This window comes from Macaca thibetana, chromosome 11 (genome assembly GCF_024542745.1).
Source record: "Macaca thibetana thibetana isolate TM-01 chromosome 11, ASM2454274v1, whole genome shotgun sequence".
Lineage (NCBI taxonomy): Eukaryota > Metazoa > Chordata > Mammalia > Primates > Cercopithecidae > Macaca > Macaca thibetana.
The window spans coordinates 44,620,405-44,764,583 of NC_065588.1; the positions used below are offsets into that span (position 1 = coordinate 44,620,405).

The window sequence follows — 144,179 nt, forward strand, 5'->3', positions numbered from 1 at the left end:
CAGCACTCTCCACCTCAAATCAACGGAATATACATTCTTCTCAGCACCACATCATACTTATTCCAATATTGACCACAGTGTTGGAAGTAAAGCACTCCTCAGCAAATGTACAAGAACAGAAATTATAACAAACTGTCTCTCAGACCACACTGCAATCAAACTAGAACTCAGGACTAAGAAACTCAATCAAAACTACTCAACTACATGGAAACTGAACAACCTGCTCCTGAATGACTACTGGGTACATAACGAAATGAAGGTAAAAATAAAGATGTTCTTTGAAACCAATGAGAACAAAGATACAACATACCAGAATCTCTGGGACACATTTAAAGCAGTGTGTAGAGGGAAATTTGTAGCACTAAATGCCCGCAAGAGAAAGCAGGAAAGATCTAAAATTCACACCCTAACATCACAATTAAAAGAACTAGAGAAGCAAGAGCAAACACATTGAAAAGCTAGCAGAAGGCAAGAAATAACTAAGATGAAGCAGAACTGAAGGAGATAGACACAAAAAACCCTCCAAAAAATCAATGAATCCAGGAGCTGGTTTTTTGAAAAGATCAATAAAATTGATAGACAGCTAGCAAGACTAATAAAGAAGAAAAGAGAGAAGAATCAAATAGATGCAATAAAAAATGATAAAGGGGATATCACCACCAACCCCACAGAAATACAAACTATCAACAGAGAATACTATAAACACCTCTACGCAAATAAACTAGAAAACCTAGAAGAAATGGATAATTTTCTGGACACTTTACATTCTCCGAAGACTAATCCAGGAAGAAGTTGAATCCCTGAAGAGACCAACAGCAGGCTCTGAAATTGACGCAATAATTAATAGCCTACCAACCAAAAAAGGTCCAGGACCAGACGGATTCACAGCCGAATTCTACCAGAGGTACGAGGAGGAGTTGATACTATTCCTTCTGAAACTATTCCAATCAATAGAAAAAGAGGGAATCCTCCCTAACTCTTTTATGAGGCCAACATCATCCTGATACCAAAGCCTGGCAGAGACACAACAAAAAAAGAGAATTTTAAACCAATATCACTGATGAACATCAATGCAAAAATCCTCAATAAAATACTGGCAAACCGAATCCAGCAGCACATCAAAAAGCTTAGCCACCATGATCAAGTGGGCTTCATCCCTGGGATGCAACATACACAAATCAATAAATGTAATCCAGCATATAAACAGAACCAAAGACAAAAACCACATGATTATCTCAATAGATGCAGAAATGGCCTTTGACAAAATTCAACAGCCCTTCATGCTAAAAACTCTCAATAAATTCGGTATTGATGGAACGTATCTCCAAATAATAAGAGCTATTTATGACAAACCCACAGCCAATATCATACTGAATGGGCAAAAACTGGAAGCATTCCCTTTGAAAACTGGAACAAGACAGGGATGCCCTCTCTCACCACTCCTATTCAACATAGTGTTGGACGTTCTGGCTAGGGCAATCAGGCAAGAGAAAGAAATAGAGGGTATTCAGTTAGGAAAAGAAGAAGTCAAATTGTCCCTCTTTGCAGACGACATGATTGTATGTTTAGAAAACCTCATTGTCTCAGCCCAAAATCTCCTTAAACTAATAAACAACTTCCGCAAAGTCTGAGGATACAAAATCAATGTGCAAAAATCACAAGCATTCCTATATGCCAGTAACAGACAAACAGAGAGCCAAATCATGAATGAACTTCCATTCACAATTGCTTCAAAGAGAATAAAATACCCAGGAATCCAACTTACAAGGGATGTCAAGGACCTCTCCAAGGAGAGTTACAAACCACTGCTCAGTGAAATAAAAGAGGACACAAACAAATGGAAGAACTTACCATGCTCATGGATAGGAAGAATCAATATTGTGAAAATGGCCATACTGCCCAAGGTAATTTATACATTCAATGCCATCCACATTAAGCTACCAATGACTTTCTTCACAGAATTGGAAACAACTGCTTTAAAGTTCATATGGAACCAAAAAAGAGCCCACATTGCCAAGACAATCCTAAGCCAAAAGAACAAAGCTGGAGGCATCACGCTACCTGACTTCAAACTATACTACAAGGCTACAGTAACCAAAACAGCATGGTACTGGTACCAAAACAGAGATATAGACCGATGGAACAGAACAGAGCCCACAGAAATAATACCACACATCTACAGCCATCTGATCTTTGACAAACCTGAGAAAAACAAGAAATGGGGAAAGGATTCCCTATTTAATAAATGGTGCTGGGAAAATTGGCTAGCCATAAGTAGAAAGCTGAAACTGGATCCTTTCCTTACTCCTTATACGAAAATTAATTCAAGATGGATTAGAGACTTAAATGTTAGACCTAATACCATAAAAACCCTAGAAGAAAACCGAGGTAATACCCTTCAGGACAGAGGCATGGGCAAGGACTTCATGTCTAAAACACCAAAAGCAATGGCAACAAAAGCCAAAATTGACAAATGGGATTTAATTAAACTAAAGAGCTTCTGCACAGCAAAAGAAACTACCCTCTGATTGAACAGGCAACCTACAGAATGGGAGAAAATTTTTGCAATCTACTCATCTGACAAAGGGCTAATATCCAGAACCTACGAAGAACTCAAACAAATTTACAAGAAAAAAACAACCCCATCGAAAAGTGGGCAAAGGATATGAACAGACATTTCTCAAAAGAAGACATGCATACAGCCAACAGACACATGAAAAAATGCTCATCATCACTGGCCATCAGAGAAATGCAAATCAAAACCACAATGAGATACCATCTCACACCAGTTAGAATGGCAATCATTAAAAAGTCAGGAAACAACAGGTGCTGGAGAGGATGTGGAGAAATAGGAACACTTTTACACTGTTGGTGGGACTGTAAACTAGTTCAACCATTGTGGAAAACAGTATGGCGATTCCTCAAGGATCTAGAACTAGAAATACTATATGACCCAGCCATCCCATTACTGGGTATATACCCAAAGGATTATAAATCATGCTGCTATAAAGACACATGCATACATATGTTTATTGCAGCACTATTCACAGTAGCAAAGACTTGGAATTAACCCAAATGTCCATTAGTGACAGACTGGATTAAGAAAATGTGGCACATATACGCCATGGAATACTATGCAGCCATAAAAAAGGATGAGTTTGTGTCCTTTCTAGAGACATGGATGCAGCTGGAAACCATCATTCTCAGCAAACTATCGCAAGAACAGAAAACCAAATATTGTATGTTCTCACTCATAGGTGGGAATTGAACAATGAGATCACTTGGACATGGGCAGGGTAACATCACACACCAGGGCCTACTGTGGGGAGGTGGGAGGGGGAGGGATGGCATTGGGAGTTATATCTGATGTATATGATGAGTTGATGGGTGATGGTGAGTTGATGGGTGCAGCACACCAACATGGCACATGTATACATATGTAACAAACCTGCAATGTTGTGCACATGTACCCTAGAACAAAGTATAATAAAAAATAATAGTAAAAATTTTTTAAAAAGTAAAACAAAAGAAAACAAAAAAAGCAGGCAATGGAACTCAGTAGATAGTTCTCAAAAGAAGACACACAAATGGCCAAAAAACATTTAAAAATGCTTGACAACACTAATTACCAGAGAAATGCAAATCAAAGCCAAAATATCATGTCACCCCAGTTGGAATGTCTATTATCAAAAAGACAAACATAAGAAATGCTGGTTAAGATGTGGGGAAAAGAGAATTCTTATACAGTGGTGATGGGAATATAAATCAGCATAGCCATTAAGAAAAACAGTATGGAGGTTTTTCAAAAAACCAAAAGTAGAATTACCATATGATCCAGCAATTTCACTACTGGGTATTTATCCAAAGGAAGTGAAATCAATATAGCAAAGGGATTCCCGCATCTCCATGATTATTGCAGCACCATTCACAGTAGCCAAGATATGGAATCAGATGTCCATGAGTAGATGAATGGATAAAGAAAATGTGGTATGCCTACACAATGCAATATCATTCAGCCATAAGAAATAATGAAATCCTGTCATTTGCAGCAACATAGGCAAGCCTGGAGAACATGTTAAGCAAAACAGGCCCAGGTAGGTAAATACTGCATGTTCTCATTCATATGTGTGAGCTAAAAATATTTTTAGCATATGGAAGTAGAGGGTATAATTTGGATATTAGGGGCTGGGAATGAAAGAGGGGAGGAGGAGAGGTTGGTTAACAAATTCAAAATTGGCAGGGCACGGTGGCTCACGCCTGTAATCCCAGCACTTTAGCAGGCCCAGGAGAGCAGATCATGAGGTCAGGAGTTTGAGACCAGCCTGGCCAATATGGTGAAACCCCGTCTCTACTAGAAATACAAAAACTTGCCAGGTGTGGTGGCGTGCACCTGTAGTCCCAGCTACTTCAGAGGTTGAGACACGAGAATTGCTTTAACCTGGGAGTTGGAGATTGCAGTGAGCTGAGATTGCGCCATAGCACTCCAGCCTGGGTGACAGAGCGAGACTCCATCTTAAAAACAAACAAACAAACTAACAAAATCAAATTCAAAATTACAGATACATAGGAGGAATTAGTTCTGGTGTTATGCATAATTGTAGGGTAAATATGGTTAACTATAATTTATTGTATATTTTCAAAAATCTAGAATTTCGAATGTCCATAATACAAAGAAATGATAAATATTTGAGTTGATATACTAATTACCCTGAGTTTATTTTTATACATTGTATACATGTATTGATACATCATTCTATACCCCATAAATATGTATAATTATTACATGTAACTGAAAATAAAAGACAGCATTTCTGAGTAAAGGGGGAAACAATCCTGAGCAATGACATTTTGCAGATAAACAGATAGAGGTGTAGTATTTGATTTTGCAAAGCTATGAAAGAAAAATTCCAGTACAGCAGCTATGTAGGGGAATGGGACCAAGAACCAACTGTGATGTACACTGTAAAATCCTCTGGAAATTAGGAATGAAGGGTGTGGGGGTGAAAGTTAACAAAGAAGAATTGGTTGAAAAATTTTTTTAATTTTTAAAAAACATTTAAATTCCTTTATCCCTTCCCCTATTGCACATAGCTGTGAGAACAATCTGTTATCCACCCTAACAGAAAATTGAAAATTTATTCTTTTGAGAAACAGAGTAATTTTGTTGCAGATACACCAGGTCTACTTGAAGATATTAATATTATGTGCAAAACAGAGAGATGAAAGAAACATACGCCTTTTGAGTGCTAAGATTTCCAGATCTCTTCTCCCGTTTGAATTGCAGAATGTTGGTGACCAGGTATTTAACCTCCAGGTAAAGGACTAGGAGAGTCTTAACTGATGAATCAGAACAGTTCAAGAGGAAAGACCTAAATATATTTATATTAGGGCTTCTCAATAAAAGAATCTACCTGATTAACCAATAAAACAGTTCAAAGTTGATAAGTTTCACCAAAGCACTCAGAATTCCAATTCATATTACAGTCTTCCACTCTAATTGTAAACAGACAACCAAGTATCACCAGACAAATGAGGAAAGCTTCCAATATAAAAGATAAAGACCAAACCAAACTAATAGAAAAAAAAAAAAGCACTTTGTAGGAAACAGAGAATATGCAGAGAGAAGAAAACAAAAGTCAAAACTGAAAGATACTCAGAGAGATAAATTGCATCCACAAAACAAGTACAGGATGCTATACAAATGATATTTATAAAACAAACAAAAAAGAGTTCTTAGAATTAAACATGATAAGAGAAATGGAAATCTCAATAGAATAGTTGGAAAATAAAGTTAAGGATATCTCCTAGGAAGTAAGAAAAAGAGCCAAAGAGACTTTCATATGGGAGGAAACTATCACCACAATATAGCCATGTGTTGTTTAACAATGGGGAAAAGTTTTGAGAAATGTGTCATTAGGTAATGTTGTCATTATGCAAATATCATAGAGTATACTTACCATGTCTTTTAGTACTTACAATGTCTTTTAGTAGTATTTGTCTTTATTCTTAGTGCATATATTCTGTTAATCAAGAGGGGCCACAATGTCTGATTTTGTCCTATATTTAAGTTGGATATTCACTTGGAATATCCAGCCTTCTCTCCCCTTGTAAATGCTGACATTTGACACCACTACCCACACCCTGTTTCTTCCCAAATGCACAATGAAATTTTGTAGACTTAGAAAAACTCTTAAGCTAACTCAGCCTGCTGCCTATTTTTGTATAAGAATAGTTTTACATTTTTTAATGGTTGAAAAAAATCAAAATAATATTTTATGATACATAAAATTGTATGAAATTCATATTTCAATATCCATGCTCAATTGTTTACATTTTGTCTCTGGCTGTTTTTGTGCTACAATGGCAGGTTTGAGTAGTTGTGACAGTGACCAGGTGGCCAGCAAAGTAATGAATATTTACTGACCGGCCTTTTAAAGAAAAAGTTTACTGTAAAACTTTTTCAGTGTGATGATGACTTAAAAACTCAGCATCACAAAATGGGTATATGTCTGAGCGTATCTCCTCTTTTAGCACCCTTCTGAGATCATACTCCAGAAATGCACATTTGCAAGCAAACACACACTCCAAACTGTCAGAAAATCACCTCCCATAGCCTCACACCATCAAAGCTTTTTGTCAAATTTTATCATGACATTTCATGGCAGTCCCCATTCTTCAGCCTTATGATTTTTGAATCATGAACTTATACTGTTTTTTTCAATAGAAACAAAGATAATTAAAACTTACTTAGGATTTGACTGTAAGAAAATGCCATCTGGGGATGTCATATTCCAGTCTCTAGAATTATTGTCAGTGGGAAGAGAGGAAAACTAGGAAGGTAGATGATTCAGAAAAGAAGAAAGTCACTAGAAACTAGTAACATCTTGATTTTCCTCATTACTATTCTATCTTCCCAAAGGTAGTACTACTAACAACCCTAGAAAAATGAAAGCTAAAGTGTATTTTTTCATCATTAACTTGAAATCTGAATCTATTTTCCATAAATTTTAGTTTAGAAAGGTATTTTGCTTTTGAGAGCTTCTCTTGGTGGGCCTTGAGAACATTGAGACTTAGGGTTGTCCCAACCTGAATTTGCCTCAGAAGGTGAGATTAAGAAGTTTTGGGTGGATACAGAGGGATAGAAGTGATAAACTATTCTCTGCCCCATTCATCTATATTGGGATTAACCTACTGAAACGTTTCCCTTCGTTTACCTGGGCTGTCTCTGTTCCCGCAATCTGGGATGCAGATGCTGTAACCCCTCTTTTTAGGGCAGTTCTTCAGGTTAGGTATCAGTTTTCTCTACTGTGGACTCAGTGATGCCAACCAACCCCATCAGAAGGACTTCCTGGTCCTGTTTCTAGATTGCAAGCAGAAGACCATTTCTTGTTCCTATAGCATTCAGGATTAAGACTTCTTGTTAAACTGAGTTAAATTTTGCATAACCCTAAGAAACAAGAGGAAGGGGAAGAGGGCAAAGTCCTGTTTTCAGGCGTTGTTAGTGACATTAAAGAAATTTCTGAAAGATTCTGGCCTAAAGCCTAGGATCCATTGAGATACACAGTACAGAGAGTTAGCTGAAGGACCTTGCAATCTCTACTCGACTTTGTTGCCCTGGCTTCTACTTCCAGTTTCATCCTTTACTATCATGACCTCTGCTGTCCTACCATAGTTTATAACTTCAAGCAAAGAGGCAGATAAGTATTCGGAGCTATGGAACCTCAGGAAAGAATCACTAACCTGTCTTGCAAAGGATTACGGGTCCAAAGGAAATATAAATCTTCCGAAGACAAAGAAGGGATGCTAGCCCCATCATAAACTCCTTCCTCACTGTTCACTACTTTGTTTTCTGGCAGATAATTCTCAAAAACCACCTACCAGTATTCTGTATACCGAATTTTTGTGTGTTTCCTTATAAACACAGGCAATGAGCCCCATTCCTTCTCTCCAGCTCTGCCCTTCTAAACTCCCTATCTCCCTGATCACCCAAGTGCCCTATCTCACCTACTTTGTGAACTTCCAAGACTCTTACAGATGCAAACTCTTGGAACTCCAGGATCTGTTTCTGAGTGTGGTTCTGGCCTCAACCTGCCGAGACCAGCTCCGTCAGGAAGACCCTAACCCAGCAGCGCTAGAGGAATGAAAGACACGCACACACAGAAATACAGAGGTGTGAAGTGGGTAATCAGGGGTCTCACAGCCTTCAGAGCTGAGAGCCCCGAACAGAGATTTACCCACATATTTATTAACAGCAAACCAGTCATTAGCATTGTTTCTATAGATATTAAATTAACTAAAAGTATCCCTTATGGGAAACTAAGGGATGGGCCAAATTAAATGAATAGGTTGGGCTAGTTAACTGCAGCAGGAGCATGTCCTTAAGGCATAAATTGCTCAAGCTATTGTTTGTGGCTTAAGAATGCCTTTAAGTGGTTTTCCACCCTGGGCAGGCCAGGTGTTCCTTGCCCTCATTCCGGTAAACCCACAACCTTCCAGCTTGGGCGTTATGGCCATTATGAACATGCTACAGTGCTGCAGAGATTTTGTTCATGGCCAGTTTTGGGGCCAGTTTATGGCCGGATTTTGGGGAGCTTGCTCCCAACGCAACCCCTTAAGGTACAGCTTCTAGAATTGAGTCACAGTTCATTCAAAAAAAGCTACGGTAGGAAATCTTAGAGCCAAAAGAGTTCTCATAGGTTGAACTCCTGATTCCAGGGGGAATATTCCTGAGTTTTACCACAGAGTACCCTTCCGACTCCAATGTCTGGCCCTGAAGGCATTATGTAGCTCAGATTACAACTATAGGCCAGGAGAGAGCCAGCTTCTAAGAAAAGAGATACAGATTTTCAGAAGTGTACCCTGGTACATAGAGGAGCTCTGTGGAAATTAAACAGCATCTCAGTCTAGGTGCTAGCATTCCAAATTCCTATCATATACTCCTGCAGACTATCCTGTCAGGGAGAAAGATGTTGCCCAGAACTTCCTCTAAAAGTGTCTATTTGTGCTCTTACTTTTTTAGTTCCTCAATTGCAATTCAGGTACTTTTGGGGACCTGAGTGAAACCAATGTCCCTTTTACCTTGTGGTAGGTGCTTAACTCCAGTAAAAATTTCATTTGTTTCATTTGTTTTCTACCACAGCCTTACGAAGTAAGTACTATTACCCCTTTTAACAGATAGAAAACAGATAGAGAAGTAATTTGATCATGTTAGTTTTAATTATAGAGTTTAATTACAGAATTAGGACTTGAATCTAGGCTTTTCTAAGGCCAAGGCCTCTGTTCTTTCCATTTGCCATGAGGCTGGTCATCACTCAATTAGGAATTCAATTTCTAAAGGGATCCAGGAAAGAAAGAATGAAATCTTCTAACTCCATCATTCCAGAGGCTACTTTAGATCTGATGATAACTATCATTAAGAAGAGGAGGGCTGCTCTGCCTATGAAGTATCCATTATTTTTTCCTTTTACTTTTTTTTTTTGTTTTGCTTTTTGAGACGGAGTCTCACTCTGTCACCCAGGCTGGAGTGCAGTGGTGCGATCTCGGCTCACTGCAAGCTCTACCTCCTGGGTTCACACCACTCTCTTGTCTCAGCCTCCTGAGTAGCCAGGACTAAAGGTGCCCACCACCACGCCAGGCTAATTTTTTGTATTTTTAGTAGAGATGGGGTTTCACCGTGTCAGCCAGGATGGTCTCCATCTCCTGGCCTCGTGATCTGCCCGCCTTGGCCTCCCAAAGTCCTGGGATTACAGGCTCCCTTTACTTTCTTAATAAACTTCTATCACTTTATGGATTTGAAAGAAGAAGAAGAAGGAGAAGGAGTAGAAGGAGGAAGAAGAAGAAGAAGGAGGAGGAGGAGGAGGAAGAGGAGGAGGAGGAAGAGAAATGGGAGGAATCATGGATTTTAGGATACAGTTGAATGTTTACTTTAAGTTTCCTGGGTTCCATGCTCCTTGTCATTGGCAATTCAAATAGTTATTCCTCCCTTTCTGAGATTCACAGGAAGGGTAAGCTCTCTTTGTTTAGCTAACCTACAGAACACATTACTGAAGAGGAGGAGACCTCAATCTGTCTTAGAAGAAAGGCCAGATTCTGGCATCATCTTTCCTTGACACTGCCTTCCTAGCCTTTATTTACCCTCAGAGGTGTGAGAAGCTGATCTCCACACTTCATTGTCTGATCTGGAGGTTTACCATGGGAGGGGAGCCCTGGGTTCTAGTTTCAATGCTGTTGCTGTGTAGTGGTGGACCTTGGGCAGGCAGGGCCCTTTTATCTCAGTTTTCTGTGAAATGAAGCAGCTGACCAAGATGTACTGTGGACGGTCAAGCCATGTGCCAGGACCACAGATCCTCTGACTCATACCATATATTCTCCCTCCCAAGTCCCTGTCCCACAGTGGGCAATCATTTTCCTCTCAAAGCCCTTTATCATATTAAGTTCAACAAACATCATATACCTCCTGTCTATTTTGCACCGAGCACTGTTCTGGGCACCTTTACATGTTTGGGCTTTCCAGTTTGCACTCTCAAGGAAACAAACAAACAAAAAGACAGAAAGAAAAACCTGACACATCTCCTCCCCCCCACTTTCCCACCTACACACCACCACACTAAGGCCAAGGCCTCTGCTCTTTTCATTTGCCATGAGGCAGGTCATCACTCAATTAGAAATTCAATTTCTACAGGGATCCAGGAAAGAAAGAATGTAACGCCCAGCCAGATTCTGGAACAGTTTTGAGGAAAGAGACGGAAGGAGAGTAGGGTCAGTTCTTCAGGAGGGTGAAAATTAGGAGGCTACCAAATTCTACCCCAGATTATCTATAGTCTCTCACCCATTTCTCATTCGTTTACGTTTCAGTAATAAGAAGCAGGGCAGTCTTTTCCCTCAGCGGTCAATGACTGAGTCAACATTTTGAGGCAGAGCCGCCTCTCAAGCTCCAGGACACAGGACGCCTTGAGACTACATTTCCCACAGGCCACAGCCCAGCCTCCAGTCTCCTAGCAGTCTTCCTAGAAAGGTGCGCATGCACCAATCATTAGCACACGGCTGGTGCGCCCGGTGTCCGCTCTCCGAGCACAGGGCAGGGCCGACCTAGCCAGTCGTCAGGGTGCGGGAAAGGGGTGCGCCATGAGATAGAAGCTTTCTGCTTCTACCCACTCCAGGCGCCCAGTCACTCTCCAGCACCTTTTAAGCTAGCCCCAGGGGTCTGTAAGGTACCCGAGGACAGGAGTCACTGCTTGCATCCCCTCAGCCGTGGGGCAAGAAGAAGGAGCCAGAATCCAGGAAAGGGGCTTTGGCGAAACTGCACGGAAATTATTCCTTCCGTTTACGTAATTTTAGTTTTAAGTGTAGCAGCCGGGGAGAAAATTGTGAAGGGGAGTGAGACAAGCGTTCGATTTCTTAGCCAATTGTAGTGCACAACTGACGTTACAGACCTGAAGAATCCGCCGCATTGCCATGGCAACAGTACGGGGACTGAATCTCTGGTTTATTTCAATTTCATATCTACCCGGTAGAGGCCCACCAAATACGATCTAGCCCCTGCTCTCAAGGAGACGAAGTGAGGACAGTCAATCGATAGATATTGATTAAACTCCTACTGTGCAGGCAACCTACTGGACACGGAGATACAATTATAAATAAAACACTGCTCTTGCTCTCAAGCAAACTATTCTAAGTGATGACTGTTGCGATGTGTGCTATGGGAATAAAACGCAAGGACGCCTAACTCAGATTGTTGAGGTGGTGGGAGAGGGTCAAGGAAAGCCGCCCAGAGAAAGCGATGGGTGTGAATTAAGTCCTGAATGAAGTGTCCTAGATTTAGAAAAAAACTTCGATCTTCCTTACCTGCACACAAAAGTAAAGTCCAGATGAATTAAAGAGCTAAACATTTTTGATTGTAAAAATATTAAAAGAAAATATGGGATAATACTATTTATAATCTAAGGTGGGAACAAGTCACAAAGCTAAAGAAGCCATAAAGGAGAAGACTGATAAAATTGACAACATAAAATTAGAAACGTGGCAGTAACAGAGATACCATAAACAAAGTTAAGAGACAAAAGAAAGGCCAGGAGAAAATATCTGTATTAAGCATCAGAGCAAAGGATTAACATCCAGAAGTCCACAGATACCAGAAAACATACCTGTAGGCATGTTGGATCTACTACTTGTTGCAAAAAGAGATTGTGTGCCAGGGGAACAGGTGAGATATCTCAGTAAGAGGAAATTAAGAGGGGGATTGTTTTCTGGTTTGGGCTTGTGTTAAATGTTGAGGTGAGTCTTTCAGAAAGTGAAGCAATTCCATGATTGCATATCTTAATTATTATCTAGGAGGTATCCAATGGAGCTAAAGTTGTAAATAGGTAAAACAGCATTAGGCCCTCATTTTTTATGGTCATTTTTGTGATTTGCACAGTGTTCTTGTTTTTATCTTTGCTCAGACATAATTACAGAGTGGTCATATTTTTGTCTTACTTTATCACAGTTACAGAATAACCTTGTCTGATGTTGGTGTTCTCTGTTACTGTTTAAGTAGAAAACAACTGGACCAGCTCCTATCTGACACTGTCATTTCTCTCTCTCCCAGAATATAAAGAGCTCCTACAAGTCAATAAATAGCCCAGTGAAAAACTAGAGGATAGGAAGAACAATTCACAAAAGAAAAAGTAAAAATAAACAGATGAAAAGATGCTCAGTTGCACCAATAAGGAAATGCAAATTAAAACAATAAAACACAGCCAGGCACAGTGGCTCATGCCTGTAATCCCACTGAGGCTGAGGCAGGAGGATCCATTGAGGCCAGGAGTTCACGACTAGCCTAGACAACATAGCAAGATCCCACTGAGAGGACTGCTTGAGCCCAGGAGTCCCAGGTTACAGTGAGCTATGATTGTGCCACTACACTGTAGCATGGGCAACAGAATGAGACCCTATCTCAAAACAAACAAGCAAACAATAAAACACTGTTGGGAGTAATTTAAATTAGCCCAGCCTTTTTGGAGGACAATTTGGCAATATATAACAAAATATAAATGTATATACCCTTCGAGTAGGAATTCCATTTCTAGAACTCTCTCAGAGAATTATATATGGATGTACACAAAGAAGAATATAAAAGGATATCCAGTGTAGCATGTTTGCAGTATTAAAAACAAAAAAATCTAAGTAACTGTCAAAGGGCAATAATTAAATAAACTCTGGAATACTATGCAGTAGTTTAAGTTTGATGTTTAAAAAATTTATTTAATTTTTTAAATACATGAAAGTTAATATTTATGTGTCTAACAACATAGTAAAATACTTACAATGTTTAGTAAAAAATCCAGCATTCATAATTATACATCAATATGATTTCAAGTGTCTTTTTTAACTTTACAAAGTAAAACAAGATTTAGAAAATACTTCTAAATTTGCATAAGGTATTGGATGGTGAAGCTATGGGCTATTTTTTCTTCTTTGTAATTTCTGGTATTTCCAAACTGTGATTAATAAGCATGCATTTCTTTTAAAAATGAATGAAAGCGTGTTTTAAAAGTAGCAGCCTGCATTACATAAGCAGGGACTAATCCAGACTATCTGGCCTGGCTTGTCAAAGAATAGTACCTATAGAGAAAAGAGCTCACATTGGAAAAAAGTTTTTCCAGAACTCCCTAGACTCTATGACCCACTTCAAAATTACATGAGGGCTTGCGATAGGGAGTCTGGTTACTCGTGTGCACAAATGCTGCCAGATTCCAAACTGATTTAATGACCTTGGTGACACATTAACACTGCTTTAAAAAGTCTTTATTATTTTTAATTACCAAGCAATGTGAACATCAGCTGCCCTCTTATTTTATTCCTGAGACTTACCCCACTCCTGATCTTTTTCTCAATTTTGATCTTTGCCAGGGAAGGTCAAAGATTGGGTGAGATTTCAGGAATGAGGTCAAGGAGGAATATATAATATATTCATGTGATATATAATCTATTCATTATAAAAATATTTAAAACTTTCCTATACTTTCACTGAAGCTTAATTTTCATGTTTTCACTTCTTTCCGGTGTATCTTATTTTATCAGCTCAAATGCAAAATTCTCAAAATCAAATATAATCATTTCTTCTCAGAATAAGCCATTATTTCATAATTAATACAGAACTCTGAAACAAATATAACAAAAGCATAGGCCTATATCATATCAATGTACAATGACCAAAGCCTGGTTGGCCTTTTAAAATGTTGACAAAACTGTATCCCACAGTTGCAGATCTCATTTGACCTTATTCATGTAATTTCCCCAAAAGTAACTTTATTTTCTTTCATATGGTGACTACAGATTACTACAAAATTAAGAATGAGGGTGCAAATTTTAACCCATATAAACCATTAACATAAAAACTACAGTAAAACTTTTTTAGCCCATATAAATTGTTAACATGAAAACTACAGTAAAACTTACTGGATTTGAACTACAGTAAAACAGTAAAAATTCCCCGAGTTTGTTTACTGTGAAAGAATGAAATAAAATCTGCCGGGAATGGGCTAATACATAAATAAATACATGTAGATAGAAAAGAATATTTGTAATTACTTTTTAAACTATTGGGGAATATTCAGATTTAATGTGGATTTCCAATTACAACCGACATTTGTTATGACGAATGTGTGCTAGGATATTTTATTAGTTGGTTCTTGAGGAACTCAAACAATGTTGTGAAAATTGGGCTCTAAAAATTCTTTCACTTGAAATTTATGGAAAGTTGTAAAAGTCTCTGACTTATAATATTAACTTGGTTACATTTATTGATATCCTTAATTGGGTTTATAAAAGTTGGACTATTGCAGCACTGAACTAATATCCATGTTACTGGATAATATCCAATTATTGGTTATATTATTGGTTAATATCCAAAGGCCTTTGCAATGATCTACATGTTATATACCCCTAAAATTCATATGTGGAAATCTATTCCACAGTGTGATGATATTCGGAGGTGGGATCTTTGGGAGGTAATTAAGTAATGAAGGTGGAGCTCTCCTGAATGGAATTAGTGCCCTTATAAGAAGAGGCCAGAGAGCTAGCTCCCTTTCTTTCTCCCATGTGAGGCTACAATAAGAAGTTGGCAGTCTGCAACCTGGAAGAAGGCCCTCATCAGAACTCCACCATGCTGGCATTCTGATCTCAAACTTCCAGCCTCCATAAATATTATATTAATATTTAATAAATAAATATTAAATTAATTAAATTAATTATATATTAAATAAATATCTGTTGTTTATAAGCCACCTAGGCTATGGTACTTTGTTTTAGTACCCAGACTGACTAAAACAGTGACCTTGGAGTCAGAGAACCTGGATTTATTTCCTGACTTGCTGGCTTTGTGAGTTTTAGAAAGTTATTTAACTTGTCTGTTCCTCAGGTTTCCTTACCTATAACAATTTTAATAATACTTATAAGACATTGTTGGAAGACTTATATATGATAACCCATGAAATCCAATAGAAAATATGCCAAATAGAGATATTTTTGGCAAGATGGCCGAATAGGAACAGCTCCAGTCTCCAGCTCCCAGCGCCAGCAAAACAGAAGACAGGTGATTTCTGCATTTTCAACTGAGGTACTGGGTTCATCTCACTAGGGAGTGCCAGACAATCAGTGCTGGTCAGCTGCTGCAGCCCGACCAGCGAGAGCTGAAGCAGGGTGAGCCATCGCCTCACCTCTCAAGGGGGAAGGGAATCCCTTTTCCTAGCCAGGGGAACTGAGACACACAACACCTGGAAAATTGGGTAACTCCCACCCCAATACTGCGCTTTACCAAGGGTCTTAGCAAACGGCACACCAGGAGATTATATCCCACACCTGGCCGAGAGGGTCCCACGCCTGCGGAACCTCCCTCATTGCTAGCACAGCAGTATGCTATCTAAAGGCAAGGCAGCAGCGAAGCTGGGGGAGGGGTGCCTGCCATTGCTGAGGCTTAAGTAGGTAAACAAAGTCTCTGGGAAGCTCAAACTGGGTGGAGCCCACAGCAGCTCAAGGAGGCCTGCCTGTCTCTGTAGACTCCACCTCTGGGGACAGGACACAGCTAAACAAACAAACAAACAAAAAGCAGCAGAAACCTCTGCAGATGCAAACGATCCCGTCTGACAGCTTTGAAGAGAGCAGTGGATCTCCCAACATGGAGGCTGAGATCTGAGAACGGACAGAATGCCTGCTCAAGTGGGTCTCTGACCCCTGAGTAGCCTAACTGGGAGACATCCCCCACTAGGGGCAGACCGACACCCCACACCTCACACAGCGGGGTACACCCCTGAGACGAAGCTTCCAAAGCAAGAATCAGACAGGTACACTCGCTGTTCAGCAATATTCTAACGTCTGCAGCCTCTGCTGCTGATACCCAGGCAAACAGGGTCTGGAGTGGACCTCAAGCAATCTCCAATTGACCTACAACTGAGGGTCCTGACTGTTAGAAGGAAAACTAACAGGAAGGACACCCACATCAAAACCCCATCAGTACGTCACCATAGTCAAAGACCAAAGGCAAATAAAACCACAAAGATGAGGAAAAAGCAGGGCAGAAAAAATGGAAATTCAAAAACTAAGAGCGCATCTCCCGCTCCAAAGGAACGCAGCTCATTGCCAGTAATGGATCAAAGCTGGATGGAGAATGACTTTGACGACTTGAGAGAAGAAGGCTTCAGTCCATCAAACTTCTCAGAGCTAAAGGAGGAATTACGTACCCAGCGCAAAGAAACTAAAAATCTTGAAAAAAGAATGGAAGAATGGATAACTAGAATAATCAAAGCAGAGAAGTCCATAAACGAACTGACAGAGATGAAAACCATGACACGAGAAATACGTGACAAATGCACAAGCTTCAGTAACCGACTCGATCAACTGGAAGAAAGAGTATCAGCGATTGAGGATCAAATGAATGAAATGAAGTGAGAAGAGAAGTCTAAAGAAAAAAGAGGAAAAAGAAATGAACAAAGCCTTCAAGAAGTATGGGATTATGTTAAAAGACCAAATCTATGATTGGGGTGCCTGAAAGTAAGGGTGAAAATGGAACCAAGTCGGAAAACACTCTTCAGGATATCATCCAGGAGAACTTCCCCAACCTAGTACGGCAGGCCAAAATTCAAATTCAGGAAATACAGAGAATGCCACAAAGATACTCTTCGAGAAGAGCAACTCCAAGACATAATTGTCAGATTCACCAAAGTTGAAATGAAGAAAAAACTGTAAAGGGCAGCCACAGAGAAAGGTCGGGTTACCCACAAAGGGAAGGGAAGCCATCAGACTAACAGCAGATCTCTTGGCAGAAACTCTCCAAGCCAGAAGAGAGTGGGGGCCAATATTCAACATTCTTAAAGAAAAGAATTTTCAACCCAGAATTTCATATCCAGCCAAACTAAGTTTCATAAGTAAAGGAGAAATAAAATCCTTTACAGATAAGCAAATGCTTAGAGATTTTGTCACCACCAGGCCTGCCCTACAAGAGACTCAGAAGGAAGCACTAAACATGGAAAGAAACAACTGGTACCAGCCATTGCAAAAACAGGTCAAAATGTAAAGACCATTGATGCTAGGAAGAAACTGCATCAACTAACGAGCAAAATAACCAGTTAATATCACAATGACAGGATCAAGTTCACACATAACAATATTAACCTTAAATGTAAATGGACTAAATGCTCCAATTAAAAGACACAGACTGGCAAATTGGATAAAGAGTCAAGATCCATCAGTTTGCTGTACTCAGGAGACTCATCTCACATGCAGAGACATACATAGGCTCAAAATAAAGGGATGGAGGAAGATCTACCAAGCAAATGGAGAACAAAAAAAGCAGGGGTTGCAATCCTAGTCTCTAATAAAACAGACTTTAAACCATCAAAGATCAAAAGAGACAAAGAAGGCCATTACATAATGGTAAAGGGATCCATTCAACAGGAAGAGCTAACTATCCTAAATATATATGCACCCAATACAGGAGCACCCAGATTCCTAAACCAAGTCCTTAGAGACTTACAAAGAGACTTAGACTCCCATACAATAATAATGGGAGACTTCAACACCCCTCTGTCAACATTAGACAGATCAACGAGACAGAAAGTTAACAAGGATATCCAGGAATTGAACTCATCTCTGCACCAAGCGGACCTAATAGACATCTACAGAACTCTCCACCCCAATTCAACAGAATATACATTCTTCTCAGCACCACATCACACTTATTTCAAAATTGACCACATAATTGGAAGTAAAGCACTCCTCAGCAAATGTACAAGAACAGAAATTGTAACAAACTGTCTCTCAGACCACACTGCAATCAAACTAGAACTCAGGACTAAGAAACTCAATCAAAACTACTCAACTACATGGAAACTGAACAACCTGCTCCTGAATGACTACTGGGTACATAATGAAATGAAGGCAGAAAAAAGATGTTCTTTTAAACAAATGAGAACAAAGATACAACATACCAGAATCTCTGGGACACATTTAAAGCAGTGTGTAGGGGAAATTTATAGCACTAAATGCCCACAAGAGAAAGCAGGAAAGATCTAAAATTGACACTCTAACATCACAATTAAAGGAACTAGAGAAGCAAGAGCAAACACATTCAAAAGCTAGCAAAAGGCAAGAAATAACTAAGATCAGAGCAGAACTGAAGGAGATAGAGACACAAAAAACCTTCCAAAAAATCAATGAATCCAGGAGTTGGTTTTTTGAAAGGATCAACAAAATTGATAGACCGCTAGCAATACTATGAAAGAATAAAAGAGAGAAGAATCAAATAGATGCAATAAAAAATGATAAAGGGGATATCACCACCGACCCCACAGAAATACAAACTACCATCAGAGAATACTATAAACACCTCTACGCAAATAAACTAGAAAATCTAGAAGAAACGGATAACTTCCTGGACACTTACATTCTCCCAAGACTAAACCAGGAAGAAGTTGAATCCCTGAAGAGACCAAGAGCAGGCTCTGAAACTGAGGCAATAATTAATAGCCTACCAACGAAAAAAAGTCCAGGACCAGATGGATTCACAGCTGAATTCTACCAGAGGTACAAGGAGGAGCTGGTACCATTTCTCCTGAAACTATTCCAATCAATAGAAAAAGAGGGAATCCTCCCTAACTCATTTTATGAGGCCAACATCATCCTGAAACCAATGCCTGGCAGAGACACAACAAAAAAGAGAATTTTAGACCAATATCCCTGATGACCATCGATGCAAAAATCCTCAATAAAATACTGGCAAACCGAATCCAGCAGCACATCAAAAAGCTTATCCACCATGATCAAGTGGGCTTCATCCCTAGGATGCAAGGCTGGTTCAACATATGCAAATCAATAAACGCAATCCAGCATATAAACAGAACCAAAGACAAAAACCACATGATTATCTCAATAGATGCAGAAATGGCCTCTGACGAAATTCAACACCCCTTCATGCTAAAACCTCTCAATAAATTCGGTATTGATGGAACGTATCTCAAAATCATAAGAGCTATTTATGACAAACCCACAGCCAATATCATACTGAATGGGCAAAAACTGGAAGCATTCCCTTTGAAAATTGGCACAAGACTGGGATGCCCTCTCTCACCACTCCTATTTAACAGTGTTGGAAGTTCTGGCTAGGGCAATCAGGCAAGAGAAAGAAATAGAAGGTATTCAGTTAGGAAAAGAAGAAGTCAAATTGTCCCTGTTTGCAGATGACATGATTGTATGTTTAGAAAACCCCATCATCTCAGCCCCAAAGCTCCTTAATCTGATAAGCAACTTCAGCAAAGTCTGAGGATACAAAACTAATGTGCAAAAATCACAAGCATTTTTATATACCAGTAACAGACAAACAGAGAGCCAAATCATGAATGAACTTCCATTCACAATAGCTTCAAAGAGAATAAAATACCCAGGAATCCAATTTACAAGGGATGTGAAGGACCTCTTCAAGGAGAACTACAAACCACTGCTCAGTGAAATAAAAGAGGACACAAACAAATGGAAGAACATACCATGCTCATGGATAGGAAGAATCAATATCGTGAAAATGGCCATACTGCCCAAGGTAATTTATAGATTCAATGCCATCCCCATCAAGCTACCGATGACTTTCTTCACAGAATTGGAAAAAACTGCTTTAAAGTTCATATGGAACCAAAAAAGAGCCCGCATTGCCAAGATAATCCTAAGTCAAAAGAACAAAGCTGGAGGCATCACGCTACCTGACTTCAAACTATACTACAAGGCTACAGTAACCAAAACAGCATGGTACTGGTACCAAAACAGAGATATAGACCGATGGAACAGAACAGAGCCCTCAGAAATAATACCACACATCTATAGCCATCTGATCTTTGACAAACCTGACAAAAACAAGAAATGGGGAAAGGATTCCCTATTTAATAAATGGTGCTGGGAAAATTGGCTAGCCATAAGTAGAAAGCTGAAACTGGATCCTTTCCTTACTCCTTATATGAAAATTAATTCAAGATGGATTAGAGACTTAAATGTTAGATCTAATACCATAAAAACCCTAGAAGAAAACCTAGGGAATACCATTCAGGACAGAGGCATGGGCAAGGACTTCATGTCTAAAACACCAAAAGCAACGGCAACAAAAGCCAAAATTGACAAATGGGATCTAATTAAAATAAAGAGCTTCTGCACAGCAAAAGAAACTACCATCAGAGTGAACAGGCAACCTACAGAACGGGAGAAATTTTTTGCAATCTACTCATCTGACAAAGGCTAATATCCAGAACCTACAAAGAACTCAAACAAATTTACAAGAAAAAAACAACCCCATCAAATAGTGGTCAAGGGATATGAACAGAGATTTCTCAAAAGAAGACATGCATACAGCCAACAGACACATGAAAAAATGCTCATCATCACTGGCCATCAGAGAAATGCAAATCAAAACCACAATGAGATACCATCTCACACCAGTTAGAATTGCAATCATTAAAAAGTCAGGAAACAACAGGTGCTGGAGAGGATGTGGAGAAATAGGAACACTTTTACACTAGTTCAACCATTATGGAAAACAGTATGGCAATTCCTCAAGGATCTAGAACTAGAAGTACCATATGACCCAGCCATCCCATTACTGGGTATATACCCAAAGGATTATAAATCATGCTGCTATAAAGACACATGCACACGTATGTTTATTGCAACACTATACACAATAGCAAAGACTTGGAATTAACCCAAATGTCCATCAGTGACAGACTGGATTAAGAAAATGTGGCACATATACGCCATGGAATACTATGCAGCCATAAAAAAGGATGAGTTTGTGTCCTTTGTAGGGACATGGATGCAGCTGGAAACCATCATTCTCAGTAAACTATTGCAAGAACAGAAAACCAAACACCGCATGTTCTCAGTTATAAGTGGGAAATGAACAATGAGATCACTTGGACTAGTGAAGGGGAACATCACACACCGGGGCCTATCATGGGGAGGGGGGAGGGGGGAGGGATTGCACTGGGAGTTATACCGGATGTTAAGGACGAGTTGATGGGTGCTGACGAGTTGATGGGTGCAGCACACCAACATGGCACAAGTATACATATGTAACAAAACTGCATGTTATCCACATGTACTCTAGAACTTAAAGTATAATAATAATAAAAAATAAAATAAAATAAATTTTAAAAAAAGAAAATATGCCAAATAACAGCAGGAATCTTGTCTGACTTGTTATCTATCCTATTCTCAATTAGAGTAATGTCTGTTAACACATACTTGGTGCTTAAGAAATATCAGTTAAATGAATAATTGTAAAATAAGTGACCTTTGGACATATTAATCACTCAAGAAGATTGATTGTTATATTTATTATTATTATTATTATCTCATAAGGGTTAAAAGTAAAACTCAAATGAAATCTGCACCATTTTCTCACTCTTCTAGTGATATACCACCAATCTAGTTTTAATACTGTCTGGATCCAATCATATTATAGCAGCTGTGCTTTGCTTATATCTTCTAATTGGTTCTAAACTCTTGAGTATATTCAAAACTTCCTAACATCAATCTTACATGTCATCACAGTGTTATACACTAAACTCCTACAGTGGACCCACAGAAGCCCTCATTCTTACTCTTCTCTATAAAACCACTTCAAAGTCTATGTGGTGATTTCACTTGGAGCCTGATCCTTATCAGACCGTAATCTTGATTTATGTGTAAGTCCTGTTCGGACTCCTCTTTACCATGTAGGCCTACTTGGACTTGCTTATTCATTACATTTTTTAACCTCTTATTCATTAGTCACTAAATGGCCCATCAGAGACTCAGTCTTTGACCAGCTTTGTGACACATGAGAACACTTCGTTGTGGAAAAGAGGTACTGTGTTTATTAGGTATTACAAAGCTTCATGGTTATTCAGCTATAAAGTTGGAAATGCTAACCCATCTAATCATCTTACTTTTAAAATGGTAAATAAGATGTATTATTAAATTATTTTAAATTGCTTATTAGATACATATTAGGTACCAGGGCCAGTTTTTGACAGTTTATTATAAATCATTACTAATGTCATGACAACCCTGCCAGGCTGGTATTAGTACCTCAATTTTATAGATAAGAAAGCTGAGTAACTTGTCACGGGCTGTGTAGCTAATACATCTGACATTTATTCATTGGTTTACTATATTCCAGGCACTACACTAAATGCTTGACACACATTTTCTCATCTACCCTCACAACGACCTTAGAGGTAACAGTGACACACATCCTTGCACTTTTCATTCCCAAACATTTCCTAAATGATGAAGACGTTGTTCTTGTCACCAAGGACTAGTGGAAGCCAAGGTCTGGGAATATCTGTATCTGGAAATGTTTGTTGCACTAACAAGAAAGGTCACATAAAAAGATTTCACATCCTGTGTGTTTCCCACCAGTAAATATTTCTTTGATTTAGCAATTTTCCTCTGTTATCCTATTGAGGCAGGAGAATAGGGTCTGGAGGCAGTGAGCCTAAGGACTTCCTAGAACTAAATCAAATGGAAAAAACCCCAACTTTCTATGCCCAAGTAAGTAACTTTGTAACTTCACTTCAGCTATGACAGGAAACATCCTCTTCATTTGTATAGGGTGTACACCAAGTAAATAACCTTGTAAGCTCACTTCATCCTCTTCATTTGCATAGGGCATACACCAAGTAACCAATGGGACACCTCTAGAGGGTATTTAAACCTCAGAAAATTCTGTAACTAGTGCTCATAAGCTGCTTGCTCAAGCCTGCTCCCACTCTGTGGCATGTACTTTCTTTTAAATAAATCTGTGCTTTTCTTTTGTTGCATTATTTGTGCATTTTGTCCAATTCTTCGTTCAAAATGCCAAGAACCTGGACACCCTCCACCAGTAATACTTTTAGTAGAATTATTTATTAGATCATATTTTGCCTAATATAACTTTTCAATACTTAAGTAAATAAAAAAAGAAATTTATTATAACATAGTGAGTCTAATAATAAATGGTATAATTAAATTTTGGTAAGAGTATGCCCTTCTTTTATTCAATCAATTAAAACACCAATCAGTAGCTGAATTAAGTTTGGGAATCCAAATAAAGAGGAAGTCTTGAGAAGTGACTAATTCTATCACTGAATGATAAAACGTATTCTTCTATTTAGAATGGAAGGGTTTCTAGAAAATTAGCTGGTTTTTCATCGGGGAGGGGTTAAGGAGAAGGTGATTTCAGGGACCAGTGGAATACAAGAGGGAACAAGGAAAAGGTTACAACCAAGGCCGGCCTGGCGATACTCAAGGTGAATCAATTAAGGATATTAAAAATGGTATCAACAATACCAATTTGGTTACCTCGCCATTTATTCTACAACTATATAGATTTTGCCTATGTTGCTCTGCAGATAATTAAGATTTCATTTCGTTTGTAAAAGTATTTGTATTTAGTCTGTGAAAGTATTAGTTACCTGTCCATAGCACCTCACAGGATATATCCTTCACATAGTGGGTTCCCAAGAAGATGTAACACCCTTATCTCAATTATTTCTTTGCATATCAATTGATAGTGATAACACATAAAAGCACTCTGTTTTGTTGATGGCATTTTACGTCTGCCTGATAATCAAAAGAAGGTAGTCTGCTACATTAATAGTTAGAATAGAAAATTTCCAACAGTGAGATGCATTGTATTCAGACTTCTCATCCAGCACTTTTGAATGGTGTGAATTATCAAGGATACTTGCTATGGTCTGATCCAGAAAAGAGCCAGTGAGCAATTTCATAAAGGGTTCTTGATTAGGACCCAGTCACTGTGTTGGAGTTAGTGACATGGTGGCACAGACCTCTCTGGGATGGAGGCCTCAGTCTGTGAATGATGTTATTGAAAACAACTCATAAGGGCTCAATAACATGAGGTAATATTATCATTTGTAGTCTACTAGTCTTTTAAAGTCTTGAAGGCAAAAAAGAACAAATGGATGGTCCCTGCCCTTGATTGTTTTATAAGGGCCTAACACAGTTTTCCTGTTTAATGCGGCCATTATGCTTATTTGGGCAAATGGTTATCTCAAATACGTGATATGTAGTACAGTCAATTTCTTCCTTAAAAATATGTCTTTTTTCTCAACTCCTCTTGCATTTTGAGGATAGTGCAAGAATTATTTTACACGAAAAATGTATGGATTTTGTATTGAGTCAGTGGGATAACACCTTCAATGCTTCTGTTTTTATACTTTTGCCAAGGAATGAAATGGGAATACCAATACTTAGGCTACTACCGCTGGCAATAACAACAGGCCATATCCAATGGCAAACAGAGCATTATCTATCTTAAAAGAGAGAAAGTTAAATTTATCCACAGTGAAATACTTGAAAATATAAAAATACAGAGAATGTAATATCATAGAAAGAGCCCCACACAATTAACAGACATTAATAATGAAAGGAACAGCAGTGTGTTGGTATTAAACAGAACCTCATTTTCCTGAACTCCATTTCAACTTCTCATTCCTATTTCATCTCTTGGCAAAAGTATAGAAACAGAGGCATCGAAGGTGTTATCCCACATACTCAAGCACTGGTCAAGGCAATGATGACTGCTGTGGTACAAGTTTCCACACCTTACATCAGCACTGAGTCTTACAGATGCATTTAGTATTACAAGAAAGAACCTTGAAAACAAACCACTTCTATTGTGTCGAGCCTGTGGTCTACAAACCTCTAGGCATTCATAAACAACTCTCAATATTTCAGTGTTCTAAGAGAAATCACATAGTGACCTAAGTTTGTGCATGCTAAATAAAACTTTGTTTCTTTGTTTTTGGCTGAAATACCAACTCAGGGTGGCAACCATGGTTATCTTATGCTAACAAAAACGTCTTTGGCTAATATAATAAAAATTGTTCCACTTTGGGAGGCCAAGGTAGGTGGATCATGAGGTCAGGATATCGAGACCATCCTGGCTAACACGGTGAAACCCGGTCTCTACTAAAATATACAAAAAATTAGCTGAGCATGGTGGTAGGTGCCTGTAGTCCCAGCTACTGGGGAGGCTGAGGCAGGAGAATGGCATGAACCAGGAGGCGGAGCTTGCAGTGAGCCGAGATCGCACCACTGCACTCCAGCCTGCGAGACAGAGCGAGACTGTGTCTCTAAAATAAAATAAAATAAAATAAATAAAATAAAAATAAAATAAAATAAAATAAAATAGTAAATAAAAATAAAAATCGTTCAAAACATGGGACCCAATGGGGGAAAATAGTAACAGGTTAGGGCTCTTGATGGCCTAACTACAGTAGTCCAATCTGTCCCCCATTTTGAGGACACTAAGACTTGCAGAGGTGAAATTATTTGCCCAAAACCATTACCCGAGAGAACACTCTGTTTAGCAAAGGTATTTTAAAACCATAGCACATAACATTCTATTCCTGCTTACTTTTTAGATAAAAGAAGAATGTGAAGCCGGTGGCCCGCCTGATGGTGGATCGGTGTGTTTTTCTAAACTTCAGCAGCCTTCTCTCACAGTAAGTAATCTCAGTCATTATCCTCAGCCAGGTTTCCTCCTATAAGATAGAAATATTATCCCCTATCTGTTATGGTATTGATAAGAATTGCATGTTAAGTCAACCACTCCTTTAACAGACTGCAGAAACTTCAGTAAATGCTACCTATTATTATTAGGTATGCTAGACCAGTAGTTCTCAAAGTGTGGTCATCAGAACAGCAGCATCATCTGGAAATTTGTTAAAATTGCAAACTATTGAGCCTCACCCTAAACCTACTAAATCAGAAACTTTTCAGGTAGGGCCCAGCAATCTGTTTTTTGTTTTGTTTTGCTTTATTTTGAGATGGGGTCTCACTCTGTCACCCAGGCCGGAGTGCAGTGGTATGATCTCGGCTCACTGCAACCTCCACCTCCTGGGCTCAAGTGATCTTCCCACCTCAGCCTCCCGAGTGGCTGGGACCACATGCCATCACGAGCAGCTAATTTTTTGTATTTTTGTTGTTGTTGTAGAGATGGGGTTTCACCATGTTGCCCAGGCTGGTCTCAAACTCCTGAGCTCAAGTGATCTGCCTGCCTCGGCCTCCGAAAGTGTTGGGATTACAGGCATGAACCACCATGCCCGGCCCGATGTGATTTTTAAACCTTTCAGATGTTTCCAACGAACAAAGTTTGATAATTAGGTCCCACCATGAGAAAACAAAACTGAAATTCCCCTGAGGATATATTTGTACTTACAAGCATTTTGTTATGTTTATCATTTGCACATTTTAAGGCATAAACTAGCAGTAATATTGGGAATTAATTTTAATAATATAGCTAGCTAAAAACTTGATGATGGGCTGAATAAAGTAAAGAGAAAGCCTGAACACTCAGTGCCACTCCCTAGGCATGCTAAACAGAGAGCTTGTAGCAGGAAAGATTGTCAGAAGAGAGGAAGCCCTTGCCTATGGATAGAGGGAGGGAAAAAGAATTCTTTCTTAATTATTCAGAAATCTGGGCCGGGCCTGGTGGCTCACGCCTGTAATCCCAGCACTTTGGGAGACCATGGGGAAGGACTGCTGAGGCCAGGAATTTGAGACGACCTTGAGGCAACGTGGCAAAATCTTGGCCTCAGCAACAAAATAAATAAATAAATACATGAAATCTCTCTCTCTCTCCCTCTCTCTCTCTCTCTCTGATTACCTAGAGTGTTAACAGCAAAAATTCCAGATCCTGGGCCAGACAGGTAACTCACGTTTGTAATCACAACACTTTGGAAGGCCTAGGCAGGAGGATCACTTGCCCCCAGGAGTTCCAAAGCAGCCTGGGCAACACAGGGAGACCATATCTCTACATTAAAAAAAAAAATAGCCAGCTGTAGTGGCGCGCGCCTGTAGTCCCGGCTACCCGGGGAACTGAGGTGGAAGAATCGCCTGAGCTGGGGGAGGTCAAGGCTGCTGCAGTGACTCGTGATGGCACCACTGCACTCCAGCCTTGGTAACAGACGGAGATCCTGTCTCAAAATAAAATAAAAAATCTGCATTGTATGGTGGAGAAAGGCTGTCTCTGCCTATGCCATTCCTTCTAACTAAACGTCTTGCTTCCTGTTCTCTACCCAGCCTAGTCCTTTGGTTAGCATCTCCTTCTCAACTCCAAAAGTCTCAGGCATCGATTTGGCCAGTATCAATCCTCAACCTCGCAGAAGTCATCCCCTTTGTGTTCCCTTCACTCCGGGGGCCTTTCCAAATGCGCCGCACATTTTGCCCTTTGACAATTTGTCTTTTTTGTTATTCTGCTTCTCCTTACGGGAAAGTGCTCTTTATGGGCTGTAAAAAAAAGAAGTGCCCCTTTCAGTAACTATCCCCAGCAAGGGTCTCAGGAGCCATTTCTCTCCCACCTCCGGAAATAAGACGGGACCGCGGTGGGGCGGAACCAGGAGAACGGCGGCTCTCTCGGCCAACGGGCTTGCTTCCCACCGCGCGGAGACTGCTGGGAGGAGAATTTCAGTTTTTTGGCTTTTGGTTATGTTTTGTTTTGTTTTTCTTCTTGGATGGAAGCAGCACCCTAATCCTTGGGCTTCTGTGCCGTTTAGCATGTGCTTTCCTGAGTCTCAAGGCCCGTCCCCTACCTTTCTCTGTCCGGGCAGCTCTGGAAGAGTGGAAGGGTGGCTCACCCATCTCTGAAAAGGAGATTCCCCAGCACCGTGAGCTACTGTGTGATTTTGGGACTCCCCTGGCCTCCTGAGGGCACCTCCAACTCCCCTGGGGCCTTCTGCCCATGTCACTATGAGGTCTTCCTGTTATGAGCCCACACTTCTAGGGTGGGAAAGATTAAGAATTTTTAAAAATTCTTAATCTTTTAAATAATTCTTAATTTTTGTTTTCAGAAGAACTGGGAATGGAGGTTTTCTGAAGACAAACGTTTTCCTAAAAATGGAAGAGGTGGAAAAAGACCCATTATACAATCAGTGCAGGTAAAGTGAACAGAAGGAAGATGGAATAAGCAGAGGATGTGCTGTGTATTCCGTTTTCTTTGGGAAGTTTTCCCTTTCTTTTAAGAAGTGAAAAGCCCCTACGTTTTGGTAACTATAAGAGGAGCAATCCTCCTTGCAGTCTTAACTCATTTGGGGGCTCTCTCCCTTCTCTCACTTTTTTTCTCTTTCTAAAAAAGGTCTTCCTTAATTTTTTCAGAGTAAGTGATTTCATTGATAAGGCCTTAGGAATATGCACACTTTATTTTCCTAGTCTGTAGCAGCGGTCCCCAACCTTTTTGGCACCAGGGACCAGTTTTGTGGAAGACAGTTCTTCCATGGACGTGGGGGTTGGGGAGATGGTTTCAGGATGATAGTCATCATCAGGCATTAGAGTCTCATAAGGAGTGGGCAGCCTAGATCCCTCACATGAGCAGTTCACAATAGGGTGCTGACCCTGTGAGAATCTAATGCCACCGCTGATCTGACAGGAGGCAGAACTCAGGAGGTAATGCTGGCTGCCCACCACCTGGTGTGCTACCTGGTTTCTGACAGGTACCGTTTGGGGGCCTGGAGGTTGGAGACCCCTGGTCTGTAGCACTTTTTGTATTTTCTACATTCTATTCAATGCACTTATATTAATGAGTCAGAAAAGTAGGACATAACTATTATTTAAAAAGAAAAATAACTGTTGAAGTTCAGGAGTTGCAGACAGGACAGAATTGTTTATCTAACATATTATTTCGAAGTTTTTAGGACTAGGGATACCTTCTTCAGTTTTATCCAACTGTAGGCATTGCTGTTATTATTGGTGCATGATGAAGAGACTTGGTACTTGTGTCTTAGGGATTTTAAGGCAAACGCATCATGGAGAAAAGACCCATTTAGGTGACAGGCTTATGAAGAATGGCTATATGTAAGCAACTAGTGGACTAGGAGAAAGTAGCAACTGTATCTGAAAGTTTATAAAGCGTCAAAATAATAATTCTCAACAAAACAGACACTTTGTAAAGTAAATCACATGTAGCCTGATCCTTGTCTTCTAGAAAGTCATATTTTAGAATTCTAAGACATGAGATGAAGGAGATTTTACCCTCTTCTGGTTAATTAAGGCCTTCAGATACTAGTCCTGAAATTCAACTTTTTTCTAATGCTTAAAAATACATTTTTCTCTCCAAAAGCTTCATAGAAGCCCTAGAGACATTTTCCCCATTGGTTTTTAAAATAGTTTAAAACATAATTAGAAACTAAATTTTATTTATTCTTTTGATGGTTTAAGAAAGCAGCATATAAGACAGTGGGACAAGTATGATGAAGGCAAGTATTTCCCAAGCATCCAAAAAGGGAAATTAGAAATGAGTGGTGGAGAAAGAACATCTCAATGTTTCTGAAGTCTGAGAAATATGGGAGCTGATAAGTGAACAGGAATCCAGTGTTAGAGGAAAAACTTACCAAATATTTCCATATAGCAAAAATGTTGGGTTGATTTTAAGTTGGAGTTGTCCTTTGAAGTATTGGCCCATCAAAGCTGCTATTATAGCAGAGCCATTTGGTTTTTTGAGGGACAGATTTGCTTCTGGTGGTGATGGAGGTGGGGGTTGAAATATGTGGGATTTGTTTCCAGGACTTGCTGTCATCCTGTGGCAGCTAGTGCTAGATCAATGTTTATGTAGCACAGTGTATTAATAGAATTCTCTGTTTTAAAGAGTATAATTTCTGAACCAATTTAGGTGCTTTGTTAAAGTTAACTCTTTTATCTGTTAAGTTTTGTAGCAGGCTTGTGGTTGCAGTATTGTTACATGATTCATATTTCTAGCCTAAGTCCATGGATCCATGAGTTTATTTATTTTAGGATTTGTAAAGAAGGCTGTGTCTCTATTTGGCATACTTGTATATATTAGCATCAAAAAAAATTTTTGTATACTATTTATCTGTAAAAATAATTTTAGAGCTCTTGTGTATATGGTTACATAGAATCTTTCCCCAGTAATGGGGGAGGTAGCATGAGCTTTAAGGCTTCTAGTACATGTTACATTGTTCCATAAGACTTCACTTACAAAACACGAATTCAAAAATAAATTAAGAATTGTAAGACAGCAACTTCAGCATTAAAACCCAAGCTTGAAGCCCTGTGTAGTAACATGTCCGTGAATCCAGCCTTGCTGATTATATTAAAAGATTCTTCTCCAATGGATGAAGGATACCCATTGCTTATATATTCCTGTTGTGTGATTTGTCTTGTGCACAATGAAAGGCTCACTCACACTGATGGCATTCGAAGTGTTTCTCTTTGCTGCAACTGCTCATTGGTTACCTAAGGATAGAGAAATTGTCCCCTACTCATTGGCTACATTCATAAGATGTCTAATATAAATTGTCTCATGTGCCTAACAGATTAAAGATCAATACATGCTTTTCCACATTCATAGGGATTTTCCCCATTATATACTCTTATGTGCAGTAAATGAAGGATTATATTGGAAGGATTTTTCACACTGATTACATTCATAGGGCTTTTCACTAGTGTGGTTTCTCGTGTTTTCTAAGGGATGAAGTAATACTAAAGGCTTTCCCACAGTCTTTGCATTCTATTTTGTATTCTCTTGTACACAGTAAGGGAAAACCTTTCCAAATTGATTATGAAATGGAAGTTTGAGCTTTCATGTGTACATCAAAAGTGAGTGTTCCCTGAATATTTTTCCAATATAATCATGACAGTTACAGGGTTTTTCCCCAGTGTAAATTCTCATGAACACAATGGGAGTGGAACTTATGCTGAAAACTTTTCTGTATCAATCACATTTATAGAGATTCTCCTCAGTATTCTCTTCTCTAAGGACAGATCTAATGCTAAAGACTTGAAAATGCTACTTACAATCATTGTGTTTGTGAATTATAATGTGTATCCAAAGGGATGAGTGGTAACTGAAGGCCTTCTGCAGTCCTTATATTTGTAAGGTTTCTCTCCGTTTTGTGTTCACATGTACCTCAGAAATTAAGAGTTACTACTGAAGCATTTTTCATATTAGTTATATGCAGAGCAGAAAATTCACCAGTTCAAATTTTCTTGTGTTGAATAAAGTTACATCTTGCACTGATGATATTCATTGAGTGTTTCTCTAAGATAACTTATTTCTGTTTTTGTGCAATTGTGTTAACTTTTATGTCTTACCTAAAAATGTCCTACTTAAGATTTGACCCTTTGATTTTTAAGTAGAACCTACAAATATGAACAGGTACTTGGGGAATTTCATCTTCTGTCATCAACTCATCTTTTTTCTCTAACCAAGAGATCAAACGGAGTTTGTCCATATGATGCCTGGATGATACCATGTTGGTAGTTCTCCTGTGTCTCATTCCTGGGCAGGTTTCACTGAGATGAGTCCAGTAAAGGCCTCTTCATTGAAGGTCACTGAGTCCTGTGATTAGCTTGTCAGCAGCCCAGCAGCCAACCCTTCCTTCCTTGCATTTCCCGTTTGGTGACAGGGAGGGTCCTGAGCAGACCAAATGCTAGTTAAGAACAGATAAACAACTGCCATACTGTGAGTCCGACTGTAAATCTTGAAATTCAGAGCAGTGAGAACTCAAACATACCCTCTTTTAGTTCTCACAGTCCATTTGGGGCAAGGATCTTAGACTTTTTAGGTGGCATCTTCCCACTGAACTGTGATTTTTCAGATGAAGGCAGTACTCAAAAGTTGAAATTTAGTACAATTAATACTTTTTATTGCTTCATCAAAGATATTGAAAATTAAACTTGCTTTTCTTCTCTTCTTCCCTGTGAGTGTGTGTGGTGATGAAGAATACAGTGATTTTTGCTAGGAGGCCAGAATTTTGCCCACTATTGGTTTTGTGCCATCAGTGTAAATGTCAACATAGGTGGGTAACGTCTTAGAATTATTATGAAAATAGTTTTGACTTTGTGTTATTTCCTCCAAAGGGTTTGGTTTCCTTGAGTATAAGGACAGTATTCTGAGAATCGCTTCCCTAGAGAATTGTAAGGCCTTTTCTTTTGCTTTCTAATCTTTTTCATGCAGAGAAGGCATTAAGCTTTACTGAATTATTCAGTATCTCCTTTTTTGTGTGTGTACAATTGCTTATCCAGTTGTATGGAAATACCGTATTCAAATTACAACCCATAGAAGAGATTTTACAAGCCATGTAGACCATTTTTTAAATGTTCTACTAGACATTTTTTAAATGTTCCTCTTATTTCTGGCCTCAATGCAATCATTTGAATCTTATCATACTTATTTGTCTGCTTCAGAGTTGTTTTTTTTTTCCATGTCTTTTCCCAGTTATCTTACACAGTTTGATTTTGTAGTCTGACTGTGGTTTTCTTTTAAATTGATATATTTTGGTTTTGCTCTACTTCATGGATCTGTAAGTTTATGCCTTTTACCAAATTTGGGAAGTTTTCAACCATTATTTATTAAAATATGTATTTTTTTTTCTATTCCAATGTCTTTCTCCTCTCCTTCTGGAACTTTTGTAACACAAACGTGTTTTTTTAAAAATACTATCTCAGAGGTCTCTGATTCTTTTTTTTTTTTTTAATTATACTTTAAGTTCTGGGGAACATGTGCAGAACATGCAGTTTTGTTACATAGGTATACACGTGCCATGGTGGTTTGCTGCACTCATCAACTCATCTCCTACATTAGGTATTTCTCCTAATGTTATCCCTCCCCTAATCCCCAATCCCCCAATGGGCCCCGGTATGTGATGTTCCCCTCCCTATGTCCACGTGTTCTCATTGTTCAACTCCCAGTTATGAGTGAGAACATGCGGTGTTTGGTTTTCTGTTCTTGTGATAGTTTGCTGAGAATAATGGTTTCCAGCTTCATCCATGTCCCTGCAAAGGACATTAACTCATTGTTTTTATGGCTGCATAGTATTCTGTGGTATTATGTGCCACATTTTCTTTATCCAGTCTATTACTGATGGACATTTGGTTTGGTTCCAAGTCTTTGCTATTGTGAGTAGTGCTGCAGTTAACATATGTGTGCATGTGTCTTTATAGTAGAATGATTTATAATCCTTTGGGTATATACCCAGTAATGGGATTGCTGGGTCAAATCTGATTCTAAAAGAATTATTTTTTTAACTTTTTTCTTCCGTTATTTATTTATTTATTAATTTTTTGAGACAGGGTCTTGCTGTGTCTCCCAGGCTGGAGTGCAGTAGTTCGATCTCAGCTCTCGGCTCACTGCAACCTCCACCTCCCGGGTTCAAGTGATTGCTCCTGCCTCAGCCTCCCAAGTAGCTGGGACTGCAGGTGTGTGGCCACCATGGCTGGCCAGTTTTTGTATTTTTAGTAGAGATGGGGTTTCACCATGTTGGCCAGGCTGGTCTTGAACACCTGATCTAAAGTGATCTGCTCACCTTGGCCTCCCAAAGTGCTGGGATTACAGGCATGAGCCACGGTGCCTGGCCTTTCTTCTGTTTTTCAGATTGGATACTTTCTATCTGTTCAGCAACTCTTTCTTCTGTAATCTCTATTCTGCTATGAACCCCTACAGTGATTTTACTATTTCTGTTACTGAGATTTCTAATTATGAAATTTATATATATACATATATATATATATTTTTTTGGTTTTTTTTTGTTTTTTGAGACAAAGTCTCACTGTCAGCAGGCTGGAGTATAGTGGCGTGATCTCAACTCATTGTAACCTCCACCTCCTGGGTTCAAGCAATTCGCCTGCCTCAGCCTCCTGAGTAACCAGGACTACAGGCCTGTGCCACCACACCTGGCTAATTTTCTGTGTTTTAGTAGAGACAGGGTTTCACCATATTGGCCAGGATGGTCTCGATCTCCTAGCCTCGTGATCTGCCTGCCTCAGCCTCCCAAAGTCCTGGGGTTACAGGTGTGAGCCACTGCGCCCAGCCCTGATTCTCATCAATCTTAGCATGTACAACTAGGGGTGAGATAAGGACTCCATACACTAACTTTAATGTGCCCTTTCTCCGGCCCCCTCATTTTCTTGGTTCTCTACTCACTCTTTGGTTCCTGGGGTTCCCCACTCCTGGGTTTCTGACCAGAGCATTAGCTTCCCTGCGCTGTTGATAGGGTTCTCTGCCGAATCTGCCACTTGCCTGTCCTAGGTTAGAGGCAACAGGCTTTGCCTCTGAGGGGCCATCTCATTGCTGGTGAGGAGAGAGAGGACACAGATTAGTTGCTTATACTTCCTTGGTGTACAGCAGGGAGAGTCTATAGGGCTTTCACCCACATATTGACCATCAGTTGGCTGGTGGGAAGGGAAAGGTGTGCTGGTTGTTTGCTGGCAATCCCTGGAGTAGGATAAAATAAAAGATTCCTTATAAAAGATAATTGAGTCAGAAAGACTCAGGACCTTGGAATCCGAGGCCTGTGGATCCAGGGAGGGGCAGTGAGATAGACTGACGTTAGATCAGTATACTACTGAATTCTGCTATGCTCTGGCATGGAGTTATCCTTGGTGAAATTAAATCAGTATAACTCTGTATGAGGGAGTGAGATTAATGAAACTTCTGATGTTACTGGAATTTAGCATTTAAATGTTGCTTACTCTTTAAATCAACCAAGTTCCTCTAGAGACCTCCAAGAACAAAAACTATTTTGCTCTGGAACTCAAAGCAGAAGGATATAGGTAAGACATCATTCCCAAGTATCCTTCTTCCTCCCTACAACCCTCTCACCCCTGACCCACAAAGCTTCATTAAATTAAGAGCTATTGCTCTTTCTCACAAAAGGTTGATGCCATCCTCTTTAAGTGATAACTTCTGAATTATAATCTTAGACCATTAAAATTCAAAGAAATACTTCAGGCTTGCCTTTGTGGAGCTGGAGTTGGTATCTCTGGATTAGTGGTGTGGTGCTGGTTTTTACCGACTTTTTCCTAAAGAGATCACTTTTCTGAAGTATCTTTTCCTTTTGGGATGTCAGAAGAAGAGAGTTAGTAAGTAGATTTCTTCCAAAGAGGAAGAAAAGAACTCTTAAGGGATTGGTGATTTGGAAAATATCTGTCAGCTAGCTTTCTTGCCCTCTGAGCCAGCTGAGTGGCAAGTGGGACATTTGTTTCCTGCTCTTATTAAAAAAAAAAAAGTATTCCTCTACTGCTTACAGCATATATATACAGAGATCTATACAAAAATGAATGTTTTTATATGTATAAATGAAAATGTTTGCTTTTTTGCTGTTGATGTTTTTGATTTTTTTTTCATTTATTTGTTTTCCTTTGATTTTGGCTTCTCCCAAAGGTTTCTACTTGACCTCCCTTCTGATCACAGGGGCATCAATAAACATGGTTGGTTGATTTTGTTCTTGTCTTTCATGATTATACCATTATGTACAGTCAAGTCTATTTTTCTCTGGATCAGCTGACTTTAAGGGTCTGACTTCACTCATTTTTTCCTTATTCTCAAAGCAAACAGTTTTGCCTCTTTTTTATCTGGTGTTTGCCCCATCCTGTGGCCACTGGTCTCTGCAACCAGGAAGGGTAGCTAGACCAAGAGACTATACAAATGGGAGAAATCCTGCTCAATGTGGTCCTGCCTTTCCATCTGGCAATCCTTCCTGAGTGCACTGTCCCTGTGCTGATGCAGTAGTCCCCTGCCGTGTAAATCCTCAGGGTCACATTATTGTGCCCTGATTTTAAAGATGGGAAAAGGTACAGTGAGTACCTTTAGATACTCTTGAATCTAAGCAGCTCTGAACTGTGATTATGGACATAAACTAGCCCCTGCTCTATGGTGGAGTTACATAATAGGGAGAGGGTCAACCCTAGAGAAAAGGAAACCTAACACAGTACTTAAGAACTTAGGCCTTAGGATTAAGTAGACTTAGGTTTGGTTCCAAACTTTACCACTTGCTATTGTGTCACCACTTACAGCTCTGTCATTATCATTAGTTGTCCTTCACAACGTCCCTTACCTACCTTTTCAGTCCCTTCTCCTGCTACTTCCTTCTCATTGTCTACCACCCTCTCCCTGCCCCTCAACACACACCTATGTTTTAACCAGATGGAACTACATGGAAGCTTCTTAGAAGGTAAAACCTCTAGCCCTATCTTCAGACCTATGAATTGGAATCTGTACTTTATGAGTATCCCAGGGTACTAAATATGCACATTGAAGTTTAAGAAGCACTGGTCTGACTGGGCACAGTGGCTCATGCCTATAATCCCAGCACTTTGTGAGGCTGAAGTGGGTGGATTGCTTGAGACCAAGAGTTCGAGACCAGCCTGGCCAACATGGCAAAACCTCGTCTCTACCAAAAAATAAATAAATAAATAAATAAATACGGGCCTAATGCAGTGGCTCACACCTGTAATCCCAGCACTTTGGGAGGCCAAGGCGGGTGGATCACTTGAGGTCAGGAGTGATCCTGATTGAGATTGCACTACTGCACGCCAGCCTGGGCGACAGAGCGAGACTCTGTCTCAAAAAAAAAAAAACAAAAAAAACAAAAAAAACAAAAAACAAAGCACTGGTCTAAGCTACTTCCTGGAGTTTTGATTTTTAAAAGAAACTGTCACTGTCTAGCCTGTGACTGCCGAATGTATGTGATTGCCCTCTGGAAAAGTATGATATGCTTGGCAATTTGAAGTATTCTTAGAATAATTCTTTGAATTATTCCCAACTAAACTGTATCCAAAATAGGTCCTGAGAAGCTAATCCTTACTTGGCCCCCTTCATTTCCAACCCTTTGAAATTCACTCTGCTCCTTTCTCCTGATCTTCTGGAAGTTTCTTTCTGAATCTAGAGAAACTCTCCTCACCAGAGAGGAATGACGTAAGCAGGCTTAATTAAATGCCTGCTATATATAATGAAGCATATTGTTAGGTGCAGCATGGGGCATAGAAGTTCAAAGCCTATAGCTCTTGGGGATATTTTTATTTAGTTGGAAAGACAAGACAGAAACATTCAAAGTAAAGTAAATTTATTCCTTATATTTAGGTAGCCCTTGCTTATCTACCTCTTCTGAAACTTTGCAATAATTCTGTGATGTTGGTAGGAAGGGAATGTGATGTTAGGAATGTGAAGTCAGATGGCGGGCACATCCATCCCACAGCCACACTGCTGATATTAAGGGATTTGTTAATGTCATATGGCTCCTAAAGAGCTAGGATATGCATCCATATCTTCCAGCTCCAAGTCCAAGTTTTTTTCTTTTTAAAAAATATTGTGTCACATTATACCCTCTAATGCCAAGTTAATTTAAAATAAAGAAAAAGCCATATAAGATTGCAGAAGGAATTTTTGTGGTTGTGGTAGTTAAGAGGGAAGAAGTCATTTGAAAGAGTTTGGGGAGTCTTCAGTGAAGAAGGATAATGTAGCAGTACCTTGAAAGATGAGCAGGACTTATCTGGGCAGACAAAGAGGATGAGCAATCCAAGAGAGGGGATGAGAGGGAGAAAAACACAGTATGTTCAAAGAATAAGGATTAGACCAGTGTCCTCAGGCGGTGTGAAATCTAGATTGTTTCAGTCCAATTGAATGCGTCATCTAAATTTCCCAGGTGTGGGAATCAGTGTTTAGGTTAGAGGGACCACACAGTTGGTTCCTTCTTTTACTTCATGCTCTTGCACAGAATCCACTGTGTAGAATTAGGGAGACATGACTTCAGATACCTGACTGGTGGAATTAAAGGTGGTAGTTTCTAGGCTGGGTTGTGTTTCATGGGCTACCCTGTGTGCTTTCTACAGGCAGTGTGTTGCTTGTTTTGGATAGTTGGGAGCAGCTTCTCTCACCTTAAGGAACTGTGAGTAGATGGTGTGCGGGACCATATACACACACAAAATAGCCAACTAAAGAAAGCGGTGGAGCTTTTTGTCCGACATCTTAGGAAGCCTGTGGTGTCCGCTGCTGCTCTCCGAGCTTCGCAATGCCGCCCAAGGACGACAAGAAGAAGGACGCCGGAAAGTCGGCCAAGAAACACAAAGACCCAGTGAACAAATCTGGGGGCAAGGCCAAAAAGAAGTGGTCCAAAGGCAAAGTTCGGGACAAGTTCAATAACTTAGTCTTGTTTGACAAAGCTTCCTACGACAAACTCTGTAAGGAAGTTCCCAACTATAAACTTATAACCCCAGCTGTGGTCTCTGAGAGACTGAAGATTCGAGGCTCCCTGGCCAGGGCAGCCCTTCAGGAGCTCCTTAGTAAAGGACTTATCAAACTGGTTTCAAAGCACAGAGCTCAAGTAATTTACACCAGAAATACCAAGGGCAAAGATGCTCCAGCTGCTGGTGAAGATGCATGAATAGGTCCAACCAACTGTACATTTGGAAAAATAAAACTTTATTAAATAAATAAATAAATTAATTAATTAATAAAAAGAAAGCAGTGGAGATCAAGATCAGTAAGTTTGATTTGGGAACAAAACCCTGGAGACTGTATAGGTGATTGTTGGGGGTGGACAGGCGCTGAAGACTTTGATTGGTTTAGACCTAGAAGGAAGTGGCATTTGATTGGTTATTATAAGTGAAAAGGGCCCCTCCCTGGGTGAGATCTGCCAGCCTCATAATTAGGACCTGAAAATCTCTGCCAGGCCCGCCTTTGTGACGTGGCCCCGTCCACCTCAGCTATGGAACAGGCCTTGACTGGTGAGGCCCAAAGCCAGTGGCCCCGCAGAGGCGGGAGTGGGGCCATGGCTGAGGCGCCTGGGCCCAGTGGCGAATCTCGAGGCCACTCAGTCACTCAGCCGCCAGCGGAAAAAACTGTCGGGGGACCATCGAGGCGCTGCCCGCGGTCCGTGCTCAAAGTGTCCCAGTTGGTGCTCCGGGCCATCGCCGCTCACAAAGGGCTGACTCTGGCAGCTCTCAGGAAGGAGCTCGGAAACGCCGGCTACGAAGTGCGCAGGAGGAGCGGCCGCCACGAAGCGCCCAGAGGGCAGGCCAAGGCCACGCTCCTCCGGGTCAGCGGCAGCGACGCCGCCGGCTGCTTCAGGGTCTGGAAGGTTTCCAAGCCCAGGAGAAAGCCGGGGCGCGCGAGGCAAGAGGAGGGCGCGCGCGCTAGCCGGAGGACCGCAGCCGCGTCCCGGAGCTCACGGAGGCGCCGCCAGCCCCTTCGCAAGGCGGCCAGGAAGGCCAGAGAAGTGTGGAGACTGAACGCGAGGGCGAAAGCCAAGGCCAATGCCAGGGCGAGGAGGACAAGGAGGGCGAGGCCGAGAGCCAAGGAGCCGCCGTGTGCCAGAGCCAAGGTGGAAGCGGGAGCGACAGCGGCAGGCGAGAGGCGAGGACGGGCCGTGAAGGAACACACCAGGCCGAGGTCAGGGAAGGACAAGAGGCGAAGCTCCAAACCCAGGGAAGAGAAGCAGGAGCCTAAGAAGCCCGCACAGCGGACCATCCAGAAGCCAACGCCGGCTAAAACCGACCGGACATCTAGCGGGCAGGGGAAGACTCCACTAAAGACTTCCACAAAGACCTTCCCTAAATCTGAAGGTCTTCGGAATGCAGTCGGGAGTGCATCTTGTGGGAGCAGCTTCACTCCCACCACGGACAAATGCCTTTCCCCCATAGGCCCCAAGAAGAGCGGCTCTCACACTCATTGAAATGAAATGGACCTCTCGACCACCTTGTGTCTGTTTCCTCTTTGCCGCACCTGGAAGGGAAGGGGTGGGTGGTGGTAACGTGCAGCGAAGAGAGTAAATTAACAGATTCTGTTCCTGCTGCAAAACTCAGAGAAATATCTTTTAGAAGGACAGAAAACAGAGGAAAACCAGCAGCTTAACAAGTGTTGAAGTTGTTAGATACTCTAGCAAATTCAAATTGAGTTCTGGGGAGGAGGGCATATTGGGAAAAGTGTGGACAGTCTTTAAGTTAAGTGGCCCCACTGAATCGTAGTGTTCTTACCTGAAATTCCTTTTAGGACAAAGTCCTCCCAAAATTGATTATAATGAGTTTGTAGTTTTTGCCTTGAATTGATAACCTAGTTTAATTTAAAAAATATTCTTAGGTTAATCCTCAGTTAAGTGTGTGAAAGCATACAGCATAGGGCCTGGCATAGGGTAGGTACTCATCACTGAGAGTTAAATGTGTGTATAATTAATTTCCGACGGGGTGGTAATGTGCTACAGCAGAAAACTACTGGACCAGTATGTACTAAGACCAGGATTCTAGTCAAAGTTCTGCTAGTCTGACCTTTGCTGAGTCATTTCTTAACCATTCGTGGTCTTGGTTTCCTTCTCGGTAAAATGTTGGGATTGAGCTAAGATGATGTCTAAGTGATTTAAATGTCATTAAAATGAAAAGGGGACTTAAACATCATGGCATAATGGTTTGCTTGACAAAATTCAGCAATAAGGAAATTATCTTCTGAGAAAGTGCCAACTCCTAAAGAGGAAATTATGAAGATTTACAGAATGCATAGCAGAAATACAAGGAGATGGAGAAGGCTAGATAATGAATAGGTCTTTTGCTTTTCTTAACAATAACAACATGTATTGAGCACTGTGTAACAAGTATGAAATAAATGTATGATTTTAGTTCTGAATGCAGGGATTAAGAACAGTGCAAGAGTAGTTCTCATGCCATAGGCTGACAGGACACAGAAATGATTCCTAGGGAAGTAAAACGTCAAAGTAGCTGATTCAAGGAAAGGAGTAGCTGTTTTCAGCCGAAGTCAAAGGAATGGGGACATGGAAGTGGCTGGGAAGTGCTTTTTATTCTTAAAGAGGTAAGAGTGGCAGTGGGAAGGTATTAGAACCTCCTGGGAGCTTTCTCCAGGTATACCTGACCAAGCTTTTCCTTAGGAGAGTATGATATGTCCTACAAGGGGCAACAGGGTATGTGTATTTAAAACAGACAAAACAAACAAACAAAAAAAACCACCCTTAAGTGATGCTAATATTTACCCTTTCACACCCTTGAGAATCACTGCTTTAAGCCTATGCAAAGCCTAGTAACTGCAGAATTCTTGTAGCGTTATTTCATCTATAGATGATTGGAACTTGATATTTCCCCATGTTGTAATTAAGTTTATTATGCACATGAATGTGAGTGGAAGAAGGCCTCTGAAAAGAGGCAATGAGAAAATCAAACATTGTCTACTGAACACAATTAGAATAAAGTTAATCAAGTGCCCTGATGATAGCCAGATGTATTACCCCCTTTCTAGTCTTAGGATGTTTTTACCTAAAGAACCAGTGAGAGAGGAGGCAATTAGAGGCTGGCTAGATAGATAGAGAGGGAGGGTCTTCGGAGAGAGACGGCGCCCGTGGGACTGCACCTGTATTGTCCCTACGGTGTAACTAGCAGATGGAAATGTGGTTAAGAATTTCCTCTTATACCAGGATGTCTGCTCAGAAGGGACTGTCCCAACTTAGGCACAGGCACAATAAATCAACTAAATGTCCTGAACACGACCCAGAGTTAATTGTAATATCATTAGCACTGTGGTTTGGGCACCTCCCCACCACCATGGGTTTCACTAAGGCGCTTGGGTAATAACCAAGATGGAGTCACTATGGTGCAACACCCCTGGGGGAACTTTACCCCTCCCACTATGACAGAAACCACAGAAGACTTCTTTTTGCCACATAAAAAACCCATAACTCAGCCCCATTTCTGGCAACCCACTTTTGAGTCCCCTCTTGCTGCTAAGAGCTTTTCTGTTGCTTAGTAAATGCTACTCTGCCTTACTCACTCTCTGGTGTCCACTTGCCTTCTTCTTGGTCGTGGGACAAGAACTCAGACCTCACTAAACTGAATAAGAAGGCTGCAATACTAGGTGGTCTAGTATTAGTCTTTTTCTTCTAAGTATCTAATGATACTGGGAAAAATTTGTTTTCTAGATCACACTTATATTTGTTTTATGATGGTTTCTTCATTTCAAACTTCCATTCATTCACCAAAATGTATCCAATTTATTAAGTGCCCACCATATGCAGGAACAGTAGCAGACATGAGAGACCCAGATCTTGACCTTATATAGCTAACAATGGTCATCTCAGATTATTTTTCATTGATAAGCTTTAGGGTGGCTGTACTCCAATGAAATATAAGAAATGACCATATCTCGTTAGCAAGCTACCCAGATTATCAAGATCATAATGTTGGCTGGGTACTCAGCCAGAGGCATTCCCAAGAACAGCTAATCTCATCTCTAGTATTCATTAATGACCAAGTGCCTGCAAGATTCTAGGCCCTGTGCTGAGAATACTAAAATGGATAAAACATAATCTCCACTTTTCTGAGCTCACATTTGAGTGGCACATTTGGGTATTTAACTTTAGTCAGAGCAAATTGAATGACCCTGACGCAATTCTTTGCTTTTCTTTTACCTCAACTGCTTAGTGTAATGCTGATCACATCATTGTTGGACTTGAGTTGTAACGAATGTTAGATGTCCTCTAGAACAAATATTCAATGGTTGTTTGAAAAACACTTAACAGAAACAAAAATGTCCTTTTAAAAACATGAAAAGGTCCAATTTAGAAATGCATATTTAAACTATACTACACATTAATACCAAAAAAAAATAAAAAGTATTTTTAATCAGATGGGCAAAAATCCAAATGTTTGAGAGCCTACTCTACTGGTAAGGCTGTGGGGAAACACACTCATCTACAGTGTTGGTGGGAGTTTATATCATCCCTGTGCCTGCCAGATTTCTAGCTAGTGGACAGTCATAGTGGCTGTGTTTCTCTTTTCCCTTTTCTCAATTCCCTTACCTCCTTCCCTTTTTGGTGATGGAAAAGACCAGACTCCAAGTGGCCAAGGGGAAGTAAGAGTGAACACAAGAAAATAAGGAAACTTATGAGGCCCGGGGCAACAAAACAATCTGGCTGGGGTAAGGAAAGCTGCAAGGCATCTGAGGATCATTCATCCCCTAAGCAATAGGCTTGAGGCTTTTTAAGGCAACTCTGTAGAGGAAGAGCCACGCCTTTGAGTTGCACTCACCACAGGCCCTTCCTGTCCAAGAGGGGAGGCTTTGTCACTGAGTTAATGGACAGTGGCTTCTGACCCTACCTCCACACCTGCTTTCCATGTTTTCTCCCACAACCATTTCCTACCCTACCCTATCCTCTCAATCCCAGGAATATCCAATTACTGCGAACATGCCTAAGGGGTCAAGTCGCACTCACTACCGCCACCACTTGGTGGCTCCAGACTTGAGCTCAGCACTCTTAGATCTTCAAGAGTAAGGTCAGCCCTTGCAGGGCCTTGAAACTGAGGGCCTCCTTAAACTCACGTGCTGGGCGATCTCCCTAGTCCTGGCCCTGCTCAGCAGTCTGCTGCTGAAGTGCTCCCTGGGAGTAGACCACCAGCCCAATCCTCCAGCCTCTACAGGTTAGATCGAGTGTCTGGCTGACTCAGGAGCATATGGGGGCCAGGATGCCAGAGGGAGGTGGCGAGGCCCAACCTGTTGTGTCTGGAGGCTTATGTTTCAGGCAGTGAGATGAGGTGGTTCTCAGAAGATTCTGCGGCTTATCTTCCCCCGTTCTGTGGTAGTCTTTTTGTCAGGAGCAAAGAGCAGGAATGGAGGGAAAAGTGAAGGAGAAGACCTAGAGAAGAAATAAGTGACACAGCCAACACTTTTATTAAACTGACAGGGACCATAAGTCCCCTGTTGGGTAACCCAAGGAAGTTCACAGTTCATCAGAAGGAACCAATTCAGATAATAGCTAGAAATCTGATAGGCACAGAGCAGCTGGGCTGCATGGCAAGTGGGCATTCATCCCCAAAGTTTCCTGGAAGAGGATGCCCAGGTGCCTGGTGGCAAGAGACAAGGCAGGAAAGTGGGGGAGGGCTCGACTGAAGAACACACTGAGAGCAGGAGCAAGGGCCACATTTGATTTCCCAGGCCTGAAATTCCAGTGCCTGGCACGTAATAAGGACACAAAAAATTGCTTGTAGAATTAAGAGTTTGATTCTCAGGAGTCACAGGAGACTGGAAGGAAGTAAATTAAAAATGGTGAAAAGTGGAAAACAACTTTGGAAGTTATCTGAAAGGAAGAAGAACGTCTAGGAAATGGAGGGATCAGATTTGGCAGTACTAGGCAGGGGGTGGAGTGGTGGGGGGGTCCTGTGGGGGTGTGTATGAGAAAGGGGCAGAGTGGTGAGGAGGCTGATGAATTGCTATAGCCAAACCAAGAATTTGGAGGATGAAAGTGGGAAGTATGAATTGACCCCTGCTTAGTAGGCTGCTGATAGAAAAGAAACTGAACAGTAGGCAGAGGAATAGGTGGTAAGTGGGCTCATGATGGAATAGAATTGGCCAGAAATTTGAAGAGAGAAACTAGAATGGAAGAAGGATGGGGATTGGAGAGAACAAATGCCCTTGGAAAGGCATGTTATTGCTCAGTCAGAACAAGGCAAAACTCAAACAAACAAAAAATCTGAAAAAGAGTAGGAACAAAGAGTAGAGGAAGAATGCTGCCTGTTGGGAAAATGGAGGTGGTGGCAGGAAAGAGGGAGAGAGCATAAGGCCTGGAGTTGAAGAAAGTCTCAGCCTAGGGGTCTAATCTTTTGACCATGGAGAAGCCCTGTGGGCAGAATTGTAACTGTCAGTTCAGTCTATCCTCATAGGTGCACCTGGGAGAGGAACTGGAGGAGGTAGCAGGGTCAGAGACTGCAAGGCAGGTTCCTCCCCACAGCCTGAATCTGTTAGAATCTTCTAAGCAACAGAATGCATTTTGGGTACCATGGCTTCATTGGTTACAACCTCTACCTAGTAAGCAGAGTCTGGATTTAAATCTTGCTTGTGTCAAATCTTACTAGAAAAACCTAGTTCCCTCTTATGCCCTGGTTACTCTGATATTCCTGCTGCCCTTGCCCATAGGGTATGCCAAATCATGGTTAGAAATCCCTTCCATGGCCCCTCGTTGGTCCTTAATCCAATTTTTATGTTGGAAAACATGGGTCCTTAAGGGCTTGGCATAGCAGGCCTTACTCTACCTTTGTGCTAGGTGCCCATTCCACCTGCCTTTTATTAGAAGAGCCAGTGAAAAGGACAAAGCAAAGTTGGGAAGCATTTCCTTGGATGTCAGTTTTTCAGTTTTACATGGGATTTTCTATCTTTGAGTTGTTTGTTCCTTTCTGTCCTTTCAGATTTCTGGACCCAAGTATCCTCAGTGCCCATATTGGAAGCCCCAGCCCCAATCAATCATAGGGGCTTGGTAGTTGCCCCACCACAGTTTCTGATATTGGTGACTAGCCCCAGTTCTTTTAATGAGTTAAGAGTGGAAGACGACTTTGCAACTAAGGGGAATGGAACTGAGGTCTAGCCTAGTGAGGCTGCAGAGAATAAACCTGACAACAGGAGTGTGAAGATCCATTTGAAAACAGTGAGGTACCACTGCTTGAAATATGAACCCCCTAGCCAGTGGTTCTCAAACTTTAGCTTATATCACACATCCTGGAGGGCATGTTAAAAGACTGAATGTTGAGCTCCTTCCCAAGTTTCTGATTCAGTTCTCCTCCTGGGGCAGGTGCTAAGAATTTGCATTTCAAACAAGTTTCCAGGTGATATTTATGCTGCTGGCCCAAAGACCAAATTTTGAGAGCCACAGTTTGGTATGGCACACAAGGGAACAGAGGGAAATTTTGCTAGCTGAGGCTCTCTAAGGCTCTAAATAAATGGATTTCACTTTTCTGTTATTGCCCAGCCCCACCCACTCCCATTCAGTGCATTCATCCTAATACAGAGATGGAAAGAACTGGCCTTCTGGCGCCTCTAGGTCTGAGTCAGGACCTGCCCTTTATGGAACTAGGAAACAGTAGTTTGATTGCAGGAATGTTGGAAAGGGAGGAATTTTGTCCCAAATTATCACCTCTTTAGTTCTCTAAAGCCATTAACATTACTTTGACAAAGGAAAAGTTTTTCCTTCTACAGTGAGAACTAAGGCTTAAAGTGTAAACAGCCTTGTGAAAAGCTAACACTTTGGGATACATTATCCCATGCAAGGAATTCTTTGAAAGATACTATGTTGGGGTGGAAAGGGGAGGATACTCAGAATAGGGTGGAGGCATCACAGATGGAAAAATGTGACAAGTTCCTGAAGATGGATGTCCCTGTTTTACATTTTGCCCAAAGAGAACATAGAGACTCTTTTTAAAGGGGACAGGATGAAACATGAACATTTGAGGCTTATTCCCTGTGGGAAAAATCATTCAAATCTATTCACTCATCTAATAGCTGTTGCTTGTTTTATTTTTCGTCCAAGGGAGGTGGTGTTGGACCGAGGTAGAGAAGACAGCGGTACACCAGAAACAACCCAAAGGATTGCCCCTTCTGTAGAAGGTCCTTAGACTCCATGACGCCTTTCAGCTGGGTGCTACACGTGCACCTAACTCTGGGGGCTTCACTTTCTATCCCTACAATTACTCAAACAGATAAAAGGCTGGACGTTAACATGTAGTTATTAAGAGGCGTGATCTAATAGTAAGGAATACCACTTCCCACAAGTCCTTCAAACAAGATTTGTGAGGAGCTGGATTTGTCAGCATGTCAGATCTTTTTGAAACCCAGAGAGTAGAATGTAATCAATACCCTTGTCATAATTAAAGACCAGACTATATGCTTATACACTGATACCTCTGGTACCTTAATCCTTAAAATATTTAGTGACCCTTGCCTCTTGACACAAATATATAATGACCATTTTAGATCCGGGTAACTCCCTTTCTTTGAAGGCAGTTTAGGGATTCCACAGATAGGCTTTGAACCTGCTAAATGTGTATGGAAAACTGAGTGAATTACAAATGTCTTTTTCTCAAAAGTGCGTTTCTGGTTTCTGTCAGATTCAACAGGTCTGTACCTAAGACATGTTCTGAACCATTGCTTATGCAGAGCTTTTAGTCTTAAAGAGGGAGAGTAAAAGAAGTGGCAGAGTCCAGATTTATCACTGAACCCAATGCTTTCTTACTCCCTGGGGCATCTCCTAATACTGATCCTAAAATGCTCCTGATTCTGAGAACCTAGGGCAAGACCTGCCTTACAAAGGCCGGCCATTTTGCCTTATTCATAGGATCATAAACAAGAGAAGTGCATTCCAGGAAGAAGGAAGGCTGCTCAGAGTAGCAGGAGGCAGGGGCCAAGCTGCTCAAGTCACATAAACTTTAAGAAGCCCAGTCAGCAAAATAAGTCTATCTTCAATTCTAATTGAGTCCAGGACTCTGAGGAGCTGTGATTCACCCAGTTTTTCCTGCAAAAGGCACAGTCACTAAACTAAATTGTTGCAACTCACTTCCTCTTGCCTCTCTGGTTCACTCTACCAATTGTGGTTGTGAAATACATCTTAGGGAAGAAACAATATCTAAGCATTAAAAAGAAAATATCCCACTTTGCTCCTCTTCTTCCCTAATACCAAACTGCTCTTGCATACAAGATAATTTTTAAGTTATAAGATTGATATTAACACAATCATTGATAAAGAGAAAAAATGACCAACTAACGATGCTAGAATACTTATGCAAGCCCTAGAGTTAAGGGTCTCAGTGTGGACATCTTTCCAGAAATGGAAAACCAACCAGAAAGCTCATTACCCTGCATCAGCTGAAAAGCTAAGCCACAGCCATTTCCCCTAAAGTTCTGTTTCTGGGAGAATGAGATCTTCAAGAATAACTCTTGCCCCTTGATGCGGCAAAGTCAAACAAGAGTGATGGCAACAACTTGCAAACATGGTAATTCCTGCTCTAATTTTCCAGCACTTAAAACAAAATCCCCACTCAATACAAAGTTTCTGTGCCTCTTGCCTGAAATCAACAAGAAACAGCTCACCTCCCCAGACTTTTCTCTGCCCAGTTAAAAGCAATCTGCAGCCCAGAGATTCAGACCTAGACACACACATTTACAACTGTCTTGATCTCAGCAATAACTGGGAAAGCTTTGTACTCAACTCCCACAACTTAACCTGTCATTTAACCCTTTCCACTAGTGCTCCCTAATCAGACTGCTTCCTGTCTTGAAACAGAAACCCATATAATCCCCACTACCCTCATCCCCAGAACACAGCCCCTAGAAAACCTAGCTTGTACAGTTTGCACATAGCATGCTCTCTTCAAAGACCCTGCACACAAATACACAAGACACAAAAAGACAGTCAAGAGGAGAGAGGGGTCTGCTCAAGAGGGTAATTTTTTTTTTTTTTTTTCTGTGTGGACCTGGGTCATTTGGGGGTATTAGGTCATCTCTTAGCCTTGTAGTGTGATTTCTCAGCTGGATATATGTATGTGCAGGATGAAGGGAGTAGGAATAAGGGGTAAAAAGGTTACTATGTTTTTCAGCAGGTGAGGGTGAGAGGTGTAGATGTATATACTGCTGACTGGGGTAAGGCAGACAGACCCACACAGAAACAAGGCCTGGCCCCGCTGGCTTTCATATGGATAAAAGGAGGGGCTCTGGACGCCTGATCACTAAGTCTCATTTCCTCATTACTCTCTAACCCAGTGTTCACCAGAGTGTTTCATAGTCACCGGTTCTGTGGGATGCAAATAGAAAGGATACTGAGGTCAAATACATTTAGGAAACACTGCATTAATAGAATCTTCAGTTTGGTCTACTGCAGAAATTTTCAGAGCCTTTACTATGCTAAAATGGCCTTTCTCTATATATAGAGAGAAAATAGTAACAGTATGCAAAAGTGATACTCAAAATATTTAACAATTGGTATAGCATAGACTCCAACAAATCAGAATGGATTTCAGCCATAAACTGCCAGTACCACTCTCCTCTTGAGAATGGCTCAGGCTGAATATCAGCCCATGTAGGATGCATTGTTTCCAAAAGTTTTGCCCAAAGAACTCTATTTTTATGTGCTATCTCACAGAACTGGTGAGAAATGCTCTGGCCACTGCTGGGACCTCATCTTTCTAGGGATGGGGTTAGGGCTCATGATTCTGGCCCCTGGGGTTCAGAAGAACGGCAGCCCTGGCAGTGACTCCTAGTAGCACCAGCTGATAGACTTGACCGTAGCTGTAGTGGAAACAGATTTCAAAAGACAGATGTTCCTTTGTCCCAGCTGTTCCGGGGACTTTGTCCCTGGTGGGTCAGCAGATGCCTGTCCAGGTGATGTTTTCGGCCAAAGCTCTTCTCACAGCGAGGGCACTGGAAGGGCTTCTCCCCAGTGTGGGTCAGCCAGTGTCTCACAAGGTGGTGCCTTCGGCCAAAGCTCTTCCCACATTCAGTGCACACGTGACACTTTGGCACGGGTGGGGCACGCTGCCGTTTCCTTGTGCCAGGGCTCTCTCCAACCTCTTGGCCCTTGCAGGATTTGCCTTCTGCATGCACTCTCTGGTGGCTGGCCAGATGGGAGTTGCATCGGAAATTCTTACCACACTCAGAGCACCTGCTGGGCTTGTCATGTAGGTGGGTTTTCTGGTGCCTGATGAGGTGATGTCTTCGCCCAAAGCTCTTCTCACACTTGAGGCAGCTGTAGGGCCTCTCCCCAGTGTGTGTTTGTTGATGCCTGGCAAGGTGGGAGCCCCACACAAACTGTTTCCCACATTGGGGGCATGTGTGGGGTCTTAACAGGGAATCCATCTCTGTGCTACACAGCAGGTTTGAGAAGCCGTCTTCCTGAAGAAAAGGGGGCCCCAGGAGCATTCCTCTGGAGCTCCTGTGCGTGGAATCCCAGCTCTCTTCATGCTCTGGGTTCCAGAGAACAGTATCTTCAGAAACGCTGGATAACATTCTGGGAGGTTCTGCTTCTAGTTCAGGGGTATCCCCCTCATGCTCACTTCCATCTCCTGTGGAGAAGGGGAAATACCAACCCCAAGAGAAGAGTCACAACATTTCCTAAGTCACAAATGAGGTTGTCTGATACCTGCCAGCGCCCAGACTTGACCCCAGAAGGGCTGAGAGAACATAGTCTAATGTCGTACAAGATAGTGCAACAGATATAGAGGTTAAAAGCCTAGGCTTAGGAGGCAGATTACCCAAGATGGAATCTCAGCTTTCCCACTTAACGTCTCTAAACCTTCATTTCTTCTGTAAAATGGGAAGAAATACCTCTCTCTCAGGTGGTTATAAGATAGATAGCACAGGACCTGCACATAGTTTAAGTACTTAGTAAATGGTATATGCTATTGTTATTATTTATTACCATTATTTATTTACTACTATATATTACTATTAATCAGCATCTTTCTATCTAAGCATAGATGGAGAGGGTTACAGAATGTGCTGCAATTGTCACTGGCTGAATGACAACTGTCAGCAATCCTCAAGGCATTCCTGAAATGGGTGGGAGGTTGACAACAATATCAACAACTAACATTTATTGAGTGCCTATTACGTGCTTGGCACTGTTCTGTTCTAATATTCTAATATATTCGTATATTTAATTTTCACAATAATTCACAGATGAAGAAACCAAAGGGAGTTTTATTACTTTTCAAAGGTCCCACAAGTACAGTCCAGAATTCCAATCCACAAAGTGCCTACTACACCATGCTGCTACGCTCCCTTGCTTTTGAAGAAAAAGATCTCTAAACCTTTCGTCTCTGGAACTCTCTGAGGCAGAGTAGGGATGAGACGAACATGGAATGATGATGCCCTGAACTGTGAAGGAAATGGCTGAAAGCCTATTCTAGGTTCTTACCTGTATATGTGACCCTCAGAATGTCCCTCTCCTCTAAGTCCTGGGGGTCAGGGACCCATTGTTCTTCTCCTCCTTCTAGTTGAGAAAGCATGTCCAGTTTGGGAATTGGAAATCCTGCTCGTGGGGAAGAAAAACAGAGCTGTCAATTAGTTCAACAGCAATTCTATATTTCTGAAACCATCAAACAAAAAACTGTTTCCTATTGTTTGGAACTCTAGACAAAAGAAGGTCAAGAAAGAAACATCTCCCCACCCCAACCTCTTCCCCCACCCATCTCTGTTAAGTCCCTCTTCTCTGCCTAGAAAATCACTCTCCTTCCCAATGAACCTGTTTTCTTCCACTCAGATTTTCCAGCCCAACTGGCCTTTCTGGGCATAACTTCACTTTAGTCCTCCTACAACAGTCCTACCCCCTGCATCCCTGTCTTCCTCTATATGGTTCCCAAGTTTACAAGGACCCGGTTCCAGTTCTCTCTGCTTTGTGAGAACCTCCTAATTCCCAACCAAGAAAAACCTCAAGTTCTGTACTCCACAATTCAGCATCAATTGCTTTTTTATTTATTTATTTTTAATGATGCTTTACTCTCTCATTCTCTTGGGATTGGCCCTAGTGTTCTTTCTCTGGCAGAAGCACAGACAGATTCCCTGCCACAGAAGGGGTTCTAGACAGACACTATCCAATAGCCCTGAAGCAGATGGCTCTGTCCTCCCAGAGTATAATCTTCTAGTGGCTGGAGAAGGTCATGCTTACTCAGAGAGACTACTATCCCACAGTTTTCTTGCATGACATATTCTCCATAAAAGTCTGTCTGAGAGGGGTCCAGGCTCCGCCACTCCTCCTGAGAGAAGCACAGTGACACATCCTTGATGGTTACCAGGCCCTGAAACAAAATGTAGCATCTTCTGTCAGCAGCTGTTTTTCAAGGAAAATGTGATTCAGTATGAAAGGCTAATTTAGTAGAGGAGAGAGGGTGAGAAATGATCTGAGAAAAGAGCTGCCCAGAAGTCCCTGGGTAGGGCACACAGTTTTGGTAAAGGGGAAATAAGGAGAGGAGTGAAGGTAGATGGTCAAGGAGTAAGTGAGTGTAATGTTACTGGAAGAATTTCCCAAGTGGGGCCATGAGAAGCTGGAGGCACCACAAACTCATCACCCCCTCTGTTGACAGGTGTCTACTCAGTCACTTCTCCCTGGCCTTACTCTTTTGAAGAAGAAATTGTGTACCATTTCCTCCTCCTTCCACTGGACCTTGCCTTTTCTATCAGCACAAAATGCTACAGATAAAACATTCTTTCTTGCCTCCCTTGCCACAGCATTAAAGATATGAGTTGGCTCACATGATCATCAATGGTATGTTCATCTTATAACTGAATAGAATCTATCCCTTTCCAAGGGGTCATAAGACCCTTGGAAAATTAAATGGAGCCACAAGAAAGGGAATTCTTGAGGTTAGGGTTTTTTGGGGTTTTGTTTGCTTTGTTTTTTGTTTATTTATTTATTTATTTAGAGACGGAGTCTCACTCTGTCACCCAGGCTGGAGTGCAGTAGCGCAATCTCGGCTCACTGCAACCTCCACCTCCCAAGTTCAAGCGATTCTCCTGCCTCAGCCTCCTGAGTAGCTGGAATTACAGGCACCCACCACTACACCCAGCTATTTTTTTGTATTGTTAGTAGAGACGGGATTTCACCATGTTGCCAGGCTGGTCTCGAACTCCTCACCTCGTGATTCGCCCACCTCGGCCTCCCAAGGTGCTGGGATTACAGGCGTGAGCTACCGTGCCTGGCCATATCTTTATATTTTTAGGCAGCACAGTATGGTGGTTAGGAGCTCAGAATCTGAAGCCAAGTGACTCAGCTTTGCCACTTTCTCACAGCATGACCCTACACAAGTGCCTTAATCTCTCCCTGCCCCATTTTCTCATCTGTAAAATTGGATAACTTGAGTTGTTCTCAGAATTACATGAGTTAATATACATAAAGCACCCAGAAAATGGCATACGTGATAAGCACTCTGGGGGTGTACTCCTATTAGTACTAACACTATTATTATTAGCTTTCCACAGCTCTCCTATTGCCTTCTGAATCTAAACCTATTTTCCTCCCAGGTTCTGCCCCTCTTTATATCCTTCTTCCTCTTCTTTTCCATAAATGTTCCATCATCCACCCAATCCTTCCACTTTAGGTTCTTCTAAGCTTTCTTCAGGTCCTCTTTTCCTAATCTTTCCAGATTTATTTCCTAAGGGAAGGTAATTATTCTTAAAATCCTCCTGTGGAAAACAAACACAGCCATCCATTAAAAACCCTAACCTTGACTAGGCACGGTGGCTCATACCTGTGATCTTTGGGAGGCTGAGGTGGGCAGATCACCTGAGGTCAGCAGTTCAAGACCAGCCTGGCCAACGTGGCAAAACCCTGTCTCTACTAAAAACACAAAAATTAGCCAGGTGTGGTGGCATGTGCCAGTAGTCCAGCTGCTTGGGAGGCTGAAGCAGGAGAATTGCTTGAACCCAGGAGGTGGAGGTTGCAGTGAGCCAAGATCGTACCACTGCACCCCAGCCTGGGCGACACAGTGAGATTCTGTCTCAAAAACAAAAAACAAAGCAAACAAAACCCCAAAAAACCCTAACCTCAAGAATTCCCTTTCTTGTGGCTCCATTTAATTTTCCAAGGGTCTTATGATCCCTTGGAAAGGGATAGATTCTATTCAGTTATAAGATGAACATACCATTGATGATCATGTGAGCCAACTCATCAATGGGCTGCTGCGAAAGCAATACAAAGGTACCAGTGATGGGACCACAGGAGAGGCCAAGGGAAGCAGAGCTCACCTGTGATCCAGCTGCAAGAAGTGCAGCTGCCATCTCCCAGTCTCCAGTGTTCCCCTCCTGGGGAATTGCAGGAACCCAGGGAGCAGACTGAGCTGATGAGGAGAGAGAAGAAACATTAGAGAATAACTATCTACCCTTTCTCAATAGGGCCTGGGCCCCATTTTAGAGAGGCTTAAGGACCACAGCTTCTGTATCTATGCCCGCTGGTAAAACTCAAATGCGTAAATGTAGATGAGAAAGCCATCACTCAAAATGTTCTGAAAGGGTATCAGATGGCTTTTAGTTAGACTAGCTATAGTTTGAATTTACAGTACTTGAATGTAATTTTCATCTAGTAAAGTGCAGCTTACTGAGTGAGTTATCCAACAGTAATCAGGTTGCTGTCATTTCCTTCATCTCCCTCATTCAGTATCACTAATTATGCATTTGTATGTGGAGGGAGTAATTATGAAGAAACAAGAGAAGCCCAGTTGCATCGTTTGCTGAATTCAGAAGCCTATTTTGTACCTGTGACCAGGTCTCAAAAAGAATGGACTGGTCCTGGTAAAGTTTATGCTATTTAGTCCATGGCAATTTGGAGATTTTTAGCCCTACTTCTGGAACAAATATTAGGAGACTACGCACTGTGCTTCCCACACACTGTGGGCTCTCACCCTTCTCCTGAAGGGACTGTGGCTCCTCTTCAAGGTCGCAGCACAGGTGCTCCAGAGGCCCTGGTGCTCTTCTCCATGGCCCCTCTTCCTTGCTTCCCCTTTCCACCTGGGGCTCTGCTCCATCCAGCTGTACATTGATTGATTCCCATCCTGTCCCCAGAGCTGCTGTCTGTTCTGAAAGCATTTTTGCTGCAGACCCAAATTGTGACCTGGAACAAATTCATATCAGCAATGCCCATGAAAATGGGAAAAGAGTGATATTCCTAAGGGAGTTATGAAGAACAGGCCCAGGGATAATAGATGAAACTAGATAGGAGGAGCTTGCTGGAAGATGAACTTTAAAAGCTTGATGTGTTCCGATCAACTGAGCCTGCACCAAGCTTCCTGGAGGAACTAAGAAATTGGCAGGTGCTATGTAGCAAAGCCACTAACTGGTATTTTGTGGACCTCGTGATGGAAACAGAATATACCTGAAGATTAGAAGAAGTTCATTTAAAAAAAAAGAACTGTCCCAGAAATTCAAAGGCTATCCATTTAATTTCAAGCACATGAAGTACAGGAAAGTAAGCAGTTTGGAAACATACAGGAAGAAATACACATAGACCTGCACTCAACAAGATGGATGTAATCACACAGAAGATTTTCTGCCACAAATCACAGTCTCATCAGTTTAGAATGAAATGATTACTATAGGTAGAAGTCCCAACCAAGGGGCGTATTTGTATCATGAGCACACACCTCTTTCATGAGGCTGAGCCAAAAGGTACCTCACTTGGGACAAGCCTCAACAAAAAGGCAATGAGAACTGGTAGTAAATACGGTAGAAAAACTAATAACTTGGAAAGCAGGTGTAAGACTCCAAAGTAACCCTAACAAGTAAGAGAAATTGTTGGTCAGTGAGGAGCTGAAGTGTAATCAGGAAAAGTAAAAAGGAACAGAAAGAGTCTGAACCAGAGCTGGAAAAGGGGGAAGAAGTACTGCTAACATGACCCAGATGAACAAACCTGTTTGTCAGGCACCAGTCAGATCTCGTTAGAAAAATATATTCAGTTTGAAAGAAGCATATGGAGAAGCCAGGGTGTGTCCATCAGAAGACATGAAAGTCAAGAAAGGGATGGGAAATACAGCCACTGGGAAAGTTAAAAATGTCGGATGTAGTTTTTTCGGTCTGGAGAAGGCTGATGAATGATGTTACTAATGAATAAAAACAGAGGTCCCTTCTATCTCTACATAGGTCAAACAGAAAAAATGGGTCTTGATTGCAAGCGAAGAGATTTAGGTTATTATTATTTTTTAATTATTAATAATCCTGCAGTGTACAAAACCAGATAGTGGGCTCTTCTTTTTCTTTGGACATCTTAAGAGCAGGATAGATCACACTTCTGTTGTGATAGGGCTTTATGGCAGAGAAATAATCTGAGATCTGAGAATCTCTTTCTGCTTGGCAACATATTTTGGGTATTCTTATTCAATAACCAAACACTCGAGTCCGTGAAAGACTTCCAAGAGCAGTCAGAAACTTGGTAACTATCCTGGCTTACTTACATCCTTTTAATAACATTTGCAAGAACCTTGAAGGCCAGGGTAGGTAATGACAGATGTCAAGTCATCTATTTTCTTGCCTATTTGTCTTTGACAAAAGAGGTAGGTGGGAACCCTAAGCCAATGCACAGGAAAAACAAATTCCCCTTTCATCTCAAAAGTCCAAAGATGGCTCAGGGCCTCATGGGAGCACCCTGGAGGTTTCCTTTTCAGAGACTTTTCATGAGAAAGGAAAATTTTTGCTAAAGCAATGAAGGGAAACTTCCATTTTAGCTCTCTTCTCTGAATTCCAGCTCTGTATCCACTTTTAACACACAGGGCACTAATTCCCCCTCTTCATCCCATCTTTCTGGTTCTCTAGCCCCTGTGCAAATCCTCCCTGAAGGCTTTACCTCTAGCTACATATCTGGACACTTGTCTCAAACCCTTTCTCCATCTCCCCCAGGTAGCAGAGTCTCTTAATAGGAAGCCTCTTTCTGTAGAGCCCACTGGGCCAGCTGTTAGCCTTTCTATACCACTGATAGAAATCCGTGGAAGTGCTAGCAAAAATCTCAGCAAAGGATGGGATGGGTACCTGTCCTCAGCCTGCATTTCCTAAGATGTTCACGCAGAGCCAGCACCTGGGCGGTTAAGGTGGTAGCCCTAACCTCGTTTCTCCTGGTTCCAGGATGATCCCATGCCCACTGGAGTCTGCGTTCTAGGGCTTTCATTTCCCCCTTTTCTTCACACATACGGGTAGCAAGGGACCTGCAAAAGGAAGTTTTTGCAGCCAGTGCTGATGAACAGAAAAGGGGCCATGTTATAAAAATGAGTAGCCCAAGGGCACACGGACGAGTTGTGCTCCGTCCATCAGAGAACCCTGGCCCCTGCCACGGGTGGGGCATGGGCGGGACGGGAGCCTGCTCAGGGGTAAGGTTGCTTCTTCCCTCCTTCTTGTCACAGTGCCCCTGGAAAGGGTCAGATTTCAGAGAATCCGAGCAAGGCAGAAGTGGAGCAGGGGAAGTGAGGTCAGAAAACAGGTTTCCCATTAGCTGGGGCATGAGCAAGTGAAGAGAAAGGGAGCCACGGGGTAACCTGTGCGCGAGTGACAGCGGCGGAAGCCCGCAGGGCCTGACAGCTGCGATGGGCACGGGGAGACAGGGCGAGGGGCGGGCACAGAATGTCAGCGGGGCAGACCCCCGGGAAAGGCAGCAACCCGGAAGCCGCGCCGATCCTCCTCCCCGCCCCCATGGGTGACCGAGCCCCCACCCGCCGCCCCGGGAAGCCAGGAGTCCCTCCCTCCAGCCGCAGCTCCTTCCAGCCCGGCTCCACTCACCCCCGGTCGGCTTGGCCCGCGGCCCAGTGCCTCCCTCCCGGGCGCCGCCTGCCCCTCCCCTCCGCCCTCCGCTTGCGTCTGGGAGCCGGCGGCCGGCGGAGCCAGAGACAGGCGGAGACGGCGGCCCGGCGGGCGCGGGCGGGGCGGGCACAGGAAATCCCCGCCCGCTTCCGGGGCTCGGCGGCGGCGGAGGCGCGGGGAGTGGGAGGGAGGGGCGTGGGAGGGAGACGCGTGGGAGCGGGGAGGGGCTGCGGCTGAGGCGCCCCCGAATTGGCCGAACCCGGGACCTCCGCGCCCCCTGCCTTGGGGAGGGTACGGCCCGAGGCGCTTGGAGGGCGGTGGGCACCGGGATAGCAGCCTGCCGTGGCCACTTGCCCGCACTCTTGCCAGACTGACCATTTTCCGCTCTGGCTACGGGGCCTCCCACGGAGTTGTGTCCTCAGGGGTTCATCAGTTACCTGGAATTGCATAACGGCCCGATACAGGCCAGACCGAGGCCGAGAGTGGTTTCTCCAGATAAGTGTCTGGAATTCCTCAAGTAGCTTACTCTCTAGTTTTCACAATAGGATAAAGGGCTTGAGAGACACTGAAGAGGAGTCACTCATTCTGCCTAAGGGGAAGTCAGGTTGCTATTTGAAGTAGGCCTTGCGGCTGCTGTCCAATTTGCGGGAGCCGTAGCCGCAGGTGACACGTGAGCTCTCCAAATGTGGCTGGTCTGAACAGAGATGTGTTCGAAGATTTAGAAGATTTAATTTAAAAACTGATATTTTGGGTATATTGGGTTAAATATATTAAAATTAATTTCACTTGGTTTTAACTTTTTAAATGTGGCTACAAATAGTTTTAAAATTACAAATATGGCTTGCATTATATTTCTGTTGGATAGTGCTACCTTGGAGCATTAAGATGGATTTGACTGGAAAAGATGAGAAGGGCCTACAAACAGTGAGTAAACCCATTACTGTTAGAATCTGTTTATAACTTACAAGTCACATTCACATTCCTTATTTCATCATTACAACAATTTTGAAAAATTTTATTTAGTAGACTTAAAAAATAAGTGACTCACTTAAGGTCATATGTGACAACCATTCCTTTAATACATATTTATTTTCTACATGCGCCAGACACTGTAACTAAATGCGCGAAATTAAAGAAAGGATTCACAGTCTGGGGAACCACACGTCAACAAATATTTGCAATAAAACATAGTAGATGCTAAAACAGAGGAATGTACGCCGCACTTGGAGCAAAGAGAAGTGAGCATGTATGTGACGGAGGTCAGAGAAGGCCTCCCTCTGACAGAAATCGTGAGGCAGAGAAGAGTTGGGAGGGCTCTGTAGTGAAAAAGAGGAAAATGCAGTAGACACGCAGTTGGGAAGGGTATAGAGCATATTCTAGGAGCAGATCATGGGGGACGTGGGGGGAGTAGTAGAGCCAGAATTTTTATCCCGGGTCTGGAACTAAGTCCAGGGATTCTTTTCACTTATGCTACCACTGGTGATAAATATAAGATGTGTTAATTGGGGTAGGCTAGCAAAACCAGTATCTCGGACCTTGACTCCATAAAGGCTTATGTTCATACAAGTCACAGTGTGGTAACAAGTTGGTTGGGGCCAGAGGGTGGGGTCTGTACTTCTTGCATTCATTGAAGGACCAGGCTTCTTGCATTTGGTGGTTCTACCATGCCCTGAGGCCTTGGTAATGTAGCCAAATCTGTGGCCCTCAGATAAGGGAGGCTGGCTGTGGTTAACTTGTCAGAGATATTAGGGGCCAGTCCTGGAAGTGCTGTGTATCATTTTCACCCCAATGCCTTAGCGGGAATTTATGCGCATGGTTACATGGCCCCACCCAGCAGGGTGGCTGGGAATACAGTATGTGTGCCTCCTAGAAAAGGAAATGGGGGCTGGTGGACACAGCCTTGCCTCTGTCACGCAGAGTTAAATTGAACATAACCAAGTACCTAAACCTGACTTTACCTGAAAAGAATGTTTGGAAAGAACCGATAGATATTATAATAGCTCAAACTCTCCTCGACTGTTTTGGGAAACAAATCAGTGTGAGATTGTTTCCTTAAAAAAAAACAAAACAAAAAAAAGGCCAGGCGCAGTGGCTCACGCCTGTAATTCCAGCACTTTGGGAGGTCGTGGCGGGCGGATCACGAGGTCAGGAGTTCAAAACCAGCCCGGCCAACATAGTGAAACCCCGTCTCTACTAAAAATACAAAAATTAGCTGGGCATGGTGGTACGTGCCTGTAGTCCCAGCTACTCGGGAGGCTGAGGCAGGAGAATCACCTGAACCCAGGAGGTGGAAGTTGCAGTGAGCGGAAATCGTGCCATTGTACTCCAGCTTGGGCAGCAGAGTGAGACTTCGTCTCAAAAAAAAAAAAAAAGAGGCTAAATGTATACCATTTCTTTATATCAGAATCTTTTCTTTTTAAAAATAACTTGTAATTTTAAATTTGTGTAGTTACATAATAGGTGAATGTCTTTATGGGGTACACGAGATATTTTGATGCAGGTATGCGATGCATGATAATCACATCATGGAAATCAGGTATCCATCCCCTCAAGCATTTATCCTTTGTGTCACAAACAATCCAATTATACTCTTTTAGTTACTTTAAAATGTACAGTTATTATTGACTATAGTCACCCTGTTGTTCTATTAAATACTAGGTCTTATTGATTCATTCAAACTATTTTTTGTACCCATTAACCATCCTCACTGTCCCCATTCCCCCATTACCCTTCCCAGCCCCTGGGAAGCATCCTTCTACTCTCTATCTCCAGGGTTTCAATTGTTTTGATTTTTAGATCCTCCAAATAAGTGAGAACTTGTGATGTTTGTCTTTCTGTGTCTGGCTTATTTCACTTAACATAATGACTTTCAGTTCCATCCATGTTGTTGCAAATGACTAAATCTCATTCTTTTTTTATGGCTGAATAGTGCTCCATTGTGTATAAGTACCACTTATTCTTTTTTTTTTATTTTTTTATTTTTATTTTTTATTTTTTTATTTTTTATTATTATTATACTTTAGGTTCTAGGGTACATGTGCATAACGTGCAGGTTTGTTACATATGTATACTTGTGCCATGTTGGTGTGCTGCACCCATCAACTCATCAGCACCCATCAACTCGTCATTTACATCAGGTATAACTCCCAATGCAATCCCTCCCCCCTCCCCCCTCCCCATGAAAGGCCCCGGTGTGTGATGTTCCCCTTCCCGAGTCCAAGTGATCTCATTGTTCAGTTCCCACCTATGAGTGAGAACATGCGCTGTTTGGTTTTCTGTTCTTGCGATAGTTTGCTAAGAATGATGGTTTCCATCTGCATCCATGTCCCTACAAAGGACACAAACTCATCCTTTTTTATGGCTGCATAGTATTCCATGGTGTATATGTGCCACATTTTCTTAATCCAGTCTGTCACTGATGGACATTTGGGTTGATTCCAAGTCTTTGCTATTGTGAATAGTGCCACAATAAACATACGTGTGCATGTGTCTTTATAGCAGCATAATTTATAATCCTTTGGGTATATACCCAGTAATGGGATGGCTGGGTCATATGAAGTACCACTTATTCTTTATTCATTCATCTGTTGATGGACACTTAAATTGCTTCCAAATCTTGGCTATGGTGAATAGAGCTGCAACAAACATGGGAATGCAGATATCTCTTTGATAAACTGATTTCCTTTCTTTTAGGTATATACCCAGCAGTGGGATTGCTGGATCATATGGGAGCTCAATATTTAGTTTTTTTGAGGAATCTCCAAACTGTTCTCCCTAGCAGTTATACTAATTTATATTCCCACTAGCAGTGTATGAGGGTTCCCTTTTTTCTACATCCTTACCAGCGTTTGTTATTGCCTGTCTTTTGAATATAAGCCTTTTTAACTGGAGTGAGATGATATTTCACTGGAGTTTTGATTTGCATTTCTCTGATGATCAGTAATATTGAGCACCTTCTCATACATCTGTTTTTCATTTGTGTGTATTCTTTTGAGAAATGTCTATTCAAATCTTTTGCCTATTTTTTAACCAGAGTATTAGATTTTTTTCCTATAGAGTTGCTTGAGATCCTTATATATTCTGGTTATTAATCCCTTATCAGATGAGTAGTTTGCAGATATTTTCTCCCATTCTGTGTGTTGTCTTTTCAATTTGTTGATTGCTTCTTTTGCTGTGCAGAAGCTTTTTAACTTGATGTGACCCCGTTTGTCCATTTTTGCTTTGGTTTTCAGTACTTGTACAGAACCTTGTCTTAAACATCACAAGGAATAAATGCAAAATGTCCTTATATTATGCTTTGGTGTGCCATCTCTTTAGTTGTCAATTAACAAACTCTGCAAGGTGTAGATCTGCATGGGTTCAGGGACATTAAGTGAGCCAACAGGCACAATCAGGAATTGAGCCCTAGTCTGACTTCTCACCGGGTGCACCTTTCACCAGAGTGGTACCTTACCTTTTACAGAAATTTTAAGGACAAGTACAAACTCCTATGCAATGTTACAGCACGAATTAATTAAATATGCATTGAGTAGCAGGCAGATGATTCCATCTTTTTCAGACTTTCTGATGGAGGAGTTTCAAGATCAGCTTTGAAGGTGAAATGTAGGAAGGGCATCCCATGTAGCATCAGAAGGCAGAAATGGACATGCTGTGGCATGTTGTGGAATGAAGAACACACATGTGGGGGTGTCGGTCTAGAGTAGAGAAGAAACAGGGAAATTGATAGAACAGTGGATGAAGGTAGTGGATGAATAATTTTTTATTTGCTATATCAGGTGATAGGGAGTCGTTATATTTGTGTTTAAAAGGAAGTGATACACCTGATGGTCCTAATTATATCTTTGTAAGGAGACTTGGTGGTCCTGGGCTGCTCTGTTGATGGAATTCTGGTAACTGGAATGAGTCGGGCACACAGGTGGATTCTAATGTGTGGAAAACAGAGTTCCTTGGGACATAGCAGCATTCTTCCTGCAGCTGTTGGTCACAAGTAGATATAGGATATGACTGTGAGAGTGAGTGGCTGCAGTGGTGAACACAATCATTTAAGGTAAAATAAAGCCAAGGAACTGAGAGACTAGAGTGCTAGCAGGGATGGGGTTCAAAATATTTAACTACCACTACTAGCATGGCATGGACCTGTCAAAATAGACGTAGCCCATAATGCTGGTGCAGGGTCCTGCAGGTACCTTGTTGTGTTAGATGATTACTTTTTGTTTCTGAATTGTGAAGAGATCTGTTGAATCCTGATGAGGGGCTAGAGCATTAAGGCATGACATTGAAGAGGATTGACAGTGGCTATGAAAATATTTCAGTATTTTCGCAAGGAATACAATTATACTTGCACATACTCATATGCAGGAGATGCATTGTCCACGTGGATGTTGAAGTCACTAGGAATAATGAAGGCATTATGGAGAGAGGGATAGTAAGCCAGTTGATGGAGTCTTAAATGAAAGGTGACCAGGAGTATTGTAGGTAATAATAACAAGGAGGAGTGTGTGTGGAATAGTTTGATGGCGTGTGCTTCAGTGCAGCTGGACGTTATTTACAGAGGAAGGATGAAAATGGTACTTGAAGCAGCAATGAAGAGAAAAGAGAACATTTACTGCACTTGTAACTCTCGGTGATATAAAGCAATGGCTTTCAAATATATGTATATAGCTGGGTGCAGTGGTTCATGCCTGAAATCCTACTTATTTGGAAGGCTGAGGCAGGAGGATAGCTTGGGGCTAGGAGCTTGAGACCAGCCTGAGCAACATAGCGAGACTCCACCTCTAAAGCAAATTAGCTGGACTTAATGGTGTGCACCTGCAGTTCTAATTACTTGGGCAGCTGAGGTGAGAGGATCACTTGAGCTCAGGAGTTCAAGGTTAGAATAAGCTACGATTGCACCATTGCATTCCAGCCTGAGCAGCTGAGCAAGACTTCGTGTCTAAAAATAAATAATTTTTAAAACCCACAAATATATGTGCATATATATGTGTGTTCAAAGTATATATTGTGATATACAGCAAGAAATACATTTATTTTTATTTTATTTTATTGAGGCAGAGTTTCGCTCTTGTTGCCCAGGCTGGACTGGAGTGCAGTGGCGTGAACTTGGCTCACTGCAACCTCTACCTCCCAGGTTCAAGTGATTCTCCTGCCTCAGCCTCCAAAGTAGCTGGGATTACAGGTGCGTGCCACCATGCCCAGCTAATTTTCTATTTTTAATAGAGACAGGGTTGACCATGTTGGTCAGGCTGGTCTTAAACTCCTGACCTCAGATGATCCACCTGCCTCATCCTCCCAAAGTGCTGGGATTACAGGTGTGAGCCACTGCACCCGGCCAAAAAATACATTTAGATTATGATCCAGCACACCCATCATTTATTTAATTGAAACAAAATTTTCATAAAATAATGTTTAACTACATACAGTATATGCTGAAGTTTTATGTTGTTACTTGATTTAAAGTTTTCTGTTAACTATCCACTAAATTAATTTCACAACTCACTAGTGGGTTGCAAGCCACCATTTGAAAAGCCTTTATTATATAGATTGTAGGATTTAAAAATTGTCACCTCTTTCGAGGGCTGAAAGGGAAGCGTGCTATTTCCATAAGAGAGAGCCAGGTTTCAGTTAGATAAAGGGGGTAAAATAAACATCCATCATAGAAGTTGAAGGATATAGGGAATTTTATGGATGACTGACCCTGAATTACATAGGTTACAGTGGAAGGAGTAAGAGGTTGTGCTGGGGTTGGAGCCTGATTCATGTTAGGCAATGTAGGCGACTCTAACAGGGTAAGAATTTATATGATGAGGAATGATCTGGAGGGTAAGGCTTCTTGTGTGAGTATGGGAAGCAAAGATCTAGGGCATGATGGGATTAGTAGTCATCTAGTAAGGTGGATAATTAGTTCTAATTATAGACTGCTCTCTCGGTCAGCTAATCAGTGGTGAGGTGAGGTGCAATGGTTGATTGGGCTGAGTAGAAGTTATATGGGTCATAGAATGAAGATGTCACTACAAGTGTGCTGAGCTCTGTCGGCCCTCTTTCAATCCTGTTGTGGACAGGTTAAGGCTACAGGAGGGGTATATTTCCAGAAGTACCAGAGCTCTGAGGGTGGGTACCTTACATCATACTTGGCAATGGGGTTGGTAGTGGGAGTGGTATCAAGGTTTAAGAGGTTCTGTGGCCTACCCTTTTAATTGCTACTGTTCTTGATATTGAGGGAGAGGGAATGAGTGGCCTTACCAGAGGGTAGGTAACAGTTTCTTGTGGACTCTTTATGTAGGAAAATTTTAATTAAAAAAAGCAGCACTAAATTAAGAAGTAGGCAGGAGTTGTGGTAGAAAGTTCAGGAGTTCGAGACCAGCCTGACCAACGTGGAGAAACTCCATCTCTACTAAAAATACAAAATTAGCCGGGCATGGTGGTGCATGCCTGTAATCCCAGCTACTCGGGAGGCTGAGGCAGGAGAATCACTTGAACCTTGGAGGCGGAGGTTGCGGTGAGCCAAGATCGTGCCATTGCACGCCAGCCTGGACAACAAGAGCAAAACTGTGTCTCACAAAAAAGAAAGAAAAAGAAAAGAAAAGAAATAGCACTAAGTTAAGAACCAAAGGCTTTGTTTTTGATCTTGGCTATGTCTCTGGGTGACAGATTAGATCCTTAACCTCATCTATCAAATAGATACGTCATTCTTCTTTTCCTTAAAAGCTGTTATGATGACCAAATTAAGAAAAAATAGGCCGGGTATGGTGGCTCACACCTATGATCCCAGCATTTTGGGAGGCCAGGGCAGGCGGATCACCTGAGGTCAGGAGTTCGAGACCAGCCTGGCCAACATAACGAAACCCTGTCTCTGCTAAAAATAAAAAAATTATCTGGGCTTGGTGGCAGGTGCCTGTAATCCCAGCTACTTGCAAGCTGAGGCAGGAGAATCACTTGAACCCAGGAGGTGAGATGTTACAGTGAGCCGCGATGGTGCCACTGTGCTCCAGCCTGGGTGACAGAGCAAGACTCTGTCTCAAAAAAAAAAAAAAAAAAAAGAAGAAGAAAGAAAAAAGAAAAAGTATAGGCATGTGGTATGAGTTTATAAAGCCCAATTCAAATGTAAGATGTTGGCAATGGGCATTACTTGGTAGAAATAATTTGTAGTCAGTGTAGATAGTGAACCCTAGGCAGCTGTCAGTGACAGGATTTAAAGATTCTTTTGATGGTGGGACACGACACAGAGACACTTGGATAGATTAAAGGCAGATCTCTTTGTTATGTATAGCTCTAAAGCAGAGAAGGTTGCCATGCAGGGCCACGTAGAGGGTTGCACCCAAGGACAAAGAAACTTCATGCTGGAGCTGCAGGAGGCTTATGTATGGCAAACAGGATGGCGTTAGCAAGGTATGTTGGGTTTCCCAGTGATTGGATATTTTGAATAATTCTGTGGCCTAAAGAAAGAGGGGGCTGGGCTGGGCACGGTGGCTCATGCCTGTAATCCCAGCACCAGCACTTTGGGAGCCCAAAGTGGGCAGATCACGAGGTCAGGAGAATGAGACCATCCTGGCTAACATGGTGAAACCCCGTCTCTACTAAAAATACAAAAAATTAGCTGGGCGTGGTGGTGGGTGCCTGTAGTCCCAGCTACTTGGGAGGCTGAGGCAGGAGAATGGTGTGAACCCAGGAGGCGGAGCTTGCAGTGAGCTGAGATTGCGCCACTGCACTCCAGCCTGGGCAACAGAGCAAGACTCCATCTCAAAAGAAAAAAAAAGAAAGAGGGGGCTGGTCTTGGGTGTTAAGGATCTGGGGACCTCTGGCAGATGGGTATTGTATATTTTAACTTAGGAGTGTTAGAGCCTGATAAGGGAAGTAGTTGGGCTAGGAGCTTGCTACACTGTTCTCAAGAGTAACTGAGAGTTCATGACATCAAGACTGGGTCAAGACAGCACTTGTGAAATATGTTATACTAGGACAGCTTCTAAGTGGTGTAATTTCAAATTGTCATTTTTTAAAATAGCGCAAAAACTTGCTCTAAGCAGACTTATTTGCTTCATCTTATATTTCATATAAGCATTTTGTTGAACACTGCATTTTAGTATGCTACAGAAAACGTACTCTTTAATTCTGTCATCTATGACTTAAAAATATTTTAAGTAGGCCATATTGTTGCGTCATTATAGACAAATACCTGGCACCATCTAGGACCCAGTGGCAGAAAGAGTTAGAAGCTGGGTTAAATTATGAGATCATAAATACTTATTGCATATAATGGTTGGAATGATAGTCTCAAAGTTGTTTTCCATATCCGTTTAGGATTATTTTCTTACTGTAGAGCTGTGGTAGTAGTTTTAAGATGTTCTCTAGTTGAGATAGGAAAAACCAAAGTGATTTTCCCTACTCTCTACTCTCAGTCACTCAGTGCAATACTTCTGACACCAGATTTGTAGGTTTTTTCCCTGCACACCAAGCATTTCTCAAGTGTATACCAGTGGTCATCCCCTAATTTGTGTTAGCAATGCTGGCACAATCTTCCAGGAGATAACATCAGATCCCACAGCTTAAGGGCTCAGTCCCATAAGACTGACTACTTTAGATGCCAATTGAAAGCTCCAAGTTTTGACCTGTGCTTCTGGCTGGCTATACATCTCCTCAAGAACAAAAATCTTTCTTCTTTAGAGATTATTTCTCTATTTCCCAAGCAGCAGAATCACGTATCTTTTTCTTTCCCTAAGACATACTTTTCCTTCTTTTTTTTTGGCCTCAACATCCTCTGCAGAGCTGTTTTTACTTCCTGGTTCACTATAGATGAGACTATAGATGAGAGGGTTCACCAAGGACGTGATCACACTGTACTGAACACAGACCACTTGCCCCAACACCGAGCCTGAAGTAGAGTCTGGGTGTCTGAAAAAAGCTATCCCATAGAATGAGAGAACCACAGTGAGATGGCAAGGGCATGCGGAGAAGGCTTTGCCTTGGCCCTCAGAGGAGCGGATGCTCAGTATGACAGATGTGATTCTAGAGTAAGAGAAGAAGGTTAGGGAAAGTGTCAGTAGCCCCCAGAATGCCCATGACACAGCTAGAAGAATCTCATTGACAGTGGGATCAATGTAGGACAGAGGGAAGAATGGAGGCAGCTTACAGCTAAAATGGGGATAATGTCAGACCTACAGAAATGTAACTTGTGGATGAAAAGACTGTACATCAAGGAAATCAGAAATCCCACTACCCAAGCAATGCTCACAATCACCATACAGAGAGGTCTGTTCATGACCATGGTATAGACCACAGGGTGGCAGATGGTAGCGTAGTGATCACAGGCCATGGCAGAGAGCAGACAAGCTTCTGTTCCCCCAGAGAGAGTGAAAAAGAAACTCGGTGAGGCAGCCCCACATTGAGATGTTTTTCTTTTGAGAGGAAATTTTGTAGCATCTTGGGCACAGTAACTAGGAGTAGCTGAGATTCAGAAAGGACAGATGTCCAAGGAAGAAGTACATGGGTCTATGCAGGTGAGAATCAGCCCTGATCTCCAAGATCATTACCAGCTTCCCTGTCAAAGTCAGGAGATGAATCACCAGGATTAGCACAAAGAGCATGGTCTGGATCTCGGCATCACTGGAAAATTCCAGAAGGACAAACTCAGGACTAACATTGACATTTATTATGGTTGCTTCCCTCAAAAGAAATGAAGGGTTCTCTACTTGGCAGGGCGTTCATCTGAGTCATTCTCACTGAACAGGAGTTTTCTACTTAACAGATGAGTATATCTCTTACCTATGGCCCAAAATGGGAAACTTGGGATAAGGAAGTGTCATCTTAAATACAATCTCCTCACTTGCCCTTCTTTCCTACCTTCTAGCACTGTCTCTGCATGATCTTGAAGCCTTCACTCTATACCTCCATCACTCTTTAGTAAAAGTACCAAGTGCATACGAATCAGGTAGGTCCTGGAGTCAAAATGAGACAAACCGCCCCAGTGGCAAAGCCTGGAAAATCTTCTCTGGGTAAGCGTTGGGAGGCCTATGGGAAAATGATTCCTTCTCAGAATGGTAAGATCATAGACTCACACTATGTAAGGATATTTACATATTATACTTTAATCCCTTCATTTTACAAATGAAGAGAATGCATTGCCTATGGTCTCATAGCAAAGTGAGGACTAGGTTGGGACTAAAACCAGTCAAGGTTGAAAGTAGAACCAGGTGTTTCAGCTAGTCTTGTATGCGTCCAAGTGCATCATACTTCATGGTTTTGAATTGTTAGAGCTGAGTCTTGTGTGGTTAGCGGATCATGTGCAACTTTGCTAGTAGGGAGTTCGCCTCTTAAATTTTTTCCTTCAGCTCCCCACGCATCTAAATCTTTTGTGAGGAGATACATTGAAAGGGTAAGTCTGGCTCCATGAATGTCCCATCTGTATAGCTGCAAAGTATCCTGATTTAGAAGGGTCCTGGGCTCTGGCTCTGTTTACTTTTTTTTTTTTTTTTTAGACAGAGTCTCACCATGTTGCCCAGGCTGGAGTGCAGTGGCACAATCATGGCTCACTGCAGCCTTGACCTCCTGGGCTTGAGTGATCTTGCTGCCTCAGCCTCCTGAGTAGCTGGGACTACAAGTATGTACCACCATGCCCAGACATTTTTTTTTCATTTTTATTTTCTGTAGAGACAAGGTCTTGCTATGTTGCCCATGGTGGTCTTGAACTCTTGGGCTTAAGCCATCCACCTGCTATGGTCTCCCAAATTGCTGGATTTACAGGCACAAGCCACCACACCTGGCTTAGTAGGGAGTTCACTTAAATTGTAATATATGCCAGTATTCCTTGGCTCTGACACCCAACCAATGGTCTCTATAGTTCTGTGTCAACTGCTACTGAAGTGGAAAGAGCACTAGTCTTAGAGTAAGGGGCTTAGTTTGTCCTGGCCCACACATTCTAGTGGGATCATCTGGGAAGAGTTCACTTTTTAAAGCCTTAACTTATTTATTTGTAAAACTGAGTAAACGAAATAAATGCCCTTGTAAACCATATAGCCTATGATCTGCTATACAAAAATAAAATTTATATATGTATGAACAAAGACTGACATTGAATTTTGAAAAATAGATTTCTCTACTGGGTATTAGGCTGATGGACATTTTTCTTTTTCTTTCTTTTAATTTATATATATTTAGAGGGTACAGTGAAGTTTTGTTACATGGATATATTGTATAGTGGGGAAGCCTGGGCTCTTAGTGTAGCCATCACCTGAATAGTGTACATTTTACCGCTTAAGTAATTTCCCATCCTTTAGCCCCCTCCCACCCTCCTACCCTTCTGAGTCTCCATTGTTATTTCTCTGATGTTGTAAAATTATTTTTTCATTGAACATATATATATATATATATATATATTTGCGTGCATGTGTGCAGTAAAAAGGACTTGGAGATTTTCAGGAAATACCCAGCCTAGTTTTGTTTTCTCCAGAGATAAAAGGCAAAGGAGAAACCTGAACTGAAGTGAGAGAAAAGTGCTAGGGCAAAGGAAGCTGAACTTCTAAAGAAAAATTTGTCTCATGGTCTCTTCCCCCCATCATCATTGGACATCTCAGTAGTTTGATTCCACTTGGGTACATGTGACTGGACCAGATGCCCTCTTGAAATGCCCCAGACCTAGGATCCCAGAACACTGCCCCAACAGTGTTTACAAAGTCTATTAAACAGAATCCTGTATGCTCTGTGATAGCACTTCAGGGGCCACCATATGTGTTGAGGGATGAGGAGTTAGAGGGTGCCTCTCTGCCCTCATAGCCACCCCAATCGATTTGTCTCTCCTTTTATCTGTTTAATAATACTTGATTTGTGTAGTAGGATTTCATTGAAGCAAGGATTCCATGACTAAATCCCTTTCTAAAACTACAACTTTAATGGCCAGAAGAAATAAAAATCTCTATCCCTATTCTCCACTCTCTTCATTTTTGATCCTCCAGGAAATCTCCCTCCTACTCTTCATCTGGCTGCTGCAGCTAGTAACACATTTTAAAATAAAAGGCTAACTTTTTTGGGGATCCAGAACTTGATACATAAAGAAACAGAATAGAAAGATTCCAGATGGAGGAAGGGCAGAAGCCTCAACCTTCTGGCTCAGCCATTACTTGGTTGACTGAGGTAGCAGTGTTTGACTTTGAGAAACACACATCCCTAATCTGTGTCCAGTTTCCTCCTGTGTAGGAGGATATGGGGCTTGGGCCTGTTGTTTTTGCAGATCCCCCCCGTTACATATGTCTGTATGCCTCCGGGTTTCTCTCACCAACCTTGCTGAGCAGAGGTGCTCTGGGTCTGACAGGTCTTCTGACTTCTGAGCTGGGCTGCCTGCCATAGGGCACTGCTGCTGGAAGGAGACTTGGTTCCTGCAGCTGGAGTTGAGAGGCCTCCAGACAGACCCCAGGAAAAGTGGACTTTGCTTTCCAGTGAGTGATATGACCAGAGACAAGTACAGACAGGCAGCGACTTAAAGCCAAAGTGTTCAGGTATCTGCTGGCACAGGCATGGGTCTTTTTGGAGATGGCTGTCTTAAGACTTAGAATTTTCTCTTGTTTTATCACCTTTTACTCCCTCAGTCCTGAGGAAAACTCCTGATCAGTTTGTGTGATTTCTATTTATTCTTTCGTCAAATCCCTGGGATCTTGTGCCAGGCAGACCCTGGTGTGGGGTGGTAAGAAGGGGCCCCAGAGAGTCAGGAATTGCTCAGTGCTCATGGATGAGGTGGCATTAGCCAGAGCAAAGGGGCCTCTGGTCCCGGGACAGAGTGGCTACTGACATGGCTGTTACCAAGAGAAGTCTGGCTAAGGACACAGGAGTGTAGAAAGCTCCTAGCCACAAATTCTACTAATTAAGAATCAAGGGATCAAGAAGCTCTGGAAAGGATTAGTCTTGTCTCTGATAGCTCTGATTCTGAACATGAGTTTGTATATGCCCATGCACACCTATACCTAGGTAAACACAGTTGAAAAGTTTCATTACTCCTATGATGCCATTTACTTTTTAACTACTCTTGCTTCTCCAACTCTCAGCTTGGGCTCTTACCTCCTATTTCACAGAGATAATCTTCCTTTCCCTACTTTAGTTTTATTATATCTCCCTCTATATGTTGGGCTTTACCACTGTTATTGCTCAAGTTTTTCCTATTTGAAAATGAAGTGGGCACAATTAGTAGCCCTTCCTCCTCTGGAGAGAGTTGGCTTCCCTCAAACCAGCCTTAGTTGTCCTGGGAATGGCAGGGAAATACCAGCTGTGCTAAAGAAACATGGTGAGTACAGACACAAGAAAGATGAAACCAAAACTTTGGCTTACCTCTGTAAACTGGGAATTACTCTTCTGTAACAGGACTAAAGGGAAGCTAAGCATTTGGAGTATAAAAGAAAGCCTAGGCCAGGCACAGTGGCTCACATCTATAATTCCAGCACCTTTGGAGGCCAAGGCGGGCAGATCACCTGAGGTCAGGAGTTCGAGACCAGCCTGGCCAACGTGGTGAAACCCCATATCTACTAAAAATACAAAAATTAGCCAGGTGGGTGGCAGGTGCCGGTAATCCCAGCTACTCAGGAGGCTGAGGCAGGAGACTCACTTGAACCCTGGAGGCAGAGGTTGCAGTGAGCCAAGATCGGGTCGTTGCACTCCAGCCTGGGTGACAGAGTGGGACCCTGTCTCAAAAATAAATGCATAAAAATAAAAATAAAGGCTATCCAACTCCAGGCTGTTTGATCCCCCAACTACTTCCTTGTCTTTGCTTCTCTTTATAGCCAGTTTTTTTTTTTTTTTTTGGAAGGATAGTCTATGCCACAATCTCCTCCTTCACTTCTCAGTCCATTGTCATCTCTTTTTTTCTGCTACCTCTATCACCCCTAGGGACAATTCACTTACTATATTCAGAACACCAAGATATACATAAAGACTACAGTTGATTGGTGAGCATTGCTGGACTCAGGTGGAGAAGGCTTTGCCTTGGCCCCCAGAAGAGCAGATGCCCCGGTCAATTCTGGAGTAGGAAGAAAAGATTTGGGATACTTTATGATTCCCTGTGATATGGTTTAGATGTTTTGTCTTCTCCAAATCTGAGGTTGAAATGTGACCTCCAGTGCTGGAAGTGGGCCTAGAAGGAGTTGTTTGGGTCATGGGGGCAGATTCCTTATGAATATCTTGGTGCTATCCTAGCGGTACTGAGTGAGTTCTCATTCTACGAGTTCACATAAGATCTGGTTGTTTAAAAGAGCCTGACATCTCCTTTCTTTCTCTCTTGCTCACTTTCACCACGTGACACACTGGCTCCCCTTCACCTTCCACCATCATTGTATGCCTTCTGAGACCCTCCTAGAAGGAGATACCTGTTCCGTGCTTCAGGTACAGCCTGCAGAACCATGAGCCAAATAAACTTATTTTCTTCTAAATTACCCAGTCTCAGATATTTCTTTGTAGCCATGCAAATGAATGAACACAGCCAGAAATGGAAGTTATCTCGCCAAAATTACCTGTTGGCAATAAGATCTGTGTTGGATGAAGGAGAAGTAGAGGCAGCTCAGAGTTGAAGAGAGGTTATAGGGCTTACAGAAGCGTTAAGTTGAATGTGTCCATCAACTTAGGCCAAGTTATGCTGCAGTAACATGTGACCCAGAATTTCAATGGCTAACAACAATAAAGATTTAATTATCATGCTACATGTCATTGAGACAGCTGTGGCTTTGTTACTACATGGTCTTTACCTCAGGACCTAGACTTAGAGAGCAGCCTTTAAACTGGGATATGGCTGGTGTTTGGACTTATGAAAAGAGAGGAATGGTGAACTATAAACTGGTTTTTAAAACTTGTGCTCAGAAGCGATACCTGTGACTTTTTTTCCAAAGTAAGACACATGGCCACATTTGAGTCAATCATCCTCTTACAGAGATAAATCATCCTCTTACAGGGAGGTATGTTGAGATTACATGGTAAAACCTGAGATCAATGGGGTAGGGAGAAAGCATAATTCTTCCCCAGGAGGGTTAGCAAATATTTTGAACAGTAATATAATCTTCCATGTTATTAATGAAATTATTGGTCAGCAAGGAGGTCAGAACCTACTTTCCACTTTCTGTTCCCTCTCCTTCTCCAGAGAAATGCAAATAAACTGCTTTTGACTGAGAAATAGAACAAGAGTGACACTCACAGTTTATCTGTCACAGGCCATAGCAGTGAATAGTCAGGCTTCAGGGTACCTTGAAGAGATGAACAAAACTCTGGATCATACAGTCCCCAATGTGAAATATAGCCTCCTTGATTTATTTGCTTCTTGCTAGGATACCTTCCCAATAGAAGTTTTCAAATAAGGTGGCAGTTTGGTAAATTTTCTGAGGTTTTCTATCATTTAAAATATTGGGCCCTAACTTTTAAGAGAGTGTCACTGGATACATATTCATAGTTTTAAATTTATTTTCTTCAAGGCTTTGGAAATTTTACATTACTCTCTGTATCTGATGTTACTTTTGAAAAGTCTGATTTCAATGTGATATTTTTTCCTTAGTAGGCAGTTCTTCATCTCTACAAACATTTTTAGAAACTTTTAGGAGCATCTTATTTGTCTTAGAAGTCCTCAAGATTCATTTTAAGTGTTTAAGTGGTTTTCTTTATTTTTTATGTTTATCTATCCTGTTTCTAACTTGGAACTCTGAGTGCTTTTAATCCTAGTTTGTTTTTCTCTGTTTTTACTCCATATGAATTTTTTTCTTTACAGCTTTATTGAGATATAATTATTGTATAATAGACTGCATATATTAAAAGTGTGTAATTTGATGGGTTTTGACAGATATATGTACCCATGAAACCATCAATGCAATCAAAATAATGAACATTTCCATCACCTGCAAGTGGTAGATTCTTATTTCTTTAAATATGCCTTGGTCATTTTTTTTTCCTTCTTCCTCCAGGATGGTTATTGAAAATTTTTCGTTTTTGGATTTCTCATCTTTTCATTTTGAATTGTTAATTTTTTGTCCATCTTGGTGTTATCTAGAAGAGCTTTTCAACCAGATCTTTCAGCTCAATAATTAACTTATTGGTTATATTCTTTTACTATTTGTCTCAACTATTTATTCATTTTAACCATTATATATTTTCTATTTTAATTATGAAGCATACATTAAAAGACTATATATAATGTCTGTATGCAGTGAGAATGAAGATAATTGGACCTCAGTGTATCTCACCCAGATGAAGAAATAAAACAATAACAACTCTTCACTCCTTCCTATAATAACTGTTACCCTAAGTTTTGAGTTTATGGTTTCCTAGTATTCTTTTTATAATTTTACCTCAAATGTGTGCATTCCTAAACAGTAAATTTAGTTTTGCACATTTAAAAATACTACATAAAAGAAATAACAGATGTATTATTCTGTGATATGTTCTGTTCTCTCAAAATTATGTTTATTAGATGAAAACAATATTTGACAAAGTGGACATAGCAAATCAATGGGAAAGGGAAGAGCTATACAATAAATGAAACAATTGGTATTGTTTGGAGAAAATAAAGTTGATTCTTCTATCAATGTACACAAAATCAGTTCTAGATGGATTACAGTCTTAAGTGTAAAAAACATGTTAAAAGTTTCCTACAAAATATAGGGAAATATATGTTTGGTTTACACTGTCAGCTTTGTCATCAATTTTTTTTTTTTTTTTTTTTTTTTTTTTTTTTGAGATGGAGTCTGGCGCTGTTGCCAGGCTGAAGTGGAATGGCGCGATCTTGGCTCACTGCAACCTCTCCCGGGTTCAAGCAATTCTCTTGCCTCAGCCTCCCGAGTAGCTGGGACTACAGGCACATGCCACCATGCCCAGCTAATTTTTGCATTTTTAGTAGAGACGGGGTTTCACCATATTGGCCAGGATGGTGTCAGTCTCCTAACCTCATGATCTTCCCACCTTGGGCTCCCAAATGCTGGGATTACAGGCATGAGCCACTGTGCCCAGCCTGTCGTCAATTTTTCAAGGGTACACTCGTTTATTTCTGGCCTAGTCTCTATTCTGATCTCATTGGTTTATTTGTTTATCTCATTGCAAATACCATATTATCCTTATTATAAAACTTTATGGCAAATTTTGATATATAAGAAGGAAAATCTATTCATCATGTTATGATTCAGGGTTATATTGACTTCTTAATTTTATGTTCTTCTATCTAAACTTTTGAGTGAGTTTGTCAAATTTGCAGATATTATATCTTTAACTTTAAAATACTTAAGCATAGCAGGATATTATATTGTGTTAGTTACTTTACACTATACTGTAAGGGAGGTCAACTTTCCTATTCTGGAATACATACTTATAGTGTGGTTAATTAGCATGTAAGTGACACTTTACAGTCAAGAACTACAAGCACTTTTAACTATATTTCTTATTATTCCTTGAAGCATTTTCAGTATGGATTGCCTCATTTCTTTTTGATGCAAAAAAGTAGTAAGGTTTTCACCTTTTCAAAATAGATGCGTGGTGGAGGATCTCATATCATAACTCCATAACTAAAGAACATTAGCGTCAGAGCATGGTGCTAATTATAGCAGAAAACAGGCTGCACTCAGAAATAGAGATATGTTACGAATTTATTTAGAATAGGCTAGCAATGTTCTTAGTGTGAGAATTCCAAGATTTGTTGCACAAATAAACAGTTTAAACAAAATATTGATCACAGCAATATAAGAAAAGCACTCTTAGGAGTCAAAAAAACTTCATACGAGCTTTTCTTGATAGATTGCCAGAAGTTAGTGTTTAATTTTTAGAAAAAGGCAGATGGCCCAAATTGCAGGTCACATCAGCTTATGCTTATCCTTTCATCTGGCCACACACATGCACTGCCAGTTCCTATCTAAATGGAAACAACAAAAATCAGCAGATGAAGGTCCACCATAGCTTTAAAAATATCTTTTGCACCTATAGTTATGCCCTCCTTTTATTCTTTTTTTTTTTTTTTTTTTTGGTATTTTCTTTTCTTTTCGTTCAGTCTTCCAGAGGTTCTTTTGGAGAACAATTTTTCAGTTTAAAAATTATTTCTATTAAGTATTTTCTTTCCATTTTATTAATTTCTGCTCTTTATTATTTTCTCACTTCTAACATTCTTTAGATTTATGCTCTTTTCCTTTTAATAAAGTCTTAATTTGAATACTTAGCTTATTATTTTCATTTTTCATCATATAAGAATATACTTCTCTTTGTTGCTATAGGTATGCACCACGAGTTTTGACATGTAGAATTTTCATTATCTTTCATTTCTGATTATGTAAAAATACCCAATGTTATTTTATCTGTAATGCTTGCCTTTAGATTTTTAAAACACTGTAAGAGTCTTCTTGGTCTTTTTAAAACTTAATATAGTCAGATAATTTGATTCATGATACTGATTTTTAGAGACTTGCTTTATGCCCAGTTCACAAAAATTTCATGAGTGCTAATTTTTTTTTTTTTTTTTTTTTTTTTTTTTTGAGACAGAGTCTCGCTCTGTCACCCAGGCTGGAGTGCAGTGGCCCGATCTCGGCTCACTGCAAGCTCCGCGTCCCGGGTTCACACCATTCCCCTGCCTCAGCCTCCCAAGTAGCTGGAACTATGGGCACCCACCGCCATGCCCAGCTAATTTTTTTGTATTTTTTTTTAGTAGAGATGGGGTTTCACAGTGTTAGCCAGGATGGGCTCGATCTCCTGACCTCATGATCTGCCCACCTCGGCCTCCCAAAGTGCTGGGATTACAGAGGTGAACCACCACGCCCAGCCCATGAGTGCTAATTTTTTAAAAGTCTCTCTGATTATTTGATGCAGTGCTCTGTATATTCTATCAGATCAAAATTTTTAATTAGGCTCGGTGCAGTGGTTCATGCCTGTTAATCCCAGCTCTTTGGGAAGTCAAGATGGGAGGACTGCTTGAGGCCAGGTGTTTGAGACCAGCCTGGCTAGTATAGTGAGACCCCATCTCTACAAAAAATTAAAAAATTTAGCCAGGTATGTTGGTGCGTGCCTAGAGTCCCAGCTACTGGGAAGGCTGAGGCAAGAGGATCACTTGAGCCTAGGAGGTTGAGGTTGCAGTGAGCTATGATTGTGCCAGTGCACTTCAGTCTGGGCAACAGAGTGAGACTCTTATCTGAAAAGAAAATAAAAATGTTAGTTATATAGTTTGATTCTTTTTTTCTTAGTTTTGGTCTATGCGTTTTTTCTTTTTTAAGAATGAGGGAGGTGTATACATTTCTTGTACCTGCTGTAATAAATTACCACAAACTTGGTGGCTTACAAACAAAAGAATTTTTTTCCCTCAGAGTTCTGGAAGCTAGGAGTTCAAAATCACAGTTACCGCAGGGTTGTGTTCCCTCTGAAGACTCTGTGGAAGGATTCATTCTATGCCTGTTCCCAAGCTTCTGGTGGTTGTTGGCAGTCGTTTGCATTCCATGGCTTGCAGCTCCATCACTCCAGCCTCTGCCTTTGTCTTCACATTGCTTTCTCCTCTGTGTGCCTGAGTTTTCTCCTCTTTCTTCTCTTGTAAGGACATGTGTCATTGGGTTTAGAGCCTACTGGATAGTCCAGGATGATCTCAAAAACCTTAATTATGAATTTAAAAAGCCATTTGCCAGTAACATTCACAGGTTCCAGGGATTTAAGCACAGACATATATTTTGGGGGGCCACTACAAGTATATGAAAATCTCCCAGTTCGTTTATGGTTTTGTTAAATTTTTCTTATAATTATGTCCATTTTGCTTTATATATTTTAAGGTTATGATATTAGACTGATACATGTTTTGATGAAATAACTTCTCTGTGAAATAAAACTTATCATTTTACAGTAATGCTTTGTGCCCTAAGCTTTAACAGCTATAGTCTATTTGGTTTGACATGAATTAGCTTTTATTTTGTTAGTACTTGTATGTATACCCTTTTTTATAATTTTATTTCTAACTTTTCTTTGTCATTATGTTCAAGGCATATTTTGTGTATAGTATATAGATTGATGTTTAAGAATTAATCCTCCCTGAAAATATTTGTCTTTACATGCAGATTTTATTTACTTTTTTGTTATTATGGATATTTTGGAATTTTTCTGTCCCTTTATTTTGTGCTACATATTTGACTTGTTTTCTCTAAGTTGATTTATTTTTTTCTCTTTATGCCTTATTTTGGATTGAGTGGTATAATTATCATCCCCTCACTAATTCTGATATACAGCCTATTTTTATCACTGTAATCGTAACCTAGAAATTTTAGAATGCATATCTGACTTTGTAAACCTAAAAGTTAATCAACAACTCCCTTATTTTTAAAAAAGCTCCAGATCCAATACCCTTACTGTTGAATTCTTTTTTTTAAATATGAACTTGTTTAGGATGAATTCTATTAGATGTTTTAGAAATATCAGTGTAAAATGAACTCTTGGAAAATAGAGGAGAAATTACCCTTCTAAACTTGTTTTATGAGACACATATTACCTTAATACCAAAATCTAAGAAGAATATTACAACAAATGAAAGTTACAGACCAATACACTCATTAATACAGATGCAAAAAAATACAGATGCAAAATATTAGTAAATAATGCTCAGGAATATATGAAAAGGACAATACAGCATGACCAAGGTTTATCTCAGGAATGCAAGGTTGGCTTGACATTTAAAAAATCAATATAATTTGTCACTTTACTAGAATAAAGAAAAAATACTTCAATGATGATTACAATAAATTCAGAAAAAATACTGACAGATTTTAAAGAAATTCGTGATAAAAAGTCTTAGTAAACCAGGAATAGAAGAGAACTTTCTCAATGTGATAAAGAGAATGACCAAAAAGTCTACATTTAGCATCATATTTACTGATGAAATATTGAACAAGGCAAAGATATCAGCTAAGACTGGGAATAAGGCCAAGATGTCAGCTCTCACCACTTCTATTGTAAATTGACCTGGAGGTCCTAGCTAGTGTAATAAGGTAAAGAAAAGAAATTTAAAGCATATATATTGAAAATGAAGAAGTAAAACTCTGTTTATTCTGTGATGCATTCTTATTTATGGAAAAAATAGGGAAATTACAAATAAACTATGTGGACTAATAAATGAATTTAGCACTGTCTAATGGTAAAGATCAACATATAAAATAACTGCAATTGCATATACTAGCAACAAATAATTAGAAAATGATATTTAAAAATATAATTTCAAATGGCATCAGGAATCATAAGATACTTAGAATAAACTTAACAAAATATACAAGCCCTCTACATTAAAAATTACAGATTGTAAGAGAATTAAGACTACCTAAGTAAGTGGAGAGATATATCACATTTATAGTTTGGAAAGTTCAATATTGTTAACATGTCAAATCTCAACTTGATCCATAGATTCAAATGCAATCCTAATCAAAATTCTAGCAGGTATTTTTTGGGGGGCAGGGGAAGGAGATAGAAATTCACAAGCTTACTATAAAGCTTATCTGCAAAGACTCAGAATAGCCAAAATTGTTTTGAAAAAGAATAATAGCAGGGGGCATGACATCAGAAAAATGGCAGAATAGGACTTTACAGTGTTCATCTCCCCCATAGAAACATCAATTTGAACAACTGTACGCACATGAAAATACCTTCACCAGAGCTAAGGAAACCAGGTAAGAGATTACAGCACCCAGGTGTAGCATAGAAGTAAGAAAAGGCATATTGAAGAGAGTAGGAAGAACAGTTTTACATTACCTGTGTCATCCTTTTCCAAATGCCAGGCGGTATAGTATGAAGAGAGATAACTCTCTTCTTGGGAAGAGGAGAAGGAAGTGACCACTGGACTCATTGGTGCTTGGCAGACTCCAGCCAGGACTCACAGACTGATCCTCCAGATCCATCTCAGTGCCAGGCTGGATCCCACAGACCTAGGCTCCAGGCCTGCCTGGGAAACCCAGTCTCTGGGCCCATCACATAGTTGACCTCAATGGCCCCAGGCTCTGGACTGGCTTCAGTGCTGGGCCATCCCCAGTGGCCCCAAGCTTCAGGCTTACCCTAGCACCAGGCCAGTCCCCACAGACTCAGGGTCCAGGCCTGCCCTATAGACGCAGTCTCCAGACCTTCCCCAAGCTGGCTTCAGCAGCCTCAGGCTCTGGACCATCTGTACCACCAGACTGACCCTCAGGGTTCAAGCCTGTTCCAGTAATTCCAGTGCTGGGTCAGTTCCCACAGACCCAGGCTCCAGAACTTCCCTATGAACTTAGGTTTCAGGTTGGCCCCTGTAGCATCAGTAGCCAGGCCAGCCTTTGTGGATCTAGCCTTCAGGCCAGCACCCATAATCCCAGGCTCGAGACCTGCCCCTACACAAGACTGGCCCAAGCTCCAGGTCATCCATGTGTCTCAAGCTTCAGTAGACCCAGGGCCTAGGCCTGCTCCAGCAGAAAAATCATACTGAGACTGCACTATTGCACCTACCCAGAACCAAAGCCAAAGCAGCCTACCCAACTGACACTATAGGACACATCTACAAGAAAAAATTATTTCCCTAGGAAACCTATTTTATAAAGTTGGAAAAAATGATAACTGTTCCACTAGATGTACAGATATTAACACAGGAAACACAAGAAACATGAAAAAGTAAGGAAACATGATACCTTCAAAGGAACACAATAATTCTTCAGTAGTAGACTCCCCCATAAAGAGGAAAGCTATGAGATATCTGAAAAGGAATTCAAAATAGTGATCTTAAGGAAACTCAATGAGATATAAGAGAACACATGTAATTCAATGAAATCAGGAAGATACTTTATTATTTGAATGAGAAATTCAACAAATAGATATAGAAAAGAACCAAACAGAAATCTTGGAGCTGAGGAATTCAGTGAATGAAATAAAAAATACAGTGTGATCCTCAACAATAGACCAGATCAAGCAGAAGAATTTCTGAACTTAAAGACAGGTCTTTTGAAATAACCCATTCAGAAAAAAAATTAAAAATAAAAAGAAGAAAGCCTACAAGACATATGGAACACCATCAAGTGAACAAGTATTCACATTATGCAAATTCTAGAAGGATAGGAGATGGAAAAACGGATAGAAACCTATTTAATAAAGTAATAGCTGAAAACTTCCCAAGCTTTGGGAGAGACATGGACATCCAGATACTAGAAGCTCAAAATTCCCCAAATAGATTCAATCCAAAAAGGTCTCTTCTGAGACACGTTATAGTCAAACTGTCAAAATCAAAGGCAAAGAGAGAATTCTAAAAACAGCAAGTGAAAAAAAATTTAAAAATTAAAAAACAGCAAGTGAAAAGCATCAAGTCACATACACTTGCAGTCAATTGGTTTTTAAAAAAGATGGCAAGTACACACAATTGTGAATGGACAGCCTCTTCCATAAACAGTGTTAGGAAAATGAATATTCACATGCAGAAAAATGAAATTAGACCATTGTCTCACACCGTATAAAAAATTAATTCAAAATGGATTAATCATTTAAACAAAATTAGTAATTTTAAATGTACTAGGGGAAAACATATGGGGAAACCTTCATGACATTAGTCAATGAGTTTTTAGATATGGCCGGGAAAGCACAGACAACAAAAGCAAAAATAGACAATGGGATTATATCAAGCCAAAAAGCTTCTGCATTGCAAAGGAGACCATCACCAGAATGAAGAAACAACCTATGGAATGGGAGAAAATACTTGTAAACCATACATGTGATAAGGTGTTAATATCCAAAATGTATAAAGAACTCAATAGCAAGAAAACAAATAATCCAATTTGAAAATGGACAATATACCTGAAAAGACACCAAAAGAAGACACAAATGGCCAGCAGGTACATGAAAAATGCTCAACATCACTAAGCATCAGGGAAATGCAAATCAAAACTACAATGAGCATCACCTCACTCTTGTTAGAGTGGCTGTTTTTTTAAAAGATGGAAGATAATTGTCAGCAGGGATGTGGAGAAAAAGGAACTTTTGTATGCCCTCGATGGGAATGTCAATTAGTACAGCCACTGTGGAAAACAGTATGGAAGTTCCTCAAAAAATTAAATATAGAACCATCTTATGATCCAGCAATTCCATTTCTGGGTATATATTCAAAGAAAATGAAATATCGAAGAGATAGCTGCCCTCTGATATTCATTTCAGCATTATTCAGAACAGCCGAAATACAAAATCAACCTAAGTGTTCATTGCCAGATGAATGGACAAATAATTGTGGTGTACATATAGGCAATAAATACTATTCAGCCTTAAAAACAGAAGGAAATCATGCCATTTGCAATAACATGGACGAATCTGGAGGGCATGTTAAGTGAAATAATCCAGGCACAGAAAGGCCAATGCCACATATTATATGTAGAATCTAGAATAGTTGAACCCATGGAAGCAAAGAGTAGAATGGTGGTTACCAGGGACTGAGAGGTGGAAGGTTGAGTTGTTGTTGGTCACATGATGCAAAACTTCAGTTACATTGGAGGAATAAGTTCAAGATATCTATTGTACAACATGGTGACTCTGGTTAATAGCAATGTATTATATTTTGAAAATTGCTGAGTGCATATTTTAAGTGTTATCACCACATAAAAATAATGTGAGGTAATACATACATTAACTTGATTTAGCCATTCCACAATGTATATATGTTTCCACCCATCATGTTGTTAATGATAAATATACAATTTTTATCACTTAAAAAAGGAAAAACAATTAGGACAATTTATGTTATTTTAACACTTATGGAAAAGTATGTAATCACTGCAGTGTGGTATTTGTATATTGTAACAATATACAAATAGATAAATGGAAGAGAAGAGAAGGCCCAGAAATATACACAGGAAGTTACCATGAATTGATTTCCAACAATGGTACCAATATAATTGAATAGGGAAAGGAAAATATTTTCAGTGGATGGTGCTGGAACAACCAAATAAATGTATGGGGAAAAATGAACCCTGACACTTTCCTCACAACATGCATAAAACTTATTTTGGAATGGGTCATAGACCTAACTGTAAAAGCTAAAACTAAAGAGATTTTGAAAGAAAATATACAAGAGTATCTTCATGATTTCATAGTAAGAAAGCCTTTATTAGAGGAGGAAAAAGAAAAGCCTTACTTCTAAAGAAATGATAAATTGGGCTTCATCAGTATTAACAACTTGTCATCAAAGGATACTTTTAAGAAAATTAAACTTAAGGTCAAACCATAGACTGGAAAAATATTAGCAATATACACATCTGATAAATAATGCATTTATCAAAATTAAGAATTTCTATAATTCAGTCATAAAAACTATAAACAACTCAATATGAGAAAACGTTTGAGCAGACACTTCACAAGGAATTTATATGAATGGGAAATAATTACGTGAAAAAATCCTCAGCATCATTAGTTCTCAGACTAATGCAAACTAAACCATAATGAGATACCACTTTGTAAGCATTATAATGACCAAAATTAAAACGACTAACAAGGCTAAATGTTGGTGAGGATATGAGGCAAATGAAACTCTCATACATTGATGGTGGTAGTTTAAAATGATACATTTACTTTGGAAAACTATCTATCAATTTCTTATATAATTAAATATATTCCTTTCTGTATCTCAGCACATTCATTTCTATGTCCTCAAAAGAAATAAAAACATGTCTTCTAAGAGGCTTATATAAGAATATTTCTAGGGGAAAATCTTGTTACATCTGCCTTGGCAATAATTTCATGGATATGACATCAAAATCAGAGGCAACAAAAATGAAAATCAGGTAGGATTACATGAAACCAAAAAGATTCTGCACAGCAAAGGAAATAACCAACAAAATGAAAGGCAGCATAAAGAATGGGAGAAAATATTTGCAAACCATATGTCTGATGAAGTTCCTTACATATAATATCCAATATATATAAGGAACTCCTACAACTCAATAGCAACAAAACATAAACAAAACCTTCTACCAATACAATTTTAGAAAGGGCAAAGGACTTGCATAGACATTTTCCAGAGAAGATATACAAGTGGCTAACAGTTATATGAAAAAAGTTCAACTTCACTAATCATCAAGGAAATGTTAAAGCTTCAATTAGCATCTCACATTTGTTAGAATAACTTTTTTAAAAGCAAAAGATAACAAATGTTGGCAAGAATGTGGAAAAAAGGGAACTCTTATACATCGTTGATGGGACTGTAATGAGTGAAGCTACTATGGAAAACAATATGAGGATTCCCCCCAAAATTAAAAATAGAACTACCATATGAACCGGGAATTTCACTTCTGTGTATATATACAAAGGAATTGAAATCAGGATCTTAAAGAGATATCTGCACTCCCATGTCCATTGCAGCATTATTCAGAATAGCCAAGACATGGAAGTGACTTAAATGTCTATTGACTAACAGATGACCAAAGAGAATACTGTGTGTGTGTGTGCGTGTGTGTGTGTGCACAATAGAATATTCAGCCTGTGAAAAGAAGGAAATCTTGACATTTTCAATAACATACATGAACCTGGGGGACATTATGCTAAGTGAAATAAGACAAACACAGAACGACAAATACTACGTACACTCACTACACAAGGAATCTAAAACAGTGAAACTCACAGAAGCAGAGATTGGAAAGATGGTTGTAAGGGTCTAGGTGATGGGGGAAACAGGGACATATTAGCCAAAGGGTACAAAGTTTTAGTTATACAGGATGAGTAAGTCCTAGAGATCTACTGTACAGCACTGTGACTATAAATAACAATATTATATTGCATACCTTAAAATTTACTAAGAGGATAGATCTTAAGTGTCCTTATACCATACCCAAAAATAATAAGAGGGTGGGAGGAAACTTTTGGAGATGATGGATAGGTTTATGACATAGATAGTAGTGATGGTTTCATGAGTTTATACTTATCTCCAAATTCATCAAGTTGTAACACTAAATATGTATAGCTTTTTGTATGTCAATAATACCTCAATAAAGTGGATTTTTAAAGATAACATAATTTTCTATGGAAAAAGTCAAAATAATCTGCAGCTGAATTATTAGAATTAATAAGATAATTTAGAAAGTTTGCCACATAGTGTCAATATGCAAAAACTAAGTTATATTTTATAAATAAGCAACAATTAGAAAATGAAATTAAAATGCCATTTTATAGTAGCATTATTGAATACCTAAAAATGCATCTAACAAAAGATATTCAGTACCTCCACATAGAAAACTGTAACACTTTACTTAGATAAATTAAAGAACTAAATAAATGGAATGACGTACTAAATTCATGTACGTGGGTTGGAAAACACAATACTGTAAGAATGTCAGTTCTTCACAGTTTGATTTTGTCGGTTATTAGGCTTATTCCTCCTCAGCTCCAAATCCACCTTTCATTATCTATTCTGTGATAATGGAGAATGAATCTGTGAATAAGTTTTTCATTATCAGCTGACTTGATGTTAACCCTTGACAATAGAGGCAATGGAGGGATAGTGGTGAATGACAGGGTTTTCTTCCTGGTTCAGGTGTGCTCCTCTAGGCAGGCTCCTGCAGTGTGTGTGGCTTTTGTAGCATCAGGCTCTTGCAGCCTTCATGGCTTTTTAAGTGCCAGGCTCATTCAGTGCACATGGCTATACATTGCCTAACTCTTATTAACTCCATGACTTTTGCAGCGCCTGGTTCTAGCCATGCTCAGCAGCAGCAACTCCTACTCCTATGAATGGCTTCTCTCGGCACTCACTTGTGTGTCTTTGCAGTGGAGTGATGCCAACCTGCCACTTCCCTGTTAATGGCCTCCCTGGCACCCACTCAGATGACTTTACCACCTTGGTGTACTTCTCTGCCATTCTGTGAACCATGGATATTCCCTTTCCAATTAAGTGTAGATATTTGCCCTGGTTGGTTGTGAAGGTGGGGAAGGAGGAAAGTATTCCAAATTTGTTTGTCTCTTGGATGCTCTATCTTGGTCTTGGGAATAGTGACCTCTTCCTATATCTGCTATTTCTCTATTCTTTAGAATTGTCTTTACTTTTTTTCTGGCCAATTCCTCATTATGCCAGTCCTCTGTTATAGTTAGTAATTCTCTGTATTAAATTTTTCCTGTTCAATATACCATGTGGTTTATGTCTCTTGCTTGCACCTGAATGATACAGAATTGGTTCTTGGAATGTTCTTAGGATGTAGACCCACAAATATTGGATTTTGTGATTGGTTTGGTCATGCCCTTGGGTTTGAGTGCAGTACTGAGCTCTTTGCCTATGGGAAATGGGTGCTAGTAATCCATGGTATGCAGTGTCATTATATTTAATCAAGCTGTCATCTGTGGTTGATTGCCAACAGAGGAAAGTGCGTTGGGGACCCACTTGCTATTATGGCAGTAAATATGATTGTGGAGTGGGATAGATTCTTCTGAGTATACTTGAATGCTTAGAGAGGAAAATGACAAGCTTAGGTCCTTTAACTCTCAACTCAAGTCAGGGTTTGAGAACCAGAGAGCTTTCATGGCAGCTCTAAAATAAGCTCTTATATTTTGTAATCACAGGGATGATGTTGCTGAAAATCAAACATGAAACTTAATTGTTTGGGTTGTCGAAACACAAGGACAGTTGAATTCCTAGTCTTACCACCTTTTTAAAGTTGCATTGATTGGAAGTAAATGTAATCATGGAATCCTGAAACTTGGAAGGGGAACATCTGGTTGGACCTAGATTGAAACATGATGTTGAATCCCCAAGCCACATTGACCCTCCCTTGCCATGGAGTCACTTGCCCTTAGCGTCAGAGGGCACTAGTCTTCTTTTGCTTGAAAACTCTGTAACAGCCTCTTGGGACAGATGTCTTAAAAGGAGATATTCATTCTCCTCAAAATCTATCACAGACTCCCACCCTGGAGTCAAATCTCCGTGTGCTCCAGAAGGACAAATACACAATATGGGCCAGGAGGAAATAGCTCACATACCAAAAGAATTGAAATACTTTGCCAATATATGTCAGCAGAAGCTTGGGTAACATGTGTGGGAGTGGATCCTGAGGTTGTTGAACCAGCAAGGGAAGAATATAACACTAGATAAGACCAATTTCATTGATATGGGTGCACTTACTGGAGGTTCTAGACTTAACCAGTCAGCGCATGCAACTGAAGGTGGTGCCAGCCATTTACTTAGCTAACTGAATATCAAGCCCAATGGGCTACTCTAATGAGGTTGAGATGGCAGAGCTGCTTTGGTATGACATGGAAGAGGGAATCCAAAGATTTCTTTTTTCTTTTTTCTTTTTTTATTATACTTTAAGTTCTAGGGTACATGTGTACAACGTGCAGGTTTGTTACATATATATACATATGCCATGTTGGTGGAGTTAATAACCCATTAACTCATCATTTACATTAGGTATATCTCCTAACGCTGTCCTTCTCCCCGACCCCCTCCCCACAATAGGACCCGGTGTGTGATGCTCCCCTTCCTGTGTCCAAGTGATCTCATCGTTGAATTCCCACCTATGAGTGAGAACATGTGGTATTTGGTTTTCTGTTCTTGCGATAGTTTGCTGAGAATGATGGTTTCCAGTTGCATCCATGTCCCTACAAATGACACAAACTCATCCTTTTTTATGGCTGCATAGTATTCCATGGTGTTTATGTGCCACATTTTCTTAATCCAATCTGTCACTGATGGACATTTGGGTTGATTCCAAGTCTTTGCTATTGTGAATAGTGCCACAATAAACATACGTGTGCATGTGTCTTTATAGCAGCATGACTTATAATCCTTTGGGTATATACCCAGTAATGGGATGGCTGGGTCAAATGGTATTTCTAGTTCTAGATCCTTAAGGAATCACTACACTGTTTTCCACAATGGTTGAACTAGTTTACAGTCCCACCAACAGTGTAAAAGTGTTCCTATTTCTCCACATCCTCTCCAGCACCTGTTGTTTCCTGATTTTTTAATGATTGCCATTCTAACTGGTGTGAGATGGTATCTCATTGTGGTTTTGATTTGCATTTCTCTGATGGCCAGTGATGATGAGCATTTTTTCATGTGTCTGTTGGCTGTATGAATGTCTTCTTTTGAGAAGTGTCTGTTCATATCCTTTGCCCACTTTTTGATGGGGTTGTTTGTTTTTTTCTTGTAAATTTGATTGAGTTCTTTATAGGTTCTGGATATTAGCCCTTTGTCAGATGAGTAGATTGCAAAAATTTTCTCCCATTCTGTAGATTGCCTGTTCACTCTGATGGTAGTTTCTTTTGCTGTGCAGAAGCTCTTTAGTTTAAATAGATCCCATTTGTCAATTTTGGCTTTTGTTGCGGTTGCCTTTGGTGTTTTAGACATGAAGTCCTTGCCCATGCCTCTGTCCTGAATGGTATTCCCTAGGTTTTCTTCTAGGGTTTTTATGGTGTTAGGTCTAACATTTAAGTCTCTAATCCATCTTGAATTAATTTTCATATAAGGAGTAAGGAAAGGATCCAGTTTCAGCTTTCTACTTATGGCTAGCCAATTTTCCCAGCACCATTTATTAAATAGGGAATCCTTTCCCCATTTCTTGTTTTTGTCAGGTTTGTCAAAGATCAGATGGCTGTAGATGTGTGGTATTATTTCTGAGGGCTCTGTTCTGTTCCATTGGTCTATATCTCTGTTTTGGTACCAGTACCATGCTGTTTTGGTTACTGTAGCCTTGTAGTATAGTTTGAAGTCAAGTAGTGTGATGCCTCCAGCTTTGTTCTTTGGTTTAGGATTGTCTTGGCCATGCAGGCTCTTTTTTTGGTTCCATATGAACTTTAGAGCAGTTTTTTCCAATTCTGTGAAGAAAGTCATTGGTAGCTTCATTGGGATGGCATTGAATCTATAAATTACCTTGGGCAATATGGCCATTTTGACAGTATTGATTCTTCCTATCCATCAGCATGGAATGTTCTTCCATTTGTTTGTGTCCTCTTTTATTTCACTGAGTAGTGGTTTGTAGTTCTCCTTGAAGAGGTCCTTTACATCCCTTGTAAGTTGGATTCCTAGGTATTTTATTCTCTTTGAAGCTATTGTGAATGGGAGTTCATTCATGATTTGGCTCTCTGTTTGTCTGTTACTGGTGTATAAGAATGCTTGTGATTTTTGCACATTGATTTTGTATCCTGAGACTTTGCTGAAGTTGCTTATCGGCTTAAGGAGATTTGGGGCTGAGACAATGGGGTTTTCTAAACATACAATCATGTCACCTGCAAACAGGGACAATTTGACGTCTTCTTTTCCTACCTGAATACCCTTTATTTCTTTCTCTTGCCTGACTGGCCTAGCCAGAACTTCCAACACTATGTTGAATAAGAGTGGTGAGACAGGGCATCCCTGTCTTGTGCCAGTTTTCAAAGGGAATGCTTCCAGTTTTTACCCATTCAGTATGATATTGGCTGTGGGTTTGTCATAAATAGCTCTTATTATTTTGAGATATGTTCTATCAATACCGAATTTATTGAAAGTTTTTAGCATGAAGGGCTGTTGAATTTTGTCAAAGGCCATTTCTGCATCTATTGAGATAATCATGTGGTTTTTGTCTTTGGTTCTGTTTATATGCTGGATTACATTTATTGATTTGCGTATGTTGAACCAGTCTTGCATCCCAGGGAAGAAGCCCACTTGATCATGGTGGATAAGCTTTTTGATGTGCTGCTGGATCCGGTTTGCCAGTATTGAGGATTTTTGCATCAATGTTCATGAGGGATATTGGTCTGAAATTCTCTTTTTTTGTTGTATCTCTGTCAGGCTTTGGTATCAGGATGATGTTGGCTTCGTAAAATGAATTAGGGAGGATTTCCTCTTTTTCTATTGATTGGAATAGTTTCAGAAGGAATGGTACCAACTCCTCCTTGTACCTCTGGAAGAATTCGGCTGTGAATTCATCTGGTCCTGGACTTTTTTTGGTTGGCAGGCTATTAATTGTTGCCTCAATTTTAGAGCCTGCTATTGGTCTATTCAGGGATTCAACTTCTTCCTGGTTTAGTCTTGGGAGAGTGTAAGTGTCCAGGAAATTATCCATTTCTTCTAGGTTTTCTAGTTTATTTGCGTAGAGGTGTTTATAGTATTCTCTGATGGTAGTTTGTATATCTGTGGGGTCGGTGGTGATAGCCCCTTTATCATTTTTTATTGTGTCCATTTGAGTCTTCTCTCTTTTCTTCTTTATTAGTCTTATAGTGGTCTATCAATTTTGTTGATCTTTTCAAAAAACCAGCTCCTGGATTCATTGATTTTTTGGAGGGATTTTTGTGTCTCTATCTCCTTCAGTTCTGCTCTGATCTTAGTTATTTCTTGCCTTCTGCTAGCTTTTGAATATGTTTGCTCTTGCTTCTCTAGTTCTTTTAATTGTGATGTTAGGGTGTCAATTTTAGATCTTTCCTGCTTTCTCTTGTGGGCATTTAGTCTATAAACTTCCCTCTACACACTGCTTTGAATGTGTCCCAGAGATTCTGGTAAGTTGTATCTTTGTTCTCACTGGTTTCAAAGAACATCTTTATTTCTGCCTTCATTTCGTTATGTACCCAGCAGTCATTCAGCAGCAGGTTGTTAAGTTTCCATGTAGTTGAGCGGTTTTGATTGAGTTTCTTAATCCTGAGTTCTAGTTTGATTGCACTGTGGTCTGAGAGACAGTTTGTTATAATTTCTGTTCTTTTACATTTGCTGAGGAGTGCTTTCCTTCCAACTATGTGGTCAATTTTGGAATAAGTATGATGTGGTGCTGAGAAGAATGTATAGCATTAGGAGATATACCTAAAGTAAATGATGAGTTAATAGGTGCAGCACACCAACATGGCACATGTATACATATGTAACAAACCTGCATGTTGTGCACATGTACCGTAGAACTTAAAGTATAATAAAAATAATAATAATTTTAAAAAGCTGTTAGCAGTCAGACATCAAAAAATTGATTATTTGATACACAGCTTTTTAATAGAGATTGCTTCCTGTCGAGGAATTCCTTACCCAGAAAAGGAAGTGCAACAATGAGCTCTTGCCCATGGATATAACTGGGCTTACCACATACCCCATCAACCAGAGGCGACTGAACTAACTGAAAGGTTGAATGGGCTTCCTGAAGACTCAGTTATGGTACCAGTTGGGAAACTACACCCCAAAATATAGGGTCCTGTGTTAGAGGATGCAAGACATTATTTGAATCAAACTATTGTATGCTATTATCTCTCCCATATATCGGCCTGAGAATCAAGGGGAGAAAGAGTGAGTTGTTCTCTAACTACTATTACCAGTAACCCATTCCAGCAAACTTGAGGTTGGAGGTCTTATTCCCCAAGAGGAAGTGCTTCAACCAGAGACATATCAGTGGTTCCAGTGAATTGGAAGATGAGACAGCCACCTGGCCATTTTGGATTCTTCATGCCTCTGAATCAACAGACAAAAAAAAGCAGGGGTTATTCAAATGGCTGGTGTGACTAATCCTGATTATCAAGGGGAAATCAGGTGGTTGCCACCAAGTGAGGGCAAGTATGACTACCTGGAACTCTGGGTATCCTATGGAGTTCCTCTTAGTCCATCCATGCCTAGTAGTAAAGGTTAACAGAAAACTATACATGCTCCCCTCCTAATCAAAGGCAGAACAGTTGAGGACTCACACACTTCAGGAATGAAGATTTGGGATACTTCACAGGTAAATAATTCTGGCCAGATTCTGGCTGAGGGAAGGGGAAATATGAAATGAGTAATGAAGAAGAAAGCCATCGACATCAATTATGGCTTCATGACCAATTAGAGAAACGAGGACTGTAGTAAGTTTGCATATTTCCTCTTTGCTTATGGATGTATATATTTATTTGTATATGCTAACAAATTTTCCTTCTTTTTCTCTCTTCTGCTTTTTTATTTTGTATATAAGTTGTCATAAATAGCTCTTATTATTTTGAGCTGTGTTCCATCAATACCTAGTTTACTGAGAGTTTTTAGCATGAAGGGGTGTTGAATTTTATCGAAGGCCTTTTCTGCATCTATTGAGACAATCGTGTGGTTTTTGTCATTGGTTCTGTTTATGTGATGGATTATGTTTATGATTTGCATATGTTGGACCAGCCTTGCATCCCAGGGATGAAGCCGACTTGATCATGGTGGATAAGCTTTTTGATGTGCTGCTGGATTCGGTTTGCCAGTATTTTATTAAGGATTGTCACATCGATGTTCATCAGGGATATTGGCCTGAAGTTTTCTTTTTTTGTCATGTCTCTGCCAGGTTTTTGTATCAGGATGATGCTGGCCTCATAAAATTAGGGAAGAGTCCATCTTTTTCTATTATTTGGAATAATTTCAGAAGAAATGGTACCAGCTTCTCTTTGTACCTCTGGTAGAATGCAGCTGTGAATCCATCTGGTCCTGGGCCTTTTTTGGTTGGCAGGCTATTAATTAGTGCCTCAATTTCAGAACTTCGTGTCTATTCAGGGATTCTAATTCTTCCTGGTTTAGTCTTGGGAGGGTGTATGTGTCCAGGAATTTATTCATTTCTTCTAGATTTTCTAATTTATTTGCATAGAGGTGTTTATAGTATTCTCTGACAGTAGTTTGTATTTCTGTGGTGTCAGTGGTGATATCCCCTTTATCATTTTTTATTGTCTACTTGATTCTTCTCTCTTTTCTTCTCTATTAGTCTGGCTAATGATCTATCTATTCTGTTAATCCTTTCAAAAAAACAGCTCCTGGATTCATTGATTTTTTTTAAAGGATTTTTTGTGTCTCTATCTCCTTCAGTTCTGCTCTGATCTTAGTTATTTCTTGTCTTCTGCTAGCTTTTGAATTTGCTGTTGCTTCTCTAGTTCTTTTAATTGTGATGTTTGGGTGTCGATTTTAGATCTTTTCCACTTTCTCCTGTGGGCATGTGGTGCTATAAAATTTCCCTCTAAACACTGCTTTAGCTGTGTCCCAGAGATTCTGGTATGTTGTGTCTTTGTTCTCACTGGTTTCAAATAACTTATTTATTTCTGCCTTCATTTTGTTACTTACCCAGTAGTCACTCAGGAGCAGGTTGTTCAGTTTCCATATAGTTGTGCGGTTTTGAATGAGTTTCTTAATCCCGAGTTCTAATTTGATTGCATTGTATTCTGAGAGACTGTTTATGATTTCCATTCTTTTGCATTTGCTGAGGAGTCTTTTACTTCCAATTATGTGGTCAATTTTAGAATAAGTGCGATGTGGTACTGAGAAGAATGTATATTCTGTTGATTTGGGGTGGAGAGTTCTGTAGATGTCTATTAGGTCTGCTTGGTCCAGAGCTGAGTTCAAATCCTATTCTTGTTAATTTTATGTCTCGTCGATCTGTCTAATATTAACAGTGGGGTGTTAAAGTCTCCCACTATTATTGTGTGGGAGTCTAAGTATCTTCATAGGTCTCTAAGGACTCGCTTTATGAATCTGGGTGCTCCTGTACTGGGTTCATATATATTTAGGATAGTTAGCTCTTCTTGTTGCATTTATCCCTTTACCATTATCTAATGCCCTTCTGTGTCTTTTTTGATCTTTGTTTGTTTAAAGCCTGTTTTATCAGAGACTAGGATTGCAACCTCTGCTTTTTTTTTTTTTCTTTCCGTTTGCTTGGTAAATATTCCTCCATCCCTTTATTTTGTGCCTATGTGTGTCTTTGCATGTGAGAAGGGTCTTCTGAATACAGCACACTGATGGGTCTTGACTCTATCAAATTTGCCAGTCTGTGTCTTTTAATTGGGGCATTTAGCCCATTTATATGTAAGGGTAATATTGTTATGTGTGAATTTCATCCTGTCATTATGATGCTAGCTGGTTATTTTGCCCATTAGTTGATGCAGTTTGTTCATAGTGTTGGTGATCTTTACAATTTGGTATATTTTTGCAGTGGCTGGTAACAGTTTTTCCTTTCCATGTTTAGTGCTTCCTTTGGGAGCTCTTGTAAGGCAGGCCTGGTGGTGACAAAATCTCTCAGCATTTGCTTCTCTGAAAAGGATTTTATTTCTCCTTCACTTATGAAGCTTAGTTTGGCTGAATATGAAATTCTGGGTTGAAAATTCTTTTCTTTAAGAATGTTGAATATTGGCCCCCACTCTCTTCTGGCTTGTAGGGTTTCTGCAGAGAGATCCACTGTTAGTCTAATGGGCTTGCCTTTCTGGGTAACCCGACCTTTCTCTCTGGCTGCCCTTAACATTTTTTCCTTCATTTCAACCTTGGTGAATCTGATGATTATGTGTCTTGGGGTTGCTCTTCTCAAGGAATATCTTTGTGGTGTTCTCTGTATTTCCTGAAATTGAATGTTGGCCTGTCTTGCTAGGTTGGAGAAGTTCTCCTGGATAATATCCTAGAGAGTGTTTTCCAACTCAGTTCCATTGTCCCCATCACTTTCAGGTACACCAATCAAATGTAGGTTTGGTCTTTTCACATAATCCCATATTTCTTGGAGGCTTTCTTCATTTTGGAGTTTAGCACTACAGTATAATCTTTAAGGAACAGGTATTCAGTGGGACTATGACAGAATATGAGGAGTAATTAATACAACAGCAGTGGATACAATGACTGTTGGGACTGGTACAACTTTTAATTTTAGGGAAAGGGTAAAAACTTCACTTATAAGAAGGATAAGGTTTTAAAATGTGCATGACCATTTTATGGTTCTTATTACATATACCTAGATTGGTTTCTGAGATAATTTGACTAATATAAATTGTGGTCAAATAACTCGTGGTCAAATAAATTGTGGTCAAATAACTAATATAAATTGTGGTCAAAATGTGTATTTCTTTGCCCATTTTATCATTGTATTTAATGATATTTATTATTTTAACCTTGCATAATTGAAACTCTTTTTTTTGTATTTTGGCATACTTTTATTTCAAGCCTTTTGTGGGGTGCATATACCTTTTTTGTTTTTTTTCTATTGAGATGGAGTTTTGCTCTTGTTGCCCAGGCTGCAGTGCAATGGCACGATCTCGGCTCACTGCAACCTCCACCTCCTGGGTTCAAGTGATTCACCTGCCTCATCCTCCCGAGTAGCTGGAATTACAGTTGCCCACCACCATGCCCAGCTAATTTTGTTGTATTTTTAGTAGAGGCAGGGTTTCACCATGTTGGCCAGGCTGGTCTTGAACTCCTGACCTCAGGTTATCCCCACTCCTCAGCCTCCCAAAGTGCTGGGATTACAGGCATGAGCCACCACACGCAGCCCACACATACCTTTTAAAGAAAGTTTAGCTTTACGAGTTTGTACAATTTCATGTCCTGATTTTAAATTTATTTATTAATTTAATTTTTTTTACTTTTGTTTTAGGTTTGGGAGTACATGTGAAGGTTTGTTACGTAGGTGAATTTGTGTCACGCGGGTTTGTTGTACAGATTATTTCATTATCCAGGTATTAAGCCCAGTACCCAATAGTTATCTTTTCTGTTCTGCATGACTGAAACTGTATACCCATGAACAGCAACTACCATTTCCATTCTATGTTCTGCTTCTATCATGTTGCCTATTTTAGATACATTGTTTTTGGTTTTGGGGTTTTTTTTTTTGAGACTGAGTCTCTCTCTGTCTCCCAGGCTGGAGTGCAGTGGCACAATCTCGGCTCACTGCAGCCTCTGCCTCCCAGGTTCAAGCGATTCTCCTGCCTCAGCCTCCAGAGTAGCTGGGATTACAGGCGTGCACCACCATGCCCAGCTAATTTTTGTACCGTTAGTAGGGATTGGGTTTCATAATGTTGGCCAGGGTGGTCTTGAACTCCTGACCTCATGAGCTGCACTCCTCGGCCTCCCAAAGTGTTGTGATTACAGGTGTGAGCCACTGTGCCCAGCCCACATATACCTTTTAAAGAAAGTTTAGCACTTCAGGTTTGCAAAATTTCATGTCCTGATTTTAAATTTATTAATTTATTCTTTTTAACTTTTATTTTAGGTATGGGAGTACACGTGAAGGTTTTTTCCATAGGTGAATTTGTGTCACAAGGGTTTGTTGTACAGATTATTTCATTACCCAGGTATTAAGCACAGTACCCAATAGTTATCTTTTCTGTTCTGCATGTCTGAAACTCTGTACCTGTTGAACAGTAACTACCATTTTCATTCTACATTCTGCTTCTATCAGTTTGCCTATTTTACATACATTGTATAATTGGAATCACACAGAATTTGTTTTTTTTGTGATTAACTTATTTTACTTAGCATAATATCCTCACGGTTCCTCCATGTTGTAGCACTTGACAGGATTTTCTTCTTTTTTAAGACTAAATAATACTACATTGTATGTATATACATTGCATTTTCTTTTCTTTCCTTTTCTTTTTCTTATTTATTTATTTAGAGACAGAGTCTCACTCTGTCACCTACGCTGGAGTACAGTAGCATGATCATGGCTTACTGCTGCCTCAACCCCCTGGGCTTAAGTGATCCTTTTGTCTCAGCTTCCTGTGTAGCTGTGACTAAAGGTGCATGCCACCATGCCCAGCTAATTTTCTAGTTTTTCATTTTTGTAGAGCTGGGATCTCACTATGTTGCCCAAGCTGGTGTTGAACTCCTGGGCTCAAGTGATCCTCTCACCTCAACCTCCAGAAGTGCTTGGATTACAGGTGTGAGCCACCACAGCTGACCCAATACTACATTTTCTTTAGCCATTCATCTGTCAATGGACATTTAATATGTTCATTCTTTGTTTTCACTATTCCTTGACCATTTGCAGGCACATATGCCATTTGTTGCCTATGTTCAAAGTGAACAGCCTTCACTTCCTGTTTCTTGAGGCTATAGATGAGGGGGTTCAGCAAGGAGGTGATCACACCTCTATACAGTATGCAAGTATGAGATTGTGCATACTGTATAGAGACCGCTTGCTCCAGACCTGATCCTAAAGGTGGACTGATGTGCTTGAATAGAGCTGTCCCATAGAACAGAAGCACCATGGTGAGGTGGGAGGAGCAGGTTTTGCCTTGGCCCCAGAGAAAGAAATACCTAGAATGGCAAACATAATTTTTGAGTAAGCAAAGAGGATCAGAGGAAATGTCACAAGTCTCGAGAAATGCAATAGATCCAGCTAGCAGAATGGTGTTAGCATGGAATCAGTGCAGGACAGAGGGAAGCATGAAGGCCGTTCACAACTGAAGTGGAGAATGATATTGGGACCACAGAACTGCAAGTTTGGATACAAAGATTGTTCACTTGTGAGTTCAGAAACCCCATCTTGTTTGTTGCATTGACTGTTGCAGTGCAGAGAGGTTGGTTCATGACCGTGGTAGAAAGCAGAGGGTGGCAGATGGCAGCATAGCAGGCATAGGTGATGGCAGAGAGCAAGCAGCCTGTGGTGCCCCAAGAAAAAATGAAAAAGAAACTCTGGGTGATACAGCCCCACACCAAGGTAGTTTTTTATGAAACAGGAAATTCTGCAGCATCTTGGGCAATGACTGAGGAGTAACATATTATCTAGGAAGAAAAAATTCCCAAGGAAGAATTACTTGGGGGTAGGGAGGCAAGAATCAGCATTGATTACCAACGGCATCATCAGATTCCCTATCAGGGTCGGAGATAAATCACCAGGAACAGCACAAAGAGTGGGGTCTGTATCTGGGGGCCACTGGACAGCCCCAGTTAATTCATCAATAATGCTTTTGATGATTTCTTAGAGATACTATCCCTAGAAAGAAATATTCACATTTCATCTGGGAGGACAATGATCTGAGTCCTTCTCAGTGATTTTAACCTATAAAGAATTCACCTTGGCAGAGCGCAGTGGCTCACACCTGTAATCCTAGCACTTTGGGAGGCCGAGGTGGGCAGATCATGAGGTCAGGAGATCGAGACCATTCTGGCTAACACAGTGAAACCCCGTCTCTACTAAAAATACAAAAAAATTAGCCAGGCGTAGTGGCGGGCGGCTGTAGTCCCAGCTACTCGGGAGGCTGAGGCAGAAGAATGGCGTGAACCCTGGAGGCGGAGCTTGCAGTGAGCCGAGATTGCGCCACTGCACTCCAGCCTGGGCGACAGAGCGAGACTCCGTCTCAAAAAAAAGAATCACCTTTTAGCTTCAATCCGGATATTAAATCTGAGGACAAAGGAATATCAAATTACTCCATTAAATACTGCAGCTTTCCTTCTCTTGCCAAGCTCTCCTAAGCCCCATATCCAGCTCATCTTCTTTTCCCCCATAACACTTGATGCTTTCTAACAGATACTTGACTTAGTACATTAAATAATTATCTCTGCCTTCTAGAATTTATATTATACTATATTACACACAGGCAGGAAAATTTGTCTTTTTTTTTCCCCTAGGGAGTGTATGGCAAACGCACCTGATAGCAGTAACTTAAGCATACCCTGAGAATGACCCTGTACCGCAGACACACCTGAATGTGTGTTCCAAGCTAGGGAATCCGGAAGTGGCCAGCTCAGAGATTTGTTCCTTGTCCATGAGGAACAGGTGAGCCTCCGGCTCGTCCAGTAGAATGTGGGCCATACAGGGGATCAAGGTCTTTTGTTTCGGGTTAAGTGAAAGTTGCCAGATGGAGACTCTTTTGCGGTGGCGGCGCAGGGAGGTGGGGGAGTTGGGGGCGGGGGTTGCTAAGTGACATTGCTATATAAACTACAGGCCTTTTGCAAGCAGTTGCAGTTCTTCTGCCCAGTCCGCCATTGCTGTATTGTACCTAAGATGGTTCTCCTGTCCAGCCTGCTGCCACTGGACAGTGCAGTTATCTTATCTAGCCCATCGCCACTGGACTCTCTCCCCTGTATGTAAGCCCCCAATAAAACTCCATGTCTCATTTGCTGGCTCTGAGTCTCTTCTTTGGCCTCTTGAACCAGGTGCCATCCCCACTGGAGTTGATAGGGGTTCAGCATAACACTGATGCACTCCCCAACGCCAATAATTGTCACTGTCTTAAAAAACTTTTGAGTAAGAGAAGATGATCAGGGAAGTGTCACAGTCCTAGAAACGCAGTAGACCCAATTAGAAGGCTCTCAGTATTTGCCGAATGAAAGAACGAATGCCTCCTCAGCTATAATGTCTTCCCCTAACCCTCATGCTACCAGCTCTCTGCTTAGAAGCAAGACACCTCGCCCAGTCTCTATCCTCTTGTACTCTTCCCCAGCCTTTCAGCTGGTAACATCCAAGATTAGGTGAGCCCTAGAGTTGAAATGAGTAGAAAGATGCCAAAGTGAGAGAAACTCTTTTGTGGGAGACCATTTTTCCGAACAATTGGAGCTTAAATTCTTAGCACGTTTCAACTAAAAGGAACATTCAGAGGCATGTTATCTGACCTCTGTATTTTCACATAATTACAATGTGGAACAGGGAAATGACATGACTTGCACAAGGTCGGTCACATAGCTAGATGGTTTCAGAGCCAAGACCAAGCAAGGTGTTCTGATTTCTCATCCAGTTCTCTTTTTGATGCGCCACACATGGGCAATAGATATTTGTGGATTTAAGCAGTTTTGCATTGAGCCGGGTGTAGACTGGGCAGGACAGGAGTGACCGCAATATTTCTTGGTCCTGTGAGTTTGCAACATGCCTTAAGGTTCTACAGCAGCTACTATGGTGGTAAAGTGAGCACTAGACTCAGAGTTAGGAAGCCCTTGCTGATTACCTTGAAAAGTCTGTGAAAACTTTTCAAGACGTAACCTTCCCCAATGCAAAATGGGTATAAAATTGGAGCAAATGTGATTAAAATCTTCATAAGATATGACATACTTTTAACAAAAGTTTTAAAAAATATGTATAAGACTGAAATAGAATATGAGTAAAAGAAAAATTTGAGATCTTTTGGTGTCTAGATTGTGCACAACTTTCCCCATGAAATATTTCACCTGTACTGTAAAATTATGTTTTCAGTAAACGCATTTTTTTAGATAGGAAAAGTGCTTTCTGGCTCACAGTTCCTCTCAGCCGGACTTCCAAGCCTTTTTCATTATTTATTCTCTCCGGACAGTCACTCTCCTCTTTCTTGCCAAGACATGCTGACTCACCCTTGTATTTTATATTGTTATCCCATCAGAAAACAAACAAACAAACACTTTTTCTTTCCTTGCCTCCTTCAAACCTCATTTCCTTATTCTTATTGCTGTTCCCACCTACTTACATACTCATATGATAACTAGCATTTATTTTATGCATAATATATTTCAGACATCATAACAGAATGCTGTTGATCTCATTTAATTCTCACAAAAACTGATAATACAGATATTTCTGACCCCATTTCTGTGGGTCAGGAAGGTTAAGTGGCACACTCAGTCACACACCTTACAAAGTGGTGGAATTGCGACTCATGCCCAAGGCCCTTTGACTTCAAATCCTATGTTTTTACTGCTTTGCAATACTGCAAAAGTGTGCTTATGGGAAAATCTTTCTTGGTTTGGAGATTATGCATTTTCTTGAGGAGACTTGGGAGTCCAGGCAGGAATGTGAAGTGGCCCTGGGCATTTGAGCTATTGACCATGCCTGGAACTTCTTCCTCAAATTGTCCCAATGCTCACAAATATATGGGCATGAGGAGTCTGACCTCTTGGAAGAAAGATGGGGACTTCTGGGTCACGGAAAATTCCAGGAAGAGAAGACTAAGGTAAAGCCAGATGGAGGATTGAAGGCAATTCAGACTTAAAGAAGTAGAACTCTACAAGGATGGGGAAAATGGGGTATCAGAGAGGGCACTTCCAGTTTTCCCTCACTTGTTTTCCTACCTGAAGCATCTGGTGGTGATGCATCAAGTAAGTAACACGGGAAGGACTAGGATTTATTCATACAAAGAACAGTCTTCTTCTTGTCCCTTTCCTAAAAATAGCAATAGCAAATTTAACTTTTCATTTTTGATCTTTCTCTTTATCATACTCTTTCTAATATAGCTACTGTGCTATATTAGAAACACATCTGGAGGCACAGCATTGACCTCAACTGAACTCTAGAAACCCCCAGGATCCCAGAGTCTAGTGAACTTTCCAAGTGTGTTCCGTGGAGCACAAATATGCTGCCCGCGAGCTTCAGGGGCCGCTGCAAGCGCTGAGAGGCTGGTCCCGTGTGTCGGTCTCTGCCTACCCCACCTCATGTACTGTAATCACCATGGCTCTTCATTTATTTGTTTATGTATGTGACTTTTGCAGTGAGTTTTATTTTAATGAAAAAATTATTTAGCTAATAAAGCAACTTTTAAAATGAGTCACTTAAGGAATCTTTGATCAGAAGTAAGGAGAAAGACTCTTTCTCTGGTCTCTATATTCACCACTCCACTCATCTTTCATCTCAAAGAAAGCTTTTTTATTTGTTTGTTTTTGTCCAGATCCTGATACGTGAAAAAACAGAATAGAAAACCCCAATGGGCAAGTGGATAGAGAGATCAGACTTAGAGGACAGTCACTACCTGATTTTGTGACTTTGAGCAACAATCTTACCATCCTTGGTACAGTTTCTAATTATAATAAGAAGTTTATTTTAAAAAAGAAATTTATAACTAAGGCCCATTCAGATCCCCCCCAATTCGAGTAGGTCTGGCTCCCTTACCTCTTCAGTGAACAGGGCTGTCCCGGGTCCAGAATGCACACTGCATTTTGAGCTAGGCTGTCAGCTGCCTCCACAGTAGGGATGCAAGGTGTGCAAGAAAACTCTCTCCAGCAGTAGTTGTCTTCCACAGAGGGCTCCAATTGCATTTCCCACAAAGCACGCTTAGCTCACAGTCAATGCTAGGTCTGAAGTCATGCTCAAACTCAGAGCAGTTCCCTTCAAGGTCACTTCTCGGTAGAGGCTAAGGTACTGTGACATCCAGTGGAGGTTGTCCTGAGTCTTTTGGTCCCAGCTAAGAGAATCTGGTACTTCTTATTTTACTCTTTTGTCTCCTTCAGTCCTACGGAAAGCTCTTGGCTACTTTGTGTGACCTGTCTCTATTTCTTCAATTTGTTGGTAATATTGCGCCAGGTGAGATGTTGAGTAAGTACCCAGAGATAGCACCATTCTTCTTGAGCATCTCCCGGAACCAACCGTGTTCTTTTTCTTCTCTTGTATCCACCTTTCCATCAAGACTTTCTACTCAGCTTATTTGTAGAAACGACTTATGTTTCTCCGTTTAAAAACAGAGCAGGAGCACTTAGTAACCCCCTTTCCTCCAGAAGAAGCCCTAAAAATATAATCAAGTTTGAAAACCTTCCATGAATAATACATTGACTTTAAAGGCCTCTACATATGAAAACACTAAGATTTAGATATTTCTGTTGAAGAGAAAGAGGAAAGTACAAGTTAGTGAAAATTTAACCTTCACCCATCTGTATTTTAATTCATTTCTGAGATTGTCCCAATCCTTCAGAAAATAGACATATGTAATATACCACATATTATGTAACATGCCCATAATCAAACACATTACTATCTATAGTGAAATGTCTGAGTACTTCTAAGTGGGATAAAAGGCTACAAATATCCTCATGTCAGTTAACTTCCAATTTTCCTCCAAATTAGTTTTGGGAAAAAAAAGTTTGGTTTTTAGAGCGTTTTGGAGAGTTTAGAATTAGAGATGAGGATTTATAAACTTGTTCTAAATGCTTATATTAATGTTTTTTATTTCTATCTTTCTTATTGCACTTCTTGATCTGTCTGCTCTTGCAATAGCACTATTCTGTCTTTGTAAATTTTTTATTTTATTTTAAGTTCTCGGGTATATGTGCAAGATGTGCAGGTTTGTTTAATACGAAAACATGTGCCCATGGTGGTTTGCTGCACCTTCAACCCATTATCTAAGTATTAAGCCCAGCATGCATTAGCTGTTTTTCCTGATGCTGTCCCTCACCCTGCCACCCACATCCCCCACCCACCCCTGCTGACAGGCCCCAGCATGTGTTGTTCCCCTCCCTGTGTCCATGTTTTCTCACTATTCAACATGCATTGTTTGACTTTCTGTTCCTGCATTAGTTTGCTGAGGATAACGGCTTCCAGCTCCATCCATGTCCCTGCAAAGGACACGATGTCATTCCTTTTTATGGCTGCATAATATCCCATGGTGTATATGTACCACATTTCCTTCACCCAGAAGAAAATTCTTCATATCATTGATGGGCATTTGGGTTGATTCCATGTCTTTGCTATTGTGAATAGTGCTACAACAATCATACATATGCATGTATTTTTATAATAGAATGATTTATATTCTTTTGGGTATACACCCAGTGAGAGGATTGCTGGGTCAAATGGTATTTCCAGTTCTAGGTTTTTGAGGAATGGCCACACTGTCTTCCACAATGGTTTAACTAATTTACATTACCACCAACAGTGTAAAAGCGTTCTTATCTCTCCACAGCCTCGCCAGCATCAGTTGTTTTTTGACTTTGTAATACTTGCCATTCTGACTGGAATGAAATGATATGTCATTGTGGTTTTGATTTGCATTTCTCTAATTATCAGTGATGTTGAGCTTTTTTTCATATGTTTGTTGGCTGCATAAATGTCTTCTTTTGAGAAATGTCTGTTCATTTCTTTGCCCACTTTTTAATGGGATTTGTTTTTTCTTGTAAATTTGTTTAAGTTCCTTGTAGACTCTGGATACTAGACCTTTGTCAGATGGATATATTGCAAATTTTTTCTCTCATTCTGTAGGTTGTCTGTTTACTCTGATGATAGTTTCTTCTGCTGTGCAGAAACTCTTTAATTTAATTAGACTCCATTTGTTGATTTTCACTTTTGCAATTGCTTTTGCCATTTTTGTCAAGTAATCTTTGCCCATGCCTATGTCCTGTATAGTATTGCCTAGATTTTCTTCTAGGGTTTTTATAGTTTGGGATTTTACATTTAACTCTTTAATCTATCTTGAGTTAATTTTTGTATATGGTGTAAGGAAGGGGTCCAGTTTCAATTTTCTGCATATGGCTAGCCAGTTCTCCCAGCACCATTTAAAGGATTTTCTTTCCCCATTGCTTGTTTTTGTCAGGTTTATTGAAGATGAGATGGTTGTAGAACTTATTTCTGAGTTCTCCATTCTGTTCCATTGGTCTATGTGTCTGTTTTTGTACCAGTACCATGCTGTTTTGGTTACTGTAACCTTGTAATGTAGTTTGAAGTCAGGTAGCATGATGCCTCCAGCTTCGTTCTTTTTGCTTAGGATTGTCTTGGCTATAAAGGCTCTTTTTTGGTCCCATGTGAATTTTAAAATAGTTTTTCCTAATTCTGTGAAGAATGTTAATGGTAGTTTAATGGGTATAGCATTGAATCTGTAAATTGCTTTGGGCAGTATGGCCATGTTCACGATGCTGATTCTTCCTATCCATGAGCATGGAATGCTTTTCCATTTGTTTGTGTCTTCTCTGATTTGGTTTGCAGTTCTCCTTGAAGAGGTCCTTCACTTCCCTTGTTAGCTGAATTTCTAGGTATTTTATTCTCTTTGTAGCAATCATGAATGGGAGTTCATTCATGATTTGGCTCTCTGCTTGTCTGTTGTTGGTGTATAGGAATGCTTGTGACTTTTGCACACTGATTTTGTATCCTGAGACTGCAGACATTGCTTATCAGCTTAAGAAGCTTTTGGGCTAAGATGATGGGGCTTTCTAGATATAGGATCATGTCATCTGCAAACAAAGACAATTTGACTTCCTCTCTTCCTATTAGAGTATCCTTTATTCTTTCTCTTGCCTCTTTGCCCTGGCCAGAATTTCTAATACTATATTTAATAGGAGTGGTGAGGGAGGGCAACCTTGTCTTGCACTAGTTTCAAAAAGAATGCTTCTAGCTTTTGCCTGTTCAGTATGATATTGGCTGTGGGTTTGTCATATATGACTCTTTTTATTTTGAGGTATGTTCCTTCAATGCCTTGTTTCAATTATTGAGAGTTTTTAACATGAAGAGATGTTGAATTTTATTGAAGGCCTTTTCTGCGTCTATTGAGATAGCAGTTTTGGTCTTTAGTTCTATTTACATCATGAATTATGTTTACTGATTTGCATATGTTTAACCAGCCTTGTATTCCTGGGATGAAGCTGACTTGATCATGGTAGGTAAGCTTTTTGAAATGCTCCTGAATTCAGTTTACCATATTTTATTGAGGATTTTTGCATTGATATTCATTAGGGATACTGACCTGAAGTTTCTTGTTGTTGTTGTTGCATCTCTGCCAGGTTTTGGTATCAGGATGATGCTCACCTCATAAAATAAGTTTGGGAGGAGTCCCTCCTTTTCAATTGTTTGGAATAGTTTCAGAAGAAATGGTACCAGCTCCTCTTTGTACCTCTGGTAGAATTCAGCTGTAAATCCTTCCGGCCCTCGGCTATTTTTTGTTTGGTAGGCTATTTATTACTGCCTGAATTTCAGAACTCATTATTGGTGTATTCAGGGATTCAACTTCTTCCTGGTTCAGTCTTGGGTGGGTGTATGTGTTCAGGAATTTATCCATTTCTTCTAGACTTTCTAGTTTATGTGCATAGAGGTGTTCATAGTATTCTCTGATACTTGTTTGTATTTCTTTGGGGTCAGTGGTGATAGCCCCTTTATCATTTTTTATTGTGTTTATTTGATTCTTCTATCTTTTCTTCTTTATTAATCTAGCTAGTGGTACATCTGTTTTATTGATTTTTTCAAAAAAACAGCTCCTGGATTCATTGATTTTTTGAAGGGTTTTTTGTGTCTCTATGTCCTTTAGTTCCACTGTGATGCTGGCTATTTCTTGTCTCCTGCCAGCTTTGCTTTTCTCTTGGTTTGCTCTCGGTTCTCTAGTTCTTTTAGTTGTGATGTTAGAATGTCAATTTGAGATATTTCTAGCTTTTTGATGTGGGCACATAGTGCCATAACTTTTCCTCTTAACACTGCTTTAGCTGCATCCCAAGATTCTGGTACATTGTCTCTTTGTTCTCATTGGTTTCAAAGAACTTCTTGATTTCTTCCTTAATTTCATTATTTACCCAGGAGTCATTTAGGAGCAGGTTGTTCAATTTCCATGTAGTTGTGTGGTTTTGAGTAAGTCTCTTAATCTTGAGTTCTAATTTGATTGCATTGTGGTATGAGACTGTCTGTTATAATTTCAGTTCTTTTGCATTTGCTGAGGAGTGGTTTACTTCCAATTACGTGATTGATTTTAGAGTAAGTGCCATGTGGTACTGAATAGAATGTATACTCTGTTGATTTTGTGTGGAGAGTTCTGTAGCTATCTGTCAGGTCCACTTTATCCTGAGCTGATTTCACATCCTGAATATCTTTGTTAATTTTTTGTCTCAGTGATCTGTCTAATATTGACAGTGAGGTGTTAAAGTCTCCCATTATTATTGTGTGAGAGTCCAAGTTTCTTTGTAGGTATCTAAGAACTTGTTTTATGAAACTGGGTGCTCCTATATTGAGTACATATATATTTAGGAGAGTTAGCTCTTCTTGTTGAATTGAACCCTTTACCATTATGTAATGCCCTTGTCTTTTTTGATCTTTGTTGGTTTACAGTCTGTTTCATCAGAAACTAGGATTGCAACCCCTGCTTTTTTCTACTTCCCATTTGCTTGGTAAATTTTCCTCCATCCCTTCATTTTGAGCCTATGTATGTCTTTGCATACAAGAAGAGTCTTGAATACAGCACACCAAATGGGTCTTGTCTTTCTATCCAGCTTGCCATCCTGTGTCTTTTAATTGGGGCATTTAGCCCATTTACATTTAAGGTTAGTATTATTTTGTGTGAATTTGATCCTGTCATCATGATGCTGACTGGTTATTTTGCAGACTTGTTAATGTAGTTGCTTAATAGTATCTTTGGTCTGTGTACTTCAGTGGGTTTTTGTAGTGGCTGGTAACAGTTTTTCCTTTCCATATTTAGTGCTTCCTTCAGGAGCTCTTGCAAGGCAGACCTGGTGGTGACAAATTCTCTCAGCATTTACTTGTCTGAAAAGGATTTTATTCTTCCTTCACTTACGAAGCTTAGTTTGGCCAGATATGAAATTCTCTGTTGGACATTCTTCAAGAATTTTGATTATTGACCTCCAGTCTCTTCTGGCCTGTAGGGTTTGTCCTGAAAGGCCTGCTGTTAATCTGATAGGCTTCCCTTTGTAGTTGATCTGGCCTTTCTCTCTGGCTGCTCTTAACATTTTTCTCTTAATTTTGACCTTGGAGAATCTGAAAATTATGTGTCTTGGGGGTGATCTTCTCATGGAGTGTCTTACTGGGGTTCTCTGGATTTCCTGAGTTTGAACATTGGCTTGTCTTGCTAGGTTGGGGAAGTTCTCCTGGATGATATAGTGAAGTGTGTTTTCCAACTTGGTTTCATTCTCCCTGTCTCTTTCAGGTACCCCAATCAGTCATGGGTTTGGTCTTTTTACATAATTCCATAATTCTCAGAGGTTTTGTTCATTTCTTTTCATTCTTTTTTTCTCTATTCTTGTCTGCCTGTCAGCAGGATAGTCTTCAGGCTGGGTGCGCTGGCTTACGCCTGTAGTCCCAGCACTATGGGAGGCTGAGGCAGGAGGATCACCTCAGGTCAGGAGTTCAAGACCAGCCTGGCCAACAAGGCAAAACTCCATCTCTACTAAAAATATAAAAATTAGCCAGGTGTGGTGGCAGACACCTGTAATCCCGGCTACTCAGGAGGCTGAGGCAGGAGAATCGCTTGAACCCAGGAGGAGGAGGCTGCAGTGAGCTGAGATCGTGCCACTGCACTCCAGCCTGGGTGACAGAGCAAGACTCCGTCTCAAAAAAAAAAAGAAAAAGAAAGAAAGAAAAAAAAAAAGACAGTCTTCAAGCTCTAAGATCCTTTCCTCTACTTGGTCTATTCAGCTATTGAAATTGTGGGTGCATTGTGAAGTTCTCATGTCATATTTTTCAGCTGCATTAAGTCATTTATGTTCCTCTTTAAACTGGTTATTCTGGTTCACTGCTCCTTTAATGTTTTTTCATTGTTCTTAGCTTCTTTGCATTGGGTTAGAACATACTTCTTTAATTCAGCGAAGTTTGTTATTATCCACCTTCTGAAGCCTACTTCTGTCAATTCATCTATCTCAGTACATCTAAGCACTACATCATGTGCTCAGTATACCATTTTATTTTTTATTTTTTTGAGACAGAGTCTCACTCTGTTGCCCAGACTGGAGTGCAGAGGCGTCATCTTGGCTCCCTCAAACTCTGCCTCCATGGTTCAAGCAATTCTTCTGCCTCAGCCTCCTGATTATCTGGGACTACAGGCATGCACCACCATGCCTGGCTAATTTTTTTGTGTTTTTAGTAGACACAGGGTTTCACCATGTTGCCCAGGATGGTCTTGAACTCCTGACCTCAAGTGATCCACCCGCCTCAGCCTCCCAAAGTGCTAGGATTACAGGCGTGAGCCACCACATGTGGCCCAGTATACCATTTTAAAATCAGAAACTCTAAATGTATTTTTTCCAATAACTGCAGATGATCAGATGATAAAACAAATGCTTTGAGGGTGAGAGAGTGAGAGTAAGCAAGAGAGAAACAAAATAGTCATTAAAGACTTTGTAAAGTGTAGAAGTCCTAGGTATTAGTCCCAACTCTGCCACTTACTGGGTTAGTGTCCTTAGGCAAGTTAATGGTCTCTGCAACCCTTAGGTTTTTCATTTATATGAAGGGACTGCCTACCTTGCAAGATTGTTGTAATGAATAATTAAGATTATTTTAAAGTGTACAGAGCATATCTTAGCTATTGTGAATGATGCTGCAATGAACATAGGAGTGTTGATATCTCATATATATGTATGTGTGTATATATGTGTGTATATATGTGTGTGTATATATATATAGATAGATAGATAGAGAGAGAGAGAGAGAGAGGTCTCACTCTGTTGCCCAGGCTGGTGTTGAATTCCTGGCTCAAGTGATCCTCTCACCTCAGCCTCCCAAAGTCCTGGGATTGCAGACATGAGCCATCAGCACCTGGCCAAGTGTGAATATCTCTTTGAGATCCTAATTTCATTTCATTTGGCTATATACCCAGAAGTGGGATTGCTGGGTCATATAGTAGTTCTTTTTCTAATCTTTTGAGGAACTTCCATACAGTTTTCCATAGTGGCTGTACCATTTTGCATTTTTAACAACAGTGTATGAGAGTTCCTTTTCTCCACATTCTCAGCAACTTATCTTTTTTTTTCTATAGTAGCTGTGAGATGATATCTCATTGTAGTTTTTATTTTCATTTCCCTGATAGTTAATGATGTTGAGAATCTTTCATGTACCTGGCCCATTTGCATGCCTTCTTTGTAGAAATGTATGTTCAACTGCTTTGCCCAGTTTATAATTGGGTTATTAGTTTCTTTGCTATTGAGTTGTAGGAATTCCTTATATATTTAGGAAATTAACCCTTTATTTGATATATAGCTTGCAAATATTATCTCCCATTGCATAGGTTCATTCTGTTGATTGTTTTCTTAGCTGTACAGAAGCTTTGAGTGTCAATTGACTGATGAATGGATAAAGAAAATATGCATAGAATGGAATATTACTCAGCCCTAAAAAGAAGGAAATCTTACCATTTGTGTCAACATGGATGAACCTGGAGGACATTATACTAAATGAAATAAGCCAGTCACAGAAGGACAAATACTGCATGGTTCCGCTTATATGGGGTATCTGCAATAGTCAAACACATAGAAGCAGAGAATACAATAGTGGTTAACAGGGTGCCAGTGGGTGGGGGAAGTGGTGAGTTGTCGTTCAATGGGTATAAAGTTTTGGTTACGCTAGATGAGTAAACTCTAGATATCTGCTGTACGACATAGTACCTATAGGCAACAATATGATATCACATACTTCAACATTTGTTAAGAGGGTAGACCTCACATTAAGTGCTGTTACACACATACACAAACAAAAAATTTAAACAAAAGAGACATAAGGAAACTTTGTGAGGTGTCGGATATGTCTGTTACCTTGATTGTGTTGATAGTATCATGGGTGTTTGCATATGTCCAAACTCATCAAATTGTACACATTTGTATAAAGTGTTCTTTTTGTATCAATTATGTCTCAATAAATCTGTTAAAAAGATAATGTATATAGAACAGTGTGCTGGTTGATTATGTGATAAATGGTAACTCTTTTTTTTTTTTTTTTTTTTTTTTTTTTGAGACGGAGTCTTGCTCTGTTACCCAGGCTGGAGTGCAGTGGTACAATCTCAGCTCACTGCAAACTCCACCTCCCAGGTTCATGCCATTCTCCTGCCTCAGCCTCCCAAGTAGCTGGGACTGCAGATGCCCGCCACCACGCACGGCTGATTCTGTGTATTTTTGGTAGAGATGGGGTTTCACTGTGGTCTCAATCTCCTGACCTCATGATCTGCCCGCCTCAGCCTCCCAAAGTGCTGGGATTACAGGTGTGAGCCGCCGCATCTGGCCAATAAATGGTAACTCTTATGTCTATTTTTATGGCAAAAAATAAAAGTAGAGAAAGGAAGCTTACAACAAAAAATTATTGAATAAAGCAACAGGAATAAAGTAAAGCATAATTTATGACCATAAATGTAAAAATCATGGTAGTATTAAATACAAAGTTTTAGGTTTCCTTATTAAAAGGCACAGTTTTAAGAAACTAATGATATGCCACTTGAAGATAATCTACATATAACAAAATAATAAAGATATGTTAAAACTAAAATGATGGACAAACATATATAAGGTGAAAGCATATAAAAAGAAAGAACAGATGGATATATTAACATCATAGCAAGTGAAATTTAAGAAGAAAACATTAAACCAAAAAGTAGTTCCATTTTATAATGAGGAGTGCTATCATCCACAATGAAGATGTATGCTATTTAGTATACATCTTCTATGCTATTTAGTACACTTTCAAAATGAATGAAGCAAAAACATGAAAATACAAGGAAATATATCCAGAACCACAATTGTAGCAAACTTATACATACCGCTCTTTATCTTTGATAGATGGGTCAAAATCAACAATATTTAAGATTTAAGTGCATAGTGAGTAAGGTAACACAAACTTAATACCAAAACCTAAATACCACCGCTTTTAATTGTTTGTATATGTGTATATATATGAACACCTCCAAATGCAAATAAACTTAATGTAATGGTATGTAAAAAGAAGATACATAGGTCAGGCGCGGTGGCTCCCACCTGTAATCCCGGCACTTTGGGAGGCTGAGGTGGGCAGATTACCTGAGGTCAGGAGTTTGAGATCAGCCTGGCCAACATGGTGAAACCCCGTCTCTACTAAAAATACAAAAATTAGCTGGGTGTGGTGGCAGGCGCCTGTAATCACAGCTACTTGGGAGGCTGAGGCAGCAGAATCGCTTGAACCTGGGAGGCGGAGGTTGCAGTAAGCTGAGATCATGCCATTGCACTCCAGCCTGAGGGACAAGAGTGAGACTTCATCTCAAAAATAAATAAATAAATAAAAGTGCATCCATGAGGGGTTTTCTCATGAATGTAATGATCATTTAATATTTAAAAAATTTATAACCGGGCTGGGCGCTGTAGCTCAAGCCTGTAATCCCAGCACTTTGGGAGGCCAAGACGGGCGGATCACGAGGTCAGGAGATCGAGACTATCCTGGCTAACACGGTGAAACCCCATCTCTACTAAAAAACAAAAAACTAGCCGGGCAAGGTGGTGGGCGCCTGTAGTCCCAGCTACTTGGGAGGCTGAGGCAGGAGAATGGCATAAACCCAGGAGGCAGAGCTTGCAGTGAGCTGAGATCCGGCCACTGTACTCCAGCCTGGGCGACAGAGCGAGACTCTGTCTCAAAAACAAAAAAAAATGTATAATGGTCCAATAAGAAGACATATATGATAATCTCAGTAAATGCTGAAAATCTACTTTACAAAAATCAATATCTATTTTGATAGTATCTCCTTAAATCTAAAAAATGGATATCTATAACATAATAAAAAATTGTCTATAAACTGATACCTAATATTATACCTAACAGTGAATTACCAGAAGCATTTTTATTAAAGTCAGGAACAAAACAAGGATGCCTATTCAAACTATCATTCTTTTGCTATGATTATGAAATGACTGGCTTATGTTAAAAATATTTTGTTCTATTCAGGCCCAAATAATTAATATATTAAGAAATTAGATGACAATATAGATTCCAGAGAAGTGGAACCTATATAAAAGAATCACATATTAGTTTTATAACTAAAACTACAATAACTCAAGAACTTAATGGGCTGGGCGTGGTGGCTTATGCGTGTATTCCAGCAGTTTGGGAGTCTGAGGTGGTAAGATCGCTTGAGGCCAGGAGTTCAAGGCCAGCCTGAACAACATAGTGACATCCTATCTCTCTCAAAAAAAGTTAACAATTGGCTGGATGTGATGTTACATGCCTGTAGTCCTAGCTGCTCAGGTGGCTCAGGCCGAAGGATTGCTCATGCCACTGAACTCCAGCCTGGGCAACAGAGTGAGGCCCTGTCTCGCAAAGAAAACAATACAAAATAATGTAATGGATGTGTATAACAGCATATTAAACATAAAAGAAAGAAGTTCGATGAGGATGGGTTAGAAGAAAACATCCAGACTGAACTGAGGAAAACAGGATAGAAGATACAGAGAAGAATATAAAATATATGAGGGAATGGTGAGAACACATAATGTACAAATAATTGGAACCACAGAAGGAGAGGTAGGAGATAATTAGGCAGATGCAGTATTCCAAGATAATTCTCTCAAACTGACAAAAGGTACCATCAAGCTAAGATTCAGGAATAGCTCCAAGCTCCAAGTTCCAAACAGGATATATATAAAGAATCTCAAACCAAGATACATCATAGTGAAAGAGGTGACAAAGAAAAATAATAAAAGCAGCAAGAAAGAAAAGATGTATTACCTTTTAGGTAGCAGTAATATTGAAAGTAATACTATCCAGAGGAAAATAAGTCATGTATGAAAAAGACATTTGCACATGCATGTTTGTTTATAACAATACAATTTGCAATTGCAAAAATATGGAACCCGCCTAAATGTCTGTTAACCAACGAGTGGATAAAAAATGTGATATATATAGATATATATATATCTATATATACACCATGGACTACTACTCAGCCATAAAAAGGAAAAAATAATGGCATTCACAGCAGCCTCGATGGAGCTGGAGACCATTATTCTAAGAGAAGTAACTCGGGAATGGAAAATCAAATATTGTATTTTCTCACTTACAAGTCAGAGCTAAACTATGAGGATACAAAAGCATAAGAATACTATAACGGATTTTGAGGACTTGAGAGGAAGGGTGGAAGAGGGGGTGAGACATAAAAGACTACATGCCAGGTACAGTGTACACTGCTCTGGTGATGGGTGCACCAAAATCTAGTAAACTACCACTAAAAAACTTATCCATGTAACCAAAAACCACCTGTTCCCCAAAATGATGGAAATAAAATTTTTTAAAAACCTCTAACTTCTCGATGAAAACAATGGAAGTTAAAAGAAAAGGTATGTGAGCTTCAAAAATTCAGGAAGAAAATAACTGGCAAGAATTCTATAGCCAGTAAAAATATTCTTTAAAAACAAAGGTTAAATCAAGACAACTTTTAGACTACAAATGAGAGAATTTATCATCAGCAGATTTCATGAGAGTCCTTCAGGAAAAAGGACAATGATTCAGTTTGGAAGAAGAAAAACAAGAAGGAATGAAGATCAATAAGAAAACTGTAAATTTGTGGGTAAATCCAAACTAATATTGACTGTTGTGATGGCTGATTTTATGTATCAACTTGGTGGGATGAGAGGATGCCCAGATAGCTGATAAAACATTATTTCTGACTGTGTATATAAGGGTGTTTCTGGACGAGATTAGTATTGGAATTGGTAGACTGAGTAAAGACAACCATCCTTACCAATGTGGGTGAGCATCATCCAATCTGTTGAGGGCCTCAGTAGAACAAAAAGGTGGAGGAGGAACAAATTTGTTTCTGTTAGAACAGGGACATCTGTCTCTCCCGCCACTGGACCTCAGGGATTGTGGTTCTCAAGGCCTTTGGACTTGGATTGGAACTCATGATACCAACTCCCCTGGTTCTCAGGCCTTTGAACTTGAACTCAATTACATGACCAGCTTTCCTGATTCTCCAGCTTGTAGACAGCAGATTGTGGGGCTTCTTGGCTTTCCAGTAATAAATCTCACACACACACACATTTGCACATATATAAGAATATAGATATATATCTATATATATCTATATATATAATAGAGTTGTATTAGAATATATATCTATATATAGATATATATCTATATATATATAGAGAGAGAGAGTTGTATTAGAATATATATCTATATATAGATATCTATATATAGATATATATTCTAATAGAACTGTATTAAACAAGAATAACATCTTGCATGTTTGATGTGTATATATATATATATATATTTTAGCTTTTTCTTTGTGGAATCACCATGGCGGCTGGGACTCTGTATACCTATCCTGAAAACTGGAGGGCCTTCAAGGCTCTCATCCCTGCTCAGTACAGTGGGGCTCAGGTCCGTGTGCTCTCCGCACCACCCCACTTCCATTTTGGCCAAACCAACTGCACCCCTGAATTTCTCCGCAAATTTCCTGCCAGCAAGGTTCTGGGTAAAGATGGATTCTGTGTGTTTGAGAGCAGCGCCATTGCCCTACTATGTGAGCAATGAGGCGCTGCGGGGAAGTACTCCAGAGACAGCAGCCCAGGTGGTGCAGTGGGTGAGCTTTGCTGATTCCGATATAGTGCCCCCAGCCAGTACCTGGCTATTCCCCACCTTGGGCATCCTGCACCACAACAAACAGGCCACTGAGAATGCAAAGGAGGAAGTGAGGCGAATTCTGGGGCTGCTGGATGCTCACTTGAAGACGAGGACTTTTCTGGTGGGCGAACGAGTGACATTGGCTGACATCACAGTTGTCTGCACCCTGTTGTGTCTCTATAAGCAGGTCCTAGAGCCTTCTTTCCGCCAGGCCTCTCCCAATACCAACCGCTGGTTCCTCACCTGTATTAATCTACCCCCCTTCCGGGCTGTCTTGGGGGAAGATGGCCCAGTTTGATGCTAAAAAGTTTGCAGAGACCCAGCCTAAAAAAGATACACCGCGGAAAAAGAAGGGTTCACAGGAAGAGAAGCAGAAGCCCCAGGCTGAGCGGAAGGAAGAGAAAAAGGCGGCTGCCCCTGCTCCTGAGGGGGAGATGGATGAATGTAAGCAGGCGCTGGCTGCTGAGCCCAAGCCCAAGGACCCCTTCGCTCACTTGCCCAAGAGTACCTTCGTGTTGGATGAATTTAAACGCAAGTACTCCAATGAGCACACACTCTCTGTGGCACTGCCATATTTCTGGGAGCACTTTGATAAGGACAGCTGGTCCCTGTGGTACTCAGAGTATCGCTTCCCTGAAGAACTCACTCATACCTTCATGAGCTGCAATCTCATCACTGGAATGTTCCAGCGACTGGACAAGCTGAGGAAGAATGCCTTCGCCAGTGTCATCCTCTTTGGAACCAACAATAGCAGCTCCATTTCTGGAGTCTGGGTCTTCCGAGGCCAGGACCTTGCCTTTCCACTGAGTCCAGATTGGCAGGTGGACTATGAGTCATACACATGGCGGAAACTGGATCCTGCAGCGAGGAGACCCAGACGCTGGTTCCAGAGTACTTTTCCTGGGAGGGGGCCTTCCAGCATGTGGGCAAAGTCTTCAATCAGGGCAAGATCTTCAAGTGAACATCTCTTGCCATCGCCTAGCTGCCTGCACCTGCCCTTCAGGGAGATGGGGGTCATTAAAGGAAACTGAACATTGAAAAAAAAAAGAAATATATATATAGATTTTAAATACATATATTCTATATATAGAGAATTAAATATATTTTTAATATTTATTATTTTAAAATGCAATATTTTAATTTAAAAATACATTTAACATACTTAAATATATTATTAAAATATATGAAATTAATTATATATTCTCTATATATATTAAATACATAAATAGATATAGATATATAATTTAAATATATGCCAGCCATAACACAAAAGGCTGGAAGGAGAAATGGAGTTAAACATTTGTAAGGTCCTTGCACTTTGGAAGTTAGCAAGAGTACGACTTTATATTAGGCTACAATAAGACGTGCTGTAAGCTCTAGAACCACCAGTAAAAACAGTGGAAAAAGTATATTTACTAAGTGTAGAAGAAAAATGGGATAATAAAATTTCTTAGTAAATTCAGAAGAAGACAAGAAAGGAGAGAAAAAAACTAGATAGCACAAATGGGACTTATAGTCAGATGCTAAATTTATATCAGAATATATGAATAATTGCATTAAGTGTAAATTGACTAAACATTTCAGTTAAAAGTTATATATTGTCATATTGCATTAAAAAATAAAACCCAACTATAAGTTACTTATAGGAAACATATTTAGCTGGATCTAAGATGGCTGATTAGAAGCAGCTGTGGTCCGTGGCACTCACAGAGAGGAATGAAAAGGGGAGAGTGAATTCAGTACCTTGAACTGAAATATACAGGTTCTTGCACTGAGACTGACTAGGCAAACCACTCAACAAATGGAGAACAAAGAAAAGTTGGGGGGGCGGTGGCAGCCCACCTAGGAGCAGCACAGAGCCAAAGGGACCCCCACTCCCAGCCAAGGGAAATGGTGAGTGATAGTGCAACCCTGCCTGAGAAACCTCGCTTCTCCCACGTATCTTTGCAACCCACAGATCAGGAGATTGCCTCATGAGTCTATGCCACCAGGGCCTCAACTCTGATACACAGAGCTGTGTGGAGTCTTGGCCGGGCAACCACTCAGGCACACACAGAGACCCAGGAGTTTTACATATTCCAGCTCCAGGATTCCAGGCAAGGTGAGAAATCCATCCCTACGTATCCCTAGGAAGGGGACTGAACCCAGGAAGTAAAGCAGTTAAAATTCCAGCCAGCCAATGGCAGGGGCTGGAATCTGCCTGAGACAGGTCCAAGTTCCTGGTGGGGAAGGGAGTTTGGATCTCTGTGGTTCAGTAGACTCAGCAGTTCCAGCCTGCCAGCTTTGGAGAAAACAAATTGTTCAGATGAGAAAGGGATCCCACTCAAAGGCAGCACACCTGGTCTACCAAAAAGCAGCCAGACTGTTTCTTTAAGCAGCTGCCTGATCCGTTTCTCCTGACTGGGTGAGACCTCCCAACAGGGGCCTCCAGACACCTCCCACAGGCACACTGTGGCAGCAACAGGTCCCTACTCACTGTGGAATAGAGCTTCCAGAGAAAAGAGCAGGCTGCCATCTTTGAAGTTTCACAGACTTCACTAGTGATGCCTCCAGGTATAAGAAAAAACAAGGCAACTGGGGCCTGGAGCAGACCTCCAGCAAACTGCAGCAGCCCTATGGTAAAGTAGCCTGACTGGTAAAAGAAAAACAAACAGAAAACAAAAACATCACCAAAAAAGACCTAACAAAAACCCCATTCAAAGGTCAGCAACCTCAAAGATCAAAGTTAGATAAGCCCATGAAGATAAGAAGGAATCAATGGAAAAAGTTGAAAACTCAAAAAGCTATAGTGCCTCTTTTCCTCCAAATGATTGCAGCACTTCTCCAGCAAGGGCACAGAACTGGGCTGAGGCAGAAATGGTTGGATTGATAGAAGTAGGCTTCAGAAGGTGGCTAATAACAAACTTTGCTGAACTATAGGAACATGTTCTAACCCAATGCAAATCAGCTAAGAATCATGATAGAACAATACAGGAGATAATAGCCAGAATAGCCAGTTTGGAGGGGAATATAAATTACCTGATGGGCTGGGCACAGTGGCTCATGCCTGTAATCCCAGCACATTGGGAGGCTAAGGTGGACGGATCACGAGGTCAGGAGTTCAAGAACAGCCTGGCCAACATGGTGAAACCCCATCTCTACTAAAAATACAAAACTTAGCCAGATGTGGTGGTGGGTGCCTGTAATCCCCACTACTCGGGAGGCTGAGGCAGGAGAATCACTTGAAACCAGAAGGCAGAAGTTGCAGTGAGCTGAGATCATGCCACTGCACTCCAGCCTGGGTGAAGGAGCGAAACTCCATCTCAAAAAAAATAAAAAATAAAAGACCTGATGGAGCTGAAAAACACAACACAAGAAATTCACAATGCAGTCGCAAGTATTAATAGCAGAATAGATCAAATGGAGGAAAGAATCTCAGAGCTTGAAGACTATTTTGCTGAAATAAGGCAGACAAGAATAGAGAAAAAAGAATGAAAAGAAGTGAACAAAACATCTGAGAACCATGTTGTAAAAAGACCGAGCTTGTGACTGATTAGGGTACCTGAAAGAGACAAGGAGAATGGAACCAAGTTGGAAAATATACTTCACTATATCATCCAGGAGAACTTCCCCAACCTAGCAAGACAGACCCACATTCAAATTCAATAAATCTAGAGAACTGAATAAGATACTGCATGAGAAGATAAACCCCAAGACACATAATTATCAGATTCACCAAGGTCAAAATGAAAGAAAAAAATGTTAAGGGCAATCAGAGAGAAAGGCCAGGTCACCTACACAGGGAAGCCCATCAGACTAACAGTGGACCTTTCAGTGAAAACCCTATAGGCCAGAAAAGATTAGTGGCCAATATTCAACATTCTTAAAGAAAAGAATTTCCAACCCAGAATTTCATATCCGGCCAAACTAAGCTTCATAAGTGAAGGAGAAATAAAGTCCTTTTCAGGCAAGCAAATCTGAGGGAATTCGTCACCACCAGGCCTGCCTTGCAAGAGCTCCTGAAGGAGGCACTAAATATGGAAAGGAAAAATTATTTGCAGCCAAAAAGCACTCTGAAGTATACAGACCAGTGACACTGTGAAGCAACTACATTAACAAGTCTGCAAAACAACCAGCAAGCATCATGATGACAGGATCAAATTTACATATAATAATACTAACCTTAAATGTAAATGGACTAAATGCCCCAATTAAATGACACAGAATGGCAAGCTGGATAAAGATCCAAGACCCATTGGTATGCTGCCTTCAAGAGACCATCTCAAGTGCAAAGACACGCATACACTCAAAATAAAGGGATGGAGGAAAATTTACCAAGCAAATGGAAAACAGAAAGGAGTAAGGGTTAGAATCTTAATTTCTGATGAAACAGATTTTAACCAACAAAAATCAAAAAAGACAAAGAAGGGTATTACATAATGGTAAAGGGTTCAATTCAATAAGAAGAGCTAACTATTCTAAATATACAGGCACCCAATACAGGACCATCCAGATTCATAAAGCAAGCTCTTAAAGACCTACAGAGGCACTTAGACTGCCACACAATAATAGTGACAGACTTTAACACTCCACTGTCAATAGTAGGTAGATAATTGAAACAGAAAATTAACAAAGATATTCAGGACCTGAACTCAACTCTGGGTCAAGTGAACCTGAGACATAGCTACAGAACTTTCCACCCAAAACAACAGAATGTACATTCTTATCATTGCCAGATGACAGTTACTCTGAAATTGATCACATAATTGGAAGTAAAACACTCCTCAACAAATGCAAAAGAATTGAAATCATGACATTCTCTCATGCCACAGTGCAATCAAATTAGAACTCAAGATTAAGAAATTCACTCAAAACTGCACAACTACATGGAAATTGAACAACCTGCTCCTGAATAACCCTTGGGTAAGTAATGAAACTAAGGTAGAATTCAAGAAGTTATTTGAAACTAATGAGAACAAAGAGACAATGTACTAGAATCTCTGAGACACAGCTAAAGCAGTGTTAAGAAGGAAATTTACAGCACTAAATGCTCACATCAAAAAGCTAGAAAGATCTCAAGTTAACAACCTAAAATGTCAACTAAAAGAACTAGAGAACCAAAAGCAAACAAACCCCAAAGCTAGCAGAAAACAAGAAGTAACCAAGATCAGAGCTGGACTGAAGGAGACAGAGACAAGAAAAGCCCTTCAAAATATCAACGAATCCAGGAGCTGGTTTTTTCAAAACATTAATAAAACAGACACTAGCTAGACTAATAAAGAAGAAAAGAGGGAAGAATCAAAGAAACACAATCAGAAATGATAAGGGGAATGTCCCCACTGACCCCACAGAAATACAAACAGCCATCAGAGAAAACTATAAACACCTCTATGCACATAAACTAGAAAGTCTAGAAAAAAATTGGTGAATTCCTGGAGACATACACCCTCCCAAGAGTGAACCAGGAAAAAATTGAATCTGTGAATACACCAATAACAAGTTCTGAAATTGAGGCAGTAATAAATAGCCTACCAACAAAAAAAGCCCCGTACCAGACAGATTTACAGCTGAATTGTACCAGAGGTATAAAGAAGAGCTAGTGACATTTCTACTGAGACTATTCCAAACAATTGAAAAGAAGGGACTCCTCCCTAACTCATTCTATGAGGGCAGCATCATCCTGATACCAAAACCGGGTAGAGATACAACAAGAAAATGAAAACTTCAGGCCAATGTTCTTGATTAATATCAATGCAAAAATTCTCAGCAAAATACTGGCAAACCAAATCCACTAGCACATCAAAAAACTTGTCTACCACGATCAAGTCACCTTCATTCCCAGGATGCAAGGTTAGTTCAACATGCAAAAATCAATAAATGTGATCCATCACATAATCAGAACTAGAGACAAGAACCACATGATTATCTCAATAGATGCAGAAAAAACCTTCGATAAAATTCATCCCTTCATATTAAAAAGAAAACTCAATAACCTAGGTTTTGAAGGAACATACCTCAAAATAATAAGAGCCATATATGACAGACCCACAACCAATATCATACTGAATGGGCAAAAGCAGGAAGCATTCCCTCCTTGCAAACCAGCACAAGACAAGGTTGCCCTCCCTCATCACTCCTATTAAACATAGTGTTAGAAGTTCTGGCCAGGGCAATCAGGCAAGAGAAAGAAATAAAGGATACTCAAATAGGAAGAGAGGAGGTCAAACTATCTTTGTTTGCAGATGACATGATCTTTTATCTAGAATACCCAGTCATCTCAGCCCAAAAGCTTCATAAGCTGATAAGCAACTTCAGCAAAGTCTCAGGATACAAAATCAATGTGCAAAAATCGCTAGCATTCTTATACACGAACAACAGGCAAGCAGAGAGCCAAATCATGAATGAACTCCCATTCACAATTGCTACAAAAAGAATAAAATATCTAGGAATACAGCCAGGAAGGGAAGTGAAGGACCTCTTCAAGGAGAACTACAAACCATTGCTCAAGAAAATCAGAGAAGACCCAAGCAAGTGGAAGAACATTTCATGTTCATGAATAGGAAAAGTCAATATTGTGAAAATGGCTATACTGCCCATGGTAATGTATAGGTTCAATGCTTGTCCCATTAAACTGCCATTAACATTCTTCATAGAACTAGAAAAAAACTATTTTAAAATTAACATGGAAGCAAAAAGAGCTCAGATAGCCAAGACAGTCCTAAGCAAAAAGAACAAAGCTAGAGGCATCATGCTATCTTACTTCAAACTATACTGCAAGGCTACAGTAACCAGAATAGCATGGTACTGGTACAAGAACGGACACACAGGCCAATGGAACAGAATAGAGAACTCGGAAATAAGACCGCACATCTACAACCATCTGATCTTCGACAAATCTAACAAAAACCACCAATGAGGAATGGATTTCCTATTTAATAAATGATTCTGGGACAACTGGCTAGTCATACATAGAAAATTGAAATTGGACCCATTTCTTACACTGTGTACAAAAATTAACTCAAGGTAGATTAAAGGCTTAAAAGTAAAACCAAAAACTATAAAAACTAGAAGAAAATCTAGACAGTAACATTCAGGACATAGACACAGGCAAAGATTTCTTGACAAAAATGGCAAAAGCAATTGCAACTAAAGCAAAAATTGACAAATGGAATCTAATTAAACTAAAGAGCTTCTGCACAGCAAAAGAAACTATCATCAGAGTGAACAGACAACCTACAGAATAGGTGAAAATTTTTGCAGTCTATCCATCTGACAAAGGTCTAATATCCAGAGTCTACAAGGAACTTAAACAAACTTATAAGCGAAAAAGAAACAACCCTATTAAAAAGTAGGCAAAGGACATGAGCAGACACTTCTCAAAAGAAGACATACATGCAGCCGAAAAACGTACAAAAAAATGCTCAACATCACTGATAATTAGAGAAATGCAAATCAAAACCACAATGAGATACCATCTCATGCCAGTCAGAATGGCTGTTATTAAAGTCAATCAACAGATGCTGGTGAGGTTGCAGAGAAAAAGGAACACTTTTACACTGTTGGTGGGAATGTAAATTAGTTAATCATTGTGGAACACAATGTGGCAGTTCCTTAAAGACCTAGAAGCAGAAATACCATTTGACCTAGCAATCCCATTACTGGGTATATACCCAAAGGAATATAAATCATTCTGCCATAAAGACACATGCACATGTATGTTCACTGCAGCACTGTTCATAACAGCAAAGACATGGAATCAACCTAAATGCCCATTAGTGACTGTATAAAGACTGGATAAAGAAAATGTGGTACATATACACCATGGAATACTATGCAGCCATAAAAAAGAATGAGATCATGTCCTTTGCAGGGACATGGATGGAGTTGGAAGCCATTATCCTCAGCAAAATAACACAGGAACAGAAAACTAAACACTGCCTTTCCTCACTTACAAGTGGGAGCTGAATGATGAGAACACGTGGACACATTGTGGGGAACTACAATGTGGGGCACTACATTGTGGGTCACTAGGGCCTGTTGGAGTGGTGGGTGGGGTGGGGAGAGCATCAGGAAGAATATCTAATGCATGCTAGACTTAATACCTAGGTGATAGGATGATTTGTGCAGCAAACCACCATGGCACATGTTTAACTATGTAACACAGCTACACATCCTGCACATGTATCCCTGAACTTAAAAGTTGAAGGAAAAAAAAAGACAAAATAAATCTCCAAAAAATGAAGACACTTATATTGGCAGTAAAATAATGTAAAATATATTCCAAGCAAATACTAACAAAAAGAAAGTTGTTATAACTATATTAATATCAAAATAGATTTACTCAAAAATTAGTAGAGATAATGTAAATGACGAGTTGATGGGTGCTGACGAGCTGATGGGTGCAGCACAGCAACATGGCACAAGTATACATATGTAACAAACCTGCACGTTATGCACATGTACCCTAGAACTTAAAGTATAATAATAATAAAAAATAAATTTAAAAAAAGATACATTTAATAATGATAAAAGAGTCAATCCAACAAGAACATAAGCACTTCTAAATTTGTAAGCACATGTTACAGATTAGATCATTGTTTGGCAAATATCCACTACTCCCCCTGGCCCATAGGAGAAATACACTTCCCATCTCATTGCAGTTGGGCTTGGCCATGTGACTTACCACGGTTAGTGGAATATAAGCAGAAGTAGTGGACTGCCTGCTCTGAATCTAGGCTTTAAGAGGTGTTGCATGTTTCCATTTATCTTTCAGAGAATTTCCAACCTCCATGATGAAAAGCATATGCCCCAGGTAGGCACTGCACCTTCAGCCCAGGCCCCTGAAAGACATGTGGAGCAGACCATGGTCAAGAACTGAGTCCAGCTGATAGAAAAAGTAGACCAATGGCTGGGCACGGTGGCTCACGCCTGTAATCCCAGCACTTTGGGTGAATTGCTTGAGGACAGGACTTCGAGACCAGCTAGCCAACATGGCGGAACCCCATCTCTACTAAAAATAAAAAATAAAAAAATAGCTGGGCGTAATGCCATGTGCTTGTAGTCCCAGCTACTCAGGAGGCTGAGGCATGAGAATCGTTTGAACCCGGGAGGTGGAGGTTGCAGTGAACCGAGATGCCACCACTCCACTCCAGCTTGGTTGATAGACAGAATGAGAACTGTCTCAAAAACAAAACAAAACAAAACGCATGACCTCCTTGTATAAATCATTGCACCCCTCAACTACTCACTCTTTTCGTATGTACATGAAACATTTTCTAAAGTCACCATATACCAGGACCTAAAAAACCTCAACAAATTTCAAAAGATTGAAATCATATGGAACATGATGTTCTCTAATTTTAGTAGAAATCAGTTTTAAAAGGATACCTATAAAAACATTAAATGTTTGGAAAATAAGTAATAAACGTTCAAATAACCTACAGGTCAGAGAAGAAATAACAATGGAAGTTAAATATGATGTTTTCAGCTACCTGGCTGCTATGAGTTTGGCATGTTCAAATGTAGAAATACTACAGCCATCCTCTCTCACTGTTTTATTCTTGTTTAATTATGTTACTAGTTACTAGTTAGAAAGTGGCTCTCTTTTGCAGTGATATTTACAGTTAAAAGACCTTTCCACAGTAATAGGCCATTTTAATTGTTATGGCAAATGAGAGCCAATGTTGAAGCCTAATTATTTCTTGGGCTAGGTGGAGACTGAAAAACTTCAAAGTGCTGTGTAAAAATAAAGGTAATTAGCAGTAACTGCATTATTAGATGCAAATGAAAGACTTTTCATTAAACAATATTATTTTCAGTATTTTACTGAAATGCCATTAAATTGTTTTATAAAACAGCAAATGGCATATAAAAAGAGTCAGTTGTTAAAAAGAAAAACAATAATGACACTGACTCAAATGGTCATCTGTTATGCTTAGAATCAAATGAATAAAATTGACCAATGTAATATAAAGCAAGAAGATACAGCCTTGTATTATTAAAGCTAATATAGACACTTTTGTAACAGAAAGTGATGGTATCCATCCCATTGATGTAGTTAATTTGAGTTTTATAAGTTTTGTAATATTGTGTATGTTTAATTTGTAAGTTTGGTTTGGTTTCACAGTGTATTATAAGTCATAAAGACAAGGAAGTTATATCTTATTTTGTTTGAATGTATTTTTTTAATTACATGACTCCTTTTATATGAGATTCTTAAAGTAGTCAAATTCATAGAGACAGACGTAGAATGGTGGTTACCAGGGGCTATACAGAGAGAAGAATGGGGAAGGTTTTTTTGTTTGTTTCAATTTTTATTTTACATACAGAGGGTAAATGTATAGATTTGTTACGTAAGAGTATTTCATGATGCTGAGGTTTGGAGTATGGATCCTATCACCTAGGTATTGGATAAGAAAAATATAATGCATATACACCATGGCACTAAGCAGCCGTAAAAAGGAATGAAATCATGTCCTTTGCAGCAACATGGATGGAGCTGGAGGCCATAATCCTAAGCAAATTAACGCAAGAACAGAAAATCACATGTCACATGTTCTCACTTCTAAGTGGGAGCTAAACATTGAGCATCTGGACATAAATATAGGAATGACAGACACTGTAGGCTGCTAGAGGGCAGAGGGGGAGGGGATTTTAAAAAACTACCTGTTAGATACTATCCATATTTTTATGTTAAAATTGCATGAGGAAATGATGAAATTCCCCTTTCATTTAAAAGGGTAATGTATAACTTTTGGTAAGTTACATTTCTTAAGCATCCTGTGCATAATACTGTATAAAAACAATCATTATTTTCAGGAAAAAAGGTAAGCAAAGATATGGTAAACATTTGAGTAGACCTAAACAAAAGCTGACTGTACAACTAAAATACTAATGAAAATGTCTAATGTGTGGAGGAAAAGGAAAGAACTAAAATACTGGATTGAAATAGCATATAAATTGACGTTTTGATTTAAAGTGTCTTACAGCCTTTATATTGGCTTGGAAGAGGATAAAGATGCTAACTTTAGACTTCGTTAGCTGATGTTAGTATAATAAAAAGGATAGCATAGCCAATAAAAGAAGAGACAAGCAAAGAGAAAAATGGAATAGGAAAAAGAGCCAGAAAGAAAAGGAAGATGAAGATGTGGGAACAATAGAAACGGATCTGAATACACCAATAATAATAATTATTATTATTATCATTATTATTTGAGATGGAGTCTCACTCTGTCACCCAGGCTGGAGTGCAGTGGTGCAATCTCAGCTTACTGCAACCTCCACCTCCCAGGTTCAAGCAATTCTCCTGCCTTAGCCTCCCGAGGAGCTGGGATTACAGGTGTATGCCACCACGCCTGGCTAATTTTTGTGTTTTTAGTAGAGATGGGTTTTCACCATGTTGGCCAGGCTGGTCTCAAACCCCTGACCTCAGGTGATCCACCCGCCTCGGCCTCCCAAAGTGCTGGGATTACAGGTGTGAGCCACTGTGTCCAGCATGAATACATTAATAATTATTATAATGATTATTGATGAAACTTTCCTCTTAAAAGAAAATAATTTTAAGACTGGATAACATAATCAAAATGCAGCCATATGTTGCTTACAAAGACATCTCAAAACACGAGAAGAAATACTGTTCAGTGAAAGAAGCAAATCATAGTAGAAAACATATGATATGATTCTAGTTATATGAATTTCTAAAATAAGAAAAGCTCAACAATCTTATTTAGGGATAACAAATAAGTGGTAAACTATAAATAGAAGCAAGGAAATGAGTACTGTGCAATTTGGGACAATGGTCACCTCTGGGAGAGGGAGACAGCAATATAATGGGGGTCACACAGAGGGCTTCTAAGGCTCTGGAAGTATTCTGTTGCTTCAGTCAGGGGATGAATACACAGTTGATTGATGTATTTTTATTCTTTGCACTGTACACACAATTTTGTAAATTGTAACACATGATAGCATTTATAGTTAAAAATAAAGATCGAGAGGGGACTGGAGTCCTCAAGAAAAAATGGGGGAAAAATAGTCTTGTGGCAAAATGTATAGAAGCAAGAAGTCACCTTCCAGAGCTCCTGACAGCACAGTGCAGGCCACCAGGTCAGGAAGCAGATAATTTTCAGTGGAAAGCACCTGCACATGAAGTCCCATCTCATGTGGACTCTTGTGTCTGCCGTCGCCTCAGCCTGTCCTCGCTCTCTGGGACAAGATTTGGCCATTAAGAGTACACATATACGAACAAACAGGATACTTCAGATGAAATTGTTTCAGACGTTTAGTTCCAAGCCTTTTGTACTTAGGTTTGGGCCTTAAAGTCAAGAACTATAGAGCTCACCATCTTGTCCTAGACATTCTGAGTTTAGCAAAGATGTAGAAAGGGGCTTGAATGATGCTTTGGGGCTTTCCAGCATCACCAATCATCATGGAAACACAAATCAAAACCACAATGAGATATCATCTTACTTCAGTTAGAATGACTATTATTAAAAAGACAAAAAATAACAAATGCTGGTGAGGATGCAGAGTAAAGTGAACCCTTACACATTTTTGATGTGAATGTCAATTAGTGCAGCCATTATGGAGTCACCTCAAAAAACTAAAAATAGCACTACCATACAATCCAACAATCCTGCCAATGGAGATTTATCCAAAGGAGAGGAAATCAATATATCAAAGGGATACCTGCACCCCCATGCTTATTGCAGCACTATTTACAATAGCCAATACATGGAATCAACCTAAGTGTCCACCGATGAATGAATAGATAAGAAAATATGGCATGCATACACAATGGAATACTATTCAGCCACAAAAAAGAATGAAATCCTGTCATTTGCAGCAACATGGATGGAACTGGAGATCATTATATTAAGTGAAATAAGCCACACACAAAAAGACAAGTATCACATGTTCTCATTCAAATGTGGGAGCTTAAAAAGTTGATCTCATGGAGATAGAGAGCAGAATAATAGTTACTGAGAGGGATAATAGAGGCTGGGAGGGCTGGGTGGCAGGGTGAAGAGAGGTTAGCTAATGGGTACAAAGATTCATTTAGATAGAAGGAATGAGTTCTGATGTTCTATGCTAGCATAAGGTGACTAAAGTTAACAACAAAGTGTATGTATTTCAAAATGGCTAGAAGTAGAATAGACTTGAAATGTTTCCATTACATACAAATGATAAATACTCAAGGTAATGAATATCCTAAATACCCTACTTGATCATTGCACATTCTACATTATGTGACAAAATATCACATGTACCCCATAAATGTACAAATATTGTGTATCAATAAAAAAATAGGTAAATAAGTAAATGCCTCATACAAATAAAAAATTAACAGAATGCATTCAGTAGGAAAATAGAAAATGGTATGCTGATGATAAAATAGGAAATGTTAATAAACATTTCAGAAAGCACTAAATGTTATTTATGATGAAAAATAAATGCAAACAAATGAAAGAATTAGATCTAATCCCTATCAAATTGAAAAATATTAAAAAATGATTTTAAAACAATTCTTAGGCCTGGCAAGTAGCATTTCTAGACTCTAATATTCTCCCAGCTGGACTGTAATTTAAAACAAATATTTATGCAAACTCAAGAACAATATAAATCAAGATCATAAAACACTGATAACAGAGCAACAGAAGAGACAATGAGAATGAGAAGATGAGGGGTTGCAGTTTGAATGTAAGCCATGCTTTCACCAACAAAATTCATACATCCAGGGTATACGTGGAAGGCTGGTGGGATGGCCCATGAGGGTCTGCAGTAGGTGACAAGCATGCATGCCAGCTTGTGCCAGTAACTTCCCTAGTCTCCTAAGGGAGGAGAGATTGTGTATAGATTGGTCGTTGGACCCATCCCTCAAGGATGCAGATGAGGAAGGGAGTGTTTATAAGATGCAGACAATATATTGTTAACAACTATTTATATGACCTCATTTGTATCCTCTATTAGAGTTTGGTGTGGGGAAGGCCACCCTTTCCACTATGCCCGTAATCTGGATTTAAACAGATCCACTTTAAGAGTTTATCTTAAAAATACAAAGAAAGGGGGAAAGTGTATAATGATGCTGTTATTAACTCTTCCCTATTTAAAAAAGTCCCTAAGTCCTGTTAGTCCTTACTCTGTCTTGAAATTGGATCACTTAGAGGAGAACCAGATGCTCCACCTGAGGTATATGATTGACTACACTCTCTTGAATAAAACCCCCTTTCCCTTGAAAAAAAAAAAAAACTGACTTGTCAGTTTTTAGGGTAACTGACCCAATTGGTAATTTCTATTGATATATAATCATTACACTTATTGTAGAAATATACTTTGAGATGAAGTATAGTTTTTTCTAAGAAAAGTGGGTTTTTTATACTCACATCTTTAAAAATTGTAAAATATTTCTTTTGTTCATCTGCTACCCATTCCCCCACTAATTCTATAGAATTTATTATACACTAATTGTATGGAATTTATTATGCACTTAAGATTAAAAGTTTATAATAAAAATATAAAACAAACCAATAATGATTATTACTTCAAGTTTTAATAAATCAAGAAAATGCCAAATAAAAAGAAAATCTTGTTTTGTTTAATACTTAAGGATAGAAAGACAATGGTACCTGGTAAGTATTTCATTAAAGGGAACATGTGAGCCAGCCTCCACATTGGGTTTTGAGCTTATTGTCCCCCAACCCCATATATCTTTTGGGACAAGAAATAAATGTGTTTGATCAAATGCGTATGCACATCACTCTGAGAAAGAGGGGCCAATACATAGTTCCCGCACACAAAAGGGCAATGATGTCACTCGAAACAGTGTGTGTGACAAGGCACTTGGACAAGGGGTTCAGGAAAGGCTTGGCTAAATGGGCCTGGCAGATGCTGAGTGTACTCATTGACTTGGTATCCCCAGGGTTGAGTGAAACATCATTCTGAGACAGCACAGACATTTATCACCTTGGATCATAAGGAAGTCCCCATTCTAGTCACCAAGCAACCAGATTCTATGCAAGACATTCACAATGTTATTATTAGCACACCTGAAACAGTTATTTTCCTTTGAACAAGTTACGGCAAGTTCTTGACAATCTGTGTCTTTGCTTTCTGGCAACCAGAAAGTTAGTCAACTCTAATCAGACACATCAACATTTTAGGGGCGCCCAAGTCAGGTGGATGAAGCAATCTTCCTTCATTACCGTCTTCAATCAGTAACTAGTTTACACTCTGAGGAGTATTTCACACTCTCATTTTTTAAAACCCTTGGGAGTTCTATACTTTCAAAACTCTTAAGCAAAACAAGCAGGTTTGGACTCTGTCTCCCCGCACAATACCATTACAGTGCCTATTTCTCAGTGTTTATTTTCTTACCAAATACAATAAAATAAGCCATCTCACACTTGAATCTTCTGTTACCCAGACCCTAGCAGTTATGTTCATCAAACGGCAATTTTCTTAAGTGACGAAATTAGCCATTTATGTACTTCATCCTCTTGAGTATTTTTTCTCATTGCCTTCAGACCAAATGTAACACGAATCCTCCATACAGGGAGGGGCATGTTTACTGCTTCAGCATTTTACACAGAGCTGCCTTCACCTCCTGGTTCTTGAGGCTGCAGATGAGTGGCTTCCGTGAGGATGTCATCCCACTGTACTGAATGCAGACCACTTGCTCCAAGATGGAACCCAAGAGAGGGGTCATGTACCTAAATAAAACCTTACCATAGTACAAAAGCACCACGGTGTGGTGGGAGTAGCAGGTGGAGAAGGCTTTGCCTTGACCCTCAAAAAAACAAATGGCTAGGAGGCAGAGATGGTGTTAGAATAAGAGGACCAGTGACAAGTCACAAATCCTAGCAATGTACATGACCCAGCAAGAAGGACCTCATTGGCAGCTGGATCAGTACAAGACAAAGGGAAGAGTGAAGGCAGCTCACAGCAGAAGTGAGGGATGACACTGGGGCCACAGAAGTATAAGTTGTAAATGAAAAGATTCTTTGTCAAGGAGTTTAGTAATCCCACTGCCCATGCTGCAATCACCATCTTGACACAGAGAGGCCAATTCATAACCACATTGTTGAGCCAAGGGTGACAGATGGAAGGAGAGTGATCACAGGCCACAGCAAGGAGTAGGCAGGCTTCTGTGCTCCCAGAGAATATGAGAAAGAAACTCGGGGCTATACGGTACCACATAGAGATGGTTTACCTATGAGTTAATAAGTTCTGCAGTATCTTGGGCATAGGGATTGAAGGAAGGCAGAGATCTAGTAATAATAGGTGACCCAGAAAGAAGTACATGGTTGTTTTAAGGTGAGAACTGGTCCTGATCACCAGGATTATCATCAGGTTCTCCATCAGTGACAACAGATAAATCACTAGGAGCATACAGGTCATGGTCTGGATCTGAGGATTTCTAGATGATTCCATAAGGACAAACTCAGTAATGATGATGATACTTTTCATAGAGATACTAGCCCTAAGAAGAAATATAACACAGTTGAGTCATTCCAGATGCACAGGACTGCCTCTTCTGTAAAAAATGTTACTTTCAGCTTAAAGATACAAACAAACCATGAAACCAAGGAGTTTCTGGGTCACACCCGTCATCCCCATCATTACTTCAATCCTAGATGAATTCAGCATTCCAAAGTCCCTCCTCCTAGACTGCTTTCTTGATACCCATTTATTTATTCAACAAATATTTAACAAGTATTTAAATGCCAGACACTACCAGGCTCTGAGGATACAAAATTGAATAAGACATGATTCTTGCCCCTCAAGAACTTATAATTTAATTGGGGTGGACAGACATGTAAAGAAACAAAATAAATGCTATAATAACCTAACAGACAGGATATGGTGGTAGCACAAATGTGAATCAGTTATCTCTGTATGACCTGGTAAACCTTTAGAGAAGAGGTGATGCTTAGGCTAATTTTGACTGATACTTACTCTCCCTGGGGAAGACAGCACCCCTGGAAGAGGAAACGGTGTGATCAAATATAGGAAGGCATGAAATCATAGTATCTCTCTGAGGAACTTCATTAGCCTGGTATAGATGGATGCAAGGTGATGCAAGGTGGCATATGATGCCAAGCACAGGGTCACATGATAAGACTGGTAGTTTAGAAACATTTGCCCTGGACATGTGGAAGACAAGCTGGAGGCAATGGAGCATATAGCTAGAGCAGTTTCATTCATTCATTCAGTAGATAATTGTCAAGTATCTACCTACTATGTACCAGGCACAGGTCTAGACTCCTAGTGTACGTCATTGAACACACCAGACAAAAATGTTTGTCCTTGTAGAGCTTACATTCTAATTCAGAAAGACAGAAAAGAAATAATAGATATAATAAATAAATATCATATGTTAGAAAGTGCTATGGAAAATAACAGATCAGGGAAAGGGAGACTGTTAATGGGGACAGGGTAGAGGAAGGCAGTGAGTTTTGCAATGTAAAATAGAGTGGTCAGGAAAGGACAAATGAGACAGTATTCCTTGAACCAAGATTTGAAGGAGGTGAGGTCACAATCCATGAGAACATCTCATCTGTGGAAGAAGAATTTGGAGAGTATAGCAGTAACTCTGGTCAGAGGGAGGCTAATAGAGACTGTAGCACTGAAGGCAAGCTAGAAGAGACAGATTTGAGAAATGTCATTGAATTGGATGCTAAAGGATTTCATCCCCAATTAGATATTTAGAATAAAGAGAAGTGAATAAAAAATTATCCTCAGGTTTCTGGTTTTGGTGATGGAGGGGCCCCGTTTACCAAAATAGATGGCCCAGGAAAATGAACATGTTTGTGAGGAAGATGATAACCTGTTTTGAAAATGTTGCCTTTGATGAGCCCATGGATAAGGAGGGGATACCTAGGAGGCACTTGGATGTAGGGTCCTGACAGTCAGAAGAGATGTTTGAGCTGAATATATGAGTTAAAGAGTCATTGACAAGCTTACTCAGAGAAAACCCACTCAAGAAAGAAGATGCTTTGGGATAGAGTTCCATGTGACAGAAGCATTTAACAGGAAAGAGAGGAAGAGAGGCTCACAAAGGATCCCTGCACTCATTCAGTATGTCAACCATGAACCCAAGTCATTCTTATCTGAAGGATGCCTTGGAGGTCATGGAGCCCAATGCCCTGTCTTCCTAGGTGGGGAGACTGAGGCCCAGTGAGGGGAAGTGCCCCGTGACCCTTCATGCCAGCTCCATCACTCACCAACTGACCCACCCCCTGTTCCTCTTTTATGCCTATCCTGTTAAGAAACCTCAGGCCTCAGCCCAGGGAATTTTCTCCTCAGGGAATCCTTTACATCCTGCACACTATAATTTTATTTTATTATACTTGTTTTTCTTTTATGATGTTTATTATAATTGTAAAAACAAAAACAAAGCAAAACATTTTGAGTAGGTAAGAAAGGTCTCCCCATCCTCCCTCAGCCTGTCTCCATCCCCTGCTGTCAATCTCTGTCTTATTGCCCTGCTTTGGCTCCACAGCACTTACTACCTGACATTTTATAATGTATTTATAATTGTCTCGTACACTGGAATGCAAGCTCTAAAACTTCATCTATTTTTATTAACTTTTTTTCTTTTTTTCTTTTTTTTTAATACTTTAAGTTCTAGGGTACGTGTGCACAACGTGCAGGTTTGTTACATAGGTATACATATGCCATGTTGGTTTGCTGCACCCATCAACTTGTCATTTACATTAGGTATTTCTCCTAACGCTATCCCTCCCTAAGCCCCACACCCCCCGACAGGGCCCGTTGTGTGATATTCCCCACCCTGTGTCCATGTGTTCTCATTCTTCAACTACCACCTATGAGTGAGAACATGTGGTGTTTGGTTTTCTGTCCTTGTGATAGTTTGCTTAGAATGATGTTTTTCAGCTTCATCCATGTCCCTGCAAAGGACATGAACTCATCCTTTTGTATGGTTGCATAGTACTCCATAGTGTATATGTGCCACATTTTCTTAATCCAGTCTATCACTGATGGACATTTGGGTGGTTCCAAGTCTTCGCTATTGTAAATAGTGCTGCAATAAACATACCGGTGCATGTGTCTTTATAGTAGCATGATTTATAATCCTTTGGGTATATACCCAGTAATAAGATCACTGGGTCAAATGGTGTTTCTAGTTCTAGATCCTTGAGGTATCACCACACTGTCTTCCACAATGGTTGAACTAGTTTACAATCCCACCAACAGTGTAAAAGTGTTCCTATTTCTCCATATCCTCTCCAGCACCTGTTGTTTCCTGACTTTTTAATGATTGCCATTCTAATTGGCATGAGATGGTATTACATTGTGGTTTTGATTTGCATTTCTCTGATGACCAGTGATGATGAGCATTTTTTCACATGTCTGTTGGCTGCATAAATGTCATCTACTGAGAAGTGTCTGTTCATATCCTCTGCCCACTTTTTGGTGGGGTTGTTTGTTTGTTTTTTCTTGTAAATTTGTTTAAGTTCTTTGTAGATTCTGGATATTAGCCCTTTGTCAGATGGGTAGATTGCAAAAATTTTTTCCTATTCTGTAGGTTACCTCTTCACTCTGATGATAGTTTCTCTTGTTATGCAGAAGCTCTTTAGTTTAATTAGATCCCATTTGTGTATTTTGGCTTTTGTTGCTGTTACTTTTGGTGTTTTAGTCATGAAGTTTTTGCCCATGTCTATGTCCTGAATGGTATTGCGTAGGTTTTCTTCTAGTATTTTTATGGTGTTAAATCTTACCTTTAAGTCTTTAATCCATCTTGAGTTAATTTTTGTATACGGCATAAGGAAGGGATCCAATTTCAGCTTTCTACATATGGCTAGCCAGTTTTCCCAGCACCATTTATTAAATAGGGAATCTTTTCCCCATTGCTTGTTTTTGTCAGGTTTGTCAAAGATCAGATGGTTGTAGATGTGTGGTGTTATTTCTGAGGCCTCTGTTCTGTTCCATTGGTCTATATCTCTGTTTTGGTACCAGTACCATGCTGTTTTGGTTACTGTAGTCTTGTAGTACAGTTTGAAGTCAGGTAAGGTGATACCTGCAGCTTTATTCTTTTTGCTTAGGATTGTCTTGGCTTTGCAGGCTCTTGTTTGGTTCCATATGAACTTTAAAGGAGCTTTTTCCAATTCTGTGAAGAAAGTCATTGGTAGCTTGATGGGGATAGCATTGAATCTATAAATTACCTTGGGTAGTATGGTCATTTTCACAATATTGATTCTTCCTATCCATGAGCATAGAATGTACTTCCATTTGTTTGTGTCCTTTTTTTTTTTTTTTTTTTTTTTTTTGAGACGGAGTCTTGCTCTGTCACCCAGGCTGGAGTGCAGTGGCCGGATCTCAGCTCACTGCAAGCTCCGCCTCCCGGGTTTACGCCATTCTCCTGCCTCAGCCTCCCGAGTAGCTGGGACTACAGGCGCCCGCCACCGCGCCTGGCTAGTTTTTTGTATTTTTAGTAGAGACGGGGTTTCACCGTCTTAGCCAGGATGGTCTCGATCTCCTGACCTCGTGATCCGCCCGCCTCGGCCTCCCAAAGTGCTGGGATTACAGGCTTGAGCCACCGCGCCCGGCTGTGTCCTCTTTTATTTCGTTAATCAGTGGTTTGCAGTTCTGCTGCAAACTGAGGTCCTTCACATCCCTTGTAAGTTGGATTCCTAGGTACTTTATTCTCTTTGTAGTAATTGTGAATGCGAGTTCACTCATGAATTGGCTCTCTGTCTATTATTGGTGTACAGGAATGCTTTTGAGTTTTGCACATTGATTTTATATTCTGAGACTTTGCCGAATTTGCTTATCAGCCTAAGGAGATTTTGGGCTGGGATGATGGGGTTTTGTAAATATACAATCATGTCATCTGCAACAGAGACAATTTGACTTCCTCTTTTCCTTTATTTCTCTTGCCTGATTGCCCTAGCCAGAACTTCCAACACTATGTTGAATAGGAGTGGTGAGAGAGGGTATCTTGTGCCGGTTTTCAAAGGGAATGCTTCCAGTTTTTGCCCATTCAGTGTGATATTGGCTGTGGGTTTGTCATAAATACATCTTATTATTTTGAGATATGTTCTGTCAATACCTAGTTTATTGAGAGTTTTTAGCATGAAGGGCTGTTCAATTTTGTCAAAGGCCTTTTCTGCATCTATTGAGATAACCATGTGGTTTTTGTCTTTGGTTCTGTTTATGTGATGAATTACGTTTATTGATTTGCATATGTTGAAGCAGCCTTGCATCTCAGGGATGCAGATGACTTGATTGTGGTAGATAAGCTTTTTGATGCACTGCTGGATTCAGTTTGCCAGTATTTTATTGAGGATTTTCGCATCGATGTTCATCACGGATATTGGCCTAAAATTCTTTTTTGTGTGTGTGTGTCTCTGCCAGGCTTTGGTATCAGGATGATGTTGGCCTCATAAAATGAGTTAGGGAGAATTCTCTCTTTTTCTATTGATTGGAATAGTTTCAGAAGGAATGGTACCAGCTCTTCTTTGTACCTCTGGTAGAATTCGGCTGTGAATCCATCTGGCCCTGAACATTTTTGGTTGGTAGGCTATTAATTATTGCCTCCATTTCAGAACCTGTTATTGGCCTATTCAGAGATTCAACTTCTTCCTGGTTTAGTCTTGGGAGGGTGTATGTGTCCAGGAATTTATCCATTTCTTCTAGATTTTCTAGTTTATTTGCGTAGAGTTGTTTATAGTATTCTCTGATGGTAGTTTGTATTTCTGTGGGATCAATGGTAATATCCCCTTTATCATTTTTATTGTATCTATTTGATTCTTCTCTCTTTTCTTCTTTATTAGTCTTGCTAGTGGTCTATCAATTTTGTTGATCTTTTTAAAAAACCAGCCCCTGAATTCATTGATTTTTTGAAGGATTTTTTGTGTCTCTATCTCCTTCAGTTCTGCTTGATCTTAGTTATTTCTTGCCTTCTGCTAGATTTTGAATGTGTTTGCTCTTGCTTCTCTAGTTCTTTTAATTGTAATGTTAGGGTGTCAATTTTAGGTCTTTCCTGCTTTCTCCTGTGGGCATTTAGTGCTATAAATTTCCCTGTACACACTGTTTTAAATGTGTCCCAGAAATTCTGGCACGTTGTGTCTTTGTCTCATTGGTTTAAAAGAACATCTTTATTTCTGCCTTCATTTTGTTATGTACCCAGTAGTTATTCAGGAGCAGGTTGTTCAGTTTCCATGTAGTTGTGTGGTTTTGAGTGAATTTATTAATCCTGAATTCTAATTTGATTGCACTGTGATCTGAGAGACACTTTGCTATGATTTCTGTTCTTTTACATTTGTTGAGGAGTGTTTTACTTCCAATTATGTGGTCAATTTTAGAATAAGTAAGATATGGTGTTGAGAAGAATGTATATTCTGTTGATTTGGAGTTAGAGTTCTGTAGATGTCTAGTAGTTCTGCTTGATCCAGAGCTGAGTTCAAGCCCTGGGTATCCTTGTTAACCTTCTGTCTCATTGATCTGTCTAATATTGACAGTGGGGTGTTAAAGTCTCCCATTATTATTGTGTGGGAGTCTAAGTCTCTTCGTAGGTCTCTAAGGACTTGCTTTATGAATCTGGGTGTTCCTGTATTGGGTGCATTTATATTTAGGATAGCTGGCTGTTTTTGTTGAATTGATCCCTTTACCATTATGTAGTGGCCTTCTTTGTGTTTTTTGATCTTTGATGGCTTAAAGTCTGTTTCATCAGAGACTAGGATTGCAACCCCTGCTTTTTTTTTGCTTTCCATTTGCTTGCTAGATCTTCTCCATCCCTTTATTTTGAGCCTATGTGCATCTTTGCACGTGAGATACAGCACATCTATGGGTCTTGACTCTAATTTGCCAATTTTTGTCTTTTAATTGGGGCATTTAGCCCATTTACATTTAAGGTTAATATGGTTATATTTGAATTTGATCCAGTCATTATGATGTTAGCTGGTTATTTGGCCTGTTAATTGATGCAGTTTCTTCATAGCGTTGATGGTCTTTATAATTTGGCATATTTTTGCAGTGGCTGGTACCGGTTGTTCCTTTCCATGTTTAGTGCTTCCTTCAGGAGCTCTTGTAAGACAGGCCTGGTGGTGACAAAATATCTCAGCATTTGCTTGTCTGTAAAGGATTTTATTTCCCCTTCACTTGTTAAGCTTAGTTTGGCTGGATATGAGATTCTGGGTTGAAAATTATTTGCTTTAAGAATGTTGAATATTGGCCCCCAGTCTCTTCCGGCTTGTAGGGTTTCTGCAGAGAGATCCACTGTTAGTCTAATGGGCTTCCTTTTGTGGGTAACTGACCTTTCTCTCTGGCTGCCGTTAACATTTTTTCCTTCATTTCAACCTTGGTGAATCTGACAATTATGTGTCTTGGGGTTGCTCTTCTTGAGGAGTATCTTTGTGGTGTTCTCTGTATTTTGTGAATTTGAATGTTGACCTGCCTTGCTAAGTTAGGGAAGGTCTCCTGGATAATATCCGGAAGAGTGTTTTCTAACTTTGTTCCATTCTCCACATCACTTTCCAGCACACTAGTGAAACAGATTTGGTCTTTTCACATAGTCCCATATTTCTTGGAGGCTTTTTTCATTTCTTTTCACCCTTTTTTCTCTAATCTTGTCTTCTTGCTTTATTTCATTAATTTGATCTCCTTTCACTGATATCAGTGATCTCCAATCACTGATATCCTTTCTTCCACTTGATAGCATCGGCTATTGAAACTTGTGCATGAGTCACGAAGTTCTCATGCTGTGGTTTTCAGCTCCATCAGGTCATTTAAAGTGTTCTCTACACTGTTTATTCCAGTTAGCCATTCGTCTTACCTTTTTTCAAGGTTTTTAGCTTCCTTGCGATGAGTTAGAACATGCTCTTTAGCTCAGAGAAGTTTGTTATTACTGACCTTCTGAAGCCTACTTCTGTCAACTCATCGAAGTCATTCTCTGTCTTGCTTTGTTCTATTGCTGGTGAGGAGCTGCAGTCCTTTGGATGAGAAGAGTCGTTCTGGTTTTTGGAATTTTCTGCTTTTCTGCTCTGGTTTCTCCCTATCTTTGTGGTTTTATCTCCCTTTGGTCTTAGATGTTGGTGACCTACAGATGGGGTTTTGGCGTGGATGATCTTTTTGTTGATGTTGATGCTATTCCTTTCTGTTTGTTAGTTTTCCTAACAGTCAGACCCCTCAGCTGCAGGTCTGTTGGAGTTTGCTGGAGGTCCACTCCTGACCCTGCTTGCCTGGGTATCACCAGTGGCGGCTGCAGAACACCAAATACTGCTGCCTGATCCTCCCTCTGGAAGCTTCATGCCATAGGGGCACCCACCTGTTGGAGGTGTCTGTCAGCCCCTACTGAGAGGTGTCTTCTAGTCAGGCTACATGAGGGTCAGGGACCCACTTGAAGAGGCAGTCTGTCCATTTTCGGATCTTGAACACCATGCTGAGAAAAACCACTGCTCTCTTCAGGGACGTTTAAGTCTGCAGAATTTGTCTGCTGCCTTTTGTTCAAATATGCCCTGCCCCCAGAAATGGAACCTAGATAGGCAGTAGGCCTCGCTGAGCTGCGATGGGCTCCACCCAGTTCTGGCTTTCCGGAGGCTTTGTTCACACTGTGAGCTACTCAGGTCTCAGCAATACTATATGCCCCCCTGCCGCCCCCGTCAACCTGCAGCATCGCAGATCAATCTCAAACTGTTGTGCTAGCAGTGAGCAAGACTCTGTCAGCATGGAACCTGCCGAGCCAGGCACGGGAGGGTATCTCCTGGTCTGCCGGTTGCTAAGACTGTGGGAAAAGCAGAGTATTTGGTCAGGATTGTACTGTTTCTCCAGGTACAGTCTGTCACGGCTTCCCTTGGCTAGGAAAGGGAAATCCCCCAACCCCTTACACTTCCCAGGTGAGGTGATGTCCTGCCCTGCTTCAGCTCACCCTCCATGGGCTGCACCCACTGTCCAACCAGTCCCAATGAGATGAACCAAGTACCTCAGTTGGAAATGCAGAAATCACCCATCTTTTGTGTCAATCTCACTGGGAGCTGCAGACCAGAGCTGTTCCTATTTGGTCATCTTCAATTTTTCTTTTTAAAAAATTTTTGTGGGTACCTAGGTGTATATATTTACGGGGCTCATGAGATGTTCTGATAGAGGCATGCAGTGTGAAATAAACACATCATGGAGAATGGGGTATCCAGACTTCATCTGTTTCGATCATTGCTATATCCCTAGCATTTATTAGAGGAGTGCCTAGAATGTAGAAGTTCAGTAAATATTTGTTGAATGGCTAAATGACCAAATGAATTTGTTTCATGTTCCTCCATGTTTTGAGTAAGTTCCATAAGGGCAGGGACTCTGTCAGTATTTTTTATCATTTTATCTTCAGAGGTAAGCATGGCACCTGGCATTTAGTAGGTACTTAGTAAAGTTTTATAGAGTAAATGAATAAAAACATCACAAAGCTACCTTTTGCACAAGTCTATTCTGTTTTAATGCATTTTAGGAGATCATAAAAATATGTATATAGTTTTGAGATGGAGTCTTGCTCTATTGCCCAGGCTAGAGTGCAGTGGCATGATCCTGGCTCACTGCAAACTTTGCCTCCTCAGTTCAAGCGATTCTCCTGCCTCAGCCTCCTGAGTAGCTGGGATTACAGGCGCCCACCACCATGCCCGGGTAATTTTTGGATTTTTATTAGAGACGGGGTTTCACCATGTTGGCCAGGCTGGTCTCGAACTCCTGATCTCAGGTCATCCACCGCCCTTGGCCTCCCAAAGTGCTGGGATTACAGGTGTGAGCCACCACACCAGGCCCAGGAACATATTTTGATTATTGAATAAATAAAAGAACAAATATATAAATGAATGCATGATTCATAGGCAATCCCATTTGTGAGACTGCAAGCTGTTCTGGGAGTAAGATGTCATATATGATGTAATACCTATGGTCCTGTTCCAAGGAAGGGGCCAATTTGAAGCTGCTGTGGCTCTCTTGGATGGATAGTGATGGGGCAGTATAAAGAGTCAGAGGACCTTGACGTGAGTCTCAGCTCTACAACTAGTCAGGCATCTGACTTTGGGTAAACAGACAAATTTAATTCTTCATTTTCTCATCTGAGATATCTTTTGAGGTTTACATGACACACTATATAAAAATGAATTATTTTAAACCATAAAATCTGGTTTCTGGTCCTAGTTCCAACACTAATTGGATTAGCTTGGAAACTTTGGACTACTTAGTTCACCACAGGGAGGGTCTGTTACATTATTGAAAAAAACTAGGGGTAATAACATGTCTTTAATAGAATATAATTGATTGCAAAACAAATGCAACTTATTAGTGTATGAACTCCCTATTTCTAATAGGAACTAACTTAACTAGTTCTTAGTTGATTCTTCTTGGCTTAGTCTAAACACACTGCTAGGCACAAGGTAGTCTTCCCATTTCCGCCTAACAAATGTTATTGCTTTTATTTGTCTCCTCGGTATTCTTAAATTTTCCTCTTTCAATATTATTCTACCATATTTGCCTTATGAGATTTCGCATGTAGCACTGAATGACTTCAGAAGTCTTATTCGTGGCCCCTTTGCCTTCAGGTTCTCTCCTTCTGCAATGATTTCTAGCTTCTGCAATTTCTGGGACAAAACTAAAACAGTAACATAAATAGTCTGAAATCCTGTGCATATACTATCATTATAATGAAAGATTTCCACTCTACTTATAATCAAAGACTTGTAAATTGAAACCAGATGGTGACACCAGGTCTACATCTATTTATATGAAAACTATTTTAAATGATAATACCTAGTGCTAGCAAGATTTGGTGAGACTGATATATCCTTCCATGTTGTTGGAAGCATTATATGTTGACACAATACTTTTGGCAAGATGAAATCTCAAATTTCTTTCGAAAATATATCCTAAGCAAATGATTGAAGAGAAAAATAATCTGTGTGTGAAAAATTTATATTTCAGTATTTTTTTTCAAGATAGTTACACTAGGATCAATCCAAAGGTCTAATAACTGAGGAATAGCTACTTACATTTTAGTAGCACATAATGGAATATTTTCTAATGATTAAAATAATAATTACAGAGGAGAGGCAAAAACAGAAAATATTCTTGATATGCTACCTAGTAAAAAGATCAGAAAACACAGTTAGTTTAAAAATGTGCACACCGCAGGGGCTTATATGGAACTTAAAATAGAAAAATAAACAGCTGAGTTGTTAGGGTGGTAACAGAGTGAACAATTCTTTTGATTTTACTTTTTTTTTTTTTTTTTTTTTTTTTTTGAGACAGAGTTTTGCTCTTGTAACCCAGGCTGGAGTGCAATGGTACGATCTTGACTCACTGCAACCTCTGCCTCCTGGTTTCAAGCAATTCTCCTGTCTCAGCCTCCCAAGTAGCTGGAACTACAGGTGCATGCCACCATGCCCGGTTAATTTTTGTATTTTTAATAGAAACAAGGTCTCACCATGTTGGCCAGGCTAGTCTTGAACTCCTGACCTCAGGTGATCTGCCCATCTTGACCTCCCAAAGTGCTGGGATTACAGGCATGAGCCACCATGCCCAGCCTGATTTTACTTTTTTAAAAATAAGTTTTTTATACTTTTAATGAAAAATATCTTTTTGGGTGGAGTAATATAAATTCACATTCTACCTTTTTGCTTCAAATTCAGCAATTAACTAAGCCTAATTCCAACAAGGAATATGCACCTCTTCTTTTACCATTCTATTTTTGCCCTACATACCCTCTAATAAAATTGCATTTGGCTGAGAAGCCATTCCTTTAAGAAGGAGGCTTGGTTGCTCAGTTGGAGAATAAAAATGGCTCAACAGTTTGATTTTTCTATTAGTTTTTCTGCTTTTGCCTGCCCTCTGTCTAGCACTCTTCAATCCCAAATCTGTGGTCTAGGAAACTTGTCTGAAGAAGAGGACCATCCTGAGGCCACTGAGGAGGTTGGAGGCTGGGGTTTCTCTGCATTGAAAGGTCCCTAGTAGCGAAGGCAAAAGAAAAGCTTTTGAAGAGAAGAGTGTCTTGAAGTGAAGCATGCTGTGCTCCTGTGGAGTGGGAAGAAAGTGGTATCAAAGATGTTCTTTTCCTCCTTCTTCCCACACCCTAGTTGCAGACTTTGTGGTCTCCCTGAGTAAATCTTTGTAGACACATGTTGTTTTGGCTTTTAAGGAATGAAAACGTTTTTACATGTTTTGTGGCAAGAATATGAACGGGGATTATAGAGTTTGCTTTATCCTGAAAAATTCTATGGAACTGCGCAATTAGTCTCTGCTTTCTACCTATTTCGTATTGCTTGAGGATGGGACCTTGAGCTATAAATGACCTCTCAAATTAATTTCAGCCAAAGATCTTGGCATTTAGTTAGGAAATCCCCCACCAGAGAAAATGAGAATACTCCAAACTCACTGTTACCCATAATTCACGATTGCTCCTCCTTGGCTTCCATCCAGCTCCTCATCTAGCAACTATGGCCCTTCACCCCCACTAATTTATTCCAAAGGAATCTTAGCCTTTTGTCCAAAATCTGATAAATGAAGGAAAAGGACAAACAATTACAGATTGATAAAGTGACAAACTGTTCAACTTCCTAAAATATCTTATTCCAGCTCTGTTCATGACCTATTTTTGTGAATTTGGCAAGGCGCTTTCTGCTTCCTCTTTCTGAGCCAGTTCTCTGTGCTGTGCAATAAAAAGTTTGGAACAGTTGCTTATTAAGATTCCTCACATGTGGCCGTATGGGAAGGACTGACAAGGCCTGTTGACTCCAGTTCTTCCTGGAGATGAGCTACTGCCTACTGCCTCACTTTGAGAAACAAATGATGTGGGATGCTCAAAGAACTCACGCAGGTCTCTGGAAAATCTGGTTTTCTTTTCCAACCAGTTGACAACTGTATGGTAGTGCATTTAAACAATATTCAACATGTGTTTAGTTTTGGAAAAGGCTAGTGTGTTGGCATGCGTGGGCTCTGGTTTCAGTCAGTACCTGCTAAGAGGCTTGGGTCACCCTCTTTTTCTTCCACCTCATTACTCCTTTACCACTCCTGGTTCAGAGGATGGCTCCTAGCCAGTTCGTGTGACTTTCTTCACTTTTACTAGTCTTTTTCTACTTGGTATCCATGCACCAGGCTGGCCCTCGGAGAAGGAGAGAGAGTAATCTGGGCCCCAAGTTGCTGGGGATTAATCCATACTCATGGGGAAAGTAGTAGTATCCAGTGATCTGGGCCCCTGAGATGGGCATCCACTCCTGCCACTTTTGTGGTCTAGGGAAAGACCATGGAGTGAGGCACTGAAGGCTTGCTAACCCTTCTGCTAGCCAGGGACCAGCATGGGCCTCCTCAGGTTTGATCTTCACTATACACCT

At 40.3% G+C, this 144,179-nt stretch overlaps 3 protein-coding genes, 1 long non-coding RNA gene and 1 pseudogene across 8 annotated transcripts; 4 read left to right on the forward strand and 1 right to left on the reverse strand.

Annotated features, from left to right (window-relative positions):
• The first annotated feature begins 28,361 nt into the window (after positions 1 to 28,361).
• On the forward strand, positions 28,362 to 38,722 carry LOC126930199 (40S ribosomal protein S25-like). Its single transcript, XM_050746977.1, has 2 exons — positions 28,362 to 28,439; positions 38,125 to 38,722. Exon 2 carries the CDS (start codon positions 38,304 to 38,306, stop codon positions 38,673 to 38,675), a length of 372 nt encoding a protein of 123 aa, XP_050602934.1. The 5' UTR covers positions 28,362 to 28,439; positions 38,125 to 38,303; the 3' UTR covers positions 38,676 to 38,722.
• Positions 38,723 to 38,753: 31 nt separating this feature from the next.
• Positions 38,754 to 39,987, forward strand: LOC126930180 (testis-specific H1 histone). The gene has a single exon (XM_050746938.1). The coding sequence runs from the start codon at positions 39,000 to 39,002 to the stop codon at positions 39,963 to 39,965; it is 966 nt and encodes a 321-aa protein (XP_050602895.1). The 5' UTR covers positions 38,754 to 38,999; the 3' UTR covers positions 39,966 to 39,987.
• A 6,465-nt stretch (positions 39,988 to 46,452) lies between these two features.
• Positions 46,453 to 57,426, reverse strand: ZNF641 (zinc finger protein 641). 4 transcript variants are annotated; one of them, XM_050746917.1, is made up of 7 exons: positions 57,293 to 57,374; positions 56,552 to 56,724; positions 54,436 to 54,644; positions 53,783 to 53,874; positions 51,708 to 51,837; positions 50,958 to 51,071; positions 46,453 to 50,103 (listed from the first exon to the last, which is right to left on the reverse strand). In XM_050746917.1, the coding sequence occupies exons 2-7, from the start codon at positions 56,566 to 56,568 to the stop codon at positions 49,349 to 49,351; spliced, it is 1,317 nt and encodes a 438-aa protein (XP_050602874.1). In that variant the 5' UTR covers positions 56,569 to 56,724; positions 57,293 to 57,374; the 3' UTR covers positions 46,453 to 49,348. The 4 variants fall into 4 exon arrangements, with proteins under 4 accessions (XP_050602874.1, XP_050602875.1, XP_050602876.1 ...); XM_050746918.1 differs by lacking the exon at positions 56,552 to 56,724 and having other exon boundaries at positions 57,293 to 57,426; XM_050746919.1 differs by lacking the exon at positions 57,293 to 57,374 and having other exon boundaries at positions 56,625 to 57,199.
• A 97-nt stretch (positions 57,427 to 57,523) lies between these two features.
• On the forward strand, positions 57,524 to 76,389 carry LOC126930209 (uncharacterized). Its single transcript, XR_007717475.1, has 3 exons — positions 57,524 to 57,604; positions 58,179 to 58,237; positions 68,154 to 76,389. It is a non-coding gene; the product is annotated as an uncharacterized LOC126930209 (long non-coding RNA).
• A 38,156-nt stretch (positions 76,390 to 114,545) lies between these two features.
• Positions 114,546 to 115,914, forward strand: LOC126930175 (elongation factor 1-gamma-like; annotated as a pseudogene). The gene has a single exon (XR_007717472.1). The product of XR_007717472.1 is annotated as an elongation factor 1-gamma-like (transcript).
• Positions 115,915 to 144,179: the final 28,265 nt, after the last annotated feature.

What these genes read in the sequence shown, in the direction of transcription:
- LOC126930199 (XM_050746977.1), top strand. Translation starts at nt 38,304, where the DNA reads ATGCCGCCCAAGGACGACAAGAAGAAGGACGCCGGAAAGTCGGCCAAG.
- LOC126930180 (XM_050746938.1), top strand. Translation starts at nt 39,000, where the DNA reads ATGGAACAGGCCTTGACTGGTGAGGCCCAAAGCCAGTGGCCCCGCAGA.
- ZNF641 (XM_050746917.1), bottom strand. An exon ending in ACAGTCCCTTCAGGAGAAGG is followed by an intron (nt 53,875 to 54,435) that starts GTGAGAGCCCAC and finishes TCTCCTCATCAG; the next exon opens with CTCAGTCTGCTCCCTGGGTT. An exon ending in TCTGAGGGTCACATATACAG is followed by an intron (nt 50,104 to 50,957) that starts GTAAGAACCTAG and finishes CCTTCTCCACAG; the next exon opens with GAGATGGAAGTGAGCATGAG.